This window comes from Trifolium pratense, linkage group LG3 (genome assembly GCF_020283565.1).
Source record: "Trifolium pratense cultivar HEN17-A07 linkage group LG3, ARS_RC_1.1, whole genome shotgun sequence".
NCBI lineage: Eukaryota > Viridiplantae > Streptophyta > Magnoliopsida > Fabales > Fabaceae > Trifolium > Trifolium pratense.
In genome coordinates, this window is record NC_060061.1 from 17,850,473 (window position 1) to 17,982,954 (window position 132,482).

The window sequence follows — 132,482 nt, forward strand, 5'->3', positions numbered from 1 at the left end:
AATACTCTCCGTCCCGCCCGTCGACATCCCTAGTTGTAGCATGTATATTTCGTTTCTTCTAAGCCAATGCTAGTAGCAAGTGGCAAATAATACTAAGCCTTCTTGTCTTGTGCACTAGAATTTATACCCAAATTTTTTCCAATAAATGAAATACTATCACTCTGATTGTTGTTAGAATAGTGAATTTTATCACAAATTTAGCCTAATAATTTTTTTTTTATTTCCTGTCAAAAAAATTATTATTTTTCTTATAAGCAATTTTAATTGTTAGTATTACAATATTACTATTGCTCAATTTGTAAATAGATGGGATGACAAGTTATTAGAAATTCACACACAAAAAGTGAAGGGATCGAGGTTTGAACCCTAATCAGTGTCCGACCTAATAATTTTAGCATTTTTATTATTTGAGCTAGGATCTGTGGACCCATATGCGCCAAATTAACTTTACACAATTTAGCCTTTTGGTAACAAAAATTAAGCAATAATATGTCCCGTAAATGAAGCGGTTCAATTAGTAAATATTATCGAAAGGACTGAAGTTTGAATCTGAAATTTTTCAGATCTACACATTTAAATTAAGTAATTATATTGACACCCCTATAAACTTCCAAAGCAATCCCGATATAGATTTAGAGTAAATTAAATAATTATATTCACACCTTCCTTTTCAGAAGAGTACAAGTGAAGATCAAGATGAAGAAGTTTCCTTTTTACAAGAGTACATGTACAAGTGAAGATCAAGAAGTTTATGATGACTTCGATATAAGAGGTACTGGACCTCTTTGAGAGATTTATCAAAGATATTCTCAACTTATGACATGGCATGTTTATAAAAATAATTTATACATAAAAGTTTATCATAATATTATCATAACATACGTTTAAGCTATAAACTGCAACTTAATATATTTATCCAAACAAACGGGATAGACACCATTGAAAAGAACAACACAAGTGACAAACATAAATGCCACAAGGTTGTACTACATGAATTTCTTTGCATAAATTTTATTTAAGAATGTTGATTTGGCATTTAAAATGACAAAAAAATTTCACTTCATCTATCCTACGAATGCTTCAAGAAATACAATTATTACACCACCTTGTAAACTAGTTAAATTTTCATGATAAATTTATATGAAGAGAAGAACTAAAGACACATTCAAAGTATACCGATTTATTAATTAATGAGAATATCTATTACAAGTGAAGGGGGGAAAATTAGGCTTAGCCCTCCACTTGAAAAAGCCTAAAAGTATAAGAATCCACTCTGCATGGATAATATACACTATAATTCTACATAACCTATCAAACCTTTGGAGCCATGGCATGACTTGGAGCACAACTGCACAAGTATCTTACCTTGTAAAGCCGCAGTGTACAAAGAAAAAAAAAGCAATACAGCCTTGAAATGCAATCCCTTTTAGTTGATCACACAAAAAACACTGTTCTACTCAGAAGACTCTTCAGAGTCGCTTGAGTCTGAGCTTTCTTCATTTACAACTCTATTATTGGCCATACCATCTGAACCCTCGCTCATAACATCTGCCTCAGAACCCTCCTCCTCTTCCACTTCCTCTTCCTCTTCCACTTCATTATCTTCAATGCCATTGTTATTGTCATCTTCAGAAGCTTCCGCATCTTCATCGCTCATTCCAACCAAATCCCTATTCCATCTGTTGGGGGTACCATTAAAACCTATCTCCCAGTTTCCTTGACCGTACTCTACTGCTTCGACATTGTCATCAGATTCCACTGCCTGGGCGTTGTCATCATATTCAACCTCTTCACTGCTGCTACTCACGTCAGCAGCTTCCATATGGATGGGACCTGTCTTCTCATAATTCCAGTCCTCATCCAAGATTCTAGATGGTTCTCTACCAATATTGAAGCTATGATTGGCAGCCCTATCATCCAACAAATAATCTTCAACAACCCTCTTCTCTGCTCTCCTTTTCCTAACTGTCCGAGGGCCACGTCCACCTGCTTGTCCTTGTGATCCTTGTCCCTGCTGTTTTATTCTTTGACTTAGATTATCAGTGACAATAAAATTGTGGTGGACATTATCTTGTTTGGAATCATTCGTTCTTTTAGACAGCTTTTTAGTCCTTCCTTTATCATGATTCACTCGTCCCCTTTTTTTGCTGCTGCGCCCAATAGGGGCAGATTTCACTTTCATTAATTCATCACGCTCCAAGTCTGCTGGCTCAACCACTTTAGTAGATTTGACAGAGGCATATCTTGAAGGAAGCTTCTGCAAGAAAGCAAAGCGAGTTAGATGACTAATATTAATAAGAATAGCATGGAAAATTTCCCTCAAAACAGTCACAAACTGCTCAATAAATGTCTCAGACACAATAGCCCACAAACCTTTCATGGTAATACTTACCAACCGCATCGCAAAAGTTTTAGAGCAAGAGCAGTCTAATAAAAAAAACAAGGAATATAGAAAGGGACTCACTATGTATCTAGCTTCTTTCTCCTCATACAGCTCAGGTTTCTCTAGCTTAACGTAAGCGATGGATGTGTCAAACTCAAAAAGTCTGAGAGACACAGCTGAAGTGGTCCGCGGAACCCATGGAAGTACAGGAACTGATTCAAGATCCATGGAAGTATGTGCAGCACTCTCCAACAGAGTGCTCATCCCCAACAAATCCCCAGTGGTAGAGAATGATGATGATAAAAAATCTCGCTTTAGTGCTCTCTCAAATAGAGTCAATATCTGCAATATAGATTGTTAAATTTTGAAATGTCTTAACTGATTCTCAGTCTTTAAAATGTTACAAAGATATGGCATATAAAGCTTTCATTGAATTGGCGAACCTGTAGAAGTTCCTCAACAGAAGAAGATCTGTTCAACTTCACACCCCAAAGCCTCCTAATATCTTCTGTCCAAATTGATTGAAATGCTTCAGGTGGAACAGATACCTAAAAATCAGAAATGTAAATATAACATGTCCCTCAAAAGGCCAACATTTGAAATTCGGTGGAAAAAAAAGTCACATTATCAACTCACCTCAATAAAAGCCAGTATTGCCTTAAGCAGTCTTGTCCGCAAAGGAAGAGAAGAATCCAAAATACAAATATCTTTAGGTAACTTGTCTCCACATTCAAAAGCATGTCTGGAAAAATTAAATCCATCATTTGATGGAAAAGTGCGGTGGCAATAACTGCAATGGGAATCTTCCAAGCAATAAAGGTCAAGACAGGTATCACATATGTCAACCTGAGGTTTGCATCTCTTTTTCCCATATTTCATTGCAGATAATATCGATGGGTTATAACATTCTTTCCACATCCATTTTTGAAAATCTTGATACCTTCCCAAGGCAGATTTCTTGTCGCTCTCACTTTTCCCAAGCTCAATTCTGAAGGATGACGAAGTTTCTGAAGTATCAGAGCTCAATCCACAAAGAGTACTACTAGGACTGTCAGATCTAGTATGGTTGTCAGGACTGGAATCTGTTTCATCAGCTTCATTTTTAACATGGATTTCATCTGTGTTTCCGATTTTGGCACATTTTGCATTCTTTTGAACATTTTCCTTAAATATATTCTCAATCTTTAGCAACATTAGACGCAAATGTGATTCCCTGATGCCACGTGAATCCAGTGAGCTCAGAAGGGTGTCAAAGGCCTGTACACAATTAGTTAAATATATTATATTAGAACTACTACAACAAAGCCGAAAACAATACTTAAATTCACAAAATAGCAGCACCTAGAGATAAAAAGCACCGCGGATAACTTCCATATTTGGCTAGCTAAGAAATGAGAATATATACGAAACTTTAGAAAGACGCAAACAAAGGGATGACTAAGAATAAGCCAGGGCTTTGGTGGTTACCAGGTTGGACGGGATACAGCATTCAGTAGTGTTAATGGCAAAAACAGATGTTAGTAGATGGCAGTAAAGGGACGAAATCCAGCCAGAAAGGCAATGTTGCGGAGAAAAAAATGACTGGTTATGACCAGAGTAGTGTGGATGAGGCTGGATTTAGCCACGACCCTAATAGGAAGGTGAAACATTGTCACTATAAAATAACATCGGGTTAATAAAAAATATGTTATATAGGATGATAGTGATACCATGAAGAAAATATATGGCTTTGGTAAAGGTTGAAATCAGGACAAACGAATATAAACTAATGAATAATTTAAAATTGATATAAATCGACCTCCTCCCGATTCTAGGTAGATAGAATCTTAATTTCAGTAACATTGCCAAAGAACCAGTGAAACATGCAAACTGGTTCATTTTATTACAAACTGGTTCTCTGTTTAATGTTGGACAATGCTAGAAACTTGATTGTTAAGACCTGAGCTGTCAAACATAGCCCCCCAATTCTACCACTATACAGTACACATCTTTTGTTACTATTCGTTGAACCACAAACTAGTGTCTTTATTAGCAGTTCAATGTTTAGTCTAGTTTCAAAAGCACTGATATGATCTCTATCAAAGTTAGAAATGAGATGATCGGCAAAACATCAAACAGCCTATTAGGAAAAAAGAAGTTACAAGACAGTTTACCTCTACAGAATCAATAAGCCTCCATTTGCCATCATGATATTCAACAAAGATCCTTCCCGAGCCAGGATCATTGCAAGAAGCAGATGCAACAAATTGCCAATATCGATTATGTCTGCGGTCTTGCCCAAGGGGTAAGGATCTATAGATGTACATCTCCTCTGCTAGCTGGGAAATATAAGATTTCAATTGAGATCGTGACCGTTTTGAATATTGCGCAGATAACACGGTCTGAGGATTGTCAGGACCTATGCAGAGATCTTGACTTGATGAGAGCTTTTCAGGCAGGTTTTGTCCAACAAGAGCTAGTCTTTTATTTTCTGTTTTGCTGGGAGATTCCTCATTATTATTAATATCAAGCAATGGACTTTGGTTACCCTCCACAGCAGCACATGTAAGCTGTGTTTCAACCTTTGGAAAATCTGATTTAATGACATTATCATCTTTCAGGCGAATTTTATCTATCTGTCCTTCTGCCAACATTTGCTTCTTCAGAGCATTTGCTGCTTCCAAACGATCCTGAACAAGTCTCGTTGTCAATTTGATGAATAAATAAATAAATACAAAATCAAGTTGGGAATATATTTATGGAATAAAGTTTACCTCAAGAACAACACGGATTGAATTTCCTTCATTTGCCACACCAACCAATACAACAAGAGCATTTAATCGCTCCTCTACACTGAGATCAGAATACTCTCCTTCAGTAAGCCCTTGAATCCATGACTCTCCAGACTTACTTTCATCAATTTCCATGTTATCTTCACCTAGATTTCTGGCATTTAGATTTTCACAAGCAACAGGTTGTCCAGAAACAGCACGTGGACGATCAGCACTCTTAGAACCATTGTCAGGATAAGGCAGATCCTTATCGAACTCATCTTTAAGTTCTGCATCATGACCTAGATTTTCTTTTCCACTTGATGAAAAATCATTACAATGATCAGATGTTTTGATAACACTTGAAGGATTAACCAAATCATCAACTTCAGGATCCTCATCGACTTCACTTTCTGACTCTTCTCTTTCACCATCATCAGCATCTTCCTCAGCTAGAAACCCATTTTCAAATATCTGAATTTTCTTTCTTGCTTCGGAAAGAATGGACTCAGCATCAGCAGGATCCTTTCTAAATGCAGCACGTACACAATAAGTTGATGGGGCTACTCTTTCAAAAAGCTTGGCATCTCTTGTCAAAGCAACAGAAATTGATGCCTCGGGTGTCTTGCTGGTTGTCAGGTCCCGAAGACCAGATTTCTGACAGGTAGGAACACACAAATTAAGAACAGAACAGACTTGACAATAAAGAGCATTGAATATGGGACATGCAACTCACCTGAATTTTTTCGGCAAGCTCTATTACATTCAATCCATCACCACTCTCTAGCGAGAGAACATGAAATGCTGCAAACTTAACTGTTCCAGGAGTTAACCGATGCCTAGATCTTCGAGGTCCTAATAGACCTCTCTCCTGCATTTTTGCCACCGCATTTTCAGCTGCTGAACCATTACGAAGCGCAGAAATGGTATCTATACAACTTCTTCCCTGTAATTAGATATAGAATGAGATCCACTTATTCTACACAATGACATTAAGACCCCATACAAAGATTGAACTGTTGATTAAAATGCATAATATAAGTTCATAAGAAACCATCCTGAAATTATAAATTAACTATATTTCTCAACTCTCATTCTTAAAATCACTAAAATATGGAGGTATTCATGTAACAAAAGAATTTTTATAGCAGCTGGAATTTTAAAAAGCAGAATAAAGAAAACTGAACCTCATCTTTACTATTTGCACGTGAACTTGTAATACTTCTTTTCTTGAACTGTGGTCCATATCCTGCAGACAATGCTAGCTGTCGGAAAATTTCTGGCCATGTCAATTGATTCAAGTGCTTATGCCAATTCCGTATGTCAAAGCCCCATGCATATGCCTATCATCGTAATAAAGGCAATTATAGGACTGGATTCTGTTGATAAAACCACAATTTCTCTTAAAAAAGGACAAGTGTAATTTAAAAAATATCTAAACTTACCCCTTCCACAATCTCTGGATGGCCACCTCCAGAATTTGCAGCACCATTCTGATTCATTCCTAATCCTGTAACAGGTGTCCTTGCAACATCTTCAATGTCTTTTATTATCACCTTAAGGATAGCAACATGTATCTCACCTAACAATCTTGAATCCTGAGATAAATCATTTGAGCACCCAGAATGAGCAAATGATGCACAAAAATAGTTTAAATTAATCACACAATATCACTAGCAAAAGCCAAACCGACTGACATAATCGTGAAATGCTTGCACGAACTCATCAAGTGTAAAAGGCCATAATTCCAGAACATCAGCAAAGGTAATCAAAAACCTCCAAACCTGAAATAGACAATCACAGCTTTCAAACCTTAAATCAGCAGCCTCAAATCAAGTATAAACTATTGGTGCAATATGTGGAAAAGAAAATCAGAGCATCTACAGAACTGCTGATCCAACAAATAAGCTCCATGCACTAAAAGATAATAGGAAAGTAAATTTTTTAACTTCGACTGCTGAAGGCCAAAGCCACATGTACCGTTTGCCGAAAGTCACATCCACACCAGGTAATTTAAGAATTTCGCACTAAGTTGTGTACATGATGTTATAAGGAAGCAAAAGTCATGATGAGAACATACCATGAGAAGGTTGCCAATATTCTCTTCTGAGTTGATCCATGGTTGGATAGCAAATGGTTTTCTTAGCTTTACATTCTCGGGTGGGAAAACGCACAGTGAACCTACAACATAATAACATGGTTTCAATACTTGAAATTCATTCTCCTTTTTTAGTATCTCTATCTACAGATAAATACTGAACAAGTACATGATTTTTATTTAAAATTACAAACAAAACAAAAAATCTCACCCCTAAATGATTCAATGTTTTGCAAAGTATCAAAATCAAGACGGATAATAGAGGAAAGCCCTTTGCTTGAAGCAGCTAACTCCATCATTTCCAGCTGTTCATCCTCAATAAGTTCCATGGATTCCTTAGCTATTTTACGGGCATGTGCCTTCTCAAGGGCAGCTTTTCTTCTCTCTGCCTCTTTCTCTTTCCGAAGCTCTTCTTTTTGCCTCATTCTCTCGGCCTTTGTAAGAAAGAACATGTGCAAATAGAATATATATATTATCAAATTTTTAAATATTAGCTAAAATAAGGCTATAACCATTGGACTTTAAAACTTACTTTTAAATTTTCTCTCAGCAAATACTTTTCCCTTCGTTCAATTTCACGTTTTTCCTCTCGTTTTGTTCTTTCCTCTTCACGCAGTCTCTCACGCATCAATCTCTCTTCTTCCTTTTTTCTTTCACGATCTTGTCTCTCCATTTCTTTCCTTATCCGCTCCTCATTCTAAAAAAATAGAAGGGAAAAGTAGAGATTAGTTTAAAAAAATGCAAATGTGACATTGTTATACCTACACAAAATGTATGATAGCAGGCTAAACTAAATTCATCTAAGTAAAACCTTTCTTCTAAGGTTATCTTGTTTTTCGAGATCTTTCTGGATTCTCATCTCATTGGCTTCAACATCCCTTGTAATTTTGCCATCATCACCCTACATGCAGTCAAAGATAAAAAAAACATAAAAAATCATCCTTTGAAAATAATAGATTATATACTTCCCAAGAGTTGAAGGCTGAACAAAATTACAACATTAAATAGTGAAGATAGCTCAATACCTTCCGTTTTCTCTCGTTATGCGTTGCATTGTTTTGCAAAATTTGTCCACTGGGTGAAGCATAGGGATTTTCTGACCCACCAGTTTGGCAATCAGTTTGGTGGGAGTTCATTCCAACATTCGCCATGTTTGTGTACACTTCCTGTGTAGGGGCAACATCATCATCCAGAGGAGGAGATAGGTAGGGACTCCCTTTCTTGTCTTGTTGAGACAAAAGAGAAACACGAGAAGAATGACCCTTGGTGGCATGAATTCTAGGTAGTGGAGAGTTTCTCGAAGGACCCTCCTTCGGAGTATGTAAATGAGATTGGCCGAACTGTCCAAAAGCATCGGATTTATTGCCAGACTGGTTTGGTAGATATTGATATTCATGGGATGTCCTTGACATAGCCTAGAATAAAGCTCATTTCAAATCAAGCAGTAAAACACTAAAAATAAACATAACCAGCCATTTGAAAAAATAATTTGCCAGGCCTCAAACCAATGAAGGGAAACAGACAGAAGAATATTTGCATCAAAAGAGCATTTAAAAAGATTATCCACAAGTTCAAGACAAAAGATACTACCAAAAAAATAAACATCATAGACATACAAACTTACCAAGAGAACACACCTAAATCTAAGCATGCCACCAACAACAAAAGCTGAGGCTAACTCAACATTTTCCACTTCTTCCATTTTCCTTTTACAAAATTAGCATATAAATAAAATGTGTTTAAGAAATTAAAGTGCGTATTTATCACAAATTATATAGAAGTCTGTCCTGTTTCAAGCTGGTACTACCAGTTGGCCATTCAGAAAAATATAAAATCCCAAACAGCATAAGAACTAAAGGAATATGCAGCTATAAACTGACATGAAAGACAAGCATTTAAACTTAAAGAAGGTACTCAATCATCATAGCTACCTCAAAATTCAGACAAGATTCATTTTACTGACCAAAATATACTATACTGTTATAGAGTAGAGAAAACCCACCTTGTTTGTTCTGACATCATGTCTTCCATACATTTTCCCGTCATAGGTAAGACGAGGTCGCTTCTGGTGTTCTGATCAAGAAAACATATAACAGAAGTGTTAGTAGCTATGCGCAGATCACAAACAACTTATAACATCATATTATCGATTTAACCAACTTCTTTCAATCGCAGAGAAACAGTCTTAGATATGAAAAGCAAAGGCATATACAAAATGTATCCATATGAAATTGAAAGCATACTTATGACAGAAATAGAGCCACAACAGTCAATAAGGGTTCTTTTCACTGTTTATTTTCTTGTGCAAAACTTTGAAAATGGACAACAAAGACAGGAAATGAAACAAATAATGGTTTCTGATTGGAAAAAATATGTTTAGTTCTCACGGATTTGTACCGGGAAACACTGAAGTGAAACGAGGAAATGAACAGAAATCATTTTCTGATTGTCTGGGAAAAAACATGTCATACATTTTCTAAAATCCAGCAGATCTTAACATTTTGATGATGATGCCTAAATAGGTGTACAAATTGTACAATGCAAGGAATATAAGAAATTCAGATATGCCAAGTTAATTCAAGAGTTAAGAAATAACAACAAATGATGTAAAAGAAACTAAAACTACAGCATTTAGTAACTCAAATACACAATCAGTGACGATAGGAGCTATTATCATATACCTATATGTGCCCCAAAAGCATCTGGTGGCAATGGATCAAACTCCACTCCTAGAATGGGTCCATCTTCCCTCAATGGTTCACCTAACTGATCCTCCACACAAGCAATTGCTCTAAGCTCCATTTCAACCTGCGGAGACTCGTAATAACCAACACTCAAGGGCATTGCATTCCGACCCTCCAACCGGGTAGACGGACTGGAACCTGAACCCGACCCTGATCCATACCCATTACCATGCTCAGAGCCCATTCTGAGGTCATCCACCGGGGAATCCGGCAAAGGCTCCACCACTGTCTTCCGTGGTGGTGGCGCCTTCTTGGGAGCCGATTCCTTCTTATCCTTCAACCTCCTATGGCAAAACCACATCTGCAGCTGTCGATCCGTCAACCCCAATTTCTCAGACAACTCGATCCTCACCGGCTCCGAAGGGTAATTATCCACTAATCAAACCAAAAACATCACAGAATCAACCAAAACAAAATTTGAGAATCACAAAATTCATCAATTACAAACGAAAAATCTAAAACACACAAAAACAAAACAAAATTGATGAAATTGAAGAACAAAGGGTTATGAGTATAAACAACTTACAAGCATAAGCTTTCTCAAGGGTTTCAAGCTGAAACGGCGTCTTCATCTGTCGTTTAGGTTTGCTTTGCCCCTCATTAGAAACCGCAATTTTGCTATTGCTTCCATCGTTATTGTTCTTATTGTTGTTATTCTCATCGCTGTTATCATCACCACCACCACCACCACCCCTTTTCCGATCACTATCCCCCTCCGAACTAGCCTCACCTTCCATCACCAAAAAATCAATCAAAGATCGCAACTTTGCAGTCTCTGCTTCACAAAAACCTAGAAATCGCAAGAACCCTCAAGAAGAAAAAACAAAAACTAGGGTTTGCTGAAAAAATCAATTTCGTATCTTTATTATTATGCTTTTTCTCTCTCTATCTCTTGAATCAAAATTCCGTGATAATCAAGCAATGGAAAAAGCACAAGAATATTATGAGATCGAAATCAAAATATATAGATGAAAAATAATAAGAAGAAACAAAGAAAGAAAGCGTGCAATGAGGAATTGAAAAGAAAGATTATGATTATGAACGAAGAAGAATAAAAAGCAATAGAGTTTAGAAGAATATTAATTATAAAAAATCCCAATCGAAAATCCAAAATAATAAACCAACTACACAATAGTTGCTCTTGACTTCTACTACTAAAATTTCATCACAACCTTTCATATTAATTTCCACTTTTTTATTTTTATAAAATTTATTATGTTTATCTTCTCGAATAATAATCAAGATTTGTTTTTCTTTTATTTGGGTTCTCTTTATTATGAACGAACGGTGTGATTTGTTTGTGAGTGGGATTGAGATTGTGTGTATGTTGTTCCTGTCAAACAGGACTTTTTTTTTGTTTCTTAAAAACAAAAACACGCCAAAGATAAGAAAAATCACTTTTGTCTTTCTTTTTGTTTGGGTTAGTTAATGTTATGTTACTACTAACCTTAAATAAATGTCTCAGCGTTACATGTTTAATTTAAATTTATAAATGTTTTTTTTGGATTAAAAAATCACAAGTATACTATACGATGATGTTTTTATGTGACTGCATGTGTGTGTCTTTTCCTCCAGCTATTTTTTCATTTTTTGGATGTTCTTGTCTGGGATTTTTTCTATTTCTATTTATTTATTTTATTATTGTTTCTTTTTTGTTGTTATGCTTTTCTAGAGTGTAAAATGTAGCTGATTGGGGAAATTTGGGTTGTGTGTGGAACGATTTTTTGGTTACGAAAGGAAAGAATTGCTGACTTTGCTTCGGAATGGTTCTATAAATTAATACTGTAAAGCTTGTTTTCACGTTTTTTGGCTAAGGCTCGGACGCTTGGTTTGGTTGATTTTCATTCATTTCGTACGCAGCGATGTTTCACGTTTATGTTTTCGTGGGCCCGGTTTGTTTGTCTTGGACCACGATAGAAATTGGTGCTTTTTTATGAGATCTCTTTTTCATTTTCATCATATTCATACCGGTTACTCGTGCACTTTACGTCTTTCCCTGTTTATATTTTCGCTACTTAAGTAGATGATATTATAAAAATGAGAATTTTTAAAAAATGTCGTCCACTACTTAAGTAGTGGCTAATTAAGTAGCGGACGTTATAAAGGTAGAGTATTTTTTGGGTATTTGTGTAAATTCGTAGGGCGCGTCTGAAAGTCAATAGAGTGGCATCTCTTTCTTTATGTCTGGGATATTAACAGGGTAGAGATTGAGCGACATCTAAAATATTCTAGATCTTATTAGGATCAGAGTCGGCCTTGTTCAGTGGTGCTCCTCTTCAACTTCGATGAGTTGACTGGATTTTGTATTTGCAAGTGCTTCAACGCTCAAGTCAGTACAAAAAGTAGAGCAAATATTTTAAGAATGATTAGAATGTACCATGCTCCTCTGCATGAGAGGAGTATATATAGCCCCTGGCGCTGGGCAAATGCCCTTGATGAACATATTAATGTCCTCAAGTGGTTGTAGCAAAATGGCTTATGAACCAAGATGGATAGTAAATGCCCATCATTCTAATGTGGTCGTTGGACGGAGGTCCGTGCTCGTGGGCTAGATGTGATTAGGCCTTGCCCGAAGGCCCGTTGAGATGTCTTCACCTGTTATTGGACTGAAGGTCCAGCTGAAAACAATTCTTCATTCACAATTTTATTCTCCATTTCGAAGGGTATTTCTACATCATCCTCATCTCTACGGATCCCTACAGTTTTCGCAGAGATTCATCAACCTTAAATTTATTTTATTTTCAATCAAAATATAGTTGTAAAAAAATAAAATAAAGTTTAATCATAAAACAAAATACAAAAGTTAAGACATTATTGTGAGTTTTATAACAATAATAAACATGGTATACACATAAAATTATAAATATTATTTTAATTAAGTATTCGGGGACAGAGCCTCCAGAGATAAAATCTCGTCTTCATCATCAAACCTCTCGGGGGACTTTCTCCTCCATCCTCATTCCCATGAAGAAAATTTCCTCATTTGTTGGTCTTGTAAATGGGACAATTCCCACGAAAATTCCTATTTACGGGTCAAATTAACATCCCTATTTCCGCCTTTAATTGCTTAGAACCCTATTCTCACTAAAAGTTGTATTTTTCAGTAGTATAAATCTTAAGGAAAGATATTTTTTGGTAATATATTTTTTCAATTGAGCGACGCAAGGGAGAAGAACAATCATCATCATATTTAATAGAGGGAAAATATTTGGTGAATATTTTTTTTTGAAACAAAAAATATTCCTATTTAGATTTTAGGATTCAGACGCTTTTTTTTTTTTTTTTGAATTTAGAATGGCCAAAAAAGAAACTCAAAATTATGTGTATTTTGTGATTTTGAGTGATTAGAATTGGTGGCCAATATCGAGGAGATAATCGTCAAAGTTGAAGTTGGTGATTCAAATGCTCAAGTTAGTATCATAATGCAGGATGAGATGTTTTAGGATTGAAATTGCATACTTTAACCCTTTGTGAAAGTGTTTATATAGCCCCCAAGGAGGACCCGTTGATCATTGACTGGATTTGTGCCATTGAGTGTATATTGATCATGGGGGTGTTACAAATTACAATTCTGTAAAAAATCAGAGGCTAGTCGTTTACCTCCGCTGCGTTAGTAATAGTGTTCAGCAAAGTAGGCAAAGCTCTTCATCCCACATAAGCTTCTGCCTTGATATTTAGGTGCTCATATCTAACTTCAATTGTTGGAATCTCAATCCCAACTCTAGTAAAAAAGACATCAGAAGAAAATGGTGAGAAAAATACTCGATCTATATTCTCGTGTTTATTAGTTGAAGTGAAAATGAAAACAAGAATCTTCATTGGTTACCTATCAATTCTTTCCTTGAGCTTCAACAAGAACCTCTCATTACCCTATCCAACAATTTCTGTCTCTCTTGAAATCCATGATCAGTTATTATATCAATCTCATTGGCAACTTATAGCTTATATAAAAATGTTTGACTTTATTTGAGAGAATTTAGTGACATAAACATTTGTAAGTCCATAAGCCGCGTGTTTTCAGCTTATTTTCATATATAAGATCTCCAGGATAGCTTATGAAAACTCATAGCTTATATAAAAATGTTTGACTTTTGTTATAGAAGTAACAAAAGATAAAACATAAGCACTTATCATATAAGCACTTATCATATAAAGTTGTTTAGGATTTATAGTTTAGGGTTTAAGTGCTTTATAAAGTTGTTTATCCAAAAAAGGGTCTATATATTTTGGCATATTTGATGAGTGATTATGTTGTTCTGCATGAATGTTGTAGGAGGTAGAGTTGAAAACTGTTGAGCCTCAAATTCAACAAAGTGAAAGTGAGCAAACAAGTTGGTTCGAATCGCTTAATATGGATTTTTTTTACTTTATATTTTTTACAACTCAAATTCCTAACATTGTAATTTGTGTTATGCAGATGAGTCAAAGTTCGTTCATGTCGAATTTCAACTACTAAAAGATTGTGACTTTGGGGAACAGTTTTTCATAGTGTTGGAGATGATCCTATGCTTGGTTCATGGAACCCTTTAGATGCATTACCGTTGATATGGTAGAACATTTTAAAGCATGAAGAAATTGTTTGGTGGAAAACTTTTTTAGGGCTCGAAATCGTTTTTTATTACCACACTTTCAATTGCGACCTTGTTTTCACTTTGTTTTCTGTTTCAAAATGTTGTCGAACTCTTACTATGTGACACATTTGTAATTAAAGGTGAAAGAACACCGAAAATATGTGAGCAAGATATGTCGGCTGGTAAATCAATCCAATATAAGTTCATACTAAAAGGAAAAGAAGGCGATATTATTTGGCAGCCAGGGTCGGATCGAATTATTCAAACATGAAAAACTATGAACAAAAAATAATTGTTTGTGAGGATTAGGTTGGGACACAAATATTATTAGGAACAGAGTATACAATTGCGAAGTAATCGCAAGGTTTTTTACTACTAGTGCATTAATTAATAGTCTTGATGTCAAGGTTTTTTATGCCTGTGCAATAGCATCGTAACTATGATTTTGGTCGCATCAACTATATTTGAACATTAAATTTTCCACGATATCAACAATTGCGAAGTAATTGCAATGCAACTATGACTGCAATTCAAAACCTTGATGATATAAACCAAATGCTAATTTATAACTTTGAAAATGACTTGTGGCATATCAACAGAGTATACAATCTCATCAAATGTGATAGAATATGGTTCAAAAGGTAGAACCATTAATTCCCCTTTTCTTCCCATGGCTAGAATCCGGCCGCAGCAACAGCATTAGATCTTCTGGTAACTTAACTAAGTCCATGAGTCGGAAAAAAAAGTTGAAAGAATTAGAGAAAGAACTTCGCTTTTACCGTCTCTAAATTTCCATTGCTACTTTAACTTTTTCTAGTATGTATGCATTGAAATATTTGTGTGAGATATAAATAAGATATATCATCGAAAGGAGATATAAATAAGATATTTGTCTAAGCACAAGATGTGCTAGGATGTTTTAATTCAATTATTTAACTTCTTCAAAACAAAAAAAATAAAAATTGTGTGAGATATAAATAAGATATATCATCTATCGAAATGTGTAATACACTCGTTGGGCATAACTGAGTTCACCCATAACCACCTGCAAATATTTATCCAAAAATCGTTTTCAAAATTCATTCGAAGAGTATATGTGATGATCACTCCACCCTATCATCACAATCCCTTGCGCAATTAACCGTGATCATTGGTCATAGATTCATATATGAGATAAATGATATAGTAATGATTAAATACAATTATTTTTTACTACATCAGTAACAATTTTTTTGGGGATGATTCATTAACATATTGTGTACTTTGTTATTTTGCTTAAAAAATTAAAATTTTGACCAAAAATTTAAAATTTCCGCCAAATTAGAAAACCCTATATTATCAAATTTCCGCCAAATTCTCATATACTTTCAAATTTCAATTTTGATATGAAAAACTTGTTATCAGTCACACATGCAAAACTCACACCTTCAATCTTCAACAATCATCTTCTCGATTTCTTCGATTACCTTCTTCTTCAACGATGCTTCACTCTTCAACAAACCCATCAAATTCACACCCAATTAATCCTCACAACCGCCCACCATTCTTCCTTCTTATCCGCCAGACTCATAGCAACATACGCCGGTTTCGGTTCCATTTCCACCGCCTGGAAAGTGTTTGCCACCACCCCAGTTGAGTCTCTTCAAAACATCCTTTTATGGAATTCCATTATTAGAGCTAATGTATCTCATGGGTATTATCAATATGCCTTTCAACTGTATGTTAAAATGCGAAAGTTTGGTTTTTTACCTGATGGGTTTACATTACCTTTGATTATTAAGTCGTGTTCGTGTATTGGAGTTGTTAGTCTTTGCAAGATTGTTCATTGTCATGTTTTGCAATTGGGTTTTAGAAATCATCTTCACGTGGTTAATGAATTGGTGGGTATGTATGGGAAAGTTAGGAGAATGGAGGATGCATGTAATGTGTTTGATGGAATGGTTGTGAGAAGTGTTTTATCGTGGAATACTATGGTTTCGAGTTATGCTTTTAATTTTGATTCTGTTGGTGCTTTTAGGATTTTTAAACAGATGGAGTTGGAAGGTTTGAAGCCGAACTATGTAACTTGGACGTCACTTTTGTCGAGCCATGCTAGATGTGGGCTTTATGATGAAACTACGGAGTTTTTTAAACTGATGAGAACAAAGGGGATTGAGGTTAGTGCTGAAGCTGTTGCTGTGGTGTTGTCTGTGTGTGCTGATATGGATAGAGTTCAATGGGGGAAAGAAATTCATGGGTATGTTATTAAAGGTGGATATGAAGACTATTTGTTTGTGAAAAATGCGTTGATAGGGACTTATGGGAAGAAGCGTGAGCATCTGGGTGATGCACATAAAATATTTTCTGACATAAAGAACAAGAATTTAGTAAGTTGGAATGCTTTGATATCGTCATATGCTGAATCTGGATTATGTGATGAGGCCTATGAAGTATTTTTGCAGCTGGAGAAATTGAATGGTGGTTCGTCTCTGAGACCCAATGTCATAAGTTGGAGTGCTGTGATTAGTGGTTTTGCTTCCAAAGGGTGTTTTGAGCAGTCATTGGAACTGTTTAGGCGAATGCAGCTCGCGAAAGTAATGGCCAATTGTGTCACTATTTCCAGTGTTTTATCAGTTTGTTCAGAATTAGCAGCGCTGAACTCTGGTAGGGAGCTGCATGCTTATGCCATTAGGAATCTCATGGATGAGAATATTTTGGTGGGAAATGGTCTGATTAACATGTATATGAAGTGTGGGGTTTTCAAGGAAGGACATTTAGTATTTGATAATATTAAGAGTAGAGATATAATCTCATGGAACTCATTAATTGGGGGTTATGGAATGCACGGGCTTGGTGAGAATGCATTAAGAACTTTCGATGAGATGATTAAGTCTGGAATGAGGCCAGACAACATCACATTTGTTGCTGTTCTGTCTGCATGTAGTCATGCAGGACTTGTTGCTGCGGGTCGCAACCTTTTTGATCGGATGGTGACAGAGTTTAAGATAGAGCCTATTGTAGAGCACTATGCATGCATGGTTGATCTCCTTGGTCGGGCTGGGCTTTTGCAAGAAGCAAGTGATATTGTCAGAAACATGCCAATTGAACCTAATGAGTGTGTTTGGGGAGCTCTTTTAAACTCATGTAGAATGTACAGAAATACAGATGTTGTAGAAGAAGTAGCATCACAAATTATTGGCCTTAAGTCAGAAATAACTGGGAGCTTCATGCTCCTGTCCAATATTTATTCTTCAAATGGAAGATGGGAGGATTCTGCAAGGGTTAGGGTCTCAACAAAGAATAAAGGTTTAAAAAAAATACCTGGTCAAAGTTGGATTGAGGTGAGAAAAAAGGTATACACGTTCACCGCAGGGAATGTAGTCCATTTGGAACAGGGTGAAATTTATGCGATCCTTGATGAATTGGCACTTCAAATGGCGAGTGTAAATTATAATATCAATAGTTGCTTCGATCAACAATGTATTTATGACCAATCAGAACTCTTAGTTGATGCAAATTGAGAATGGCTAGATTTTTTGTGTCATGCCTTTCTCCACCAGCAACAATACTCAGATTTTGACGCATCACATGTAAAATAATTATGAAACTAACAATTCATTTTGACGCATCACACATAAAATGATTATGATCAAGTTTTTTTACAAATTATTTTGATTTTTTATAATCAAATGTTCAGTACTACATTTACAAATTTTAGCAATGTTTCGCTGATTACTTCGCTGATTACATTCAATATATGTTCAGTTCAGTTCGTCCTTTTTTTTTTGTTGCATTTCCACCGTGTAAAGTCAGTTTCAATTGTTTTGATCCCTGACGTAATCTCTCCATTCAAAAATGTCGAGGTGGCAAATGACAGTCTATTTACTACAGTGAACATATAGCTTGACAGGGAGAAGAAGAGAGATGGTGAAAACAGCTTGCTACATCTTTGTTAGAGAGAACAATGATTTTGTTGTTCTAGTTGGGAGTGTGCAAGATCCACATCTATGGCAGAAAAAAAAAATTAGAAAGATGTAAACAAAGACTATTCTTTTGATGAACAAATTAACATGTTCATAGAAAATAAGTATTCTCATTTTTAAAAAAGCAAATCACTGCTTATAATTTTGGAAATAAGAAATGAATATAAGATGAGGCGTAGAGTTTGCGATGTGTGTTTATCTATGATATGCTTAATGTTTATATACTAAATTGTCCACTAATGTTTGTTAAATATATATGGGTTATTACATGTACATTGTAAATGCACAAATATTTTCATCACCTTATTTAAGCTGGATGATTTCTTATATTTTCATCACCTTATTTACTGAATCACTGTTGTATTTATTCACCCGTAACCATTCTTGTCGGAGTCCAAGTGAGTTTTCAGCTGCAGTATATCTTCAGTGTTGGCAACAACAGAGAAGTATCTGAAGAGTGCTTTGACTTTCACTAATACTTGTTACAGAAAACTACATTTCAGATACCATCATCAAGTACAAGGCCTGGTAGTTAAGAGGCGAATACCATCGTCAGAAATATAGCAAGCTAGCTTCTTAGCTTCATAATAACGTGCCAAAAGAGACAGCAACGCAGTATTTTCAGCGATGACGGTGGGGGTTCAAGTACACGGCCAGCTGTTGTCACTTTTATGACGGAGAGGTTAGGCTATTTTTACTTCTCCTCAGGTTCATTCATTTCATGATAATTTCGTTATCTCTTTTGATAGCTTAGTAACCTTCATGCATTTGGTAGATATTCTACATCAAATATGTTAGAGCAACCTTCTAAAATCTGCATCCATTAGGAAAGATAAATTTTAAACTGTTCTTTGCTTTCATCGACATCTTTGTTTTTTTTAAAATGTTGCTTGAATTTTAATTTATTTGTATGTGACTATGTGTAGGCCTAGATAGGTTCCATGAGTTTATTCCCTGTGTTTATTCCCTACATGTGTACTTCACCGTGTTCGTCTAGTGTAGGGAATAAATATACAAAGTTTATTCCCTACATGGGTACTTGACCATGTTCGTCTAGTGTAGTGAATAAATATACGAAATAAAGAACCGATCATAGAATCAAAGGAGTGTGAATACATCTAGATGCTTAAAATTCCATTTTATTAACTCCTACTAATGTCTTCTAGGACAGTTGTTAAAACTTAGTGATTTCTACTAGTGTCAACTCATAATATGTATCTTGTGCTTATCTACTAGTGAATTCTAAATGTCCTCTCAGTTTATACTGTTTTCTTAATTGCATCAGAAAATGATTGTATTTTTTTAAAGGAAAAGTAGGGATCCTCATTTTCAATAAACATCACTTGGTGATAGGATAAAACAAGAATACTTATCTTCATTCATTTGTACCATTCCCAGCCAACAAGATTCATCAATAAAATTGAACATTTAATTAAATGTTAAGTTATGATGTCTATTTTTATGACATGGAATAGGATTTTTTATGAAGAGCATCTAATGAAAACAGCCAATTTTTATCATTTTAGAGCAATTCTTAACAATCATATTTTTTGTTCAAATTAATCTGATTATCTTCAACTTTGCACACACACAAAATATTTGTTTTTTAATCAAGATAAAAAACCAAAGCAGAGTAGTTTTACAAGGTCACGGTTAAATTTTGTGGGCAACATTTTAACACACAACACAATACTACTTACAAAGCCAATGACTGCATACAACATATTGAAGCACAAACACTGCGCACCAACCACTTGCGCTAAACCTTGATGGTGACCTTTAATTTGAACACATACACTCACACATTGATACTAATAATTTGAGCAAATAGAATAATTGAATGTAGCCACATGTGTCAATATCATGTCGATGTAAGACATTGACACATATCGAACACCCACACGTCTTCAAACTGAAGTGTCATTGGTAGATAACTTTAACTTGTGATGACTGCATAGAAAATATTACAGACTTTGATCAAGTCCAAGGTAAATTGTCTAGAAAACACCGGAACACATTATATATATACTTGAGGAACGCCACAAAAAGTGTGCATAGCAAATTGATCCCTTTGGCCTTTTTCAGAGTAATAATACTTGAGGAACTCAACGTGATCATAAGGCTTAAAAAGCAAAGGATGTTCCTCATCCACTAATTCCTCCGGAGCTTTTATAATGTACCCTCCTTTAGGGATAGAGAACAACCCTGTTGAATATCTTGCCTTATTCCCACTCATCATTACCCGGTGAAACGGCGAATGCAACCTCCCGTTTGACCATGCCTGCAATGTTCATGTTATAAGACAAATTTCAATATAAATCAATATACACCATAATAATACATTTTAACAACATAGTTTTAAAAATGCATGCGGCCACGATCTAGGCCGTGGCTTCAAATACTTTGAGGTTTTGACAACATTGCTGCAAATGTGGCTATATCAGATGTATTTAGCTATGACTAATTGTAGTATTAAGGATCACGATGCTATCGCGGCAATGATTTAGAAAATGATAATTTGTTAGTAATGAGGAATGGTGAATGGAATTATACATGGAGAGTATCACCAATCATTACTACAAAGCTGCATGAAGAAGGTTTGTAGCTGATCCATTTACCATCTTTGGTCATAACTTCTAAACCCTCCACTTGATTTTGGTACAATATTGTCACAACATTCTTGTCAGTGTGTGTGCTGAGTCCTAATTTTGTGTCACTTGTTTGAGGGCCTTTGTATTTCATAACTCGGAGAAGGTAATTGGTTGAGTTCATGTGTTCCTCCAAATACTTTTCAATACCTAAACTCTCCAAAATCATCTTCCTAATAATCTGATCCAACTCTGTTAGCTCATCAGAGAAGGAATGTAGAGCTTTGCTGCAAAATTAAAACAAGATAATAAAGGGACTGATTAAAGAAATACTTCCTTTGTCAATATTCACATGTATTTGAAAAAGTCGATAGTGTAATTAATGTGTACATTTTGTGTATGTCTTTAAGCTTTTTAGTTCAGTGATGAGAGTTTAATACTATAACTTTAAGAGATGAAATTCAAATCTCATGAAAAAACAGTTGTGAAATAACCATCGGTGTTTAATCAATAATTTTGCTTTTCTACCATTTTTTAAACAAAAAATTACGGACCAAATTGATACGTGTACATACCTAAAATTTTGATTTCCATCTTGCCACAAGATATTGGTCATACATTTTACTTTCTCTAAGATATTTGCATCATCGATGCCCATACTCTCATAAAGTGGAACCATAGGGTATTGACCAACATAACCATGATAAGGTTTCTTAGACACATTGAGTAGTTTGGTTTGTAAAGGAAGATCAAAAAGCTCTTCTAATGAAGCAAATATGGCTTTGCGAAGTTCTAAAGGGAATTTATCAAAAGTTGCTTCAAAGCAACCATACTCTACTAGTGCCTTGTACACTTGGGACTTCACCAATTCCCTGTTAGAGAATAGTAATTATATTATTATGTAAGGGTAGTGTGGTCTTTTCAAATCTTTAGTTTATATACTATATTGTAACTCTTATGTTTCTAAGTTTTGTTACATTCTATTGAAACCCTAAATTCAATGGTCTTTCTCTATGTTTCTACATGTTCAATCTTGTTAACATGGTATCAAAGAGCTTGGTTAATTCATTAGCAATTTGTTGAAGATAAATTACATGGTGTATTGTTGGCTTTGGCTTGTTACGATTTTGGATAGTAGTGAATTGTTATTGTTATTGGATTGCAAACTTTGGTCAAAAGCACTGCTTCTATCGAACGGCAATTTTGAAGGAGATCAACAATTTGGTTTAGGATTTAATCATGCTATCTTCAGGTTTTGATTTTTCAAGAGTAATGGTATTTGTGATTTGATTAATTATTGTTTAGAAAGCTGGTTACGGAACTCTTGGAATAATGCTATTTGTGATTTGATTAATTATTGTTTAGAAAGCTGGTTACGGAACTCTTGGTCTTGGCCTTTATTTGATTTTGTTTGCAATATTTAGCAATTTGAAGTCTAATTGGTTGCTGAGGTAATTGTGTTGGTTCACTTGATTGTTTGATAGTATGGCTGTGTCTCCTTTGGCCGCTCCTCTCCCTATTGGTATTGGTATTGATAATGTATATTCACATGAGACTACTTCAAGAGTATTTGATCTTGTTGAACAGTTCCAAAAATTTCTCGCGACCCAGCCACATGCAACGTCTGTCTCCCCTATTAAAGGTTTGACCCCTTCTAATTGTTCAAGTATCTCTTCTATATGGATCCTTGATTCTGGAGCATCACATCATATGTCATATGATCATAAGTCTTTTTTATCTTTAAATTCTAAATCATCCATGTCAGTTATGACTGCTGATGGTACTCCTATGCCAGTAGCAGGAGTTGGGTCAGTGTCCACGTCTAATTTGTTTCTTTCTGATGTTTATTATATTCCTAATCTCACATTGAGTCTTGTTTCTGTTAGTCAATTGTGTGATTCTGGTTACTCGGTTATGTTTTCTTCCACTCATTGTTATGTGCAGGATACACAATCTGGGAGGTTGATTGGGACTGGTCATAGACATGGGGGACTTTATGTTTTGGATGAGCTAAAAATTTCAGATACCGCAGCCTCAACTTCTACTTCCACTATTGATTTATCATCTTTTCGTTTGAATTTATCATCTTCTAAATTTTATTTGTGGCATTCTCGTCTTGGTCATGTTTCAGCATCTAGATTAAAATATTTAGCCTCTACTGGAGCTTTAGGAAAATTGCAAATTAATGATATTTCTGATTGTTGTGGTTGCAAACTTGCCAAATTTTCTGCCTTGCCTTTTAGCAAAAGTGTTTCTGTGTCCAAAGCACCTTTTGATTTGGTTCATTCTGATGTGTGGGGTCCATCACCGATTCTTACCAAAGGTGGGTCAAGATATTATGTCTCCTTTATTGATGACCATACTCGTTATTGTTGGGTTTATCTTATGAAAAATCGTTCTGAGTTCTTTAATATTTATCATATGTTTCGTGCTATGGTTAAAACTCAACATAATGCTGTCATAAAGTGTTTCCGTTGTGATTTAGGTGGTGAGTATACTTCTAATAAATTTTCTGAGTTACTTGCTTATGATGGTACTATTCATCAAACTTCTTGTACTGATACTCCTCAACAAAATGGTGTTGCTGAAAGGAAACATCGTCATATTGTTGAAACTGCTCGTTCACTTTTGTTGTCTGCTTCAGTTCCATGTGAGTTTTGGGGGGAAGCAATTCGCACAGCTGTTCATGCTATTAATAGAATTCCGTCATCAATCACCTCAGGTTTGTCTCCCTTTGAAAAGTTGTATGGTTCCACTCCTGATTATTCTTCTTTGAAAGTCTTTGGGTCTACTTGTTTCGTTCTTCGTCCACAAGTAGAACGTAATAAATTGTCTCCTCGTTCAACAATATGTGTTTTTCTTGGTTATGGTGAAGGTCAAAAGGGTTATCGTTGTTATGATTCTTCAAGTAAAAAATTGTATGTTTCTCGTCATGTTGTGTTTCTTGAGCACATACCTTTTTTCTCTCTTTCCTCTGATTCGAATACTCCTAGCATGTCTGAACTAACTAATATTGATCCTTTTGGCATTGATGATGATATTTCTAGTAATTGTAATTTTGAGAACTGCAGGGATGGTACTAGTTCTACTCCAGATACATATGTCCCTTCTGCCCCAACGACTACTCAACAACCTCCTGTGACTGTTGTTCCTACTGCACCTCCTCCGTCACCATCACTACCTCCTCCTCCTCCTCCTCGTTATCCTATTCGTGATCGTAAGTCTACTCAGTTGCCTGATTTTGTTTATTCAACTTATTCTGCTTCTTTTGCTTCTTTCCTAACCTCTGTTCACAGTTTATTTGAGCCATCTTCCTATAAAGAAGCTATTCTTGATCCCCTTTGGAAGAAGGCTATGGATGAGGAACTTGCTGCTTTGCACAAGACAGATACTTGGGACATAGTACCTCTTTCACCAGGAAAACGTGCTATTGGGTCTCGTTGGGTATACAAGATTAAAACCAAGTCTGATGGGTCAGTTGAGCGCTACAAAGCTCGTTTGGTGGCTAAGGGATTCTCTCAACAATATGGTATAGATTATGAAGAAACATTTGCTCCTGTGGCCAAGATGACTACTATCCGTACTCTTATTGCTGTTGCATCTGTTCGTCAGTGGCATATTTGTCAAATGGATGTTAAAAATGCTTTTCTAAATGGTGATCTTCAGGAGGAAGTTTATATGGTACCTCCAGCAGGTGTTTCTCATAATCAGGGGGAAGTGTGTAAGTTGAAGAAAGCATTATATGGTCTAAAACAAGCTCCTCGAGCTTGGTTTGAGAAGTTCTCTGCTGTGATTATATCTCTTGGATTCAACTCTAGTGATTATGATTCTGCTTTATTTGTTAGGACAACTTCTCATGGTCGTATTATACTATCCTTATATGTCGATGATATGATTATTACAGGTGATGACGTTGATGGAATTGATGAATTGAAAATACAGTTAGCAAAAATATTTGAGATGAAGGATTTGGGTCCTCTTCGCTATTTCTTGGGAATTGAAGTTGCATACTCTCCTCGGGGTTATCTTCTATCCCAATCCAAGTATATTGCCAACATTCTTGAGCAAGCTCGCCTCTCTGATACTCGAGCAGTAGATAGTCCGCTAGAGTTGAATGTGAAATATGTTCCATCAGATGGCGTTCCTCTATCAGATCCCACTTTGTATCGTACTCTGGTTGGAAGTTTGGTGTATCTCACTATTACTAGACCTGATATTGCTTATGCGGTGCATGTTGTGAGTCAGTTTGTTGTTTCTCCCACTACTGTGCATTGGGCAGCAGTGCTTCGCATTCTTCGTTATCTTCGGGGAACTCAGTTTCAAAGCCTTTTGTTTCCATCATCTTCTTCCTTAGAGTTGCGTGCTTACTCTGATGCAGATTGGGCTGGTGATCCTACCGACCGTAAGTCTACCACAGGGTTTTGTATTTTTCTTGGAGATTCTCTCATTTCTTGGAAGAGCAAAAAGCAGGACATTGTCTCCCGCTCTTCTACTGAAGCTGAATATCGTGCTATGGCATCCACGACAACTGAAATTGTTTGGCTGCGTTGGTTACTTTCTGATATGGGTGTTGCTCTTTCTGAACCTACTCCTATGTATTGTGACAACAAAAGTGCCATTCAAATTGCCCACAACTCAATATTTCATGAACGCACTAAGCACATTGAAATTGATTGTCATTTCACTCGTCATCATCTTCAGCATGGCACCATAACTTTGCCTTTTATTTCTTCATCCTTGCAGATTGCTGATTTGTTCACGAAGACGCATTCTATTAAACGTTTTCGTTTCTTGATTGACAAACTCTCGTTGCTTCCTATCACTGCATCTTGAGTTTGAGGGGGGATGTTAGAGAATAGTAATTATATTATTATGTAAGGGTAGTGTGGTCTTTTCAAATCTTTAGTTTATATACTATATTGTAACTCTTATGTTTCTAAGTTTTGTTACATTCTATTGAAACCCTAAATTCAATGGTCTTTCTCTATGTTTCTACATGTTCAATCTTGTTAACATTCCCAATTAGGACTTTTGGCTTCCAAGTTGAGGTTAGTGAAGTGAATTAGTGGAAGCTTTGGTGTGGTTTCTGAGCCCATATTTTCACTTTTCTTTCCCTAATTTGATTAAGGGTAATACTTAGTTTAAGCTATCTTTATGAGTGTTATTAATTAGTTTTAGTGATTGTGTTATATAACATGTGTGTTCTACATTGTAAATTTGTAATAGTGACATTGATAATATTAAAATGGTTATTTTACATTGACAACTTCTATACCCTTGAGCTTTATTGCCCGGGTATAGTACCAAATATCAATTATTTGACCCTATTTTTTTTTATCTTTATATATTTAATTTAATTAGTTTTAACTGAATTTTAATTTTAGTTTAACTTTACTTATGGGTGTCCGTACTCATTATTTTTCTTAGTATTTTATTTATCCTCCTTGAAGGATTTTATTAGTGTTGATGATGTATCAGAGGAATAGTTTTGGACTTTTGGTAATCGCTTAAACCAAGCATATCAAGACTGCAAACAAAATTATTGGTTTATTTTGGCTTTTGATTCTCTTTTGAGCTTATTTAAAACTCTTAAATTTTGATGTTTGGAGTTAATAAACAAAAGTACACTTCATGTGGTATCTCAATGATAAAAGTTTAGGCCTATAACTTAAAAATGATTTATACTTACTTACCACCATCTAATAACACTAGCAAGACTCTTTTAACTATTAGATCAAAACTTTGAGTTTAATAAAAAAACTTATTTCAAATTATTCGTATAAACTAGCTAGGATTTGGCCACTCTTACTAGCTGTGTGCAATCTCATTTATTTGTTTCTTAACAAACTTAACACGAAAGTTTATGATAACTCCAAGTTTGGTGACGTCATTCTTAGTAATATGAAAATTATTCACTACCCTCTTCGACTCCAATTTTTTTTTAGGTTAAACAACATTCTTAGTTACAACATTAACTGCATTGAGAGCATATGCATACTCCTTATAGGATTCACCTCAGCATATGTTAACGCTTTGTCCATGATGAGTCTAATGAGGCAAATCCTATAAGGAGTATGTATCACTGTAAACTGTACATCGGAGATGGAAAATTTTGCAGAAGTAAAGAGAGTTAATTGGTTCCATAGGTGAAAATGTCCCGAGTTTAAGCTCCGTATTATGATCTACTTAATGTATAACATATAATACTAGTTATATAATGATAGTCCTACTAGCAGCAATGCGTTGAGGCAAGCCTAGGTTACTAAAAGGAGTAAAATAACAAAAGGAGTAAAATAACAATGCTGAAAAGTCCCACATCAGACAAATCATGGAAAAATATATTCTTTATAATCAAATGAAAAATTAAAGTAATTGCCGAGCTTGGTAACGCTTGCTTGTAACCTAAGTTGGGGCATTAAGGTGTTGGAAAAGTATATTTGCAAAAAAAATATTTAATTATGTTAAATGCATTATTTAATTATGTTGTTGTAGAAAAACTCAAAAAAAAAAAAAAAAAAGTGGCACATAAAGCTCCGACCAACAACCTTTTTGTTATTTCTTTACTTTTTATTTAATTAGGTGAAAACTTAGGTGATAAAGGCATGAATGTGAAATTTTCACAAAAAAAATAAAAGACTTAATTCAAACTTTGGAGATAATCTTGATGGTCATTGTTTACCTCTCTTATCGAGCAGCATTTTTAGCAATTTTTTTTTATTTTTCATCACCGGTTTAATCTGGTTTGGGGGAGCAATTTTACATGTATACAACAATTTGTATGTTTTTGTCAAAAAAAAAAACTATTTGTATGTTGTTTTTATTTTTATTTTATTTTTGCATTGTGTATGTTGTCTTTATTACGCAACCACATTTGAATTGTTTCGTACCACAATTCTCTACTGATCAGCCTCTCATCTACAATTAAATTACACTCTTTAAAATGTTTCACACCATCAAAACACAACACATTTCCTTTGAATCTGTGTTCCATCATTATCATGCTCTTCTACAACGAGTTTATGATCTCAGTATGATGCAATTTTACCATGTTATTGATGGAGCTAATTTCATTAGTTCTAGACTTTAATTTTCAATAAGGTTAATTGCATCTTTGACCATTCTATAGGAAATAGCTCTCTCAGTAACAACTTTTAATCCTTGTCAAGTCATGTGCATCGGACATGCGAATCAAAATCTTTTTGTGCATGTAAATATTAAGGAAGACCTTTTGTTACCTCATATCATTCCACAATGAAAACAATAATGCAAGAAAGAAGCACAAGGTTGGAAGTTTCCATATTTTGAAAGAATGTGTTTGTATTGTGAACTTGATGATGTAGCCAAAGAAATCATATGGTACAAAAAAATACATATAGGAGTAGGACTTAATAGTTTAAATACCTCCTTGCTACTCAATGTAGGACTTACAACACAACCTTACCACATACACATGGATTTCATCTCGAAAACAACTTAAAAGTTTTTCTAAGATTTTAAATTTGTCATCTCATACGTTGCTCGAGAGAGATATACTGTTGAGAGATGGTGCTTAAAAAAGTTAAAATGGTAAGACTCAACAACCAACAAAGAGGCTTATGTGCATTGGAATAGTTACTATGTTTTGAAAGCTACAGACTACATTCATGTGCGTTGTCGATCGTGTGCATATTATGAATTTGATTACGAATACAGATTTGTTGATAATAGTTTTAAGAGCTATTTATGGCAATAATAATGGATACATCATTTTTCAGTCATCAAAAGAAGACTGCAAATCAGCAAGTCCTTGTTTTCTGAATGAACAAGAGGGAAGATTTGACAAAAATAAATAAGGAAAATGAAATGTGCGCGCTATCATAATGATAGTACAATACTGAACAACAAAGTCAATTATTTTAAAAGAAATTTGTGATGATTTACAGTGCAACAAGCATCCTCCAAGTTGACGCCTTATGCTGCTTTTGCTTGCTGATAAGAAAAAAAAATAATGTCAATTGAATTTGGTTATTTTGATATGCAATTGTGGTACAAAAATCAAATGAAAATAAGACTCACTCGCTTCTCTTCCTCAATCTGCGCTTTGATGAAGGAGTAGAGTGCTACTCCAGCAATTGCAATGGCAGTTCCTATGCCAGTTTGGGTGGAAATCTTGTTACCTGCACATGTGAAGAAATTAGTCAACCAAAATGTCAGATCCTCGAGAAGATACTACCTCTGGCTCTAATTATAAGATCCTCGAGAAGAAATCTTGTAGAGAGTGCAAAATGGTGCTTATAAAAAGGGACGGAAGTAGAGAGGTTTCTTGAATGGAAATTCGATAATAAATAAATAAGCACAGGTGAGATTTGAACGTGCAATATGACGAAGGGGAAAGCAATATTTACCGAAGATAATTATTGAAAATCCGATAACAAATACACGTTTGAGTACGTTGCCAACTGCGTGAGTAAGAGGAGCAACTCTCTCCAGTGTGTTGGTGGCCACCTGGTGATGAAAATCAGTATAAGCAAATGTTAACAGAGGACTAGTAGGACACTAAAACTAAAATAGCACGGACACGAACACCGGACATGACACGGACACCAACACATCGATGCTGATAATAATTTGAAAAAATGACATAATTAAGTGTAATCATAAATGTTAGTGTCGTGTCGGTATCTGACACCGGACACGCCTAATCTGAGGAGTGTTCCTGCTTTATATTCATTAAATACTTTCAGCAGGCTATAATATTATCCAAAATTTAAATTATTACTTGGAAAATGAGAATTTAATTACCTGGTTGTAGAGATGGTAAAACATACCAACCCAAAAGAGATCTGATACAAACTTGACCAAACCTACTTTAGCAATTGCATCATTGAAGCCGGTCTTCAACAGTGTAGGCCCTTCCAGCTATGTGATGGGATCAAATAATCAAATATTTAAGGATGCAATGCCAAATTAAGTATATTTTATAAAACCATAATACAAATTAAGTATTAATCCAGAGAAAATATGAAATGTTAATTGACTCACAATTAAGGCTGGTGGTATGCAGACAATTAGAGCAATGATTGAAATGTAGGCATAGATATTGGTACTATCCATATCAGTCTGCACAAAGAGTTATTTAATAATAATAATAATATAATATAATATATGAAAAAAGATTAATAGTAAGTATATTAGAAGAAATATAATTAACCATGGCTTTCTTTGAATAGATACTCCTGTATGTAAATGAAATGTTTGAAATCATAGCACTTATGAATCCCAGCCAGTTGAATGAGAGCTCAGTCAAAGATGCCAGTGACACACCTGTACAGTATCGCATATAAAATTACCACGAATTTCATTGACAAATGACAAATTAAATTCCTCTAATTCTGAATAATGAAAGAGATAATTAAGAAGTTAATTACCAAGAACAACTGGAGCTAGTGAGAGCCATAGAGTGATAGGAATGGATTGTCCAAGTATGAACTGTGAAGCAGCAGCATTAAAGAATGGCTCAAGAGCTGAAACACACAAGTTTAATTAATTATTACCATTAGAAATTAAAGTAGATAAATTACAATAATAGTATAGTATAATATAACTCGTTGCATAAACTTTGATCACCTTTAATGGTATGTGTGAAAGAAACAGCAACTGCAGCAAATGAGACATTGCTAGTCACATGGCCTAATGCATGACACACAGCTACTGGAATCAGCAACTTAAGCAGGTTGGCATCTATTGGCTACAGAACAAACAATAGCCAAATGCATCATCAATACAAGATTAGTGTATAAGCATTCATAATTAGTAGTATTTTACTATTTTTTAAGATTCAAATAATCTAACATATTTATTTAATGTGAAACTATAAAATATTGTGTCTCAAAGGGTTCAATTTCATAAAAAAATCTAACCAGAAAAGTGGTGCCATTAGCAAATACTACTAGCAATTTGGTTTAGTGTCTGAGTGGTAGGTAACACACATAAACTAGTTTATTATATCAAGTAAAAAGTTTTTCTAAGTGGTTTATAGTTTCAAGTAGCGTTTAAACTTATAGTTCATAGTTTAATTTTGCCGAACAAAGTCATGGGCCGAGAGACTTACAGCGCGCTTAGGAAGGCCCACGGTCCAGCTTATCAAACAGTAAACCACTCCCACAAGTAAATGGATAACCGACACGAAGCTGCACATACAATCACAACCAATCAAATTCGTCAAATTCAACAAAGAACTAAAGAAGCTAGTATAATATAACGAGAAAATTGGGAATTTTTTTAAATTTTATCTATATATAATATAATATAGCAAACTAACATGTGCGAAAAGTATTATTAATAAAAAGTGCATAAAGTAGCTGTTAATTTAGGCATTTAGCACACATTTAAAATAATTTATAAATAATTAATTAAAATATTGCAATAACACTGTATAATTAATTAATTAGTAGTTATTCCACATTAGTCCCTCCAATCATTATTATATGCAGATATTAACCTTTCAGCTTTGTTAAACAACGGATGTACATAGATCAATTATATTAGTTAGTTATTTAATGAATCTAAGATTTTTGCTTATAATAATAAGGAAGAGATAATAAACCATAAAAAAAGTGACGAAGTTGGAAATATATAAATAAGAATCTGCAGTAATAACTTACTAAGGATAGGGGAAATAATTATAGATCTTCTTGTTGAGAATGTTGAAAATCACATTCAAAAAGTACCTGCATCATCAAAAGGACAAAGACGTAATTTCAACACTCAAACCGATCACAACCACTCACACACAATCTCCAGTAATACACAGTTGCAGTAACAAAGAGTGAAAAAACACAGACACTGTTACAGATTGCAGTTAGTTACGTAACCTACCAAGTGAAGAAGAAAAAACCGGTAACAAGAGCCGGATACCGGCTAAAAAACCCGGTCGGAGCCACCTTCTCTTCTCTGTAAACAAAAAAAACAATGACATTAGTGAGTACAGTAACGAGACCGAGTTCACCGAGTCAGAACGGATTAAACGGACCTCACCCGGCGGAATCTTTTCCCTCAGCAGCGGCGAGACAAGGACGGAGTAGCACAGCACTTTTCTTAAGCGCCGGTGAACACAACTCCGGACGAAGTTGTCTTCCCCAAACAAGGTTCCCGCCATCGGAAACTGATCCGATCGATTTCACGGAGAGGAGTGAAGCATTGGTGGCGAGATTTTCCCGATGAAGTTTGTTGAGACGAGGGAGGGAACAGAGAGTGGTGGCGCGTGACAACACTCGTGACTCCATTGGAATCAAAATGTTGAAAAACGATAAACGAGAAGAGAGTGATATATGGATGATGTTTGTGTTGTTTGGTTTTGGTACCTGTGGTTAGAATTAACCGTTTGTGTTTTTTGATTTTGCGGGTTGGGGTATAATCGAGTGTTTCGCGGAACATGTTAGTTGGATGTGGTTTATGGTGTGATTGACGTCGATAGAGATTGATGATGGAGTGGAAAGCTGATGTGGTGAGGGTGTAGGATTGTATGGTGGAGATGAGATGATATGGTGTGGTTGGATGGGAGTGAGTGGGACCCTCTTATCTGTAGTGTGAGATTTGTGTCCAAGGTGGAATGGTTGATTGGTGGTGACTGGATGAATGAGTGTGTGACTGTGTGTTTCTATTTTTATTCAAAAAAATCATCGATGCCTTATCGTGTCAATGTTCTTTCTTTGCTTGTGATCGATAGTAACGTTACGAGTGTGTTAGTGTTGTTAATGTACTACTTAGTACTGCTAACTAATGTCACGGAATGTCACCGAAAACAAGAAAAGAAAGTGTTTTCTTTTACCATAAAAGCCTTTTGTTTGACAAAAGGTCGGTAAAAGGCTAGTGTTTTTTTAATGTCACTTTAGTTTGATATATGTAACTGTGATCGGGAGGGGGCTGACACCACTTAACTATCCCTCGAATCTGATTATCGAAAAGAGTTGAAACCACTTGATGTTAAAATTTACCCTGAATAAGATTAGGCGGTCTGGTGGGCGGATACTTATGGTGAAAAAAAAGATTAAATAATTTATCAGGGGTAACAAAGATAAGGTGTGAATGAAGTGTTATGATAAGTTGGGCAAATAAGCCAATGAAAAGATTTCTATTACTTTAGCATCAACCGTGGGGCATGAAGCATGATGCTATATAGATGCTCAATACTTATGGCAGAATTGTCGTTGGATGCGAAAGATTTAGATCTCCTATAATTGTTGCATGATGTAGTAGTAGTTGTGGAATTGTTAGATCTAGTAAGATAAAATTTCATGGAAAATTATTTGGGTTCCAAAATTATTTTCTAATCGGAAAGTTTGCAATGCAGTAACTACATGGAATTTGTTTCCATGTTATTAGATATGGTAGTCATGTTTTTCTAATTTCTACCATGTTACCTCTAGTACGTATTTGGTCGGATTTAATTCGTCGTTGGTTTAATGGTGATTGATGCTAGACTTTGTATGGACCACAGTTCGATTTCCCGCAACTACGATCGGGAGGGGTTTGAAACCACTCGATGCTACAACTAACATCCGAACCAGATTAGGCAATCCAACAGTCGAATACTGATGGTGAAAACAAAACAAAAAATGTTTGATTTAATTCGGCGTAATAATCGATAAATTCCCCTTCTACTTCACTCCAAATTTTCCCCTTCTTTTGGAAGAATTATGTTCATATTCCTCTTAGGCCGACTATTGATCACATAATGTGGGGATAAGATACCTTGGGCCAAGATTATTTGCTTCACTCTATTCCTCCTTCTAAATCAGATTTTGCTTGAAACTATCTTCTTTTTTTTTTGCAAACTTTTCACTAATGATTTTGCTTAGAATTGTTGTTGTTACATGGTATGTGTAGTCTTTGTAATTAGTTTGTGAATCACGATCCGATTTGGCTGATCATGCTTTAAATTGTTGGATTTTGTTTGGTGGAATTCAATTAATTAATTCATTCATTAAAGAAACCTTCTTAGAGTTCTTAGATATAGATTTTGCCATCCTTATTTTCAGTACAAAGAATATTTAGTTGAGAGTTTTGGTTTATCCCCCCTTTGATTCAAACGTAGCCAAGATGATGTCCCTGCATGCTAATTTTTACTAAGGATTATTCAAAATGATGTCGTCTTCAAGAACTCTAATTTTGGGTGGGAGTCTTTGATGGAATTGACCAAGGATATCTTGGTCTTAATATGTAGCTAAAATTGTTGGACAGTCTCATAGATTATAATCATCAGATTGATGTTTATGTCATATTTATCGTATCAAGTCATATAGGCCTTTTGTCAACAAAAAAAAAAGTCATATAGGCCTTAATGTTTTGGTAATTATTTTTTTTATTAGTCTTGTGGTATTGACTTGAGTTCTTGAAGTATGTTCCTCTCAAGGTCTCACATTCGATTTTCTTTGGTGTTAATTTCAGTGGGTTAGTTCATACAGAGTAAAAATACCACGCTATTATTTTTTTAAATTAATTTTAGTCCTTATATAAAATTTTGATTTGGATCCTCTACAACTCATTTTCTCATGCAGCTCGTGATTCTATCATCTCAAACGTCCATTTATATTTCAAGCTCGTCAATTAGAAAATTTTCTTTATGAGATCTAGACCTTGTAGTGAAGTTTTTATGGATAAAATTTCTAAATTTTTAGGTGGTTTTGCAGAATCGTCATATCATTGTTGTTTTTTAAGCTGAGTTTTATGGGATGATGAGTACTATTGAGATTGATTAAAAAAAAAAGAAGTGAAGCAAACTTTGGTTAGAGACCGGCTTTCAGGTTGTTACTTTGGTTTTCTTCAAGTTTTATTCATTTGAGTTTTTCTGATAAGATTTTTAATGAGACATTTGTTAAGTTCTTAATTATCCGGATTTGAGTTTTGGTCTAATTCCATTAAATTTGTTTGTATTTTTTGTTTTTTTTTAATAATATTTCTAGAGTGCAGCAAATGATAGGTGACAACTAAGAGGTGTTAACTTCATTGAAATGTCTATAAGGGGTTGTTGGTATGTTAATCGGTCCATGTAGATGTATGATTGGTTCATTTTCTAGTTCGATGATTATTTAGGAATTTTTCTTTTATTTTTTTTTTTTTATTTTTTTTATTTTGTTCTTGAGGATTAGATTCGGGCCCCCTCTTGTACTATTATTTTTTCATATATATATATATATGAGCACTTGACAAAGAATTTAGGTTTATAAAGTGTGTCAACTTTAATATATTTTCTATTCTCTATAATGTTATTATGCTCTTAGTTCACCTAAAAAAATATGATACTTTTGTATTCAATGTTTAAAAATAAATAAATTAGAACCATAGTAAAAATTATGCAAGCTTAGCCAATAATCATACAAACTTTATGAAATTGAATCCTCTATTGCCCCATCTATTTAGTAATATATCATGCTCTTCATCAAAAGACTGATAGTTTATAAAAGAATAAATTAATTTAGAGGAAATTTTTTGAAGAGAGAGAAGAAACATGAATGGATGACTTAGATGATATAAGCTCGACCAACACGAGATAATGATTCGTAGATGATCCATATCAAAACTTTATACATTATTCTACCCGTTCCAAAATAATCAACCTTTCAATTTTTAATTCAACACTAATTATATTTCTTCAATTCTACCCTCTATATTTTTAATTCAACACTAATTATATTTCTTCAATTCTACCCTCTATTTTTTTCCGCCACCGATGTCCGGTCCACTGGACCATCTAATTTGTTTCGGATGTCAGCTCTGACAACAAGTGGTTACAGCCCCTCCCAGTCACAGTTGCAGGCAATCGAACTGTGATCATTCCTATCAAATGCAGCACCCATCACCAATAGATCAACAAACGATTAATAATTCTACCCTCTAATTAATACTACCTACATTAGTCTTAATTCAACATTTTCGATTTTGCTTTTATGATAATTATAAATACTTCAATAATTATTAAAGTCGATATTTTTTTTTATCAAGCATAGCCTAGTGGCTGAAATTTTTACTATTTAAGCAGAATAAGTGGGTATTAGGAATCATGCATGTCAATGTTCACGCTCATGGAGACCATTAAAATTAATATTATTCTCTATTTTTCATTTATACATTTTTCTTAGAACGTAGAACAAAATAAATATACAAGACAATTATTTTGCTGCAAAGAACAAAAACAATCAATTAAAAACGAATTTTAAGAGTTTGATTTTAGGCGGGTGTATACTGGACCGGCGCCGTTCACATATGTATTGTGTCCTTGAATTCAACAAAGACAAGCTTGACTCGATGGCTTTTTTTGGTAAGCTTGTTCGGTTAACCAATACTTCATCCGTTTCAAAATATAAGTAAATATGACTCAAAAAAACTTAATGTATTTGTTTAAGATTTAAATTAAATACATTCATTTTTGTTGACCAATTTTTGCTTATATTTTGGGATGAAGGAGTACTTCTTCTGTAACATCTTATAAGTAAAAATACATTTTTTAAGTTCATTGTATATTTAATGAATCTGATCTATATTATAGACAAGATTCATTAAATATAGAATTAATCTAAAAAATGTATTTTTGCTTATAAAGTTTTACATATAGATAGATAGATAGATAGATAGATAGATAGACCATACATTGACCCCCTACATATATAATACAATATCAATGTTAACCGATTGACGGGACCATGTGCATTATGTTTTTATTCAATAATCCTTTATCCTTTATATATTAAGGCAAAAAACAATGTTTCCCACCTAACTGCTAATTATCCCGCCTAAACTACTTTCATATTATTTATTTATTTATTTTATAATTTTTAACTCTCATTAATGATCTCTTTTAACTAAGCCTAAAAGACTTTTTCAATTCCCACCGTCTCTAAATTCTGAATATTGCTATTCTACAATTGATTAAGTTATTTTTTCTTAATATTTTCATATATAAATTGGGGTGTACAATACGGGATTTTTGACAAAGTTCTTAAAATAAGAAATGTCTCTTTTAATGAAGAAAACACAATATAAGTGACTTAAAAAAAATTATGAAAGTTATCGTTTTAAACCTTCCAATTAAAATAGTTAAATGTTTGAATTTTTTTCTATTCTACCTTCATTTTAATTCACCATTTACTTTTGTGTTCCAATTGTATTTATGACAATTTGGAACATAGTGTTAATATTTTATATATTCAATCTTTTTTAAGACTAATAGAACAATAATTTTGTAACCAAAATTATATAAATTTGGAACACATTTCAAATTTTATCATAGTCTCGTGCATCACACAGCTACACGGACTAGTAATCACTTCAAAAGAAGATATTGTACCATGATATGCACGGCTATGATATATCACCGTTTTAGATCAAAATTTGTATTTTTTTTTTTTACTAATTGTAATTTGTTTTTTAGGAAACTCACGCACATAATTGAGAAAGTTGGGGTTCAATTTTGACTCTTTTTTTTTTTTGCCGATTGAATTAGATTTGTGGACGAATTGTAGTTTGTTTTTCATTACTATGTTATTAGTACAAAAATTTCACTGATTTTAATTATGAATAATCTCTGTTAAAAATTTTGTGAAGAATTAAACTCATGACTCGAAGTTAAAATTAGGGTAATATACTAATATATAGTGTTGGGCGGCGGCTAGTATCTAGCGGATATCCACGTTCATCTCTCATTTAAACATACTGCACATTTGATTCATAAATGTGGATGATGAAACATTCATCATCAGTTATATTTAGGGGTGGGAAAAAAACCAAAAACTTGAACTGAACCAAATTGAATTGAACAAAAAAAATTGAGTCATAACCTACAAATTTGAAACTGAACTAAAACAGTTTAGTTCGATTATTATTAGTTTAATTAGTTCGGTTAATTTAATGGTTAGGATTTTCGTTTTTAAAACGTCCTAATATTAAATTTGGTTTGGTTTATTTATATTTTTTTAAACGGTACTAATAAGTTAAAAAAAATTAATTCAGTTAGAATAGTAAATTTTAATTTTTTAAAAGTTAGTTATAATTTGATTCAGAATCATAAAATCGAACTATTTCTTTCGAACCAAAATTTGGAAACAAATAGATAACACAGACATGCGATGACTCAATGATTGTCCTTCCTTGTTGAGTAGGGATCCTCTTCATTTCTTAAAAGAAATGGAGATGTCCTTTATTAATAAATGATATAAATGCACGTCTTTTTAGAATTAACAACATTATTTAAAAATTTATTCATTAAAATTAGAGTCTTGCTAACGAGTGTCATCGAAACACTCTTTAAACATTCTATTTAAAGAAATTATTTATTCAAAAAGTAAAATAATTAGTCTAGATACATTCATTTTACAATGAACCTGAAAAGTGAAATTTCTCTTATCTATAGGACCTTATCTATAGGACCGAAGGAAGTATTTCGCAAAATCTTACTATTTAATGTCTTTAAAGAATGCACGAAAGTATTGATGTATTGTAATTTTTTATAGAAAATGAAAATATCTCTACTCCCCCATGTTTTAATTCTTCTTCAAGTCATGCTGAAAAGATGACTCAATAAGTGGACCAAACACTTATTGTTCATTTCATTATTTTTATATTAATTACATGTAGTTCTGCTCATCACAATTATACATTTCCTCGTTGACTTCTGTAGAATTCAGGAAAGAGCAGCCCGTGACGTAACCAACCACGTTTTATGTATTTAGAGTTTTAGTATTTGTTTAGTAGAATGAAATAGTTAACACGCTGTGAAAATGAATAAACTATTTGTGATGTGTTCAACCGATGAGTATATAAATAGCAGAGAACTCTTCTTTAGTTCATTCATAACAGAGCACAAGTTTATTACAAACATTAAATTAAACAACACAAATCATCAACTTCAATTTCACTACAATTAATTCAAATCAAATGGCTTCTAAAAATGGCTTATACAATGCAACTGAGCTTTTCCAAGCTCAAGCTCACTTGTACAAAGTCATGTACGGCTTTCTCAATCCCATGTCTGTCAAATGGGCCATTGACCTTAAAATACCAGATATCATCTACAATCATGCTCAACCCATTACTCTCTCCGAGCTTGTTTCAGCTCTTAAAGTTCCACAATCCAAACAAACTTGCGTCCAACGACTCATGCGATTATTAGCACACATTGATTTCTTTGCAATTGTCAAAATTCAAGACAACCAAGAAAGATATGCTCTTACTCCAACATCACAACTTCTTGTCTCTGGCACCGATCATTGTTTATCTTCCATGGTTCGATTTCTAAACACTCCCATTCTCGTTGATTCGTACAATCATTTGGCGAAATGGACTTCTGGGGAGGATCTCACAGTTGTTGAGACTGCTTTAGGCCCTGAAAGTTATTGGGATTTCATTCATCAAAATTCTGCATACTTGAATACTTTTAATGAGGCAATGGAAAGTGATTCTCATGTCGTGAGGTTGGCTTTGAGAGATTGTAGGTCTGTTTTTGAAGGGATTGGTTCGTTGGTCGATGTTGGTGGTGGAACTGGAAACACAGCTAAAATTATATGTGAGGCGTTTCCAGAACTCAAGTACATTGTCTTGGACCTTCCACAAGTTGTTTCTGGTTTAACAGGAAGCAATAACTTGAGTTTTGTTGGGGGAAACATGTTTAAGTCTATCCCGCAAGCTGATGCCATTATGCTCAAGGTATGTCATTCAACGAGAATTATGATGACGCCCTTTTCTTGTCTTAATTATATGTTATATTCTAAGTAGTTCAATCATTTTTCTCAAATTATTATCAATAATGTTGATGCACTAGTGTCGTGTTCGGTGTCTGCATCCTAGTACTTGTTTTGAAACGTCTCAAATATAGACTCAACTATTAATTAATGCAGTATAAATATCATTAGCAAAAGTTATTGGCAGTTTCTAATGTACTATATGGATTACTATTTTTGCAGTGGGTGTTACACAATTGGAGTGATGATGATTGCATAAAGATACTAAAAAATTGCAAGAATGCAATATCAAGAAAAGGGAAAGGAGGAAAAGTGATCATCATAGATGTAGTAATAAATGAAAAAGAAGATGAGCATGAAATGACAGAAGTGAAACTTTTACTTGATGTGACTATGATGACCAGTCTCAATGGAAAAGAGAGAAATGAAAAGGAATGGAAGCAACTTTTCTTACATGCTGGCTTCAAATCTTATAAGATATTCCCCGCATTTGGTTTTAGGTCTCTAATTGAGCTTTATCCGTAAGCCGTTCTGTAATTTACTAATTAATTGTAATTTTGCTTGTGTAACAATTGTTGTTAATAATTACAAGTGGTTGATGGTTGATGGTTGATGTGGTCGGTGTGTGAGTGTTGTAAACTCGGAATAACAAGCTAGTTTGATTCTTACTGATAAGAAAAATATATAGTTGTAAAGGAGCAGCTCGTATTTAACTTAGGTGATATAGGTAGCCCTTTTGCAGTGGAATAAGAAACAAGAATAAGTATACTTGGGTCAGATTGATTTCTTAAGTTAATATGCAAATAGTATTGTATTTCCTTGCACAAATTGTTATAGCAGACTTTGATGTAGCAACTTGATATTTGGTAGTAAAACATGTTTTATTAAATAAAGTTGAATTGAATTATCAACATGCTATCCAAATATAGGCATAATTTCACGCATTTGTTGCATTTCCATGTCTAAGAGTAGGAAATGCAACAAACAGTATGGATTTCACGCATCTCGTGTGAAGATGAAGGCAATAAGCACTTTACCTACATTACGAGTATTAGGGGAACAATAAATGATTATAGGCATAATTACATGGCACATGTACTATGTACTGTCCACAAATTTAGTTGAATTGACAGAAATGCCGAAATTGCTAATGTGTTTCATGACAGGAGTTTGAACTCCGGTCCTCCACTTTGTATGTGTGAGTTTTCAATGACTTTTGTCATTTCGTCTATCTACAAAAAAAAACATATATGACATATGTACTATGTGATGAAAGTTTATTAGGTCTATGTTGGCCGCCTGACCTCTTTGATGCTAATGACGACCGTCTGACTCATGAAATATTTTAGTAATGTGCTTGTGTATCTTTTGGGTCCGACAATCACTATTTATCGAGCTTTATAATTATTGTCATGAACAATAACCTTTACGGCACTTATATTTATATTTATGTGATAAGAAAAAATCTGGACAATCATGATCACGTTTACATGGAATGATAACTGTAATGAAAAAAGAGAAAAAACAATGTTATTAAAATGCGATAAAATATTGTATACGAAGGAAAGAAGGAGATTTAAAAAGGAGATAAAAATTGCTTACGAGCTGACATTTGCGTTGAAACAATAAAGAGCTATGCTATTTGACGCGAAGGTATTTTAAGCGAATTTCACGAATACCGTATTTTATACTTTTTTTAGCGTACTCTTATACAATACATAGTAACTACTACTCCACATTGTTTTCTCAAAATATACCGTCACATTATTTATTAGAGAACTGCAAATCCTCTAAAATTCATAGTCATGATTGTTCTAAGGTGTCGATAGATAAAATCAAATTTTATGCGAACATTGAACAAAAGAGTTTCAATTTTGAGAATTGAAACTTACATAGCATTGAACAAAATAGTAAGAATCACCAATTATTTGACAACTTAGAATATCTTAAGATTCTGGTATCTCTTCCACAGCTAATCAATTCACCAAACATCTCCATGGATACATCCTCAAACTAAAGACTTTCGAAACCCAGTTGTTATCAAAATCTTCACTTACAAAAACCCCATTTATTTTAACAATTCATTCAAACAAGGAAAAAACAAAATCCAATTGAGAAAAGAGGCAATGATAATAGATAAAGACCTCAATTGATTATAAGAGTATAGGAGAGAAATTATGAAAGAGAGAAGGAAACAACCAATCCAAAATCTGAGAATGAATTTTTTTTTGTATACGGGTGTTTTGACGATGATTAGAGATAAGAGAGAAGCAAAGTTTTTCTTGTGGAAGAGATAGAAGCAGAGTTTTATTTTTTTTTACAGAAGAGAGAGAAACAAAGTTAATTAAATTGGTGTCACTAATAGCTGCCACGTAATTCGCTATACTTTTGTGAAACGTGCATTCGCGATAAGAAGCATTTCTCAACAATAAATAGGGAAAGAAGGATTATCATAACATAAACACACTTGAAACTTTTATCCATATTTTTCACTCTTTGCATGTATCAAATAGAATTTATTGTATCACTTTTATTTATAAAGTTCATGTTTTCTTTATATCAATTAAAACATTTCTAGTACTTATAGAGTTGTTAAAAGACTTTCGATGTTTTTTTTATATGTAATTATTATGGTATGTCTCTTAACTACCACAATGAGTTAATTTGACCTTTTAGCACATTTAGTAAGGAGGTCAAGTAAAAGTTCACAAATGAAGTTGACCCTTCTTGACTATGTAAAAATGATAATTTGGCATAAGAACAACAATAGCTTCAACAATCTGAAGAAACAAAAGCTTCATATTTCTTAATTCTACATGACCTAACCTTCATATATATAACACACTCATTCATTTTTATGAAGGTGTGTATTAGCATGGTTCACCTTCTTGGATTCGGCAAAAACACCTCTCTTTTTAAATTAAAAAGAAATGAATTTGGGGGTAGATATGTAATTTTCTTGTTGATTCCACCCACTTCTCCATCAACCTCTTATCTCTCACGACACTGTTCACATGAGAGAAACTCGGCATGAATTGTTTCTTTCTATATACCACCATTTTTTTCATCATCCTTTTCTCCAAACTATAACCAAACATATGTGGCTTTTTAGTAAGTGCCAACCAAATTGATTACCCCAAAACCTCATCACCAAATTAATCTTATCCGCGGATTTCAAAAGTCCCAACTATGGAAGTAGAGGATTCAAATTTCTTAAGACAAATTCCTGCAAAGGTCCCGATTTCTTAATTTAATTCTTCTAAAAACAAAAATAAATTTCTTAATTTGGTTTTTCGTTTTAAATTCACAACCTGAATCGAAGCTCTTGATTTTATTTATTTTGAAATAAAAATATCATGACAAAAGGTAGTCTTGGTAGTTTCAAGTTGGCTTTGTCGTAAGAGCAAGAGGGAGAAATGGAAGGAATCAACAACAAGATGTCAAAATTACATATTTGCCCCTAAATTCATTTCTTTTTAATTTAAAAAGAAGAGTATTTTTGCCCAATTCAAGAAGGTGAACCATGCTAATACACACCTTCATAAACATGAATGAGTGTGTTATAGCATTCCCCTAAAAACATGTGGGAGTAAGTTAACAAGCCTACTCCCACTTATTTTTTACTTAAAAATCCAACACTTTTATTTGAAAAATTTTGTTTTTAAACCAAAAATATCACTAACGGTTTTTTTGATTTCGCAGGATTTCTTGATATTGAATTTTCATTTTATGTTTGTCACCGTCTGCCACTTGAATTTTCTCAATTTTTTTTCTTCGGTAGGCACCCAAACATTTTTTTCTTTGACCACTAAATCCACTTCTTGTTGATTGATTTTACTCACAGTGTTAGTGTCAAGGGATCTTTCTCATTAATCACAATTGTTAGCCACATTTACTTTATATAGGCAATGTACCATATACAAGCAATGGGCTTAAAGTACAATCAATTGATATTGGGCTTGCACAATTCTAGGCCCAATACACAATATCCAACATATCCTCCCCTAATTGTATAACCCTACAATTACAAAAACAATCAACAAATTATACACAAACTAGAAGAAATTGCTAGGCCAAGCTAAGGCAAACACACTAGCAAGCCAAACAAGAAAAAAACGCGCGCGCGCCTAGGCCAACAGGCAAGCCTAGCAAGCTGGTTAGGCCAGCCAGTCAAGCAGGCAACTGCTGCAGACAACACAACCAAACAGACCAATCCACAAGCAAACTGTGTTGTCTTCATCACATTTTCATTTCATAGCATTCTTCATCCCTAAACCAGCCTTCAATTTGTAGAATGCATCAATCTTCAATGGTTTTGTCATTATATCTGCAAGCTGCTCCTGAGATGGACAGTGCTTGAGCTCAATTGTGCCTTCCTTTGCAAGATTCCTCAAGAAGTGAAATCTAACATCAATATGTTTGCATCTACCATGCATAATTGGATTCTTGGACAGCTTAATGGATGAACTATTATCACAGTAGACAATAGTTGCCTCTCTTTGTTCAACCTTCAAATGACTCATGACATTTCTTAACCACAATCCTTGGCAAGCACATAGTGAGGCTGCAACATACTCAACTTCAGTGGTGGACAAAGTTACAATGGGCTGCTTCTTTGAAGACCAAGAGATTGCACCAGTTCCAATCATAAACACATATCCAGAAGTACTATTCCTATCATCTAAATCTCCAGCATAATCAGAGTCAGACCATCCAACCAATTTGGCTTCATCTGAGTTATGACTGTACATTATTCCATCAGCAAGAGTACCTTTCAAATACCTCATTATTCTTTTAACAGCTGTGACATGAAGCTCAGTAGGTCTATCCATAAATCTAGCAACCAAGCACACAGAAAAAGCTAAGTCGGGCCTGGTAGCTAGCAGATACATCAAGCTACCCACCATCTGTTTGTATTCTCTAGCATCTGCAGCACTTCCATTTTCATCTTTGACAAGCTTGGATCCAGGCACTATAGGACTGCAAACCTCATTACAATGTTCCATGCCAAATCTCTTCAATATCTCAACTGCATATTTGTGCTGATTTATGAATATTCCTTCCTTAGATTGAATGACTTCCACTCCAAGAAAGTATTTCATCTTTCCTAAGTCAGTCATTGCAAATCTCTTTTTCATAGATTCTTTGAATGCTTGTATCATGTGCAAGTCATTTCCAGTGCATATCAAATCATCAACATATAAGCTAACAATCAGAATCTTACCATTTCTATCATACTTCACAAATAAGGTATGTTCATGAGGACATTTTTCAAACTTCTCATCATTGAAGTACCCTTCAATTTTATTGTACCATGCTCTTGGAGCCTGTTTCAAACCATAGAGGGCCTTCTTCAATTTGTACACACTATTCTTATTTCCCTTCTGATATCCAAGAGGTTGCTCAACATAGATGTCTTCAGCTAAATCACCATGTAAAAAGGCACTTTTTACATCCAATTGAAACACATTCCAGCTCTCTTTTGCAGCAAGAGCTAGGATTGTTCTTATAGTATCCCATCTAGCTACAGGAGCAAAAACCTCATTGTAATCTATTCCATGTTTCTGAGTATATCCCTTAGCTACCAGTCTAGCTTTATGCTTCTCAATTTCACCCCTTTCATTGTATTTAGTCTTGAAAATCCATTTGACTCCAATTGCATTGGATCCTTTAGGTAGAGTTGTCAACTCCCAAGTGTTATTATTTTTTATAGACTCCATCTCCTGATCCATTGCAGTTCTCCACACATCTTGTTTCTCAACTTCTGCATATGTCTTTGGATCTTCAGCTGGTGTATCAGTAGCTAGATTGTGCAGATCATCACTATCTAACTCACTACCAGATACATAGTCATTGTGACTAACTGGTGGTCTTCTATTTCTTGGACCCAATGAGGTTGAGGCTTGCACATCAAGATCATCATCTTCAGAGTCATTTGGAGTTTGAATAGGGTTTGAAGGGAGACTTGCATCTGAATCACTTCCACCATCTTCTACATTCTCATCTAAATCATTGACTGGTTCATTATTCTCTTCTTCAGGCTCATCAATAAACTCACTATTTCTCTTGATTTCTGATTTGTTCCAATCCCACCCTTTCTTTTCTTCAAAAATTACATCTCTGCTGACTATAATTTTCCTTTTCTCTGGATCATACAACTTGTAGGCTTTGGATTCATCACTTATTCCAAGATGTATGCATTTAACACTCTTGTTATCCAGCTTAGTCCTCTGACTGTCTGGTACATGAACAAATGCCAAGCAGCCAAAGACCCTAAAGTGCTGCACATTAGGCTTCTTCCCACTCCAAGCTTCCTGAGGAGTCATATTTTTAACAGACAGGGTAGGGCTTCTATTCATGACATAAGTAGCCCATTTCACAGCTTCAGGCCAAAAAACTTTAGGTACTTTCTTACCAGCTAGCATACTTCTAACCATATTCATCAATGTCCTATTCTTTCTTTTAGAAACTCCATTTTGCTGTGGAGTGTAAGCAGCAGTTAACTGTCTTTTGATGCCTTGATTGCTACAAAAATCATTGAAAGCAGTGGAGACATATTCACCACCTCTATCAGTTCTCAGACATTGGATAGCACAACCTGATTCTTTTTCAACTAGCACTTTAAATGTTTTGAAAGTATCTAATGCACTAGATTTTTCTTTCAAAAAATAAATCCAAGTCTTCCTTGAGAAATCATCTGTGAAAGTAATGAAGTACATGTTGCCTCCATTGCTTGTAGGGTTTATGGGATAATGGGACCACATATGTCAGAGTGTACCAGCTCCAACCTCTCATTTGCCCTCCACATAGCTTGCTTAGGAATGACTTCTCTGTGTTGCTTGCCAGTCAAGCAATCTTCACACTTGTACTCAATTTCTTTCAATACTGGTAATCCATCTACCATTTTCTTTTTAGCTAGCACATTTAGGCCTTTAACACTCAAATGTGCATATCTATCATGCCATAACTGTGACCAATCCTCTTTTGAAACTGTTAAGCATTTGGGTGAGATAACTGTAGCAGTCAAAGTATACATCCTGTTACTTGACATTTGAGTGGTGAACAGCAGACCCTTGTCATCATGAAAGATCTTGCAGGTATCATTCTTGAAGATGATTGTGACATTCTTCTGTTGAATTTGACCAATGCTTAGAAGGTTGGTCTTTAGGCCTGGGATATAATACACTTCAGTTATAACATGTACCCTGCCATTGATTCTTAGCTTGATATTTCCCTTGCCCACAACATTCATCTTTGAATCATCTCCAAGTTTCGCAGTGTCTCTATAATTTTCATCAAATTCATAGAGCCAATTCTTGTTACCAACCATATGGTTGCTGTAACCTGAATCAAGATACCATCTTTCAGTCTCAAATTCTTCACAATCTTTGCCTGTCATAAGAAGAAACTCTTCTTCATAGTCTGCTTCAGCATATTTTGCTTCCTCCCAAGTAGGACATTCATTCTTGTAGTGGCCTAACTGGTGACACTTGAAACATTCAATAGTTTCTTTGCTTATTCTTCCTCTGCCACGCCCTCTTGATGAACTATTCCTTCCTCTCCCTCTCCCTGCATCAGAGATTGTGAGAGCTTGTTCATCATGGTTTACCACTTTCTTGTTTTTCATCTTTTGCTCATGCACTATCAGGCTGGATTGAAGTGCATCTAGAGACATTGTAGTCACATCATTGGACTCTTCTATTGAACAAGTGACATAGTTGAATTTCTCTGGCATAGACCTCAAGATTTTATCAACAATGGTTGCTTGCTCCATTCTTTCACCTTGAGAAGTCATCTTGTTCGCAATTGCCATGATTCTTGCAAAATACTCAGTCACAGTTTTACTTTCACCCATCTCAATTACCTCAAATTCTCTGCGAGAAACTTGAAGCTGAGCTCTTTTCACCTTAGTAGATCCCTTATACTTCAATCTCATTGACTCCCAAATATCCTTTGCAGTATCTTTAGCAAGAATTGTTTCTAAAATGGCACGATCAATAGATTGAAACAGGTAATTCTTTACCTTCATATCAGTAATCTTGCTTGCAGCTGCAGCTTTGACTTGATCTTCTGTTGCATTTGCAGGCGCAATTGTAACTCCATTCTCTATCAATGACCAATACTCCTTTGATCTCAGCAGGTTTTCCATCAACATTGCCCAGTGATCATAAAATCCGTCAAACTTAGGGATTGGAGGTTTCAGAAAATCTGAATTCTCTGTCATGGCTTGATGCGCAAGAAAGACAAAGAACTGATGGATTTGCAGAAAGATGCAGATTGAAGCTGCAAGATCGTTGGAAAACTGAAGAAGAAAGAAGTTTGTTGAAGAAGAAACAGTTGGAAAACGGTTGTAACAAACTCTTTGATGGTGGTTTTGCAAAACCACTACTAGGTCCTTGGAACTTTTGGTGATGATACCACTTGTTAGTGTCAAGGGATCTTTCTCATTAATCACAATTGTTAGCCACATTTACTTTATATAGGCAATGTACCATATACAAGCAATGGGCTTAAAGTACAATCAATTGATATTGGGCTTGCACAATTCTAGGCCCAATACACAATATCCAACACACAGTCCTTGTGTTGTTCTTGTATTAGGAATTGGGATGAGACATTTTAATTGGCTTGTTTGATCTTCGGTAAAATAATTTCTACTTATATACTATGGAGTAAGGACTCCGACACGGACACGGCGACACGACACGGACACGGCGACACCGTTAATGTAAAAAATATAAGACACCGACACCGCTATATATTTATAAAACATATAAATTTGGAATCAAAATATATACATGTAAATCTAAGTTGAGCAAGTTATTTCTTAAAAAAAGTTTTAAAACAAGATATAATAATATTTTACCTTTTATTTATCCATCTACTATCGAAAAAACTAAAAATATTGATCAATAAAAGGTAAAATACATATTTTACCTTTTTCTTTACCTTTTTGACACATCTTTAACTCTTGTAGATATGTCTGTTATGTGTCTAAGGAGAGTATAAGTAAAGAAAAAACAATTTTTTTGCGACACTTGTCCAACACGTATCGTATGAGTGTCTTACAGGTGTCAGACACCGACCAAAGGAGTGTCAAAGTAAAAGAAAAATTGACTTTTTTGGACACTGGTCTGACATATCCGACACGTGTCATACGAGTGTCAGACACCGACACGTGTCGGACACCGCAACACAACTAATCATAGAGGTGTCGGTACTTCATAGCTTATATACCAGTAGCAAGATTGGTTCGTAAAAGATGCAGTAGGATTGTAATAAATAAAATATTCTTTTGTTTAATTATTTTATCTTTATATCTTATATTATAAGTTTGGCAAGCTAACCCTTGAACCAAATTCTTTTGCATATACTTCCTCCGAACATAAATATAAGAAAAAATAATTGTTTATGTGGTGTTTAAAAAATTTAGTTAAGTGTAGTTAATTTTCTTGGTTTAATGCAAATCATGAGTTAATTTACTATATTACCCTTTGAAAAGTGATTTATGCATTGAAAATCACATAAACTTTTGAAAATTGAAATAAGTGTAAAAGTGATTAAATAAGGGTATATTAGAAATAATAGTATTAATTAGTTTAAAAGTAGTTAACTTTTGCTTATATTTGTGTCCAAAATTTGAAGTGTTTTTTTTTTCCTTATATTTGTGTCCGGAGGGAGTATGGGTCAAGATCAAATGACATCAACTAGTTTGACACCAAATGTTACACCTATCAATAATGTTTTAACCAATATAAATTGGGGAAATAGTAATTTTAGTCCCTGAATGTGCAATCCGCTGTCATTCTGGTCCCTGACTGAAGAAAAACTACAAAATAGTCCCTGACTCTACAATCCGTTAGTCACTTTGGTCCCTGGTGTTAAAAATGACCATTAACTTTATAAAAAAACTGATGTGGCATTTTTTCGAGGACACGTGGCACGCTGAGTAGACCTTAGTTGGACAAGTGTTCTGATGATATGGCCCGGGACGAAAATGACAAATTTTTTTTTCATTTCTTCATCTCCTTCTTCTCAATCTTCTTGATCTTCTTCATACATTCATCAATAAAATCCAGAATTTTAAATCCAATGTTTTAATCAAATTTTCAATAAAGCTTCTTCATACATGTATTCTGTAAATTCATCATCATCTCATAATCTTCTCTCCAAGATTTTCACCTTAGCTTTTTCCCTTTATCATAAAAACAACAATAACTCTTCACAATTTTGCTGTTTCTTCTTGTTTCATTCCAATTCGAATCCAACTTTTGGGTCATGGGTCGGGTTTAACTTTTCCTCTATTTTGGGGATTTTCGGTTTCTTCATTATTTGACTTGGGTAGCTTTTAAGTAGGATTTTTCCAAAGGATCTAAGATTAAAGTTTCTATTTCTCCATGAATTTCTCTTTTGGGTATGTAAAAAATACTTGAGCTTCAATTCAATATATTCATTCATCACAGATGAAGTTTTTTGTTGCTATTATTTTAATAGAAAGAAGAAAAAAAATATTTACTTTAGGGTTAAATATATAGATTTGTTTGGCTGGAAAATTTTTTTTGGACTGAATTGGTTTGGTGGTGTTGTGTTTCACTGATAGTTTGATTTGTGCAACCCATTATTTGATCTTAATTGCTTGATTGACTTCCTTTTGAAGAAGGAAGATGTGATATTGATGATTGAGTTCTTGTTATTTATTTTAAGAATTTTGTTTGAAGAATTTTGATTGAGGTGTTGTGATAATTTTGTTTAAAGTTATGAGTTTTATTGATGAAATAGAATGAGAGGAAGAAGATGAAATAATAAAAAAAATTGTCATTTTGGTCTCTGGATATATCATCATGCTACTTATCCAACTAAAACCTACTCAGCGTGCCACGTGTCCCCAAAAACTGTCACATCAGTTTTTTTGTAAAGTTAACAGTTATGTTTAACGTCAGGGACCAAAGTGAATAATGGATTGCAGAATCAGGGACTATTTTGTAGTTTTTCTTCAATCAGGGACTAAAATGACAGCAAGTTGCACAGTCAGGGACTAAAATGACTGTTTCCCCATATAAATTTTATAAAATCCATCGTTAGATTGAATATATCATATAGATCATTTGTGTAAAATTTCAGACAAATTCAAAACCATTTGATGTGTTATTGAGATACATCAAAATTAACGGTTTACGTCTTTTTTTACATGTCGTTAATCTTTATACTCCCTCCAGTCCTTAATATAAGAGAAATATTACTTTTTAGATTAATTAATAATCTAATGTATCTCGTCTATAATATGGACCAGATACATTATATTTTCAATGAATCTAAAAAGAAAAATTTCTCTTATATTAAGGACCGGAGGGAGTATGAAGAGGGATCCGTTGACTCCAGGAGTAGGTCTCCATTGACTTACTCCGCTTAATAACTCGACATCGGCATTATATTTCTTCAATCCAACCATTGAATTCAAATATCTCATTAAAATACGCATAAAAATAGGAACAAAATAGAACAATATAACAAATTTTTAAAATATACACATATTATTTTATAACTTTATTATATTATTTTATTATATTATTTTATATTATTTCATATTATTATTTTATAATTTTATTATAATAATTATTTTATTATATTATTTTATACTATTATTTTATTATATTATTATTTTATAATTTATTATAATAATAATTATATTATTTTATGATATGAACAAAATAAAAATATGGAAATAGGAACAAAAAATAGTAATAAAAAGCTAATAGAAAGTTTAGCCAAAAAAAAATTATAGAGGAAAAAAAAGAAACAATAAAAAAATTATAGAAAGTTTAGGCATAAAAGAAAGTGAAAATTTTGTCAATTGCTATCAAGTTACTTAATTTGTCCTCATCAATTTTAAAAATACGAACCACACAATCTAATAACATCAAATAAGTTGAGCAAATCATTATAAAAAAAAAAAAAATTGAGCAAATCTATGCATAAAAAGTGGAATCGGGGTTCGAATCTTAAACACATAATTTTTTCTCCTTGAAAAAGATAAGATTCGAACCCCGAAACCCCGATTCCACTTTTTATGCATAGATTTGCTCAACTTTTTCTCCTTGAAAAAGATAAAATTCCAGCCACTAATTTACTTGACCTAAAATAATAATATAATTTATTTAAAAATATATACGGGACAATGACTTTAATAAATTAATTTTTTTATAAGAAAATTAAATTTATTGATTTAACAAGTTTTACAAGAGTACAATTTTTTTTTATAAGCTTTATAAGAGCACAATAATTTCACTTATATTCTAATAATATTTTTTAACAAATTTTTAAATATTTTATTTTAAATAAATTTTCTACCTTAATATACTAATAAACTTAAATATCGAATAAGAGTTAATGACCCATGCGAATTCACGGGTCTCTAAACTAGTGTTTATGGAAAATCTTGTTAACATGGCTACAACTTCATCACAATACGAAGAAACTCAAAATCTTGTTTTTTTTTCCATATAATGTTGTTTTTGTTTTGTTTTTTTTTTTACTAAAATTCTTTATATAATCTTGTGCATATCAAAGTATTTCTCTATTAAGAAACTCAAAATGACTACAACCTGTTAGTTACCTATCTAAGTCACTAATGTATATTATAAATAATAGCAGGTCAGGCACGCGCGTTTCGCGCCTGCCTGTGTCTAACTAATGTCCAAAAAATGAAAGATATGTCTTATGTTATGGTCAATTTGTTAATAAAGGATTTTTGCTGCTAAAAAAAAGATGTGTTTTATGTTATGGTGAGTTTGTTAATAAAATATTTTGTTGCTACTAAAAAAATCAAGGGTATTGATGATATTATGAAAAGTCTACACCAAAACTCATGTATCCTCTTTATATATAGTATAGATATATAAATAGTTGTTGAAACCGTGAAAGATTTATATATTATGAAAACTAAAGTTTGTTTTTTTAAGCTTTAAAAAAAAGTTTTATTTTTTAAAAAAAAATTGGTACATAACATATTAAATTTATTGGAAAAAGAAAGTGGGTGAAAAAAAATTATTAACGAATTAAAATAAGGGTATAATAGAAAAATAAAGTGTAAAAATACACTTTTTAAATTTCTTGCTTTTTTCCTAAATTTGAAACGGATGAATATTTATTTATTTATTTGGTTTACAATGATTGACTGGGGATCGAACCCAAATCTCTCACTACTAGACCAAACCTAGTGGCGTACTGATGAGTATTTATTAATTAAATGAAAAAAAGGACAGACATTAATGTAACCTCTAATACAAATAATTAGATTTCCTTTTTGTGAATGTGCAGATAATTAGTTGAAATTAAAAGAAAGAGGTTTAGAATTTTCAAAAAAAGAAAGAAAGAGGTTTAGAGAAAAGAAATTAAAAGGAGAAATCTTCACTAAGAGTCTGTTTGGTTCGACGGATGGAAGGGGAGAGATTTTAGTGAAGGGGAGGGAGGGGGAAGGGAGGGGGAAGGGAGGAAAGATTTTTTAATTATTTACAAGGTTGTAAGAACCGGACCGGTCATCGAACCGGCGAGTTTACCGGTTCAAAGTTCAATTGGTCGGACCGGGTTCAATCGGGGTCGAACCGTTTTTAATTAAATATATATTTTAATTAATATATAAATAAAAATATATAAATAATTGCTCAATATTTCATAATTTCACACATTAAAAAGATAAAATATCATAAGTCAAAATAAAAAAAAATTTATAATTCAAACCAAATGAAAAATAGATGAAAATAAAAAATCTTTCCTATTCCTACGACGTCGTTGTTTTGTTTTATATATTTTTTTTTTTAAAAAAAAAGGTTAAAACGACGTCGTTTTGCTCTTTTTTTATTAAAAAAAAATAAAAAATCTGCAAAATCGCTTGAACCACCCGGCCGGTTCACCGGTTCATCCCGGTTCGACCCCGGTTCACGCGGTTTTTTGCCGGTCGGTTTCCTATCCGTTTTTTGCTCAAAACCGAACCGTTTTTATGACCGATTCACGGTCCGACCGGCCAGTTCGGTCCGGTTTTGATAACCTTGATTATTTATATGTTTGGTTCAAAAGATCGGAGGAGAGAAATTTTAATTGCATATATGTTTGGTTCATGAGAGGAGGGGAGAGAATGCAAAACTAAATTACTTTTGTATCCTTATAATCTTGCGATATTTTTTAAAATTATTCATTTCACAAGCAATTAAACATTATAACTCAATATCCAAAATCTCCATAAATAATTTTTTGATCCGAATGATTTGTCTAACAATAAAATAGTTATCAAAATAAATGCTATATAAATATGTAAAAATATTATTAAAATATATTCATAAATTTTTTTTTGTCAAAAAAAAAATTATATATTATATGGAAAACGTTTACGTATATAATACATTAGTTCACCAAAAATATATAAATATAATATATAATACTAACGAAAACTGAAAACAAATATATTAAAAACTAAAAATAAAAACGTTAGTAGAAAATAAGATAAATTTGAAAACAATGAATGAAAGAAAAGTAATGCATTTATCGAAAAAGAAGAAAAAGAAAAGTAATGCGCAACGGGCAACGAAAGCAGCAGCATAAGTCCATAACCTTTCTTAATTTATCAATAAGGATAATTGTGACATTTTAAAATAAATTTAAGGATAATGTCAATATAATTAAAATTATAATAAACTACCTCCTCTCCTCTCCTCTCCAAATCCCTCCAATTTGCGGAAGCAAAAAATGTGTTTAGCAGAGATTTTGCTTCATTCCTCTTCCCTCCCACATACTTCTAAAAATTGAACCAAACACATTTCATTTAAATTATTATCTCACCTAACTTTTCTCAACAACTCACTCTCAACAACTTCTCTCTGCCGAAAACAAACTCTCCTTCTCCCCCCTCAACAACTCTCATTCTTTTCTCCACACCTTTCTCTCTCGCAAATCCAAACAAACCCTAACATTCTTTCACCTACATTTTCATGGATTCTTCAAGATTCAGACATAATCATGAATATGTATCTTCGGATGAAGAATCTGGTGCGTCGGAACAAATCTTCATCCTCTGAAAGATAAAGCAAGACCGACGAAGATTTATTACAAGACCGACAGTCTTGTTTTATCTCAGAGGATGAAGATTTGTAGGAGGCGGAGGTTGATTTTACTTTTTCATTTGAAGTTCCGTCGCTCATTGGTGAGTATGTTGTCTCAGATTGCTGAGGTAAATTCAATTTTAGTAGCTAGAGTTCATTCATTCTTTTAATAACCCTAAATTTTCTTTATATAATTGTTCAAATCTTGATAATGCTGCAGACTCCAACCATACATATTTCATCCTCCAAGTTTACCATTGGTTCGGACCAAAGTTGCAGCCATGTATTGCAGGGTCGGTACTTAGGTCGACGGTCATGTAAGATCAAGCCCACACAGGTAGTATTTTAACATATAATGTGTATTTATACTTTTTTATCAGTGTAGTCGATCCCGCCGGGATGAGGTTGAAGATAATGAGGTGGAGGCCGATGGGGATTATGTTGAATATGCCTTTGAGGATGATTTTTAGACTTAGACTTTGATGATGAACTTGAGTTTTAATTTAGTTACTTTATTAATTTAAGTGTTCCAGACTTTACTTTTGCTTCTTTGTTTTGCTTGACTTTTGTTGGTAAGTTGGATGTAATGTTTGATCAAGACTTAAGAGTAAGACATAGGAAAATCTAAATTTAACGTGGAAAACCCTCGATGTGAGAGTAAAGAACCACGAGTGTCCAGGCCAAAGAAATAGCTCCACTATAATCAAATAAGGTACAAAAGAGTCTCAAAGTGAGGCACAAAACAAGTGCTAACAACCAATTACACAACAAAGCACTAAAGCTTACCAAACAAGAACAAGATACAAAAATCCCAAAAAACCTGAAGCACTGCAGACGCAATTTCTCCCAAACCAGACCTGAATTCGACGATCCGAACGGTGAAACTGTAGCCCCTGGAGCTGCGAACCTGCCCTCCAAATTTCGGCCAAATCCAACGGTTAACAAATCGGGAATCGATGTTTTAGTGAGGCTGCTGTGTCAAAAACGGGAATTGGTTTCTCTCTACTTTTCTCTCTTTGTTGGTTGTTCTTTCTCACAAAATTTTGCAACTAAGTGGGGAAAAAATTTTGAATGAAAAGAAATGAAACAGTAATGTAATAGTCACACACCAGGTGGTTCGGCGAGCAAAACATGCGGACAGATTTTGACAGCAGTTTTGTTGTTCTTTATATTTCAATGGTATAATGCATGAAGCAACCAACATCTTTTTGGTGCATTCGCTGCAAATAAATAAATGAAGATAGTATGAATTAAAATCCATCAAAGAAATGAACTAAACAATACGACTTATGAAAGGTTCAAGCAAGAGGCATACAATACGGTAATGAATATGGGAAACTCTCAAAAGTTGTGTCTATATTTTTTCGCTCCAATATTGCATTACGGATTGCACACGTCACAGCAGTAATTGATGCAGCTGACGTAGATGTGCCACTAGGCACTTTCAAACAAAAATTTAATTCATCGAGGTCATGTGAAATAGGATCGTGATCAACCTTTGATTTAAGGTCTAGACTTCCAGATGTCAGAAGACACTCTGTTTGTAGATTTAAACGATCCCTTTGAAGGTCGTCATCATTCACTGTCTTGAAATTTGAAATATGTTAAGAAAAACCACTCGTGCACGTAGAAATGGATACGTGTTGTAAATTTCGCCTTCATTGCGATCCGCCCCCATTCGACTAATTGCGGCATTTGGGTTGCAATGAAGGCAGCCCAAATGCCGCAATTAGGCGGATGGGGGCGGACCACAATGAAGGCGGAATTTTCAACACTATGTATTCATTCCTACGTGCACGAGTGATTTTTCTTAACCTATTTCAAATTTAGATTTTCAAGATAGTGAGTGATAACGACCTTAAAAGAGATCGTTTAAATCTGCAAACAAGACTGTCTTCTGACATCTCTTATGGAAGTCTAGACTTTAAACCAAAGGTTGATCACGATCCTATTTCACATGACCTCGATGAATTAAATTCTTGTTTGAAAGTGCCTAGTGGCACATCTACGTCAGCTGCATCAACTAATGCTGCGACATGTGCAATCCGTAATGCAACATTGGAGCAAAAAAATATAGACACAACTTTTGAGAGTTTCCCGTATTTATTACCGTATTTTATGCCTCTTGCTTGAACCTTTCATAAGTCGTATTGTTTAGTTCCTTTCTTTGATGGATTTTAATTCACACTGTTTTCATTTATTTATTTGCAGCGAATGCACCAAAAAGATGTTGGTTGCTGCATGCATTATACCATTGAAATATAATATAAAGAACAACAAAACTGCCGTCAAAATCTGTCTGTCTTAAGTCTGCATGTTCTGCTCATCGGACCACCTGATGTGTGACTATTACATTACCTGTTCCATTTCTTTTCATTCAATTTTTTTTCCCCTTAGTTGCAAAATTTTGTTGTTTTGCATGATTAGAAATATACCAGGAGACGTTGGCAAAAGCACTTGCACATTACTTTGATGCTAAGTTGCTCATTTATGATCACCGTTGCCTTTTGGATGTAAGATAAAGCTTCCTTTCTTGTCTAATATTAAGATTAAGCCGTGCATGTAACCTTTGTAATTGTACCACATACTTTTACTGAAAACTCTTGTAAGAATCTTTATTTGGCGTTTGATGACAGATTATATCTTGCAAAGAAGCAGACACACTCAAAGATGGATTCAATACCAGCACCGCCAAGCAAAGTTCTACCTCTGCACAGGCTGCACAGGCATTCAAATTAGGCATGTGATATCTTCTACCTCTTCAAAACGTTACTGAATTTATTTCCAAAACTATTCTTTTATGGAGTAATTTTATTGTTTTGCATATATGGTATCATTTCTTTTTTAATTTATATTCAGCAGATAAGATTAGTTTATTCTGTGTATATTTGATGTTTTTTGACTATTCCAGCCACAACACTATTTAACCAAACTACTAATACCAATTGAACTTTTAAGTAGACTTAATAAATAAAAAACTGGGGTGCTTTTGTCACATACTAACTTTTTCCTCTCTCCATTTTTTATATTTCATTGTCATGCACATTACATATGTCTGAGACTTTATAAATCCTGAAACTTGGATGCTATTATTCTTTATTAAGGAAAATATTTCATAATGAAATACAGTCAGCATACCACAGGTATATACAGTGGACTGGATGTTGTTAGTTGTGTTTCCTTATATAATATTCATAATAATGATTTTGCTGCAATTATTAGGATGGGGCTGAGGCACTTCTAGCATCACAAAAGCAGAATATGTCTCGAGATATAGAGACGCACGCAATAAAAAGGAATGTACATCAACTGCGCATTGTAAGTACCTTGTATTTTCTTTCATTTTTAATCCATGCAAAATATTGAGATGGAGGCTATACGACTCTTTTAAGTTATTTCAGTATGGTACTGTGTAATTCAAAGTATCTTAGGGAGTTATCCGAATTGTTGGATACCAGTCAAAAAGAGTCGATGCAAGTTACTTTTCGGAGTTTATTTCCCAAGGATACATGTGAATCATTGTTTTTTTATGATTTGAATGTCTCTCATATCCTTGGTTTTTATTTAATGGGTCTTCCGTCTTTTAGATTTCATTAAACCCATTGCACTCTTTTTCCCTTATCCTTGGTTTTATCCCTTGGGGTTTTCCAGGAAAGGTTTTTAATGAGGCAGTGGCAGGTTCCTTGTATTTTTGTTTCCTTGGGTTTTGGTCTAGTCCCCCCAAGTTTGTCTCTTTTTTCTTTCTTTCTAATAAATTTATTAGGGTGCTGCAAATGATAGGTGATGATTATGGGGTGCCAACATAGTTGGGATGTCATAGTTATCATGTGATGCCTGTGCACGCTAATGTTTTATAAAAAAAAAAAAATGTCTCTCATATCAGTTATGTAAGAATGGTTGGTTTGGTGAGGGTGGTTTTGATGTCTCTCTCATATCTATAAAAATCATATTAGGGTAATAGTTTAGAGGATAAATCTTGGGATATTACACACTCTGATGGATTATTTTACAAATTAGTTCAAAGTCCCTTGAAGTCAGTTATTTTATTTTATTGTTTACAGTTGCAATTAGATTCTTAATTTACAGTAATTACGACCTTTCAAGTTTTATTTGTAGGTTTTGAGGCATTATAAACTTGAATGTGAAGGACTTGAGACCTTGTGCATAAAAGATCAGATACTTTCGAGCGAATGTATGTTCTTTACCATTAAGTGCTTTTGGATTTGTTACACAAGGTGCCAATAAAATCGTTGGTTGGGCTGTATCGTACCACTTAATGCAGATGCAGAATCCTAATCCTGAGTCAACAATTGTATTATCTTAGGAGTGGTGGTTACTAGTCTGCACCATGTTTTTTTACTTGATGTTTATAATAATATAATATAATATGTACTTAATTGAAGTTTAATAATGGAATGTCGTTATGTTATTCCCCAGCATCAATCATGGATTTGGCATATTGCAGTCTAGCCAAAGTGAGCCACAAAACATGCGAAGGTCTCAAAAGGTGATTGCTATGCGGAGATGTTCATTGATATTTTATTACTTGAAAGTTATTCTATTGGGAGTTGGGGGAGTTCGACCAACTTCCTTAATGAACACCTGTTGTGTTGTTTGCAATCAGGATATCGTAGCAGAAAATGAATTCGAAGCGAGCCTTTTGGCTAATGTTATTCCACCAAGCGAGACTGGTGTTACTTTTGACGATATTGGAGCTCTTGAAGCTGTGAAGGATACGCTGAAAGAGTTGATAATGCTTCCTTTGAAGATGCCTGAGCTTTTTCGCAAAGGGAAATTAACCAAGGTTTTACTTTTTTTATTGAAATGCATTTTATTATTTGTCTCTGCTCTTTACGGGTTTGCAATTTGTATATGCTCTTTATGGGTTGTCTATTTGTCTATGCTCTTTTACTGGTTTCTTTAGTTTATTGGTTTTTATGGTGCTTTTGATGGGCTTTATTTCTTTTGTTTAGAGTGTCACGTCGAACACATTATCTGATGCCTGCTCTGTGGCCCCACTTAACTTGACATCCGTAAGCTAAAGCATCTTTTGTGGGCAATTGGTTTACATAAACTGTTTTCAGAAGGAGCTTTTTAGTTATTACATTAGGAGTACATTTACATGAGGTCATGAGATCTCACATAGACTCTTGTGCACCTTTCTGTTTCTATTGTAATTGTCCAAACCTCCCTTGTAACTAACTAACTAACTTACTGAAAACTGTCGGTTAGATTCTCCCTTAGCAGCTCAATCTATAAATAGATTGCAGCACATTGTACTTAATTACACAGCAATTCGGTTTAAGCTCAAATCAGAAAATTGATTTTTTCAGATTCAGTTGTAATTAATTACTCAGCAATTCGGTTTAAGCTCAATTCAGAAAATGGATTTTTTTTTCAGATTCAGTTTAAGCTCAATCTAGATTTTAAATTTCTAATGGTCATTTATTTTTTTGTGCGTGGATAATAAACTATTAAAAAATTTAGTGATGGTCTGAACACATTATCTATTCTTTTTGAAGAGGCTGAACACATTATCTATTCTTTTTGAAGAGGCTGAACACATTATCTATTCACATTGTGAACTACCCTTTGTGCAGCCATGCCAGGGTATACTATTGTTTGGCCCCCCTGGAACAGGCAAAACGAAGCTTGCGAAGGCTATTGCGACTGAAGCTGGTGCAACCTTCATCAACATTTCTAATTCGAGCATTACGTCTAAGGTTAAATTTGTGGCTCACTGATGTATTTTGTTCTCACCTCTTTCAATTTTTTCTGCATGCCAGCTTATATGTTCTTGCTTCAGGTGCCTGGTGAAAGTGAGAAGTACGTGAAAGCTGTTTTCTCTCTGGCGAGTAAAGCTTCACCTTGTATCATATTTATCGATGAAGTAAGTGTTTTTTACCAAAGTTTTACTGTTTGTAGCATTAATTTTGAGAGGCTAACATGACTGGGAATGTTCCTGACATATAGGGAACTCTGTTAGCAGAGGGGGGATACAGTGAGAAGGGTAGTGTAGTATTGGTCAGTTTTGTGGATTTTACAATTGAAATAGGATAATATTTTCTGTTACATTTCAGGCAATTAGAATCAATTTCATTCATTCAATTTCTGCATGATTCAATTAAATTTATGTGTAATTCCATTAGTTTCATTCGACATAATGAGTTTTGTTTCAGGTTGACAGCATGCTAGGTCAAAAAGAAAAGCCAAGGGAGCATGAGACCACGCGGATAATGAGGAATGAGTTTATGGTGAATTAGGATGGTTTTCTTACAAAGGATACTGAACGGGTTCTAGTGCTGGCTGCAACCAATAAGCCTTTCGACTTGGATGAGGCTGTCATTTGGATGCTGCCACGAAAGGTCTGTACTATATTGTGCTTTGCTTTCCCCTTTATATTTTTGTTTGTTTGTTTTGTTTATGTTAAGTTTTTGTACTATCTGTGATGCAGATTGATGATAAATTTGCCAGATGCTCGAAGTAGAGCATCATAAGAGGTTTCACTGAAAATAGAAGTCTGAACTCTTTCGGCGTGAGCATCATAAGAGGTTCCACTGAAAATAGAAGTCTGAACTCTTTCGGCGTGAACCAACATCTCCATATCGTTCATTTCACTTCACAATCAAATTTACTGATTCAGAAGTACGCACCTGGTTCAATCAATATATGAACACAATTATTATATAAATTATTAAATATCAAAATCTGGATTACAGAAGCATGAAATAAGGGAGGTTTTGTTATGTAGGGTGTGTTTGATTCATGCATACAAAATATATTCCTAGGATTAGTTTTCCATGGAATATCAATATGGGTACCTTTTTCCAAGGAAAATGTAAGAAAAGTGTTTGAATGGTATATTAAATTCCTCGGAATGAATTTTCAAAATTCCCGGGAATAACTAAAATGTGTTTGGCTTATAAAAATTGATTCCTAGGAATAATTGTTTAAATACCTAAAATGCCCCTATTATTTCTTTACTATACATTTAAAAAATTATACTTGATAATTTATATTTTTTTTGTAGAATATAATTTTTATTTTTTTAGTGACAAAATTTTTACAAATTAAACTTATAAATATGCAAAAGTAAAATAAGGAGGATGATAATTTATATTTTTCATTAAAAGTTTTTTTTTTGAATTATTTATACTTTTAGACTACTTTTATTTGAATTCATTGATTTTAACTCTGCATATTAATAAAATGTTTGTTTTTTCTAATTAATCAATAAAACTTTATGTAACAAAAAAAAAAAAGTTCACACAGGGTAGTTTTTCTTTCCTTTCTTACAAATAATGTGTACATGAAGTCATGTAATGGAGTTAGTGGGCTTAGTGGGGATAGCAAAGTCTTTTCCACACAAAAAATTATTACCATCTACATGGGAATAAAAGTTCCCATCATTGCTTCAAAAAAAAAAAAGGTACCACCATTATCACTTTGGGAATAAAATTCCCCTCTTCATGGGTAAAAAACTCTATAATTTGTTCCAAGCAACTACATCAAGATCACTTCCAGAATAACCATCGGTCATGGCTGCAATTTGATTTGACTGCAATTGCATATTTATTCATTAATACTAACTTGTTATATATTCATTAATCTCTATTTGCATATTCACTCTCCACCTCACTCAAATACTAAATTAAACCTTCGCACATTCTCTTCATTATAAAAAACTTTTAGTGTTTATATATACATGTATCCATTGACATTGCTAAGTACCAATTAGTAACTATTTCACTAACAGCATCTTGTACCAATTACTATCAATTATTATTTTAATTCTCCTTCACATAAATATATAGTTCTGCATCACATGTAAAATATTATATAGTATCAATATATATTATAAGCTCCATTATTTTAATGCTCTTACAAGTCATGCTGTGAACACATGACTCAATGAGTGGACCAAACCCTTATTATTCATTTCATTATTTTACACACATGTACACATACAGAGAGTATATATAGTATAGTATATAGTTTTGCACACAAACCACATTCCCGCGTTGACATTTGTAGAATTCAAAAAAGAGCAGCTTGACGTGTACCACGTTTTATGTATTTAGAGTTTAGTATTTGTTTAGTATAGTAGAAGCAACTGTGTTGAACCGATGAGTATATAAATAGCAGAGCACCCTTTAGTTAATTCACAGCAGAGCACAAGTTTATTACAAAACAACACAAATCATCATCTTCAATTTCAGCACTATTATTAATTCAATTCAAATGGCTTCTAAAAATGGTTTATACAATGCAAGTGAGCTTTTCCAAGCTCAAGCTCACTTGTACAAAGTCATGTACGGCTTTCTCAATCCCATGTCTGTCAAATGGGCCATTGACCTTAAAATACCAGATATCATCTACAATCATGCCCATCCCATTACTCTTTTCGAGCTTGTTTCAGCTCTTAAAGTTCCACAATCCAAACAAACATGCGTCCAACGACTCATGCGATTATTAGCACACATTGATTTCTTTGCAATTGTCAAATTTCAAGACAACCAAGAAAGATATGCTCTTACTCCAACATCACAACTTCTTGTCTCTGGCACAGATCATTGTTTATCTTCCATGGTTCGGTTTCTAAACAGTCCCATTCTCGTTGATTCCTACAATCATTTGGCGAAATGGACTTCAGGGGAGGATCTCACAGTTGTTGAGACTGCTTTAGGCCCTGAAAGTTATTGGGATTTCATTCATCAAAATTCTGCATACTTGAATACTTTTAATGGGCAATGGAAAGTGATTCTCATGTCGTGAGGTTGGCTTTGAGAGATTGTAGGTCTGTTTTTGAAGGGATCGGTTCACTGGTCGATGTTGGTGGTGGAACTGGAAACACAGCTAAAATTATATGTGAGGCGTTTCCAGAGCTCAAGTACATTGTCTTGGACCTTCCACAGGTTGTTTCTGGTTTAGCAGGAAGCAATAACTTGAGTTTTGTTGGTGGAAACATGTTTAAATCTATCCCACAAGCTGATGCCGTTTTGCTCAAGGTATGTCATTCAACAAGAATTATGATGACGCCTTTTTCTTGTCTTAATTAGATGCTATATTCTAATTAGTAAATATAATTAGCCAAAGCTATTGGTACAAAGTTTTTTAGGTAATATTAATGTATTACTATTTTTGCAGTGGGTGCTACACAATTGGAGTGATGATGATTGCATAAAGATACTCAAAAATTGCAAGAATGCAATATCAAGAAAAGGGAAAGGAGGAAAAGTGATCATCATAGATGTAGTAATAAATGAAAAAGAAGACGAGCATGAAATGACAGAAGTAAAGCTTTTACTAGATGTGACTATGATGACCAGTCTCAATGGAAAAGAGAGAAATGAAAAGGAATGGAAGCAACTTTTCTTACAAGCAGGCTTCAAATCTTACAAGATATTCCCCACATTTGGTTTTAGGTCTCTAATTGAGCTTTATCCTTAATCCATGTTGTAACTTTGCTGTTTTATATTAATATATTGTACTAAAGTAGCCACTCATATTTAATTCATGTGATAAAAATGTGGCTAATTACTAATGGAATGAGAAACAATGTGTGACATTAATTTCTCAGGTTAAAATTGTTAAGAATATTGATAATTAGCCAAAAGCTCCCATTAGTTAGTTAGCATTTCCATTAGTTTGTTATTAGTTTGTTAGTAGTTGGTTAGTTGGTTGATCCCTAAATTGCTCTATATAAGAGCCACTATTGTACCAAAATTCACTATCAATTATCAAAATGAAATCTTACAATTTCTATTCTCTCTCAAGCTTTCTATGCTCTTATCGTGAATCTTCTCTTTTTTATCAACTTAAAAATCTTAACATGGTATCATCGCCTTGGTAGCAATCTCCAGTAACACATTCTGATTCCGCCACTGTACCGGTATTGGAGAAGGAACAGCGATACCTTGATTATGTTTCCGCTGATGAATGTGAAGAAGATGCAACTTCTGTTGATGTTACTAATCCAGGTTCTGCCACCATTGGTCAAGTTCAAGATGCTGATTTTGCAACCATGGAGGAAAGGAATTCTGAATTCGTTTTCGGAAGTTTCAGTCAACATTCAGAATCTGAAATGGTGCAGATTATTCCTATTGAGACAATCAAGCCTTCCTATTGAAGGAAGACAGTTCTGCTATTATGCTTTCTATTTTGTCATTTTTCGATTCAATTTCAATCTTTGCCTTCAATCCCGGCGGAGCTTTCCTATGTCAAATTGGTATTCTAGTATTTAGTGAGTTTGTTTCAAATGCTCTTTGAAGATCAATTTTAGTTGCTTGCTGCTTCAATTTGACAAAGTGAATAGTTGTTGAGGTTTGCAAATTCATACATGTTTTAAGGATTATTTTGGTTTTTGCTCATGATTCTCTACATGACATCCCTGCTGCATTTATCTTGATGAAAAATCTGTTGGAAATTACTATTTCTTAGAGATTTCTTATGAGCTGCTTTGGTTTGATTGGAGCTTGTTTAAGATGGTGTAGCCATGCCTTTGTTGGTGTTTGTTGTTAACCTTGCCTATGATACTCATTGGTCACTAAAGGTTTCAGTTCAATAAATCGACGTTGAAAATAGCATGTTCCTGTCATGTTGTATGAAGGTTTGTTTATTAAAGCTTTCTGGTGCAAGTTCAAACAAAGCACCTTCTTTTTCCTCCATTAGATTGCAGTATCTAGAAAAGTTTTTCTTAGGAAGCCGTTGCTGATTATCAGAACATACTGTGGTGAATATGAAGTTTGTTTGCAGCAATACTCAACATTGAATGAAATTTAACAATTTCTATTCTCTCTCAAGCTTTCTAAGCTCTTATAGTGAATCTTCTCTTTTTTATCAACAACTTCAAAATCTTAACAAAAATGCAAATAGTTTTGTAGTGCCATCACAAGTTATAGTCTTTGATGTAACGATTTGATAATAGTTGTAAACTCAGAATAACAAGTTCGAATCTTACTGATAAAACATAGTTGGATGGAGCCGTTTGGATTTAACTCGAGTGATATTGATGGCCCTTTATCAGTAGAATAAGAAACAAGAATTAGTATTTTCTGTGACATTATTTTCTCAGGTTAAAATGCAATTCTGTTTGTAGCGCCTTTCACAAGTTATACCCGACTTTGATGTAATTACAAATTGATATTATGTAAAACTTGTTTTATTCAATAAAGTTCAAATTCAATTCTATTCATATATAATTGTTACAAACTTTAGAAAATCATTTCATAAATATAAATAATATAAAAAGGACCTATATATAATGTGTTAATTTGTTGAAAGTGGAAAGTCAATTCCATGTCTATGACCTATATATACCTGCTTATTTTTGCAACTCTCAACGGGAAGCCACGAAAGATGCTGGTGTCATTCCTGGCCTTAATGTAATGCAAATAATTAACGAACCAATCGCTGCAGCTCTTACATATGGTCTTCATACCAGTGCAAATTGTGTTGAAAATAGAAATATTTTTATTTGTGATATTGGTGGTGGAACTTTTGGTGCCTCTCTCATCACACTCAAGGGTGACAAGTTTGAAATAAAGGCAACGGCAGAGACAAAATTTGGAGGAGAGGATTCTAGTGATAGAATGGTGAACCATTTTGTGAAGGAGTTCAAAAGGAGGCATGGAATTGAAGTTACTGGAAATTCAAGGGCACATAGGAGGTTGAGAATTTTGCGTGAGAGGGCAAAAAGGACACTTTCTTATTGCACTGAGGTCACAATTGAAGTTGATGCTATATGTTAGGATATTTACTTTCGTCCCTCAATCACTCGGGCTAAATTTGAGCAACTCAACATGGACCTCTTTGAAAAGTATATGAATACCGTTGAGAGTTGTCTTACTAATGCTAAAATAGACACGAGTAGTGAAGATGATGTCGTACTTGTTGGTGGCTCATCAAAGATTCCCAATATGCAAAATCTTCTACAGGACTTTTTCAAGAAGAGGGTGAAACTGTTTGATCATGATGAGGCTGTTGCATATGGTGCAGCAATCCAAGCTGTTTCGTTAAGCGGAGGCCTTAAGAATGTTCCAAAGAATGTTCATCAATATCTTACCCGGATGTCTCTTGCAGCAGAACCAATACTTGGAAAAATAGTGATAAATAAAAAAGTAAATGTTACGATTGAAGATAACAAATCCAGTGTTATGATTGATTTTCAAGAGGGTGCTGGAATGACAGTTAGTATTCCTGGTTCGTATAATATCTCACTTCCCGATCCTGCTTTTGAACTTCCTATCAACATCTGCTTTGCTGCAGATTTCGATAGTATGTTAAATGTCTCTGCTGAGGTACAAACTGTTTCAAAAGATATCATAATAACCAATGAAAATGTAAGGCTGGAGTTACGAAACCGACTCAGAAAGCTATGTTGGAGTTTCTAATTTTTTTCTTTTTAATTTTTTCATTGTTTCCTTTTGTGAATAGACTTCAATTTGCAATTAACCGATATCTTATTTTACAATCGAATATAAACTTGCATTCGTGATCAACTTATTGCTGCCTAAACTGGCAATAAGGAAATCATTTCCTGATAAAATTAGTGCAGAATCTGCAAAGGGAGCTGTTTGATATTATCGGGTTAGCGAGGCATATTAAGGCAACACAAAATTCCAACAAACTAATGAAATAATTTTTGAATTAGCTTTTGGAACAGTAATTCCTATAAAAAAAAATCAAATAATGAACTAAACTAAAAAACAAGTATCTAATTCATAGTTTCAACTGCAACAATTTAAAAAACCAATTGACTAAACAAAAAATTAAACATATCTACCAATAATTTGTTGGAGTATACTACTCACAATCTCCTTTAGATGATTTTCAAGAACATCTATTTCCCTCTGTTGGGCACCGTCAAGCAGATCTGTGGCCTTAGTAATTGCACGATCAATCCGGTCTTTTTCTTTTGATGATAGCTTTACTTTAACCTCCTTCTTCTTTAGAGCATTCTTGATATTGTAAACACATAAATCTAATGCATTCATCACATTGGCCTTCCTTAGAAATTTCTCATCTTCAATGCGGTAATTTTCAAGTTCTCTGATCATTTTTTTAATTTCTTCAGATGACAACTTTTATTTTTCATTAGTAATTGTAATCTTTTTCTTACTACCAGTGGATTTTTCTTTAACAGAACCGATTAAGATGCCACTTTCATCGATAGCAAGGCTTATCTCAACACGGTGACCACGAGGAGCTGGGAGGATAGAAAGTTTAATAGAACCAAGCAGATTATTGTCGCTTGCTCTTAATCTCTCACCCTCATAAACCCTAATATCAACAAAATCTTGGTTATCTTCAATTGTTTCATGTTCCTTTGTCTTCTTGAATGGAATGCTAGTGTTCTTAGTAATAAAAAAATCCATGATATCACCATTTTCTAATACACCAATTGACAATGGCGTAACATCTCGCAACACCAAGTTTGGAACATTCTTAAAATTAACCATCACATAACATAGCAGCCTGGACAGCTGCACCATAAGCAACAGCCTCGTCAGGGTTGATGCTCTCGCATAATTCCTTCCCTGTGAAAACCTCTTGCAACAGCTGTAGTACTTTTGGAATTCTAGAAGAGCCGCCAACAAGGACAACATCATGGATAGAACTTTTGTCCATCTTGGCATCAATAAGACAACTTTCAATGGTTTTCAAACACTAATCAAAAAGATCCATATTGATTTCCTCGAACTTGGCACGGGTGATTGATGTAAAGAAGTCAATGTCTTGAAATAAAGAGTCAACCTCAATGGTGGTGAAAGAAGAAAAAGATAAGAGTCCTTTTTGCTCTCTCGCATGCCGTTCTCAACCTCCTTAAGGCTCTTGGGTTTCCAGTAATGTCCACCTTGTTCTTGTTTTTAAACTCTTGTGCAAAGTAGTTCACTATTCTATTATCAAAGTCCTCTCCTCCGAGGTGAGTGTTGTCAGCAGTGGCCTTCACATGAAAAACGTTATCCTCAATTGTAAAGAGAGACACATCAAACGTCCCACCACCAAGGTCAGTTCTCTTGTCAAGGCCATATGCCAAAGCAGCAGCTGTTGGTTCATAGATTACCCGGATGACATTAAGGCCAGCAATAGTACCAGCGTCTATGGTGGCTTTTCGATGAGAGTCATTGAAGTAAGCAGGCACTGTAACAACCGCATTCTTTGTGAGGACCATAGATGATATTTATTTCCTCAGCACAAAAGTGCTTATCTTGACCCTTGTAATTAACAACAATCATGGGTTTGTCGTCATTGACCCCAACCACCTTGAATGACCATAACATAACACCATATCATTCTGAACAACAGAATCACTAAACTTTCTACCGATTAACCTCTTAGCATCTAAATATAAAATAAATTCATATTAGTTATTTCTCATCACATAGTTTTTCACCATACAATTGAGACTACAAAAACTGCATTTGAATAAGATTCTCAACGATATAATAGTCGTGACATGACTGCAAAAGCTATTTAAAATCGTCATAATAACATTAGATACATAATATTCCCGCCGTCCCAAAACTTTGGTCCATTTAATGAATGCTTTAACTTTTTGTAAGGGTATAAATGGTAAAATATCATTAATTGTGTCTTGGTTTCTTAAAAAACCAAAGTTTTGGGACAAAACTAAAAGACTTAAATATCACATTCGTTCATGTATGTATGCACTTTTGTGGTTTTATTCGCTGTATAACGACTGCGTTTGTAGCTAATTGGTAGCTACCAATTAGCTCAAAGTACCAATTAGTTACAAACGCAGTCGTTTTTTAACGCGAGAGACGAAAATTAACAAGATTTGCACATTCGGTGACGTTTTTAAAACGATGGGGACTAAAACCAAAAAAGCATACATACATGGACGAATGTGATATTTACGCCAAACTAAAATGCTAAAAGACCAAAAATTTGAGACGGAAGGAGTAGTATATTAGAGAATAGGAACTTACCAAAGACAGTGTTGGTTGGGTTAGAAGCAATCTGATTTTTTGCAGCATCACCAATCAACCTTTGATCATAGGTGAAAGCAACAAAAGAAGGTGTAATTCTGTTGCCTTGATCGTCGTGAATAATTTCGACTCGATTTTGATCATCAAGCCACACAGCAACACAAGAGTATGTTGTGCCAAGATCACAGCAGGTCCTTCGTGTTTTGTGGCCACCATGATATTTTTGTAGTAAAAAACTAAAGAACTCAGAAAAACAAAAGCTAAGTGCGAAGAAAAACTCACAGTTGAGAAGCCACACGCTAGGTCCTTCGTGTTTTCCTCTCTCCCTTTCACACTAACCCAACAGCTCCTTTTATGTATACAAATAAAACTCTTTGTTATACGACTCTGTGTGACAGAAATTTAACACATTAGCGACGGATTCCTTTCCTCTCTAAATTTAATTTTTCTAGTAGTGGTATATGTATACACATGATTATGCATAAATTAGCAAGGCAAATAGGAAGACAAATATTCTCACTATATATATATATATATATATATATATATATATATATATATATATATATATATATATATATATATATAATTGTTACAAACTTGAGAATTCATTTCATAAATATAAATAATATAAAAAGGACCTGTATATAAAGTGTTAATTTGTTGAAAGTGGAAAACCAATTCCATGTCTTTGAGTAGGAAATGCAACAAAACACCAATTCCAACCGGCAATGCAGTAAGGATTTCATGCATCTCATGTGAAGGTGAAGGAAATAAGCACTTTACCACATTATTATCAAACAATGCAATTGCACAAAACACCAAGATTGACATAATTGCATGCATGAAATCAATGAACCGTAGTTGATATTTTTCATCAAGTTCATGTGGAAATAATTATACATTTTTTGCTTGAATATAGTTTTGACCACTCAAAGTTTATAATTGTGCGATTTCAGACCCTCAAGTATCAATTGTGTGATTTTAACTCCTCAAGTTTCACAATTGTTCAATTTTAAAATCGATCAATTGAAACTTGGGGACTATAAAAGCGAACAATTGTGAAACTTGGGTATTAAAATTGCACAATTGTAAAACGTGTAGGGTCTAAATTGCATTTAAACCTACATTTTTAGAGGGGTCCTAGTGCACACAACCTCATTCCCCCATTAACATGTGTAGAATTCATAAAAGAGCAACGTGACTTAACCATTATTACACGTTTTGGAGTTGAATTTGGATCATCTCCAATTTTCCCTCATGTTTTCTCTTCTTTTTATTCTTTGTAATTTATCAACCTTTATATTAAGAAAAATGAGAGAAAACATGAGGAAAAATTGGAGAGGATCCAAATCCTTTGGAGTCACAGGGGTCCATTTGTTGTCTAGGCCCCAAAATATATATATAAGAAACATTTCACTTTTTAGATTCATTGTAGAATGAATGTATTTAGACTATATTATTGTCTAGATACATCAATTTCACAATGAATCTAAAAAGTAAATTTTTTCTTATATATAGGACCGGATGAAGTATTCTTTAACTTATTTTTATTACCATGATGATTACGCTTGACATCATCGAGTAAGAAAAAAAGTCAGTGGGTTTAATTGTAAGTCTCACAATAATTAACAAAAAAAAAAAAAGAAGTCACACGAATAGAACATCACTCCCGCAAAAATGTAAGAAACGGTTATGATGTTTTGTTGAAAAAATAACAAACTTACAAAATTACCCTTTTATTTAAAATTGATTTGAGTTGGATAATTTTGTATAATTGAAATAAAACGTGTATACGTTGCAAAAGTATTACATGATATTGTAGGGACTACTTGTTAGCAAAGTATGATATCACCATGTAAGATCTTCTTATGTATGTTTTACTATTTAAAGTGAGGAAAGAATATGCTTATAATATAATAAAGTTTTCTTTTTCATTAATTCAGCAAAAAGATTTGCACTATATCTTGACCCAAAAAAAAAGATTTGGATATTAATTCCATGTTACGGTATTAGCTGGATTATAAAAGGAACGTGATACATGCTATTAAAGAAAGAACGTCAATTGCTAATGACATTGTGAGATGCTAAGTTTATTTATTTATCTATCTTATAGACATTCAATTCTTTTAACTCTTAACTCAATTAGTTCAAACAGTTGAGCTACACATCCCATTCATTGTGAGATGTTAAGCGTACTATGTCATCTATGTTAGACAATTACCGTAAATGTAATTATAAATATAGATAGAGGGATAAATTATGATTTGATTACAGGAATACAGGAGCTTAAATTAAAATGTTGGATCAGTTCTGTTACCAGATAATTGATTTCAATATCATCTGATTGCATGCAGTTAGCATATCTAAAGTTTTAGTTTAAACTTCAAATTTGATTTTTTCAATAAATCCAAAATTTGAACTTTAAAATCTAAACCATCATATATTAATCGGACAAATTATGGTCCAGTTTGGATTAACTTATTTTTGAGCTTATGCAAACAGCTTATGCAATTTTTACTTATTATTATAATTTTGTCGAGATAGTTTATGATAAAATAGTTTATAAAAATACAATTTTCACTAGTGTGAACTTATAAAATAACATAAAACCTAATTTATATTGCATAAGCTGTTTAGATAAACTAAAAAAATAAGTTAATTCAAACGGGGCCTATATCCGACTGACTTCGATGAAGTTAGAAGGGTCTTAAACGGTGCACACAATCTTAGTCCTCTGCATTTTACGCATGATCAACTAAAGATTGTTAGAACGACTCTGTCTATATAAATTTGACCCAAAATCATGTTGAAGGTACGTTTCATTCATATTGTTCACATAATTCACATGGCAGTATGAAAAATTGCACAACCAGCATTGATTGACTTTTGTAGAATTCAAAAAAGAGAAGCGTGACTTGTGATGTGTTTGCATTGAACCGATGAGTAGTACTGTATATAAATAGCAAGCAGAGCACCCTTTAAGTTCATTCATCGCAGAGCACAAGTTTATTACAAACATTAAATTAAATAACACAAATCATCATCTTCAATTTCATTCTTATTATTAATTCAAATGGCTTCTAAAAATGGCTTATACAATGCAACTGAGCTTCTCCAAGCTCAAGCTCACTTGTACAAAGTCATGTTCAGCTTCCTCAATCCCATGTCTGTCAAATGGGCCATTGACCTTAAAATACCGGATATCATCTACAATCATGCCCAACCCATTACTCTTTCCGAGCTTGTTTCAGCTCTTAAAGTTCCACAATCCAAACAAACATGCGTCCAACGACTCATGCGATTATTAGCACACATTGATTTCTTTGCAATTGTCAAAATTCAAGACAACCAAGAAAGATATGCTCTTACTCCAACAGCACAACTTCTTGTCTCTGGCACTGATCATTGTTTATCTTCCATGGTTCGGTTTCTAAGCACTCCCATTCTCGTTGATTCCTACAATCATTTGGGGAAATGGACTTCTGGGGAGGATCTCACAGTTGTTGAGACTGCATTAGGCCCTGAAAGTTATTGGGATTTCATTCATCAAAATTCTGCATACTTGAATACTTTTAATGAGGCTATGGAAAGTGATTCTCGTGTTGTCAGGTTGGCATTGAGTGAATGTAGGTCTGTTTTTGAAGGGATTGGTTCGTTGGTCGATGTTGGTGGTGGAACTGGAAACACAGCTAAAATTATATGTGAGGCGTTTCCAGACCTCAAGTACATTGTCTTGGACCTTCCACAGGTTGTTTCTGGATTAGTAGGAAGCAACAACTTGAGTTTTGTTGGTGGGAACATGTTTAAGTCTATCCCTCAAGCTGATGTTGTTTTGCTCAAGGTATATCATTCAACAAGAATTATGATGACACCCTTTTTCTTGTCTTAATTAGATGTTATACTCTAATTAGTTAAATTGTTTTCTCAAATTATTGTCAATAATTTTCGTGCATTAGTGTCGCGTTTGATGTCTGCATCTATAGGACTGTTCAAAAAATCAAAAACTGCCAATAACTTTTGCTAATGATATTTTCAAATTTCCTAATTTTCAGTTAATTATACCAATAGCAATTTGGCAAAATTCGGTTTAAAAAAGTATAGTTTGGTTTTTGCAAAGTACTTCTATTTGGAACCACAGAGTCGGTACACCTGACATTTATACGATTTAGGTTGGGATGAACAAATTTTCTTCGGTTTCCTTTCTCAACTAAACCACGAACGTTCCTACTCGTTAATGGTTGTGGTTCATAGCTCATACTAGTACTTGTTTTGAAATTAAAATATAAGTTCAACTCTTCATTAATGTAGTATAAATATCATTAGCAAAAGTTATTGGCAATTTCTTATGTAATATTATATGTATTACTATTTTTGCAGTGGGTGCTACACAATTGGAGTGATGATGATTGCATTAAGATACTCAAAAATTGCAAGGCTGCTATATCAGGAAAGGGGAAAGGAGGAAAAGTGATCATCATAGATATCGTAATAAATGAAAAACAAGATGAACATGAAATGACAGAAGTAAAGCTTTTATTTGATGTGATTATGATGACCAGTCTCAATGGAAAAGAGAGAAATGAAAAGGAATGGAAGCAACTTTTCTTACGAGCAGGCTTCAAAACTTACAAGATATTCCCTACATTTGGTTTTAGGTCTCTAATTGAGCTTTATCCTTAGGCCTTTATTTTTCTTTTTTTGTTTTCACTACCAGTATCCGATCCACTGGACTGCCTAATCTGGTCCGGGGGTCGGTTCTAGTATCAAATGATTTCAGCCCCCTCACAATCACAATTGCGGAGGATCTATCCTTAAGCCTTTATGTAATTTACATCATAATTGTTTTTTATTGTGTCATAATAGAAGTAAAGCTTTTTTTATTGCGTAATAATAGTTGTAAACTCAAAACTACAATTAGTAGTGACATTATTTTCTCAAGTTAAAATGCAATTCAGTTTGTAGTACCTTGCACAAGTTATACCAGATTTTGACGTTACAACTTGATGTTATGTAAAACTTGTTTTATTCAATAAAGTAGAATTGAAATTCAATTCTATTCATATACATTAGAATATGTAAATTAGAATATAACAATATCTTCTATATTTTACCGAAGTCCACATTGCCCTCTCTTTCAAAGGCCACGCTAGTTTATTGCTATAATGTCGGCTCCATGTATTTCTCCGGAAATCCTGTGCGTGAGAAAGTTACTCGTGCCCAAATTCGTATGTTACATGTCCCTTCACGATATCAAATAGCCGACATCTTTACTAAGGGCCTCGCACGACAACTTTTTGATGATTTTCGACTTAGTCTCAATATCAAATAGGAAGGCAAATACTCTCACAATATATAATTGTTACAAACTTGAGAATTCATTTCATAAATATAAATAATATAAAAAGGAACTATATATAAAGTGTTAATTTGTTGAAAGTGGAAAACCAATTCCATGTCTATGAGTAGGAAATGCAACAAACAGCATGCTACACAAAACACCAATTCCAACTGGCAATGCAGTAAGGATTTCATGCATCTCATGTGAAGGTGAAGGAAATAAGCACTTTACCACATTTTGATCAAACAATGCAATTGCACAAAACACCAAGATTGACATAATTGCATGCATGAAATCAATGAACTTTAGTTGATATTTTGAATCAAGTTCATGTGGAAGTTTTGCTGATCCATCAATGATCCATAAGCCTTTAAATGTGGCAAAACCATAACATATGTTACCTTTCTTGTCTCTGAAGCTATCAGTGAAGCATAGTAAAAAGCATGAGGCACCACAGAGTGATAAAAGCGATAAAGTCATTAACTTGGTAACTGAATCATCACATTTACCTTGGTTTGTGAATATTGGTGATAGAAGTTGGAAAGATAGGACACTGCCTGTTGGTAAAAGATTTGCTAAGTGTGCTGTGCTTTTACATGTTTGATTGATGGTTCTATGAATAAGGTTCTTTTGTGGTTCTATAACATCCATGTTGTGGAGAAGTGGTAGCTTTTGTTCATCATATAGGTGTGATACTTTAACATTCATGATTTAAAGAATTTTTCAGATGCCTAATTTTCTGTTTTGCTTTTATCAGCTTTTGTTTTGATGCATAGGTTTGTTAAAAAGACATATTTTCTGTGTAGATGGAAGTTGGGGGGATGTATGGGATCTTTATATGCAATAATGAAAATTCAGTTGAATGGTAAAAGCAAAAAAAAAGAAAAAAAGAAATTGAGTTGAATGGAAAAAGGATTTATGTTTGTCTATAAGGTCTAATTCAACTGACAAATATCAAGATTGCTAAGTTGGACACCCGAGACCTCACAGTGGTGTGTGCGTTTCTGGTGGTGAATGTCACTTCGCGGCTAACCAAAACAAAAAAATGGGATTTATATTTAGAATTTAGATACATTTACCTAAGTGAGCTAAATAATAAAATTGAGGCTAAAAATGATCTTTGGAGACAAAATACCATTGAGTAAAGCAATATTTCGTTACCCGAAATTGTATGATTCGAACAATTTAGTACTTCAAATTTACGAAATAGAAAATTAGTTTCTTAAATGAAAGAAAATAAATCAATTTAGTTTCTTCATCAAAATATTAATGAAAGACCTACCAATCGTTAATTGGTCCAATGGTAGCGCTGGACTTGGTAGGGAGGACCACGGTTCGATCTCTCGCAACTGCGATCAGGATGGGGATACACCCGCTTGATGCCAAAACTGACCCCGAATCAGATTAGACAGTCCAGTAAGTCGGATACTGGTGGTGAAAACTATATGTATATATATATATATATATATATATATATATATATATATATATATATATATATATATATATATATATATATATATATATATATATATATATATATATATATGAAAGACCTACATATTAACTTGAATAATCTCTTCTTCTTTTTTTTTTACGGTAAATGGTTTATCTCATTTCATTCATATGAGCAACTTCATTTGCTTGTCTCCTGATGAACTTAACATGAGAGTTCACAAGAGTAGAAGCTAAAATAGTTCTACAGTCACCTAAAATAGCACCAAGATCAGAAAAATAGGTTCTTTTGCTATAAAGACTATCTACTATCCTTTTACCATCCATCTCAAAGTCTATTAACTTGAATAATCTCTTGATTGCAAAATCAGACTAAATTGTAGTGCTAAATTTGCAAAATGACTAAATTGATCGACGTTATTCATTTTAAGGAACCAAATGCTATTTCACAAATTTGAATAACTAAATTGGCCGATTCCTACAATTTTAATGACTAAATTGTTGATTTACTGAAATATATATTCCAACTACTACTTGGAATTTTTTTTCATATAGAATCAATTCTAAAGACAAAGAGAAAAACTAAATTTTATGTTTGTGGAATTAATCTACCCCTCATAAAGTTTAATCAAACCTAATATGAGTGAAACCAAAAATAGGGAAGGTAAGGTAATATTTGTCATTACTTGTCAAAAACACCAACTGATAACTTGATATATCAGATTTTAACTTAATTTGTGGTTCTTTTTTTACCACGGCTTAAAGTTAGTTAGTTGTAAAAAAGGTTATAGCTTTATATAGTGGATGTTGCGTGGGATTTGAATCATTATTAACTTCTGATGAAGTGTATTGAAGTTTGGTAGCAGAAGAAATTTTTTGCTGAGACGCAATGACTATAAACTAACTGGGATTTGCATGGTATATGCTTTATAAGCACATGATGTAACGTGAGCTCAAAGGTTTCATGTATGCAAAGGCTTAAATAGATAATCTTGATTTTGGTCCGGCCAAAAGTATTCTGCCTAATTTAAAAAATTTATTTTCATTTACTATAATTAATAAGTTGTACTCGTCTAAATTCAGTACAGTTTTTCATTTACCGTGTATGTAATCTCCGTATTCCTCACTTCTCCACCACATTTAGAGTATCTAAGGCTACTTGGCCAAAACAAAAATAAATAAAAATATACTCCTCCCGACACATAATAATGGTCAGAATTGTAACAAAATTTTATCACATAAAAATTGTAACCTTAAATTTTTAATACTAACACTTTTTCGAATTGTACCCTTAATTCCAATTTATCATTCTCCACTTTATATTCATGACAATTGAAATACACTAATAGTTAAAGATGAAATTTCTCTATTCTTTTTTAAGTATCGTTTTAGCATAAAGCTCTTCAACCAAGGTAGTCGATCATTTTATTCTTTTTCCATTTCTACCCTCATTTAATCCACCATTTACTTTCTCTTTTCAAATAATTTTTGTTTGGCATCAATTCTCTGGTTCTCAAGGAAATGGGACCCCGGTAATCCAGAGTTCGGCCTTGAGGTTAAGAAAATTTGACCAAGAATTATTTCCACCAGAAATCAAACTCGAGTTCTCCCGAATGATCCATCTTATGGGGTGCTCATCAACCACTTAAGCCTATGTCTTAGTTTCTTTCCAAATAAATTTGGCATATACATTCTTACTCTTTATTAAATTTTATGGAAAATGTGAAGGGGAGTCATTAAGAAAGGATATAATTGATAACTTATACCTTAAACTATATCAAAACGACACTCAAAAAAATTCTTCTAAAACAACACTTAAAAATAAATGGGGGGAGTAATTATTAATATTGGTTGTTTAAAAAAAAATGAATATGAATAATTTGATAAAATCATTGTTCTCTTTAATTGTTTAACTCTTTTAACCCTTAGTTCAAACTAGTTGAAGAAATATCTCCCTCTCACCCATACACTTACAGAAATGTTATTCAAACACAAAGCCCAACAAAAATACAAACAAAAATATGTTACTAATTTTTTAATTTTTTTTTGTCAAAAAAGAACCTTCCTTCTTCTCCGAGTAACCCACCTTCATCCTTCCATCACCGGCCGTCAACACCACCACCATCACCGTTAGCCTCGCCACAGATCTGAGCAGTGTCGGCGTCTCTATTTCTTTCACCATCGTTAGCCTTGTCATGGATCTCTCATCATGTTACCTCACTCACTCTCCACTGGATCTGTGTCTCTCTATCTTTCTCTCACGCGTTCTCCGATAGTGAAGCTTGGTGGTGGTGAGAGTGGTCTGATGCCGTGACGAAGGACGACATTGCGGTGATGGTGAGAACGGATGGTCTGGCGGCGGCAGTGACGGTGAGATAGATCGGACGGTGAGCAAATTTGGTGGTGGTGGAAGAAAAAGGAAAGGGAAAGGTGAACAGTTTGGTTTGACAAAATTGTCCCTATTTTTATGAGCGAAATGACAAACATACCCCAATTTTTATGAACAGTAATATATTTTTGTTTGTATTTTTGTTGGGCTTTGTGTTTGAATAACATTTCTGATACACTTATCCCACCCTTACAAATGAATCAATATTCCAACTTTACCCCTTTGCCATTTAACTTTGTTCACACATCAAATGTTCTAGTATGTAAAAGTGCTCTAATTTTATAAAATTTATTGAAATTTTTTTTAAAATATTTCAATTTATTTTTTATGAATTCCAATTTTTTAAGTTTACCAAAAATTTACCTCTTAAAGTGGATAAGTGGAATGTTTGGGATTCAAATCCCGGACTATATATATAAACGCGATGTCTCTATCAACTAAGTTAAACTCACATGAACTAAGAAAAACATTTTTTTTGTTAAAGAAACGACAAAAAACTCGAACCAATCATCAATATTTTTTTTTTTTGAAGAAGGAACCAATCACCGATTAATGCTGACACCATGCAACCGAAGAGGGATGAGGCGACTGAGGTTGGTAGTGGGAAAGCTTCAGGTAGTGATTGGTCAAATAATATAGGCTTTAATGCAGTTTTGGTCCCCCTATTTTTAATTTCTTGAAGTTTTGATCCCCCTATTTTAAAAACCAACTTTTTGGTCCCCCTATTTTAATTTCTCTTGAGTTTTGATCCCCCATTCCATTTTAGGGTCAATTTTGATGACATGTCAAGGTCATTAATGACATGACATTGCACACTTAGCAAAAATATTATCCATGTCATTAATTTTTTATTCTATTTCAATAAATATGTTTTAGAAATTAGAAAATTTATAAGAGAAAAAATAAAAAACAATTATGAATTACTATATAATAATAATTTTATTTTTTTTACAAATTGTTATTAAAAAAAACTCATCTCAAATTATTCATACCATATTATCGTTATCATGAGAGAATCATCATCGATTCATCATCTTTGTCCTTGCTTCTAATCTTTGTTATTCAAATTCAAAAAAAAAAAACCCTAATTGATTTATTCTCAAATTGATCTATTCCCAAATTGATATTGAATCTAAGAAAAAATAAATCTGGAAAATCTTAAGAACCCATGCAACATCATCAGTATCAGTATCAACATCAACATCGGAAATTACATATCGCTCAACCCATTCACTCTCCCTCTAGAAGTCTTCGGCATCCCCTCATCGACATTAATGTCCTCTTTCTAATCGATACTGACAGACAACATCATCGTCATCACTCTATTTTTTATTGTTGTTATTCAATTTGGTATTTATCTTATTTTATGGATTAAGGTTTGTTCTTCATTTATTTTCTGCAACTCAATATTAAAAATGTGATCTTCCACTATTTGAGTTTTGGGGTTTGTTGTTGTGGATGAAACCTATTTTGATGGAGTGAATGATGGTGTTGATAGAAAAATATGATGAAGGATGGCGATGGTGTTGAATATGATTAAAAAGAGAGATAAAAAATATCAATCACTAATTAATATATTTAACTTTTTTTATAATTTTTTATAATTTTCTTAATATTTAAAATATATTTATTGAAATGTAAGAAAAATTTAATGACATGAATATTGTTGGGCCAAGTATGCAATGTCATGTCATTAATGACCTTGACATGTCATCAAAATTGACCATAAAATGGAGTGGGAGACCAAAAAGTTGATTTTTGAAATAGGGGATCAAAACTTTAAGAAATTGAAAATAGGAAGACCAAAACTGCATTAAAGCCAATAATATAATATTGTGAGACAGATAGAGTAAAGATATTTAATACATTTTTCTACAAATGGAATTGAATGCATTTAATGCATTTCAATAAACAATAAGGACTCAATACAATGTGAAAAACATATTATTCCCTACGTTCCTTTTTAAATGTCATTTTAACATAAAACTCTTTAACCAAGATACTGGGTCATTGGAGTTTTTTTTTGCTATTCTTTTTTTTTTGGTCGCTATTCCCTACGTTCCTTTTTTTCCCGCTATTCTACCTACACTCATTTTGAAAAAAAATATATTGCTATGTAGTAAGAAATATTTAAATAAGAAAGAGAAGAATCCACAAAATTAGGGAATTTGACCAATAAAAAATTGGCTAAAAATTCTTGAGAGAGAAAGTGATTATAATTTGTAAGAGTTAAATGTTGCCACATAAGATTCTTCTCTTTCTTGCATAAATTTTTTTTTACTAAATATTATTTTCCTTTGAAAAAAAAATGTAGTTATTGAGAAAGAATGAATTAATTTTATGAAAAATGTGAAGTATATCGAGAGAATAAGAGTATAATTGACAAATTATAACTTTAAACTATCAAAACAGTTAAATAGGAACACAATAATTCTTCTAAAACGACACTTAAAAAAAATAGAGAAAGTGATAAAATAAAATGGGACAATCTAATAGTCTTTCCTTTATAAAGAAAATAAATAAACAGTTCGGTAAGGGGCACGGTTAGAAAACCAAATTTTCCACTTCTCTAATTAGTTGCTACTAAAGACATTAATTAGTAGCTACATTTAGAGTCACTAGAATATTTGATATAAAAAAATAAAAAATGAACTCCTTTTGTCACATTAATTGTCACATTTGTGACAAAATTTGCCCCATAAAAATTGTCACTTTATATTTTCAAACTAATCCCCGATGCACTTTTTAAAGACTTTAAATAATAGCTTTTAATGAAAATTTTATTTTATTTGAAATGTTTAACTTTTAAAATAAATAGTTTCTTTAATTAAAATCCTTAAAGAGTACCCCAGAGGAACTCCTTAATAGTCAAATACGTATTTTTACATATGGAATTAAAGGCATTTCAATAAAAGTTAATGACTCAATATAAAATGGAAGATAATAATGTTGAGGCAAAATGCAAAATCTCAATTTGATGTTTTAAAGATAACAAACATCTTAATTATATTTTAAATGTAATTCTGATCTCATTGTTATCTAACAAGTGCTCTTGAGTGTTTTAATTAGCCATGAACAATTAAGCTTCTAATATCAATGATATTCATTATGTTTTGGCAAAAAGAGAAGCTGCAGGATCAGTCTGAGAATGATCTCTGGTTTAAATGCAACATTCTCTTCATGAACAAGAATAAATGCAAAAGCACTTATTTCATTAAGTCAACCATATACAAGACAAAGAAGCACTTTTATCTTGGTTTTAACTCACAAGATCACAACAGTTCATGAACAATTAAGACAAGGAATAATTGGAAGAAAAGTGACTTTCCTCTTTGGACAAAGTTAATGATCAAGCATGTGCAACATGATAAATTGTCAAGGCAACATCTCATCAGGTGGATCAAGAGTGTTTAGACAATGATTACATAGACCAATAACGATGAGACAACACACATTCAACTCATAGTTGTCATGTACCTTCAATGTCATTATTTAATGAACATTCTCCAAGAGATTAATGTTTAATCAAGAAAGAAAGTACATGGAAAGGACAAGTGAATAGTTACACAAGGACATCACGGCTGCATTCTCTTCACATTACAGCTGGTCACAGTTTTGCATCATTCTCTATTTGAAGATCAAGTGTAAAAATTCGCCCAGATTGGAGAACACTCTCAGAATGATGCTGAGAATGACTGTCCTTTGCTTTTGAAGTTGCAAGCTCATCTACAGTTGGCCAAAACGTGCCTAAATGGTCTATAACGGATATACTTGGTGAGGAAGTAAAGAACAACTATCCACAGCCTATTGCAAGCTGTCATTATGGCTCTTTTATTTGAAAATATGAAGAACAGCAGAGAGAACGTTCTGAGAAAGAATAGTCAGAACTTATCTACTCAACAATTCAGCATGAGCTGTCTATTTTGAAGCTACTAGCCGTTGGAAAACTTCCTTTGGGACCAAGGAACTGAAGACTCAAGGTTCAACTATAAAAGGAAGGCTTTGGCAACATTGAAGAGCAAGAGTTTAATCTACAACAATCAATCTACTTGTCTTTGTGATACAAGTTTTCAAGCTCTTCTTTAAAGATCTCTTTCACTCCATATATTGTAATATCATACTAGGATCAGTATCCATTTTGAGTGAACAAAGAGAGATTTTATTGTAACTAGCTTTTCAACTTAGTTTGAGTGAGAAAGCTTTAGATCCAAACCATTATCAAAGTTGTAAAAGATTGGCTCAATTCAATACGTAACTATTGATTGAGTGACACCTCATAAAGTCTAGGAAGACTTAGGTAGATCAAGCAAGTGAATCTTGGAAGATTGTGATCTTGGATTAGATCAAAGAAGAAGTGTATCTTGAGATCGGTAGAATCTCTTAGTGGACAATCTCACAGGAGCGTGGGGACTGGAGTAGCCCATACTATTAAGGGGTGAACCAGGATAAAATTATTGTGTCTCTTATCTCCCTTAAACTCATATTTATTTTATGCAAACACAAACACACACAAATCACTTATTGTTTTGTTTGCAGCTCAGAGATCGTTTTAAGATCATTCTCCTAACTTATATTATTTATTCTTAGATCATTCTAACGTATGTTTTGATATCTAATTTTTAAAGGACAATTTTTAAAGGTTCACAATTCAAACCCCCCTTTCTTGTGAAAAACTTTGCTACTTCAAATAATAATATAAATGGGACACTCGCTAATAGTTTTTTTTTTTTTTTTTGTGCGTAAATCGGATATTCTTTGCGTGCAACCACAGAAACTAATCCCTCGAGTTTTGTGAGATCCAGATGGGTGACAAATTCTCTCTAAAATTTTTAACACCGCAACATGCCCAAGAAAAATGACCCGCAATTGGACTATTTACTCTTTTTTTTTGAAGAAACTAAATTAGCCCACCCAAACTGGCGCCAGAGAGAATCGAACCTCAGACTTCAAGAGGAGCACACTCCCAGGTCCCAAGCCAATACCAATGCACCAACCCATGTGGGTTTTGGACTATTTACTCTACTTGTAACTAAGAGGGAGGTCTATGTTATTGCTATACCCAATCCTACTTGCTATATCTTAGGCTAAACTTCCAAATTCCATTCCTACGTTAATACTTTAATATTTAAGTACTCGAGTTCTTACCATTAATTCCTATAACTGAGATCAATATTAGCCTTCATTGTTTCCAATTGTTTATATCCAATATGCCAGATTGCACATGAATTTAATCTACATTTTTAGTAAAGGATTGCACTGGAACCTTAAAATATGTGTCTTGAGTAATAAATAGAAATTTTCAAAACAGGGCAGATTCGTTTAGCGAGTTCAATCTCGCTTAGCGAATTTGACAGGACAGAACCCAGTTTGCAGAAAAAACAGAATTTCTCAAAATCAGTCCTTACTCACTAAGACTCATTTTAACAGTTCCAGGGCAGAGAAAATGTCATTTATAAACAGTAGATTAAAACAATAAACATATCTAACACATGCATTAACATTTAGGGCATTAATCTTTGACTAACTTGTATCTAGCTACTTACTAAAATTTTATCATAAACAGGACAAAATTAATCCTAGCTAACCTATCCAGTTCCAACTTCCAATCAATTTACATGCATTAAGGATCATTTTTAGGCCATACATAACAGCACAAAGGGGAAAGTAATTGATCACTAAATATGAGTTCATAGTAAATTATCCTAATCCTAATACTTAATCCATCCAAATCCCAACCTAGACATAGAAATGAAGGGAACATAAATATGGGTAGGTTGTCTATCTAAAGGAACTCACCTCAAGTAATGATAAATCTTCAATTAATAGCTATCATGGATATTATTATAAGAGTTAGAATTTGAACACCAAATTCTTCAATTATTCACACTTAAAATGTGTGAATCTAACTAAATTACCACACGATTTAATTATCCCCTTAACATAACTTCCACTAAAGTTTGGTCCTTTAGCAATTTTCTACCAAGTTTTTCATAGAAGGCCCAATTTCTTTTGTTTTGTTTCCATAGGTTCATTTCTCAGTAGCTAATTATAGTCGAGGTGTCAGACATTGAATGTGGAATGTGGAATGTGGATATCTCTCTTGGTTAATATTTGAATTTTGATTCGTTATGTTGTTAAAGTCTAACTCATTTTGTTAGACTCAACCCTCTTGTTGCCAATGAGATTTGTTGTACAACTTTTTTTGGGTATTTAAATATGCTATAACAACAAACTAAAGACAACTACCTACTCACACAAGTTTGATATTTAAGTATGATTTCTGCATAATTATGCAGAAGATAATGCAAACTAAATGAGATCAAATTGGAGGGTTTAGGTCTTGAAATTCTAAGTCCTAATTGTTCCAAGAGCATAACCCAACTACCTAAACCACTTGTAATTTTTGAAATGACTCATATTTAGACTTATCACAGCATAAACCAAAAGATATTTATACTTACAAGTGAAATTTGTAACTATTTTTACTTATCGGTAAATAATCTGGCAAGTATTTGTAATAAGGCTCGTGTACTTCCATTAAAAAGTAACATTATACTCCACGCTGAAGTCAATATATGATTAAGCTGGGCGAGAGGTTTAGAATGAGACATACCTTAATAAGTGACAATGTGAGGCTTATATAGAAGGAGGTGGTATTGGGATTGGGTCAGCCCAAAATCTACTCCATAACACTAATATTTTTCTCTCTGCAACAAGATTGAGTAGAAAGTCAAATCTGGTAAAGCTGAAGTATGGAACTAAAAATTGTGCTAAAACCATTACATCAATTCTAATCAAACTAGAGCAGAATACTACCTTAACTTCTAGTCTTGAATGCATACAACAATAGAGCACAATAACTATATAGTCCCACAATGCTTTTATGAATGTTGATAGTATCCTTTTTCTCTCAAGACCAGCATACGATCGTATAGTCTCTATAACTATATAAAAAAATTTATGAATGGACCATCCTATCCGGTGTTACCACTTGTAGGCTCGACAAGAACAATCTTTTCAACCATTTGATAGTTATGAAAAGAACAATCATCTCAAGAAAAATTGAACTTTAGAGCATACATTCAACAATATATGGACAACACAAATGTGGTTGAACAGGTCAACTTAAAAAAAAAAGCCCTTGGAAATACATAGCTTCTCTATATTACAGCAGTGCAATGCTGTTGAATCTATATTACAACAGTGCACTGCTGTTGAACAAAGCTTCTCTCTATATAAGAATTTACTAACAAAATATGGTCTTTGTAAACTTTGAATCTATCCTTGTGTCCACAAATAATCAAAGAGAAAATTGAGCTACACTAAATGACAGTAGAATCACATTCCTATCTATGCAGACAATTTAAACATTGTGATTTTAAAAAATTAGCATACACCTCTATCATAAATTTGAGAGGTGAAACCCAAGCTAATAAAAGAATGTAGAATTTCCCAATAATCATGCAATAAGGAGTCACAATACAATTGCAAGAAAATGTCATACTAAATCCAATTACCAAATCCAAGACTTGCATTTACAATTATCAACACAAATCTAAGGCTATCTGATTGATACACACAATCATTTTATCCGATTTTCATAATAAGTCAACAAAAAGAAAAAGATTAATCAGAATATTAGACTTTCATCATAAGTCTGCAGTCAAAAATATTGACAGATACACTGTCCACCATATAATGCTTTCTAGAAATAACCTCCCTTTGTGATCCCATTGAGAATTTGATACTGCCCAATACAGCAGTGAGTACTAAATTGGAAAAGGTAGCACCGAGTACTAAACACATTTACAGTTCAGTTCCCATGCTGTGTATAGTAATTAATGGTTGTGATCAATCCAGGTGCACTGCATTTAATGTTTGTGTATCAAACATTTGCATTTAAATTTTGGATTCTGAGTCTCTGCATTCATATTTACAAGTAGATATTTATAGTAAAATTCATATTGCTTAAACCAACTAGATATATTACTCAGATATACCACATAATTCTATTATCCGCCCTATATAACAAATTCAATCCCCTCTCTTCTCATAACTTACCCCCTTGCCCTATTTGAATGATTCTAAGTGGACCTTGGACAATTGGGACTACAAGGACATACAAGGTACCTACCGGAAACCTTATTAGTAAGCTAATCAAACACAAGCATACTCCACTTTGCATTTGCAAAATCATTTCATATTTTAGTTACAAAATTGCATTTAGGGAATAGGGTCATCAAAGCACAATAGATACCGTTCATGCCTTTTTTAATGAAACCTCAAATACGCATATACTAGTTTTAGTTAGTGAACTCCTCCTTTCGTCACATATTAATTGTCACATTTGTGACCAAATTTTGTCCCATAAAAATTGTCACTATATTTCCAATTGCAGAGACTAATCCCCTTATCAACTCTTTAAAACTTTAAATAGTCAAATACGACGATTATTATGAGATAGACGCATATTAATACATATTTTTACATATGGAATTAAAGGCATTTCAATAAAAGTTAACGACTCAATATAAAATGGAAGATAATAATAAAATAAATGGGACACTCGCTAATTTTTTTTTTTTTTTGCGTAAACCGGATATTCTCTGCGCCCAACTACAGAGACTAATTTCTAGAGTCTTGTGAGACCCAAATGGGTGACACTCTCCCTAAAAAATTTAACACTGCAGCATGCCCAAGGAAAATGAACCGCAATTCGGCTATTTACTCTACTTGTAGTTGTAACTAAGTATTTAATTAATCTAAGAGGGAGGTCTATGTTATTGCTCTACCCAATCCTAATTGGTATATCTTATATGTTAATACTTAATTCTTATATGTCAGATTGCACATGAATTTAATCTACATTTTTAGTAAATGATTGCACTGGAACCTTAAAATATGTGTCATGAGTAATAGATAGAAATTTTCAAAACAGGGCAGATTCGTTTAGCGAGTTCAATCTCGCTTAGCGAATTTGACAGGACACAACCCAGTTTGCAGAAAAAACAGAATTTCTCAAAATCAATCCTTACTCCTTACTCACTAAGACTCATTTTAACAGTTCCAGTCCAGGGCAGAGAAAATGTCATTTATAAACGGTAGATTAAAACCATAAACATATCTCAACCCATGCATAAACATTTAGGGGATTAATCTTTGACTAACTTGTATCTAGCTACTTACTAAAATTTTATCGTAACCAGGACAAAATTAATCCTAGCTAACCTATCCAGTTCCAATCAATTTAAGGATCATTTTTAGGCCATACATAACAGCACAAAGGGGAAAATAATTGATCACTAAATATGAGTTCAAGATGCATCAATTTAAGCAATTGAGAGAAAGTTAAAGGGAACCTAATTCTCATCAATTTCATAGTACATTATCCTAATACTTAATCTACTAAATTGTGTGAATCTAACTACTAAATTACCACACGATTTAATTATCCACTTAACATAACTTCCACTAAAGTTTGGTCCTTTAGCAATTTTTCTACGAAGTTTTTCATAGAAGGCCCAATTTTTCTTCAAGTTTTTTTGTTTTGTTACCATAGGTTCATTTCTCAGTAGCTAATTATAGTCGAGCTGTGAGATATTGAATGTGGAATGCAGATATCTCTCTTAGTTAATATTTGAATTTTGATTCGTTATGTTGTTAAAGTCTAACTCATTTCGTTAGACTCAACCCTCTTGTTGCCAATGAGATTTGTTGTACAACTTTTTTTCGGTATTTAAATATGTCATAACAACAAACTGAAGACAACTACCTACTCACACAAGTTTGATATTTAAGTATGATTTCTGCATAATTATGCAGAAGATATTGCATACTAAATGAGATCAAATTGGAGGGTTTAGGTCTTGAAATTCTAAGTCCTAATTGTTCAAAGAGAATAACCCAACTACCTAAACCACTTGTAATTTTTTAAATGACTTATACATTGTCCACCATATAATGCTTTCTGGAAATAACCTCCTTTTGTGATCCCACTGAGAATTTGATGCTGCCCGCCCATGACCCTCCAACAATATATAACAAATAGGGTAATTCCTCATGTCCATCCCCAATTGGAAAAGTTAGCACCGAGTTTTCAAATATACCCCATAATTCTATTATCCGACCTATATAACAAATTCAACTCCCTCTCCTCGTAACTAACTCACCCGCTTCTCAAATTTTCCTCTTCGAATGACTCTAAGTGGACCTTGGACCATTGGGACTACAAGGACATACAAAAGGTAACTACCGGAAACCTTATTAGTAAGCTAATCAAACACAAGCACACTCCACCTTGCATTTGCAAAATCATTTCATATTTTAGTTGCAAAATTGAATTTAGGGGTCATCAAAGCACAATAGATACTATTCATGCCTTTTTTAATGAAGCCTCAAATACGCATATACTAGTTTTAGTTAGTATTATCAGTTTATTTTAAGGTAAAGTATGTACCACTACGACCTTATTTCATCTCCAATTGATCTGTTGGATACCAAGATTGCTAACACTCATTTAAATATGACTTCTACATAATTATGCAGAAAATGTTTGTAAACTAAAGGACACAAAATCTGAAGGTTTAGGTCTTAAAATTCTAAGCCATCTTGCATCATCACCTCTGATTTTGTTAACTAACTATCCATATACTTTTATAATGATCTAAACAACTTGTCATTCTTGGAATGATTCGTTTCAAGTATTATCAGAGCATAAAGCAATTAAAGTATGAGGTGTTAATTCTTATAACCCCCTTCTAAAAGCTGCAAACACAAACCTGATTATGCAGATTAAGGGAAAGGAAACGAGCTAAGTTGTTAGAAGATAGGAGGTTAGAGTTATCCTTTCCTTTCTTCACTAGGTCTCATCTCATTGTACTTTGCCTTTCAGGATCTTCTCCAAATACCAATTGGGCCTACAAGGACATATAAAGTACCTACCTGAAACATAATAAGTAAGTTAATCCAACACAAGCACACTCCACTTTGCATTTGCAAAATTACTTCAGCTTTTAGTTGCAAGATTACATTTAGGGAATAAGATTATCAAAGCACAATAGATACCATTCATTCCTTTTTGTCTTTAAGGCAACAACTAGATTTCACATCAGGCGTCATCCAAAAACTTTGGGTCAACAAGACACTCAAGTCGCACTGCATTTTGCATTTGCAAAATCACTTCATATTGTTGTTGCAAAGTTGCATTTAGGGACTACGGTCATCAAAGCACAGTAGATACCATCCAAACCTTTCTGCTTCTTTTCATTGCTTTCTGCTTCTTCAACCTTTAATTATGAATAAAATTTCATATTAAAATTGCATTTTGGGCAAAAACTAGTTTTCGCATTTAGGCATTATCCAACTTTTTTGGGCCATAGTGGGCACATGTATACCACACCACCCTTCATAGATAATGAAAAAAGTATTTCAACTCAGCGACAGTTTCACAATTAGGGTCATAAAAGGACAATAGATACCATCCCTTAAATCATATGATTACAATTTCGTATGAAAATTGCATTGAGGGCCATCATCCAACTTTTGCATTATGAATAAAGAGTTCAAAATGCATTTTACTCGAAGGCCATTGAGACATCCATCCCTTAGAAAATTTAAAAACAAAGTATATCCATCGATTCCGACGACGGATTTGGGGGGTTACTAGGGCCATATACTCCACCCCTTTTCAATTAATGAAAAAAGATTCCATCTCAAAGTGATCAGGGTTTCGTATTCCCTGTTAAATTTTGACTTAGAAAATTGAAAGTTCAATTTATTTCAAGCAGAAGATTGAAAAATCTTGAAATTGAATGATCAAGAATGAGAGAATTGGCATCCCAATCGTTGTACCTAATAAATGCTGATTATAATCAATACGGGACAAATATGTTAGAATGAAAATTCCAAAAATGTGCAAAACTCGTAACAAACAAAATATTGTCTTTCAAAATATTTGTGCACCAAATAGGGTTTTGGGAGACAACATGTTTACTCAATTAAGGTTTTTTTTTTAATATGCAGAAGATTGAATGTTTTTGAATTATCAAGAATAAAAAAATCAGTATCACAACATGTATCAACCGTACACAATATTTAGAATGAAAATCCCAAAATTACTAGCACATGTTTACTCAATTAAGGTTTATTTTTCTCAAGCAGAATGTTCTTGAATATGTTTCATTTTCTTGATCAAAACTTAGATGTTGCAGATGATTGAAGGATCCAACGTTGATTCATAAAAGTTCGATCAAGAAAAGACAATGCGTGTTTCATTCTTTTCTCGAAGAAAAAGAACCTGACAGAACAATGAAACAAGTATTGCGTAAACTCTAAGCCACGTAACATAGAAAGAGAGAAGAAGAGTGGGCTATATAATCTATCTCAAGGACTCAAAATCAAAGCATGCAAATATGATTTCTACATAATTATGCAAAAAAAATTTGTATACTATTAAGGACTCAAAATCAAAAGGTTTTGTTAACTAACTATCCATATACTACTATGATGATCTACAACACTTGTCATTCTTGAAATGATTCATATTTAGTCTTATCAGAGCATAAAGCAATTAAAGTATGAGGTGCTAATCCTTACAACCCCCTTCCAAAATCCAAAATCAACCTTACATTCCAATGATGCCAATAAGTACCACTTGCCATATGTCTAATTATCATGTAAATTAGTCAATTAACAAACACGTAGCATTCAAAGCATATTATAAACTAGTCTCGTCGTACAGCAACAAAAAAATCTTTGATACACAAAACCAAAGCATGTAATCTCAATCATGTTCACCACTAAGACAAACCTTCTACACATGAATTCCCCTATTGACCATGATACTTGAACTTCGTCCTTTCAAATAGAGAATCAAGTCACTCACAAACCTGATTATGCCGATCAAGGGAAAGGAAACGAGCTAATTTGTTACAAGATAGGAGGTTAGAGTTATCCTTCCTTTTCTTCACTATATCTCATTCTACTTTTATAACTTTGCTAATAGTGCCTTTCAGGATCTTCTCCAAATACCAATTTGGCCTACAAGGACATATAAAGTACCTACCAGAAACATAATAAGTAAGCTAATCCAACACAAGCACACTCCACTTTGCATCTGCAAAATTACTTCATCTTTTAGTTGCAAAATTACATTTAGGGACTAAGGTTATCAAAACACAATTTAGGAACCATTCATTCCTTTTAAGTCTTTAATGCAACAACTAGATTTCATATCAGGCATCAACCAAAAACTTTGGGTCATCAAGACACTCAAGTCTATTTGTTATAGATTAAAATAAAAGTTATTTTGATATAAATCAATACGAAACTCCATCTTCATAGCAAAGGGAAAAAAAAAACTATCTTTCAAAATAATGGTGCTACAAACGGTCTTGGGAGTTGGGACATAACATGTTTGCTCAATTAAGGTTGTTGTTTTTCTCAAGCAGAAGATTGAATGTTTTCGAATAGTCATGAAAGAGAAAATGTGTATCGCAACATGAATCAATGCAGATAAGTTGGAATGAAAATTCAAAAATTACCGTATCAAACCGAAACAAATAGTATCTTTCAGTTTCAAAACATCAGTGCTGAGTAGGCTCTTGGGACAGAGTGCGTATTCAACTATAAAGAAAGGATGACATTCTGCCACGAACACCAATCCTATGTATGCCAATCCTCAGTGTCTAATTTTCCTCCACAGCAAATAATTCAAGTCAGGACAAAGAAAATAAATTTAGTACTTCTAGTATGAGAAACCCAGAACTTCAAGTATGCCAAACAATTCAACCATGTTTGAACTCATAAAGCCAAGACAAACAACTACAATAAAAAATCTTGGAGAGTTCCATCTCATCAAGCTGAAGTAAACTACAAGTAACAAATTGCATAGATAGCATACGAATTTGCAGAAATTTTTTACTTGGAATGAGGACTACTTTTTAAAATGAAGAGATCTCGTGAGCTTGAAAACATAGATTCTCCGGTTCAAGCTATTTAGAAAATTTTGACATAATAATTTAAAAGAATTAGCATACATCACTATCGTAAATGAGACATGGAATCAGACCAAAATAAAAGGCACACATTTGATATAACCAAAACCCAAGCTAATAAAAGAATTTGAATTTTCGCGGTAATTATGCAATAATTACAAAACAATTCTAAGAACTTTCATATGATGTGCCAAAATTTAGCAAAGTAACATCAGGCAAATAAAAGCAAGATCCCAAAAAAAACACCTGATATATCTACCATAAGCCAAAGCTCATAAGAGACTGAATTGCACCGATATTTAATAATATATAAAATGCCACATTTAGAACGAGTGTCAAACCTGGCCACAAAAGTCACAGTACTTATGCAAGAAACACCTGCCACATTCCGAAAGAATTGTCATCGGTCATCGCAGCAAGTTTGTCTGCTGCAAAATCAAGAGGGTGTACCGACTATAGGATCAAGTGATTCAATTCATGAACAACAATTTTGTACCCAGCCTATAAGAGATCACATATATTCAATTACTAAATCAAAGACTTGCATTTATAATTATCAACACAAATCTAGTGCTATTTGATTCTTATACCAACATCCATCAAATTTTATCAGATTTTCATAAAAGGTCTACAGTAAAAATATGGACCGATACAACCTCGTTGTGGTTTCCTTCATCGATCACACAATGCAATTATGCAAGCATCCTTATATAGGTGGTCAGCATAAAGCCATATATACGAGATAGATTCTATAAGAAATAGTTCAGTTGAGTCCGTTTCTTTGTTATCTCGCTTCAGTTGATTCGTTTCTTCCTTAGAGAATTCCTTTGAAACTGTTACCCAGTAGGCTAATCCAACACAAGTCACATTGCATTTTGCATTTGCAAAATCACTGTATATTGTTGTTACAAATTGGGCAACAACTAGCTTTCGCATTAAGGCATCATCCAACGTTTTTGGGTCATGGAGGGCTCATGTATACCACACCACCGTTCATAGATAATGAAAAAATATTTCATCTCAGCTGACAGTTTCACAATTAGGGTTATAAAAGGACAATAGATACCATTACCATCCCTTAAATCATATGATTACAATATCGTATGAAAATTGCATCGAAGGCCATCATCCAACTTTTGCATTATGAATAGAGTTCAATATGCATTTTCCTCGAAGGTCATTGAGATATAATACAGATCAATGAACTGACATACTATTAAGAAAAATATGTGCAGAAGGGGGAACTTCAATAAACAGGGGAGGTTTGTCTTTGAAAAATAGAAGCCAAAAAGAAGACATTAAAATACAACAGGTAAAATTGTGATTTCCAATTTACATCTGCCTCCGTGAATGCATTCCTTTTGTAATCCTGTTGGTCAATTTTAATATATTAACAAACATAACATTTGCTGCATTACGTCACTCTCTAAAAAAAAGGGACAAATATAAAATAACGTCTTCTGGTTGTATACATACAAACATAAACACAATAAACACCACACCGATTATCATTAGGAATTCTCCCATATACTATCACAGGGTGTAAGCACAAGAGCCAAAATAGGTTTGTTAGCCAAAAATTCATCTTTCGAATCAATACATTTTTTAAAGCACTGCATGAGGTTTGCCAGGAATAATAATAATTAAAAGGTCAATTTAAACAAACCTGGTCATATATGTTACACTCGTAGAAATGATGAAAAAATATTGTCATTCACATCATATCCTCCAAATAGACGGACTAATGATGAATGGTGACATAAATTAATTCACCTCCTATGGTATGTTTCATTTGAAATGTAGAACCATACCATCCTTAAAGTTACAAAACAACAAACCATATGCTTTTTCAAATACAGACAAACAAAAGCCTCCGTTTAAATCCTTTCATAATAATCACTTCAATATGCCACAAACTATTTATTTCACATAAGATGTGCTTGAGTGATTCTCTCAACAAGACTAGATGATCAAATATATTGATATTTATGTAACAATTATGTGGAAAACCTCGTATGGTGTTTGGGTTAGCCATTTCAAAGAATTTAAAATACCAAAAAATTGAATTGATGCATTTCAATTAGATTGTTGCCATTTACAAAATACCTTGTTTGGATAATTATTCGAGAAGTTGGATAAATACCCCGATCTCTGAGTGATCCGAGAACAGTTACAACTCAGAAATCCACTCCACTGATCTTAGTGGCACAAATTATCAGATCTGATCCAAGCAGACTTGACAGAGTCACTGAGTTGGGACTCGGACAATAAAAATTTGGGTCTGAGGAAAAAGTGCACAACAACATAGTTGATTGAGGCCATTATGGAATGGCTACAGAAGCAATGGGATATCAATCTCTCACCCAGCACAGCCACTGGCAGGGCACATTTTCTGTCACTTGTTATCAGCAGTGGCGGTGGTGGAGTGTCTGTCGGGTTGAAACTGGAGTGTCTGTCAATCATGAGATGGGAGTTTGATAGGGGATTAAAAGATTTCCTTCTAAGAGCGTGGAATTTCAAATCACCAATTTCAGGTTTAAATAGTTACCACTAAAAATATTTTAAACAATTCTATCAAAACAAGGTATTTTCACCGAAAATGTGTAAACAAATATATTGGCTCGTTAAAATTCATTATCCATACAGACTTAGTTTTTTGCTCTGCTGCTGACTGAAAATGGTCAATATTCAATCAGTATAAGCAAATGACATCACGGAATGCAGATAAAATATGTTTGTGTGTGCGCGCAAACAATAACATGCTTCAAAATAACCCCGAATATGATTACAGAGACACCACAAACCAACCCCGAAACCAAAACCCTATAGTCTAAAAAAAATAAAAAAAATACACTTAGCCAACATATGTGTGTGTTTGTGCGCAAACAATAACATGCTTATAACTTTTATGACATGAAGTTTCATCTTAATCACACTCATAATATTAAATATTAAATACCTCAAAAGCCTTTTTGAGGAATTTCTGAAGTAGACCGTCATATTTCTTCCTAGCTGTACCAACTCCTACAGCACTAGCATTAAAAGCAGCCATTGCCTTTTGAACTGCTTGTTCATGAGCTTCCCTCAAAGCAACCTACAACCACTGCAGTAAAAATTCAGGAAAGAAAAAGAATTACACAATCAAAATTTACTTCATCCAGATAGATTACTCACTTCCCCAGGTGGCTTGGAACGGTCAAAAGAAGCCATATAAACTTCAGTAGCCGAATCATAAGCCCTACACAACACTCTGCTTCTTCAACACTCTGCAAGCCATTAACAAGAAAACCAATATTGAGTAAACTAAAGTCAAGATTGTTGACTTATCATATTTTTCATTCACATACTCTAGCAAACTATATTTTAGAAAAACACTTCGCATGATAATTTGTTTCTTCATTTATTAATAACTTCAAATGAATGACATTCTTATAGGTATAACTCCAAGAGACAGAAAAAGAATAGTTGGTGACACTAAAAGGGCATTGAAGTAGAGTTTGATTTAAAATATCAATCAAGGAGAATGAACTTCCTTCAATTGCGTACTAAATATCTACTTCAAAGAAATTGGTGTTGTCAATTGTGGATTATGAAAAATATTGGTGTGTTCAAATTATAACCGCAATTTGACAACACTTTGTATTAAATGGTGTACCATAGAACAATAGCGGTTTGTTAAATGGTGTAACCATGGTTGAGTGCATCAAGATAGGATTCAGTGATACCAACTTGCTTTGGCTTTGTTCTCTCCAAAACGAAAGTTATCAATGCATTAAGCTCTCTTTGAAATTCAGGTCTTAGTTTGTCCAACTGCATATTTAAGGCAAAAAATTAAACATAAAAGTGGCAAAAAAATGTCTGGAAAAGAATGTGGCAGATGAAAAGTTACTCACTGATATCTGGTCCAGTCGCTGTACATCATTACATCCATTCTAATCAAACTAGAGCAGAATACTACCTTAACTTCTAGTCTTGAATGGATACAACAATAGAGCACAATAACTATATAGCCCCACAATGCTGCCATGAATGCTGCTAGTATCATTTTCTCTCAAGACTCATATGATGGCATAGTCTCCATAACTATATAGCCCCACAATGCTGGCTCAACAAGAACAATCTTTTCAAGCATTATTCAAGAAAGTTTGAACTTACCTTAGAGCATACATTCAACAATATGGAAAACACTGTGGTTGAACAGGTCAACTTCAAAAAACCCTTGGAAATATAGCTTCTCTATATTACAGTAGTGCACTACTGCTGAACAAAGCTTCTATATATATAAGAATCTACTTAAACAATATGGTCTTTGTGAACTTCGAATCTATCCTTGTGTCCATGAATAATCAAAGAGAAAATCGAGCTACAATAAAAGACAGTACAATCACATTCTCATCTCCAATCTATGCAGACAATTTAAACATTGTGATTTTAAAAAATTAGCATACACCTCTATCATTAATTTGAGAGATGAAACCTAAGCTAATAAAAGAATGTAGATTTTCCCAATAATTATGCAATAAGGAGTGTCTAGCATAGCCGTAAGTCACAGTACAATTGCAAGAAAATGTCATACAGTCATATTAAAGATTGTCCGAAAGAAAGGTCATCATAACAAATATATATGTTGCACCACCTTATAAAAGTTCACATGTATTCAATTACTAAATCCAAGACTTGCATTTACAATTATCAACACAAATCTAAGGGTATCTGATTGTTACACCAGCATCCACCAAATTTTATCCAATCATACACAATCATTTTATCAGATTAGGCTTTCATAATAAGTCTGCAGTCAAAAACATATGACAAATACATTGTCCACCATATAATGCTTTCTGGAAATAACCTCCCTTGTGATCTCACTGAGAATTTGATACTGCCCAAATGCAGCTAAGACCATCCAACAATAACAAATAGGGTAATTCCAATGTCCATCCCAATTGGAAAAGTTAGCACTGAGTACTGAACACATTTACAATTCCTTCCCCATTCCTTCGAAACCGTTACCAGTAGGATAATCCAACACAAGTCGCATTGCATTTGCAAAATCACTTCATATTGTTGTTGCAAATTGCATTTAGGGACTAGGGTCAACAACAATACATATCATCCACGCCTTAAATTATGAATAAAATTTAATATTAAAATTGCATTTTAGGCAACAACTAGCTTTCACATTAAGGAATCATCCAACATTTTTGGGCCATAGTTGGCTCATGTATCATCCAATATTAAAATATTTCATCCCAACAACAGTTTCACAATTAGGGTCATAAAAGGACAATAGATACCATCCCTTAAATCATATGATTACAATTTCGTATGAATATTGCATTGAAGGCCATCATCCAACTTTTGCATTATGAATAGAGTTCAAAATGCAGTTTACTCGAAGGTCATCGAGACATCCATGCATCCCTAAGAAAATTTTAAAAACAAAGTATATCCATCTAACCCTTTTCACCCCTTTTTCAATTAATGAAAAAAGATTTCATCTCAAAGTGATTAGGGTTTTGTATTCCCAGTTAAATTTGATTTAGTAAATTGAAAGTTCACTGTATTTCCAGCAGAAGATTGAAAAATCTTGAATAATCAAAAATGAGAAAATTGGCATCTCATCATCCTTCCCGATAAATATTGATTATAAACCACAGTGGACAAATATGTTGGAATGAACATTTCAAAAAGATGCAAAACTCCATCATCGTAGCAAACAAACAATTATCTTTCAAATATTTGTGCCAAACAGGGTCTTAGGACACAACATGTTTACTCAATTAAAGTTTTTTTTTCATGCAAAAGATTGAATGTTCTTGAATTATCAAGAATAAAAAACTCACTATCACGTGTACAACAAAAAGAAAACTGTATCGAAACTTGTATCAACTGTAAACCAATATGTCAGAATGAAAATCCTAAAATTACCAGCAACAAATTAAAAAAATATATATAATGACGTTCAAAATACATTGGTGCCAAACAAGGTCTTGGGTAAGGTTCTTTTTTTCTCTAGCACAACATTGAATGTTCTTGAGTAATCAATAATGAGAAAATGGAACATAAATGACAACGGCAACTGTCAGATTTAAAAAACAAAGTATATTGATCGATTCCAACGGTCACAGTATTATAGGGTTTTGTATTCCCTGTTAAATTTTCATTTAGAAAATTGAAAGTTCAATTTATTTCAAGCAGAAGATTGAAAAAATTTGAAAGTGAAGGATCAAGAATGAAAAAATTGGCATCCCATCATCGTTCCCATAAAATATTGATTATAAACCATATCACAACATGTTGGAAACCTGATGATTTTCCAGCACATGTTTCCTCAAATAAGACAAGAAATCATGAGATAGAATTAAGCACATAAGAGACTGAATTGCACCAGTATTTAATAATATATAAAATGCCACATTTAGAACGAGTGTCAAACCTGGCCATAAAAGTCACAGTACTTATGCAAGAAACACCTGCTTCATTCCAAAAGAACTGTCATCGATAATCGCAGCAAGTTTGTCTGCTGCAAAATCAAGAGGGTGTACCGACTATAAGATCAGGTGATTCAATCCATCAACAACAATTTTGTACCCTGCCTACAAGAGATCACATATATTCAATTACTAAATCAAAGACTTGCATTTATAATCATCAACACAAATCTAGTGGTATTTGATTCTTATACCTACACCCACCAAATTTTATAAGATTTTCATAAAAGGTCTGCAGTAAAAATAAGGACCGATACAACCTCATTATGGTTTCCTTCATTGATCACACAATGCAATTATGAAAGCATCCTTATATAGTGGTCAGCATAAAGCCATGTATACCAGATAGATTCTTAAGAAATAGTTCAGACTCCAAAGAGTTCGTTTCTTTGTTATTTTGCTTCAGTTGATTTGTTTCTTCCTTAGAGAATTCCTTTGAAAATGTTACCCAGTAGGCTAATCCAACACAAGTTGCATTGCATTTTGCATTTGCAAAATCACTGCATATTGTTGTTGCAAATTGGGCAACAACTAGCTTTCGAATTAAGGCATCATCCAACGTTTTTGGGCCATAGTGGGCTCATGTATACCACACCACCCTTCATAGATAATGAAAAAATATTTCATCTCAGCGACAGTTTCACAATTAGGGTCATAAACGGACAATATATACCATTACCATCCCTTAAATCATATGATTACAATTTCGTATGAAAATTTTATTGAAGGCCATCATCCAACTTTTGCATTATGAATAGAGTTCAACAAGCATTTTACTCGAAGGTCATTGAGACATCCATCCCTTAGAACATTTAAAAAACAATGTATATCCATCGATTCCAACGGTCATATTTGGGGTTACTAGGGCCATATACTCCACCCCTTTTTTAATTAATGAAAAAAGATTCCATCTCAAAGTGATTAGGGTTTTGTATTTTCTGTTAAATTTTGATTTAGAGAATTGAAAGTTCACTAAATTCAAGCAGAAGATTGAAAAATCTTGAATAATCAAAAATGATAAAATTGGCATCCCATCATCCTTCACAATAAATATGTCAGAATGAGAATCCTAAAATTACCAGCAGCAAATTTGAAAGAAAAAAAAATGACTTTCAAAATAAAATGATGCTAAAAAAGGTCTTGGGACACACAGTTAGGGTTTTTTTTCACTTGGCAGAAGATTGAATGTTGTTGAGTATTCAAGAATGAGAAAAATGGGTAATGTTCTACCTTTTTTTTTCTCAAGCAGAAGATTGAATATTCTTAAATATATCCATCGAAAGTTTATCCATCGAAAGTTTAATTTTTTTCATGCAGAAGATTCAAAAATCTTTGAAATTGAATGATCAAGAATGAGAAAATTGGAATCCCATCATCGTTCCCATAAAAATTGATTATAAACCATATCACAACATGTATCAACCGTAAGCCAATATTTTATAATGAAAATCCGAAAATTACTAGCACGTATTTCCTCAATTAGGGTTTATTTTTCTCAAGCAGAAGATTTAAAAATAGTACCGTAGCAAAAGGTGTATCTTTCGGTTTCTTGATCAAAACTTTGATGTTACAGATGATTGAAGGCTCCAACATCAGTTTCGATCAAAAAACGACAATTTGTGTTTCTTACTTTTCTTGAAGAACAAAGAAGCAGACACACAATGAAACAAACCAACACAATAGATATCATCCAAGCATTAAATTATGAATAAAATTTCATATTAAAATTGCATTTTATGCAACTTTTGCATTAAGGCATCATTCAACGTTTTTGGGCCATAGTGGGCTTATTTATACCAAACCACCCTTCATAGATAATGAAAAAATATTTCATTTCAACTACAGTTTCACCATTAGGGTCATAAAAGGACAAACGATACCATCCCTTAAATCATATGATTACAATTTCGTATGAAAATTGCATTCAAGGCCATCATCCAACTTTTGCATTATGAATAGAGTTCAAAATGCATTTTACTCGAAGGTCATTGAGACATCCATCCATCACTTAGAAAATTTAAAAAACAACGTATATCCATCTCAAAGTGTGATTAGGGTTTTGTATTCCCTGTTAAATATTGATTATAAACCATAGGGGACAAATATGATGGAATGAAAATTTCAAAAATATGCAAAACTACATCATCGTAGTAAACAAACAATTATCTTTCAAATATTTGTGCCAAACAGGGTCTTAGGACACAAGATGTTTACTCGATTAAAGTTATTTTTTTCTTGCAGAAGATTGAATGTTCTGGAATTATCAAGAATAAAAAACTCACTATCACTTGTACCAAAAAAAAACTCAGTATGGCAAAATGTATCAACTGTAAACCAATATGTCAGAATTGAAATCCTAAAATTACCAGCAGCAAATTCAAAAAAAATGACTTTCAAAATACATTGGTGCCAAACAAGGGTCTTGGGACATACTGTTAGGTTTTTTTTTCTCTGGCAGAAGATTGAATGTTCTTGAGTATTCAAGAATGAGAAAAAATGGGTAAGGTTCTACCTTTTTTTTCTCAAGCAGAAGATTGAATAATCAATAATGGGAAAATGGAACATAAATGAGAATGGCAACGGTCAGATTTAAAAAACAAAGTATATCCATCGATTCCAACGGTCAGATTTATAGGATTTTGTATTCCTTGTTAATTTTTCATTTAGAAAATTGAAAGTTCAATTTATTTCAAGCAGAAGATTGAAAAATCTTTGAAATTGAATGATCAAGAATGAGAAAAGTGGCATCCCATCATCATTCCAAATTACAAGGCTCCCACCACCATTGACCAACATTTTTACTACCAATCCACCATCTCCAAGACAAGTTTAATATCCTTAACCACCTCAAATAATCCTTCCTATGGTTAGAAAAAATAATTTCATTTCTTGCATTCCAAATTGTCCATACTGTTGTGAGCCAAATGAGCCAAAAACCTATTTTAATTCCAGTCATCATTTCAAAGAGAGAACATAAATTCGGAGGTATTACTAGCAGTTCCAGTCATCATTTCAAAGAGAGAACATAAATTCGGAGGTAACACTAACATCAAGCCAGTCCAACGAAACATTATAACCAAATGTTTTAAGCAAAGTCACAGTGCAGGCGTACTTCATATCCTATAATTATTCATAAAAAGAAAATTATTCATGTATACTCACAGGTATCCTCTTCAAGCTAATCTTGGTGGATTTGGTTTGAAGGATTTGCTGTGCAAGTTGGTTTTTCATTAGATGGTCTTTTCTTGTAGGCTTGAAAGGACCATGTTCAGCAAAAGCTCCTTGTCCAACTGAAGAACAGCAAGGACCTTCAAAATTTCAAAAAAAGTAAATAATAAATGCATCAGAGTAAATTCAGAGTTCAGAATAAAATATACCAATGTGGGGTGAAGCATAAGCAGAGAAACTAGCAATGTTACTGCAAAGTAGAGGTTCTGGTTTCGGTGTGGATTTATGATTTCTTTACTAATTAATGAGGAAATTAAGTTCTGATATATACATCCAGAAGTGCTCATAAAATTAAAGTGAAGTGAAAGTAAAATGATGTAAAAACTTATATGTTTTATAAAACCAGAAAGCTAAAGAAATATCCAAAGAATGATGAGAACTAACCAGTGATGAAGCAATTCTAACTACAAAAAGCTTGGACCCGTTATGCTGTGAAAGGTAACCACGTTACCAATTAGCCACGATAAACAGAAAGATAAAAAATAAAAATAAATAAATAAATAAAAAGGGAAAAAAAAGAGAAAATAGAAGTTACCAAATGCGCTACTACAAAGCATTTTATCTTATCCTTTACATTAATGAACTAATTGAATTGAAGCTGATGCATATTCTAGAAAGTACAATTTTATTATAAGAATAACCTAAGGTCAAACACACTCCAACTCATACAAACACACTCCAGTCAAACTCATAATATGAACAAACTCCTAATTCTTTACACGCAATAATCCTAACTTTGTTGGACAGGGTAGAGCTTCACAAATCTGCTATCTTATTGCAGAGAAAATGGAATTCAACTCGAAAGAATTGTAGGATGTATTGCTCAGTTAATTCCAGCACTATCCCCCGTACTCACAGATTATGCAGGTTATTATAGTTGGAATATTTATAATTATGTGATGTGCATTGTGCAAGTTTCTGTTATTCCATATCGATACAAAGGATTATAAAATGACAAACTGCGTAATCTATAACAACAAATTCGAAGGATAAAAAGTTTCCTTTGTGGATAGAAGACTTACATAATCATAGAGCCACCAAACAAGTTTCAGTCCTTGAGAGTATATAGTCCCTGAAAATGCAAATTCTTCTAGATTTCTTTATTTAATTTCCAACAATATCACTACCATTTATTGACACAAAACAGAGCCAAATCATCTTCATATGCACCACAGCACCAGTAGCAATAAAATAAAAAAATAAAAAACAACTGTAGGAAGAAAACTGAATGAAAGAGCAAGTATTCCACACAACTTTATCATGCTTAAAACCAATTTGGACCTTAAATGAGTTTTACAAGTACTTAAGCTTTTAGAATAGTTGGGTCTTGACATGGATCCAGAACCTTACACATCATAAATTAAAATACACACGTCAAAAGCAAAAAACTATATATCAAACCATGAAACGAAATCAATGCATGGATTATATAACCTTCACGATGTCGCACACGTATCTGAAACTTGAAGAGTGTGTGAGACAATGTCTGTAATCTGAAAGTACAAATGTCTGAAACAAGGACGTGAGTTAACGGAAAACAATATGGCTTGTATCAGAACACTAAGGAGTATGCATTGTATTAGAAAGAATCAAAGAAGCAACATGAGTAAAAACCTTAACAACAAATCAGTAGCTTCATTCAGTTTGATATTAACATGATATGCATAATAACCCAAGTTGATTATCACATACAAGTAATTACAAGTAATGAAACCAAACTATTGTAAATTATTACACAAAATTAGGAATCACAATGCTATGGATTGGCTTTGGCTAAAACAATTTCAACCTAATTACCAAATCTTGCTTCTTTAACCTTAGGAATCACTCTTTCAAGCTTCTGAATCTTGTTTTAAAGATCAAATTGTCCATACAGCTAAGACCATCCAACAATAACAAATAAGGTAATTCCAATGTCCATCCCCAATTGGAAAAGTTAGCACTGAGTACTGAACACATTTACAGTTCCATTCTCATTCCTTTAAAACCGTTACCAGTAGGCTAAGCTAATCCAACACAAGTCACATTGCATTTTGCATTTAGGGACTAGGGTCATCAACATAGATACCATCCAAGCCTTAAATTATGAATAAAATTTCAGATTAAAATTGCATTTTAGGCAACAACTGGCTTTCGAATTAAGGCATCATCCAAAGTTTTTGGGGCATAGTAGGATCATGTATACAACACCACCCTTCAGAAATAATGAAAAAATATTTCATCTCAACGACAGTTTCACAATTAGGGTCATAAAAGGACAATAGATATCATCCCTTAAATCATATGATTACAATTTCATATGAAAATTGCATTGAAGGCCATCATCCAACTTTTGCATTATGAATAGAGTTCAAAATGTATTTTACTCGCAGGTCATTGAGACATCCATACATCCCTTAGAAAATTTAAACAACAAAGTATATCCATCTATCCCTTTTTCACCCCTTTTTCAATTAATGAAAAAAGATTCCATCTCAAAGTGATTAGGGTTTTGTATTCCCTGTTAAATTTTGATTTAGTAAATTGAAAGTTCACTGTATTTCCAGCAGAAGATTGAAAAATATTGAATAATCAAAAATGAGAAAATTGGCATCCCATCATCCTTCCCGATAAATATTGGTTTTTTTTTCTCTTGCAGAAGATTGAATGTTCTTGAGTATTCAAGAATGAGAAAAAATGGATAAGGTTCTACCTTTTTTTCTCAAGCAGAAGATTGAATATTCTTGAATAATCAATAATGAGAAAATGGAACATAAATGAGAATGGCAACGGTCAGATTTAAAAAACAAAGTATATCCATCAATTCCAACGGTCACAATCTTATAGGGTTTTGTATTCCCTGTTAAATTTTCATTTAGAAAATTGAAAGTTCACTTTTTTTTTTCATGCAGAAGATTGAAAATTCTTGAAATTGAATAATCAAGAATGAGAAATTTGTCCCCAAAACAGGGTCTTGGAGACAACATGTTTACTCAATTAGGGTTTTTTTTCATGCAGAAGATTGAATGTTCTTGATAATTCAAGAATGAGAAAATATGTGGAATGAAAAGAAGAAAAAAATTACCGTTGCAAAAGATGTATCTTTCGGTTTCTGATCAAAACTTTGATGTTGCAGATGATTGAAGGACCCAACATTGATTCATAAAAGGTTTCGATGAAGCGACAATTCGTGTTTCTTACCGTTACAGTACTTTCCTTGAAGAAGAACAAAGAAGCAGCCACACGATGAAACAAACAAACCAACGTACACTTTAATTGCGTAATCACTTTGCCTAATCTATGTGTCGCGTGATCTATTAGCTTCTATTTATTTTTTTTTTGACGAATGTATGTACTTATGATCTATCTCATGGGCTTTTGTAATTTATTGGATTGGCCTAAGGATTTCGGCCCAATATCAAGTTAGTCAGTTAGTCATGAAATTTTTTTGGGAGTTACTTTTGTCGCTCTACTGGTTACTCAAATATTGTTCGCGACTTAAGTAGCGGATGACTTTTTTTTACCAAAACGCCCTATTTTTACATATCCGCTACTTAAGTTGCGGATGTGTAAAAATAGGATGCGCGAGTAACCAATAGGGTGGCAAAAGTAGCTCTCAATTTTTTTTTTATGGAAGTTATTTTATATTTACCTCGCGATCGAATTTTGAATTATCGGAGTCCCCTTTTTCCGGGAACCAGAGAATTAATACAAAAAAAATAATTAATGGTTACATAAGTTAAATTTTTTTAGTTGAAAATATTTAAACAGATAACTAAAATTTTATAAAATAAAGTAATAATTGGATTAAAAATAATTATAATAAGTCCGCTCAACGGGAATCATCGTCTAACCGTCATTTGTCAGGAAGACTTTCGATAAAAGGAGTCAGTCAAACACTTCGTCGAACTATCGGCTCTGATAGCACGGCTCAGAGCAAGAATACAAGTGAAAGTGACATTTTTATAACGTTTATAAATTATGTCCGTTACTTAAGTAGCGAATGTTATAAAAATGAGATTTTTGCGAGAAAAACACCCTCCTACATAATCCGCTACTTAAGTAGCGGACAGAGATATATCAATAATTTCGTAAGGCGCGCCATAGAATCAGTAGGTGGCAAAAGTAAGTCTCATTCGAAAAAGTAGTAAATATTCCTCCAATGGAGAGTGGAACTTCATCTCAATCATGTCAGAATATACACATCTGTCCAAGCAAGTCTCAGTGAACTTATCACGATCAAACCAAAGTGCCTTTGGTTTTTTCTGAGGGGCTTAACTACACATTTAGTCCCTTACGTTTATTTTAGGTTTCAATTTGGTCCCTTACGTTTAAAAAGTATCAATTTGGCCCATTACGTTTATTTTAGGTTTCAAGTTAGTCATTTCCGTCAATTTTGTCAATGTGACAGTCAATTTGCATATGTGGACAGACACGTGGCACTTGGACACACTGACACGTGTACTGTTCAAACGGTGTTAGTGACAAAACTAACGGAAAGGACTAACTTGAAACCTAAAATAAACGTAAGGGACCAAATTAATACTTTTTAAACTTAAGAGAGTAAATTAAAACCTAAAATAAATTTAAGAGACCAAATACGTAGTCAAGCTTCGTAACGGGCACAACAAGTACCAAATTTTAGAGTTGGCAGTTACTGGTGCATATGCATCTGCCAAGATTTCTGAGCTAGATATGGGTGACGTACCACAATTACTACCACAGTTTATATTGCTCCCCCCCTTTTATTCAAAATTAGTTTCACTAAGATTTCTTCTAAGAATATTAGTATAGTGGAAAATAAATTAATTCTAATATCTTAAATTTTACTAGTATTTACATTCATTTAATGTGCGCATGTTTCACTATACAAATATGTTTTTCTCTAATAATCTAGTGGTTAGACTTACATTATTGTAGAGACGTACAATAGATCACTATAACAAATTGGTATCGTCCAATTTAAATGGACGGCCGACATTGTTTTTACTTAATTTTATTTAAATATATAATCTGAACCGTTCAGTTTGAAATCAATGTATTGTTTACTACGGCAAATTGTGTTGTTTTACAACCGCAGACAATCAACATCCTTGTGGAGACATAGAGAATTCTTACTAGCTAACTATCAACAGAACTATTCATACGAGACTAATAATTTTTGCTTGATAAGAACAGTTTATAATAAGGCAACTAAAATTGAAGTGTCGGTGGTGGTAGTGGTGGTGGTGGTATGACTCCAATGAGTATTAGTGGGCCGTGGCAATGGAATCACTGAACTGTGATGGTGAGAGCATAGTTGGGTTAGATTGGCTTATAGCGACTTGATTTGGTTGCAGCTTGCCGTTTGATAGCTTTCACAGATAATGATGATGATGATACCAATTGTGAGGCATGAGTATGAAAGCAGCAACGATATATAGATATGTGAAAATGACATGAGCAGTAGCAACTAGCAACCGTAAAACAAATTGTTAGAAATAATATAAAACCCTTGATATGACTCTATCCTAACACCTTAAGGTTTTGGGATAATCGGTCATTTGACAATGTTAGAAGTCCCACATTGGCTAGAGATATGGTAAAGATAGCCTTTATAAGTGTAGTGCAAACCTCAACTCTCAAGCTAGCTTTTGTGGTTGAGTATAGGCCTCTAAAATTCTAATCTGGTATCAGAGCCTATCCTAGATCCATTCGTTGTTTGTTGTGGAGACCTCCCATATTTGGGCCACCCGTTGTTGTTGATCCCACGTTCCAGCTTGTTCAGTTCTGGACGTGAGGGGGTGTGTTAGAAGTCCCACATTGGCTAGAGATATGGTAAAGATAGCCTTTATAAGTGTAGTGCAAACCTCAACTCTCAAGCTAGCTTTTGTGGTTGAGTATAGGCCTCTAAAATTCTAATCACTGTCAAATAACCAATTATCCCAAAAGCTTAAGCTATTAGGATAGGGCCATATCAATGGTTTTATATTATTTCTAACACGCCCCCTCACGCAAGAGCCCACTTGGGCTTGAAGCGTGGATAATGCATAGGCCCACCTACCATATGCTTAAAATCCACTTTTTTAATTAGAAAGTGAGGGGAGCGGGGATCGAACTCTAGACCACTTAGTCATAGAGGCTCTGATACCATGTCAAATAACCAATTATCCCAAAAGCTTAAGCTATTAGGATAGGGCCATATCAATGGTTTTATATTATTTCTAACACAAATCATTATTCATACTAAATGTATTAGTATAATAACTTTTGTCAAAACTTTGTACTATATGTATGATTTGGAATTAATGTCAAGTGTATAAATAAACCAAAATTTGCTTAAAAAAATATCTATCGTGCACAGTGTCTTTAGGAGTGTCAACTGAATAGAGCTAACAAAATTTAAGTCTTAATTTTCGCCCACCAAAGTTTAATATGATTATATGAAGTATTCTATTTTTATTTTTACAAAAAATATGAAGCTAAGGTGTTTTGGGGGTGTTGATTCATGCTTTGTAATATTTTGAATCCAGACAAGGATCGAAATGAAGACCGAAGTAGGTGGAGTACAACGGGTTGTGGTTGTCCTTCACCACGCTTAACTCAGTTAGGGTTTTAGTAGTTTGATGATTTGTTTAGAGAATGCAGTCATACATTCTAAGGTGAATATAGAACCTCTTATATAAGTGGTTGAAGTGACCATATGGATGTAGGACTGTTAAACTTGCACATATCTTACAAGCGTAATTCGATGCGCAATCGAATTGGGGAGATATATGATCCTAGATTATCCGCCCCATGCTTACTTTGTTCTTTTTGTTTGGATTAATTGAGCACCTTGTTAGGCCTTTGCAGCTTAGAATTGAACTTGGCTTAGTCCAAAAAGGTTAATTTTAACTCAACTTTATAAAACTGACTTGTAAGGTGGAAATAGTCTCCACGTAATTATAATGGAGACCTGATAGTAGATGTCTCAACGAATTTTGAACTAGACTCTGATACCATTTTAGAATTTTGAATTTAATCTAACGCAATCCCAAAAAATTGACGTATAAGGTGAAAATTGTCTCCACTATTTTCAGGTCATATCTCAGAGGGCGTTCAATATGAGTAGGGGTGGCAAAACGGGTTCAACCCGCCGGGCCGACCCGTTTACCCCATCATTTTTGGAGGGCTGAGCCTAAGTTTTGAGCTCGACCTCTTTAGTTGCCCCGCCCCGCCGAATTCCCTTAAAAAGCGGGGCGGGCCGGCCCGCGAGTTACATAAAAATATAAAATCTATTTTTTTTTAGTAACGAATAGTATAAAATGGTCCAACCCAATAAAATACAAGACTTATTTAAAGTAAATTTAGGCTTTTATTTTTCTATTCATTCATATAACCGATGTCAAATTTATGATTACTTGTTGTCACTTTACTCTCTTATTATCGTTCTTGCTTCTTTCTGTCTTTTTAGTCTTCATACTCATTCTTATTCTTCACCGGATTTCTAATGTAACTTACTTTTTTATTCTATTACTTGAATCAACATCACATACGGTGTGGTTCACATTTTTTTTCGGATTCATTACCTTAAACACATAGTCAAATACTTCCTCGATAAGCTACATACATGTGTTTTGTAACACCACAAGTGTCAAAATAAAAATAAAAAACAAAAAAAAATATTTTTTGTTTGACGGACTGGCCTGCCAACTCGCTTGTCCGTCATTAAACGGGGCGAGCTATGATTTTAGACTCGGCCACCTATGTTGGCTCGGCTCGGCTCGTCTCGTCCCACTTTTAGACGGGCTTAAGCGGACCGAGCCTAAACGGGGCGGGATTGCCTGCTTTGTCATCCCTAAATATGAGACTCTTAACTTATACTATTGTATTTTCTATTTATTTATTTTTTGGTTAAATAAATCTGTTAGCTACATGGATTTATTAAACCATTTTATTGTATAAATACAAAATTAAAAATATCAAAACTATAGGGACCATAATGGAATATTTAACCTTTTATTATTTGCTTTAGTTCATGAAATATACTTCACTTAGTTTAAGTACTTTTCTTTTTGTTTTTTGTGTTTTCTTAGTTTAAGTACTTAATACCTATATAAGTGTTTAAATTGCATAATTAATTGAACATAAATCAGGTATTACAGAACTAAAACAAAAAGTGTACGAAAATATATACTATATTAAAGCCTAATTTCTTAAGACAAAAAAAAAAAAAAAAAGCCTAATTTCTATGTTCAGTTTTTTTAGGAAGAATCTTTAGGGAATATCAGAAATTCTAAAGTGCAGAATCTGGTCATCAGGGTAGCAGCAACATATACATTTACATTATTGTTTTTTGTTTTTGAAGTTCACCAATTGCAAAATCAAGCATAAAGTGAGCCTTGGATAAAAGAAACAAAAAGTGAGCAAATAAAGTATTTATATCCAAAAAAAAAGTTACTGAATTAAAATTTATGGATGGATATACATATACTCAGATGAAGTTATGAAATAATAATATTGACCGTTTTTCAGTTGAATTAAGATTTATAGATATTTTTATTTTTCCTTTCTATATGAGCATTTTGGCCATCAATAATTGTTTTGTATTTATGTAAAACCCTTTATTTTGGGTGGAAAACATATAATTAATATGCTTAATTTCTTATGATATGGATTATGTGTCTCTTCTTTCTCCCAACATAATAACATCACATATTCGCATAACTGTTAGTAATTTCTAACTTTGCTTCTGAGGTAAGAAATGCCGAAAGTGTTGTGGCAAGTGTGAGGTGAGTTAAGTCTCATATTGTTTAGAAAAATGGAGGTTGAACATTTTATAAGTGAGATGATTCATAAACTTAATATTTTAAAATTTTGGGTTAAGGTGCGGTGTTCAATTTACTTGTACGATTGTTTTGAGTTCAATGTGAATGATATTCGGCTCTCCCTTGTAACCCAACAGAAAGGGCCAGTAAAATCATCTTTCCTACATGTTTTTGCCTTATTGATTTTTTTTTTTTTTTGACAGAGCCGTATTGACTCTTGAGAAATAGAAATTATGTAATTTTAAGACATCCAAATTTTTAACCATGATATTATATTGTTTTAGTCTATTTTTTTTTACGTCTGCCAACTAATGTTTGGGAATGAATTAACCTTTTAAATTCTTATCGAGAGATGTCATGTGGTTTAATGAAGAAAAAAAAATTATTTTTGTCTTGTTCGTTGTTACATGTTTTGTCTAGTCTCATAATCAATTCTAAATTAAAACAACAAAAAGTTGTCCAATCTAATCTCATGTTTTTAGCAAACGCACCTTGAGTAACATTTCCTTTCCTTAATTACTACTCCCTCTAACCCTAATTATAAGCATTTTTTCAAACATAAAATTTGTCTCTAAATATAAGTCTCTTTTCAATTTCCTAGACACATTTACTATTACTTTTTCAAACATAACCCTACTTTGCATTGGAATCCGTAAAGTCAACTACAAATACATCGACAATTTAATAATTGTAACATCTAAAATGTACACATTAATTACACTACCAATTTTTTTAATATACGTAAAAAATACCAAGAGGTACTTATAATAAGGGACGGAGGGAATACTTCAAAATTATGTCTTCAACTTCAAGATTGTGAAATTACAGTCCCCACTCCCTAGCCTAGTGGACCCTTTTGGTAAACCTTTGCTTCTAGTCTACTAGTTAATCGAGTAAATAAATAAAAATGAGCACTTCTTTGTAAACTAGTTGACAAAAATCTATGTCTCCAAATAAACTTTCACTATTCATCTTATAATCCATGTTTCACCTTTCAACTTCAATTGTTTCAATCATGGGAGATAGAGCATGGTGGAAGTAATCATGGCTTGCATGGACCGTAAAAGGTTTAGCCGGTTTTTTACGTTACAAAGGCACAAACAAGCATGTTGATAGAGCAATAGTCCTTCAAAATCATGAAGGATAATACTTTTCTCTCCCTAATAATTCACAACCTGAACTTTTTGTTCAATCGGTTTCACTTTCTTTTTCTAATATTTATTCATTTGTTTCTGGTCATTACCCTCAATTTGAGGGTAGGTAGACAAAGGAAACTACTATTGATTTTGTATGCATCATAAAGGGGTTGAAAATCATCTGCCGTAATTTATCACACAGTTTAACGCAGTAGTGAATCTTCGTAGACCTTAAGTTTTTGGGCCATAGGACAATCAAGTGGCGTATTTATTCGATCTGCCCAACATTTTAAATGTAATATCTACTCGATCTTATGTAGCACGATATTTGGTACAATATAATATAAATAACCAATTTATAACTTCCAAAATATAGAGACAAAACTACAAAGTAAACATGCAATGTTTTATACCATTTGAATACATATATGATATGCACCACTCCTTTTTTCTGTATGAAGGGTCTACAAGCAACTACACTACACTTCAGTCCTATATATGTCGAAAAGGAATCAGTACCCACCAACATTTCAAGGCCTACATTTGTGATTTTTGTGTTTCTACTTTCAAATACGTCTTATACTTTCCCTCCTTCATTTTTTCTTGTATTCCCTTTTATACTTTATAATAATTATAAAGGGTAAACCTTTGGCTATAGCATTTTATGGGATATAGATTCGTTACTATAGTTGTTTCACGCAATTACATCCAGTAGATAATTTTGGCTGTATATTTATTATCGAACAGTTCAAATTAATTCATTGTTCATTTTCGTCCATTCGTTTTTTACCGGACGGACTATAACTGTGTTATATCTGATCCTCATTTGATTCAAAGTGGATTTGTATCTAGTGTTCTGGAGTTACATGCCATGCCTCTACCACTCAATTCCACTATCTCTTATTCTACAGCATATGTGTGATTGGATGGATATGATGGATAGTTGTAAAATGCAAGTTATAAACACATGCCAAGGGTATATTCATCCATCAATCAATTTTCCATCTTGGGATGTTGTCTTTTGTGGAATCCTATAATCATAAATTATATCTCTAATCACTAATTATGTACCAAGATGGTCATACTCTAGGTCTATCGGCTAAGTTCATATAGAGAAAAAAATATCAATAGTTTAAAAATTAAATTGAACCGATCGATTCAACCAGTTGTTGAGCCGAGAACCGATTAATTTTTAAATTTGTTTGATCATAGTTGTACTTGTACCATAGTACGATTGAATTGAAGTGAAGTTCACCTGTGGTTTTGGTTTATATTGTTTTTATTCATTTGTCAGGTTACTATGGTTGAAGTAATTGAACCAAATTTCATGTCCCATTTTTAGAACATTGAAAATGATTGCAACCTTGTAGGCCTCACCATATCCTTTTCTGATTTGTGTTTATGGTGTGCCTCTGCTTAAGCCAATATCATTCATATTTGTGATAAGTTGATTTTGGATTGTTGCAATCTTGAATGGTCATTTGGATCTAGCAAAGATTCTCACTTTCAAAGTGTCGGATGGCTCGAGCAATTCAATTAGCGAGTTGAAACTCTAGTCGATAGTTATCTCAACTAGTGCATATTTAAAGTCGATGTGAGATTGACAGAATTATGATAAATTACTGCAATTTTAACTAAAACCACACATTGAAACTTCAATTAAATTACGATATCACAATAATTTTGCTATAAAACTCCCAATCCATCCTAACATACACTTAGAAAAATCACTTTATTATTAATTTTGTCATCATAGTTAAAATTTTATAGCAAGACTACTCAGAACATTGGAATGCTCTATACCTTGGACAAACCAGTAAATCAGGTCATATAGGAAATGATTCACATCTGATATATTCTATCACAAGGTACAATGATTCACATCTTATGCCAATGCTGTGCCATTTGAGGTATTGAGCAAGATTTTACTTACATTATTTTCAACTCGTGATTATGAATTACATACACAATAATGCAATCCAATAAAAAATTTATGGACCATAGAATTTATCACTAGCTAGTTTAGGCACTTTCAATTCAATGATGAAACAATTCATGGTCCCGACCCATGTCTTGGTTCAAGATAATAACATCAAAATAGCATCAACATCATCACCATTTTGGCCACTCTTGATTTCACAATGATTGTTAAAATATGACAATAATCTTTCATTTTTCATGGATGAGAAAAAAATATGATAATCTATGCACAAAATTAGCTGGCAAATTGAGTCACTAATCACATATTCCTCCAAAAAAAATTGTTCTGATCGGATTTCTCCAATTTGGTATTGCATTACTAGGTGGTTAATTAGTGATCGAGTATGTGTCTATGAATAAAATTATGCAAGTTTTCGAGAGCTTTTTTGAGATGAGTTCTAATGTGACATGTTGTTGTATGGCCTATCAGGTCCTTCCGGAATGAAATTATTTTTGTCGGTGGGTCTTCAACGATTGATAATCTCGTGGAAAGGGTGAAACTTCCTTTTGAAAATTAAATAGTTTTTAGGTAAAAAAAAAACTCTGATAGCGCTTGCTCTTTCTACGAGTGGGAGGTACAGCCTCTCTTGTGTCTGTCCAATAAGGCGAGGTGACGATGCGGTGTCTGGATGTGTTTGGTTCTTATTGAGTAGTATCTCTTGGTTTTCCCGCTCTTAGTTGGCTTTTCTGCTTCCCTTTTTTGGTGGTTGTTTTGAGTGGTTTTGGTGGTTTGTTGTTTTTCAAAGTCCTTTTTTGATGTTTCTTATGTATATCTTTATTTTGTTTTTGAGTATTTCTGGTACTCCAACTCTGTATTATGACAATTTTATTCGTTATATATATATTTATCTATTTGCCATTAGAAAACGATGAGCATGTCTGCATGTGACTAATTCAAATCCTCAAATGCATAGCAAAACTGCATATAAGTTATTAATTTAGCGTATTAATTAGTTAGAGAGAATATAATTGATTTTGAGTGAATTAATTAAGTAAAATTTATTCCGGCAAAAATTGCGTCGAAGAAGATAAAGTGAGTTGAACAAATAATGACATATATAAGTATATATAACCAACTAATACTTTTTTTTTTTCTAAAGCGAGTTCACCACCAACCATAGCAGCACCATTTACTAAAATTTGTCCCAAATTGATTGTGAAAATCAATTAAAAAACTAGAAGCTACAATTTCTAACTTCAAGTATAATAATTCATAGAAACAAAATCAATTCTATAGCTGAGAAGTCAAATATGTCAAAATCAATTCTACGTCTCTAAAATTAATTTTTACTCATTCAAAAGTGTAACCAAACATGTTGCTTAAATATCTTAATTGGACACTTGTCAAAAGAATCATAATTGGTTTGTGCTTCATAAGAATCATGAAATAATTTATTTAGAAAGAAAACTAAAGTAATTAAGAGTAGGTGTGAATTTAATCTCTTTGGTATAGCCTTTCTCTTTAGGCCCCAGAAGAGAGTTTGAAGAATATGCATGTGTTCCCATATGAATTGTAATTCTGGCACACTAGTATTAAGATGTTGTACTCAACGCTCCACCACTATAGTACACTTTTAATGCGTGAATCAATGATCCAACATCCAACAGCGCATACACAAGGAATAATAAACTAAACAAAACTGAAAGTAAATTAACACAGTAATTTGTTAACCCAGTTCAGCATAAGCCTACTCTGGGGGATACCAATCCAGGAGTGAATCCACTATGATAGTATTAGTTTGAAGCCCTCAATAAACCTCCCGTTTATGACTTCTCACCTAATCACCACCCGTGCTATATCCTACCTAAGACACACCTAGGTATGAGAACCTCCGCTCACCTCCTCTTGACCACAGCCACTGTGATCGTACAATACTAGATTTAATATGTGAAGACACACTTCATAAAACACTCACACCACTTCCGTGCTTAAAAGCTTTGGAATGGTATACACACACTATCTCCTTGCTTAGAAGCTCCAGAGATATTACAATGCACAAACACACAGTTCCTAGTCTAGTGGGAAATCAACACAAGACTTAGAACACAATAGACACAATACTAAAACCTAAACTCACGCTTTGTAAGACTCAAATCTGGTTTCAGTTGTTTGAACAAAGGCTTCAACCTTCTTTAAATAGCCTTCACGAGCTCAGGCTAGGTCTTCAGTTAGGCTTCAATGGCATAGCTTGATTAATGGATCCTTCAAGGAATATTCTTCGATTAAAATGTTTTGTTTCCTTAACTTGAAGATCTGATTAGTAAGCAAAACTTGATCACGAGATCCATTAATAATTATGCGTGACAACGCTCCTTATCACAAACGATCATTTATTATGGATTCCATATTTAGAACTTAGGCGCGAGATCTCAACATACACAGGCCCGGCCTACTGGATGTGGTATCCAATGTTGAAGCATTGTACCGAACATCTTGCTTATACTGGATGGTGGAAGCATGTAGTTCCACATCAAGAAAGATCACATGTTTTAGCAAAATGAGGCCAACCATACAACGCCAACAATCTCCCCCTTTGGCAATTTTTGGCTAAAACATCCTAAGATAATTTCAACCGTCCTAAAGGGATACACAGGCTACCTTTTCTTCAACTCAACGTAGGCACACAATCATGAAGTAAAGTAGAATAATTTAACATGCTTGTTTTAATAACCCCTCAAAAACAAATAGCATATTTATCATGTATCACATTAGAGCTTCAGAGGCATGCAACAGCGGAAGGATAAGCACAAGAGCCTCATAGAGATTTGCCAATAGAGAGTATAAGATTCTCATAAAAGAAACACTGGGGAAAAATAAATTCCCTCAAAACTGAGAAAAATAAATTCTCAGGAACAGATGATGCTTCAACATGCAGTAGCACATTGTGTGCTAAGCAAGAATATTGCTCCCCCTCAAGAATAGAAACGAGTACCAAGTTCGTCTTACTCCCCCTTAATTCATGCATAGGAGTATTCAGATGATCCAGCATCTGATGGCACATCAAGCTCAGCATCTATTATGGCATACAATAACTACTCCCCCTTTTTAGCCATAAAATAGACAAAATGGGAACTGCAAAAAAAAATATCCAAGGACCGTGCAGATAGTAGCAGAACAGAAAGTGCAGACAAAATATTACAAACCATGCACACTAGGTGCTAAATTCAGGGCTCAGCCCACAGACATGCAAAACAAAAAGATAAAATCCAAATAAGAAAACATCAGAATTACACAGAAGCACTTGGGGAGGAATCACTTTCTTCTCCTTCAGTATCTGAGTCAGCTTCTTCTCCACCACTAGAACCATCATCATCTGCATCAGCTGCTTGAGCTGCAGCCTCTTCAACCCTGAGAGCATGTATCATCCTTTCAAACTGCAACTTCTTTTCATCTAGCTCTTTACAGTTTGCTTCCAGCATAGCAATCATCTCCTTCCTTGTCATAGGAATGTCAGCAGCAGCATTTGATGGTCCAGCAATATCTGGAGCATGCTGTTTACTGAACAGCTTCTGATGAATGGACAAAGGAGTTGCCCTTTTCTTAGCAGACTCATCCTCATGCCTTATATTCGGATGTTGGGACAAGATGATGTCACAGATCAAAGTTGGAAATGCAATGGGTTGCTTGGTGACAGAGGTTTTAGCATGCTGCACAACTTGATTGAAAATATATAGACCAGCATTAAACTTAGTACCAGTACCAATCATATAAATGAGCTTACCCAGATTTGTTGCAATATCAGATGCATGTGTTGTAGGAACCCAGTTGACAGATGCAATACGATTCAAGATGGCATACTTTTGGGTTAGCTTGACAGCAGGTACCTTCGCCTTCTTTGGCCAGGTTTTCACCTTTTCAGCTGTGATAGTTTTGCAGACCACATTGTCAGATACATCTATGTCAGGGTGAGGATCATCAGCATTACCTAGCACCTTGTTGATCACACTTGGAGAAAATGTCACACATTTTCCTCGAACAAATACCTTCTGAAATTCTTTGTCCAAGGGATTGTCACAACCTATAGGAATGTTGACAACAAACTCCCTAACCAGCTTCTCATAGCAGGAGCCTAAGCCCCACACAGTTTTGATCAATCCAGCATCATTGATCAAACTCACAATCTCTTCACATTCCAGAATATCTTTACCTAGTTCCCTTTCCAGAGCCAATCTTCGTTTGCAAATGATTCCCCATCGTTGAGCATAGGATGGAAGATGAAATGAAACATTGTCACAAGGAAAGTCTTCAATGTCAGGAGCAACAGATTGAGGCATGGCCTTCTTAGCAGACATAGCCTTCTTAGCAGGAGGCTTGATGCTTGAGTCATCCTTTTCAGCTTCAAATTCAGAGTCACTTGATGGTGCACTCTTTCTTTTCAGTACACCCTTTTTCTTTTCAGGAGGAGGTATAGACTTGCTCCAACTTTTCTTAGGCCCATACTTGACAGGCTTCAGAGTAGTGTCCTTTGCTTTCTTGGTGACAGCAGGGGTAGTGGTAACAGCAGGTGCAGGTGTAGTGGTCCTGCTTCTCAGTCTTCTCCCAATTCCTTTCTGAGTAGGTGGAGGTTGCAGATCTTCTTCAGAGGGGACTTCATCAACATCTACTATGTCCTGCTCTTCATTGGTGGTTTTCTCAGAATCTTCACCAGCTTCATTTTCTGGTTCAGAATCAGCCACATCTTCAGGGGTACTTTCTTTGTTTACTTCCTCTTCAGTGGAAGCTTCAGTATTAGATCCACTGCCAAACGACCCAGTGGCAGTGTTAGCATGTGGGCTAGATCCTCCTTTGGATGCTTCAACATCCTTCTCAGCATCAGTTGGTACAGAGGATGGTTCAACACCAGTTGGGGCATCGGTTACAACAGCCTTTTCTTGAGGTTTTTCAGCAACATCAGTTATGACATTCGTGGGAACTGTCATACTCTCAGGAACACTAGGATTATTGCTCACACCAACATTCTCAGCAATATTTTGGGTTTTTCCTAGGGTTTCAACAGAACTAGGGTTTTCCTCTACAGAAGGGTTTTCTTGATTCACCTTTTCAGACACAGACTTAACAGACGATTCAACATTCGCATTTTTGCCGGAGGCAACATCATGCGATTCCACATTCGCAGTTTCAGAAAGATCCTTATTCAAGTATAGATCAGACATGCTCAAACCCCTTTTTATGGGAGATTGGGGTTTCTTCTTCTTAGACCTAACAGAATCAGACTTAATAGAGATTGAGGGAGACGATTCACTTACTTTCTTAGTGGATTTTGCAGATTTCTTCTTCTTAGAAGTAGTTGCAGGAATACTTGATAAAGGCATCGCATCTACCACAACAGTTGTTCCTTCCTTCTTAGACTTTGATCTTGTTTTCACAGTATCAGCAATTTTGTTTTTGATCTGAGCGGAACCGGAAGATTGAGACATTTTCACAAAGGACTTGTTGAAGTTTTTGAGATTTTTGATGATTTGAGATGATGATTTGTGTTTGAGGATCGCAGCAGAAAGTTCAGAGGAAGTTGAAAGTTTTGGAACGAAATAATGATGATATGAGAGTTGATAGCGTGTAATAGAGCAGTTATGGAAAGTATTTTTTGTCTTTCCTTGATTTACGTGCGCCAATAGATGAAATTTGGAGAACAAAACGGTTGCGCGCACATAATGCCTTAACTGCTATAATTCCTCATATAGGCAAATCCCCAATTTGCCCCTAAGCCTTTCAAACTGATTTGCATCTAAAGCTTTGGTAAAAATATCAGCTACCTGTTCTTCAGTTGCAACATGCTCCAATTTCACAATATTCTCTTCCACCAAATCCCTGATGAAGTGATGGCGAATGTCAATATGCTTTGTTCTACTGTGCTGAATAGGATTTTTTGAAATATTTATGGCGCTTAAATTGTCACAGTACAATGTTAGAGCATCCTGTTCAACATTGTATTCCTTAAGCATCTGCTTCATCCACAATAATTGAGAGCAACTACTCCCAGCTGCAATGTACTCAGCTTCTGCAGTGGATAGAGAAACACAGTTTTGTTTCTTGCTAAACCATGAGATAAGATTTTCTCCTAGATAAAAACATCCTCCAGAGGTGCTTTTTCTGTCATCTGCACATCCAGCCCAATCTGCATCACAATATCCCATCAACCTAGCATTGTTGGTATGGGAATACATTATTCCATAATCAGAGGTTGCATTGACATACTTCAAGATTCTTTTTACTTGTGTAAGATGGCTCATCTTTGGCTCAGCTTGGTACCTAGCACATACACCAACAGCAAAGGTGATGTCAGGCCTGCTTGCTGTGAGGTACAGTAGGCTCCCTATCATGCTTCTATACTGGCTTTGGTCTACATCTACACCTTTCTCATCCTTGGTTAATTTTAGATGTGTGGCAGCAGGTGTTCTTTTGTGTGCAGCATTTTCCATGCCAAATTTCTTTATGATATTTTTAGCATACTTGCTTTGAGACACAAATATTGTGTCTTCCATCTGTTTCACCTGTAATCCAAGAAAATAGGTTAATTCTTCTACCAAGCTCATCTCAAATTCAGACTGCATCTGTCTCACAAAGTGTTGGACCATCGGTTCCGCCATCCCTCCAAAGACTATGTCATCAACATATATTTGTGCTATCAACAAGTTTCCATTCATTTCTTTGACAAATAAGGTCTTGTCATTTCCACCTTTCTTGTATCCTTGGTTAATCAGGAATTCAGTTAACCTTTCATACCAAGCCCTTGGTGCTTGTTTCAAGCCATACAAAGCCTTTTTCAGTTTGTAGACATGATCCGGATGATTTGGATCTATGAAACCTTTGGGCTGTTCAACAAATACTTCTTCATGAAGATACCCATTTAGAAAGGCGCTCTTGACATCCATTTGGTAGAGTTTGAGTTTGAGGATGCAAGCTACACCAAGAAGCAGCCTTATGGATTCTAGTCTTGCCACGGGAGCAAAGGTCTCATCAAAGTCAATTCCCTCCACCTGAGTGTAGCCTTGAGCTACCAATCTTGCCTTATTCCTTGTTACTGTACCCTTCTCATCAGACTTATTCTTGTATATCCATTTAGTGTCTATGACATTTACTCCATGTGGTCTTGGAACAAGGTCCCAGACTTCATTTCTCTTGAATTGATTCAATTCCTCTTGCATTGCTTCAATCCAGAACTCATCAGTAAGAGCCTCTTTTATGTTTTTAGGCTCAAATTTTGATACAAAACAAGTGTTTGAGATAGCATCAATCTTTCTTCTGGTAGCAATGCCCTGGTCTGGATCACCTATGATTAGATCTTTAGGGTGATTCTTCTGTGTCCTAATAGATGGTGCTTTTGCTGGGGCAGGTGCAGAGTCTTGATCAGATTCATCACCTTTTAATTCAGACTTTTCACTTTGTGTCATCTCATCAGAGTTGTCAGGAGATGGTTCAACATCAGTTTCCACATCCGATGGTTGAGTGGATGGTGCATCATCAATCACAACATTGATCGTTTCCATAATGACTTTGGTTTTTGTGTTATAGACCCTGTAGGCTCTGCTATTCAAGGAATATCCCAGAAATATACCTTCTTCACTTTTAGGATCAAGTTTTCGTCTTGGTTCTCTGTCAGCAAGAATGTAGCATTTACTCCCAAAAATGTGAAAGTGTTTCACAGTTGGCTTTCTTCCCTTCCATAATTCATACAAGGTTGCAGATGTTCCCTTTTTGAGTGTTACACGGTTGTGTATGTAGCAGGCTGTACTCATAGCCTCTGCCCAGAACTGATATGGAAGACCCTTGGCATGAAGCATTACCCTAGCAGACTCTTGAATGGTTCTATTCTTTCTCTCTACTACACCATTTTGTTGTGGTGTTATGGGAGCAGAGAATTCATGTTGGATACCTTCTGCTGCACAGAAATCATAGAATTTGCTATTCTCAAATTCCTTTCCATGATCACTTCTGATCCTTATGATGACAGACCCCTTTTCTCTTTGAAGTTGTACACATAAGTTTCTAAATGTTTCAAAACTATCTGATTTTTCTCTAAGGAAGTCTATCCATGTAAATCTAGAGAAATCATCCACCATAACAAAAGCATACCTTTTTCCTCCAAGACTTTCAGTCTGCATAGGTCCCATCAAATCCATGTGTAACAATTCAAGTGTTCTGGTAGTAGATTGATGTTGAAGCCTTGGGTGCGCCACCTTGGTTTGTTTGCCTATCTGACATTCTCCACATATTGTTCCTTCGTCTATCTTTAGCTTGGGTAATCCTCTGATTGCTTCTTCAGCTATGGCCTTTTTCATTCCTCTCAGGTGTAGATGACCCAACTTTTGATGCCAGAGTTTGACTTCCTCATTTTTGCTTATGAGGCAGGTAGACATATAATTTCCTTCTTCAGACACCCACAAGTAACAATTGTCTTTGGACCTTACTCCCTTCATTATCAGTTTTCCTTCTTCATCTGTAACAAGACATTCAGATTGTGTGAAGTTCACCTTCATGCCTTGGTCACATAGTTGACTGATGCTAATCAAATTTGCTGTAAGTCCTTTTACTAACAGAACATTGTCTAAGTTTGGTAACCCATTATCAATTAGGTTTCCAATTCCTTTTATTTCTCCCTTAGCTCCATCTCCAAATGTTACAAAGCTTGTGGCATAGGACTTTAGGTTGGCTAGATACCCTTCCACTCCAGTCATGTGTCTAGAGCATCCACTGTCAAAATACCAATCTTGTCTAGATGATGCCCGCAGTGATGTATGAGCTATCAAGCTTACACCATCTTCCTTCTTCTTCCATTCTTTCTTGACATTCACGTTCTCAGATTTGGGTTCAAGTGGCCTTGAATTCTGTGGATAGCCGTACAGTTTGTAGCAATAAGGTCTAATGTGCCCTTTCCTACCACAATAATGACACCTCCAATTCCTTCTTTTAGTCCTAGATCTTGACCTGTTGTATTGATGGTGAGGCGGGTGTTGAGGCATCGAGTTAGTCTGGACATGCTGCTTGGGTTTTAACCATGTGTCAGTTCCCTGATGTGTGGGAGGGTGAGGAGGTAGTAACCCACCACTAACATGAAAAGTTTTATCAATGGGGGTAGTGATTGTAGCTTTGTTGTAACCCATTTCTTGATCCACTATCTCGTAATCAAAGCCAATAGGTTTCTTACCAGCACTTTGTTTTAGCAGCATGGCTTGAAACTTTTCTTCTCCTGATGCAAAAACTCTAACTTGTTTTCTAGCATGCTCCAAGTCTTCATTCAGCTTTTCAATCTCTTTGTTGAGAGTCTTAATTATATCCAGACATTCATTCTTCTCGGCCTGAAGTTGACAATTTGTCTCCTTTTGTTTTTCCAAGGCTTTGCAGAATTCATTGCTCCTGATGAATAAGTCCTTATAGGTAGCCAGCAGTTCTTCATATGATGTTTCATCGCATGATTCAGCATCAGATTCATAGACACCTGTCAATGCATTGACAAGTTTAGCAGATTCACCTTCATCTTCTTCTGAATCATCCTCATCTGACCAAGTAACAGCAAGACTCTTCTTCTTCTTCAGAAAAGTAGGACATTCAGATTTGATATGGCCAAATTCTTCGCACTCATGACACTGAACTCCTCTAGATGAAGTACCTTTGTCATCACTTCTGGTCCTCCTTTGAGTAGATACAGGTTTGTTGGAGTCAGATTTGGTGCTTGGACCATTGAACTTATTGTTGAAGTCAGATTTGGTGTTTGGACCATTGAATTTATTTCTTTTATCCATCCTCTTCATGATACGATTGAACTGTCTACCAAGTAACACCATGGCTTCAGATAAACTTTCATCACTCTCCATATCTATCTCATCATCTTCTGTAGTATTAGAAGTAAAAGCCAAACTTTTGTTTTTCTTCTCTTTTCTTTGGTTTATGCTCATCTCATAGGTTTGAAGTGAGCCTATTAGTTCATCCACTTGAATGTTGGCCAGATCCTGAGATTCTTCTATTGCTGTTACTTTCATGTCAAACCTCTTAGGTAGAGATCTGAGAATTTTGCTCACCAGTTTTTCATCTGATATGGGTTCTCCCAAGGCATCAAATGAATTTGCAAATTCTAAAATATTCATATGAAAGTCATGAATAGTCTCTTCTTCCTTCATACTCAGATTTTCAAAATTTGTGCGAAGCATCTGAAGTTTGGACAGCTTTACCTTGTTGGTTCCTTCATGTGCTTTCCTGAGTATTTCCCACGCCTGTTTGGCTACAGTGCATCGTTTAACAAGTCTGAACATGTTGATGTCCACCCCATTGAATATGGCATTCAAGGCTTTTGAATTTCCCAGAGCTAGGTCATCCTCGTCTTTGGAATAGTCTTTATTAGGCTTGATTTCACCTGTTAGCTTTCCATCCTTATCAATGACCATAGGGGGTTCCCATCCATTTTCTACAGCTTTCCATGTTCTGCTATCAATGGATTTAAGAAACACCATCATCTTAGCTTTCCAGTAGTCATAGTTCTCAGGCCAAGTTAGCAGTGGTGGTTTAGAAACCGTTCCTCCTTCCTTGTCCATCTCACCAGAATTTTCCGTCCCTGAAGCTCACCCTGAGTTTCGAGCAGGGTGCCTGCTCTGATGCCAATTGTAATTCTGGCACACTAGTATTAAGATGTTGTACTCAACGCTCCACCACTATAGTACACTTTTAATGCGTGAATCAATGATCCAACATCCAACAGCGCATACACAAGGAATAATAAACTAAACAAAACTGAAAGTAAATTAACACAGTAATTTGTTAACCCAGTTCAGCATAAGCCTACTCTGGGGGATACCAATCCAGGAGTGAATCCACTATGATAGTATTAGTTTGAAGCCCTCAATAAACCTCCCGTTTATGACTTCTCACCTAATCACCACCCGTGCTATATCCTACCTAAGACACACCTAGGTATGAGAACCTCCGCTCACCTCCTCTTGACCACAGCCACTGTGATCGTACAATACTAGATTTAATATGTGAAGACACACTTCATAAAACACTCACACCACTTCCGTGCTTAAAAGCTTTGGAATGGTATACACACACTATCTCCTTGCTTAGAAGCTCCAGAGATATTACAATGCACAAACACACAGTTCCTAGTCTAGTGGGAAATCAACACAAGACTTAGAACACAATAGACACAATACTAAAACCTAAACTCACGCTTTGTAAGACTCAAATCTGGTTTCAGTTGTTTGAACAAAGGCTTCAACCTTCTTTAAATAGCCTTCACGAGCTCAGGCTAGGTCTTCAGTTAGGCTTCAATGGCATAGCTTGATTAATGGATCCTTCAAGGAATATTCTTCGATTAAAATGTTTTGTTTCCTTAACTTGAAGATCTGATTAGTAAGCAAAACTTGATCACGAGATCCATTAATAATTATGCGTGACAACGCTCCTTATCACAAACGATCATTTATTATGGATTCCATATTTAGAACTTAGGCGCGAGATCTCAACATACACAGGCCCGGCCTACTGGATGTGGTATCCAATGTTGAAGCATTGTACCGAACATCTTGCTTATACTGGATGGTGGAAGCATGTAGTTCCACATCAAGAAAGATCACATGTTTTAGCAAAATGAGGCCAACCATACAACGCCAACATGAATCATGATTTATGTTTTAAACAATTTGATGAAAGCTCATGCTTGCAATTAATATACACACACATTTTTATACAGCTAAGTATATGTTCTTTTAAAATTAGCTAGCCTTTGTCAAAAAGTAATGAACTCAATAGATAAATCATATATTGTTTGTGTTAAACTATTAAGATTAAGGGAATAAATATAAATATGCAGTGGGATATATCTTCCTCAAATCTTGTTCCACTAATCATTCACAACAGTAGGAAACTAGAGGGTTTGTACTAAAAGTTGAAAAAGCAACATCCAAAGTTGAAAAAAATAAAATTTCCCCAAAGTGGCTGCAAAGTACTTCTTTTCCACAGTTTTAAACAGAGAAAGTTCTGTTCCACTATGAAAAAGTGGGAGATGGTAGCATGCATGAGGAAAACTAGGTAGACTTGGATCCACTTTGCCTTTACTCTCATTTTGCACATTTGGTTAGAATCGGCTCAATATTGCTTAAGATAGTTACACAACTTGCAAAATTAGTTGAAACTTGATTATGATTAGTTTTGTTTTTTTATCTTGATATTGGTACGAAGTTCCATCATTATTAGCGATGACTAATTTCCGTCGAGAAACCTGTGTGACATACAAGTTGAGTTCTTTCCTTGGAATCGAATATTTTCCATACGCATGAACCAAGAATCGAATTCCTGAATCCTAACCACACATACTTAAGGGGATCAAAATCCTTATCACTTAAACTAATTAGTTGAATTAGGATAACCATGTAATCAAGCATGCATTTTAATTCTATTGAATCTAAATAATCATAACTAATTTGTAACTAACTTAAACAATATTCAACTAATAATTCTAACATTTTTGACGAGCTTAAAAAAATGACTTAATCTGACCTGAGCTTATATAGGCTAGGCGTAGCTCCTTTGTACGTAGGCCGGTTTGGCCTATTTGCACCCATAAGAGTCACAATATGTTATATATTTTATATGAAACTGGCTAAGTAGTGAAATTTCCTCTAATTTGTTTTGTTGGACCACTAATATTTTTCATATGATAAAGTAAAAACAATGTGAAACCTGCCATGCTACACCATTTTTTCTATCTTAACTTAAATTTGAAGCAGATTTCAAGTCATCATTGAAGAAGGTGATTTAGATAGTCTATTTAGTAAGGACCACAAGTTACAACTACATGATAGATTGAGGAAACCTTATACTAGATTATTACAATAGTACATATATAAGTATGATAAAGTTTAAAATCAATCTTTAATTTAATTTTTTTTTACATGTTGTACTACATCGATCTTGTGCTTTTTTCTTTGTACATATATCTTTTTCCAAAAATCTTTATCTTCTGAAAAGAAATGGATTTGTGTTGTGTGATGGGTCACATTGCAACCTTTTGGCAAATGGAAACAGCTTCTAAATGTACATATTTTTAATGTTGTATAATATAATGCAATCTTACATCATGAATGAGCATGACTAACACCCAACCAACGGGACCTTCTGTTATTTTTCGGTTTTGAAAAAAAATCGTTTTGAAAATAGCAACTGTGAATTTATCGGCCGAGTTGCGGTTCGATACGCTCTCTTTAAGACGTTTCACGGCACTATCCAAATTGTGCAAGGTAGACTATCAACCGTGAAGTCCCCAGGATAAAACAGCCAAAATTCAACCGTTAACTACTGCACTGTAGAAAACGGTCAGAAAAACACTTCTGATGGTCACTACGAACCAGTCTAGATTGATATACGAATATCAATTCGAAGTGGTAAACCACTTTCTCTGAAACAACAAAGGAATAAAAATTTGAAGTAAGAATATTGAGAGAGAGAAGAGAGTTGCAGTTTTTTAACGTGAAAAATTAATTGTGAAACTGATGTGTATTTATAGAGAAAGAATGCAACTGATGTGGAGCAAGAAGTGGGAGATAATCAGGGCCAGCACATCAAAAACGTGGCCAAGATTTTAGGAATCTCAGTTATGACTGAGTTCAAATAAATAACGGTTATAATTCCGTTTGACTTGACATCGCGCACACAAAACATGTGCGTTTTTGAAATGGTCAGCACACTTAGTGAAAATTAATTATTAATTAATTTTTTCACTTCTGGGCATTAAAAAATAAGATATCACCAAGCCCAGGCCCGAACCGACGGCGGCGGCGGCGCACGCGCGCGCATGTGATATTCAACATTGTGTGCAGTCTCCTTTCTTATAAAAGTGGGTACCCCAAGGGCACACCCTTGGTTGCCACTTTGTGGTATATAAACACTTTTTAAGTGAGTGACCCATCCAATGTGGGACTCAAATGTGAACTTTTTCAAATTCACAACTTTAGCTCTTTCACTTGTGTTTACATCTATGCCAAGTTCATCATACAAGTTGCTAAGTTGCTAACTTGTTCCAACCTTAATTAGCTTTTTTATTTATTTTGGGACGATGAACTTTTTGTAGCATGAGCTCATCTTTTTATTTTATTTTTTTGATTAAAATCTCATCTACTATTTTGTTTTTTGGACAGAATCTCATCTAATATTTATTTTTGACACACTCATCTTAATATTTATTATAGTTTTCATGAATTATGTAGTATCTTCATTTTTTTTTTATTTTTTTGTTACAATATATCTTCATTTTATCTTCTAGGGAATTATACGCATGTGTGCGTGTGAAAGTGACTTGTATTGTATCTATGAATTGGACATCTCACATGTCCACCATCTATCTACTTTCCAGTTTCCATTTTATCATCCATTGTTGTCGTCTACGACCACATGCAGTTTACTACAGAGTCAACTTAGGTTAATTACTTTCACTTTATTGTAAAAGATTTTCTTCTTTCTTTTGTTTTTTTACAAAAATTATACTTTCTCTTTCTTATAAAAGATTTTTCTTCTTTTATTATTTTTTTGACAAAAATTACTTCTTTTATAGTCATACGTGTTAATTAAAATTTCGGATACTAATTAAGGAACGACAATTGTTAGGTAAATATTGAAATATTGTGACTGGTGACACTTTTTGAGAGGGAAACACTTGTGCATATTGTTGGCCAAGTTGGGATATTAACGAGCCTTCAGAGCACAATATTAAATGGAGCATTGTCTCGTAATAGTCACACATTAATATGCACAACGACACATAGCATTGCTCAAATATTACAATGTAATTTGATCCCTTATATATATATATATATATATATATATATATATATATATATATATATATTATGAGAATGATAAAGATATATAAGAATATGAGAATGAATAATAACCATTAGATTAAAATGAAAGGTTGAGATTAAAACACTTTTTAATATGTCTTTTCCACTCAATCACAAACCCTTCAACTTCTCTCTTCATTGTTTATTCCTTCGAAGAATCTTTCTCTCTCACGCCTTACCCCCGCAGCCGCCGATGGATATAGAAAAGAAAATAAGGATATGGATGAATTGATGCTATATTATTATTTGTGAAACGTGAACACTGATTATACAAAGAGTGGTATAGAAAATTATATAGCACTGTGTACAATGGTCATGTATAATTGCAATTTAACAAATTCCTAAAACATAGACAAGTTTCCATATTGATTTGTTGACTAACTTGTTGCAGCTGTAGCATTTTAATCCTCAACCGATTCTCCATTGATTGTGCCATAATTATAGGGATCATTATCTTTAAGTGTTGTTTGACTCCCACAATTAATATGATTTTTCTCAAATGACAGTTGTATATTGCTAATACCCTCCCTCAAACGAGGCCGAGGTTGAAGGCAGAGTTTGTCTTGGAAGTGCATGAGAATAGCCTTTGACACCGGTTTAGTGAAGAGGTCGGCAACTTGATCATTAGTGGGAATATAGTGAGTAACAAGAAGTCCAAGTGAAACGCGTTCGCGAACAAAATGATAATCCAATTCAATGTGTTTACTCCGAGCATGAAACACTGGATTGATGGTCATGTGAAGAGCACTAATATTATCACAATAGAGTATCGGAGGGGAGGAAAGAGAAATGCAAAGGTCTTTTAAGATGAATGTCAACCATGTCAGTTCAGCTGTAGTGTTTGCCATGGCCCTATATTCAGCTTCAGTGCTAGACCGGGAGATTGTGTGTTGTTTCTTTGCGCACCATGAGATGATATTTCCTCCTAGGAAGGTACAATAGCCAGTGGTAGAGCGTCGAGTAGTAGGACAACCTGCCCAATCTGCATCAGAAAAGGCAAAAAGATCAAGTGTAGTGTTGGAAGTGAAATGGAGACCTACATTAATAGTTCCTTTAACATATCGTAGGATACGGCGAACCATTTTTAAATGCATAATTGTGGGAGAATGCATGAATTGGGAAACATAGTTAACACTATAAGAAAGATCGGGACGAGTAAGAGTAAGATATTGTAAGGCTCCAACATTCCCACGATAGTAGCTTAGATCATCAAGGGGAGTGTCATTTGACCCGATCTTGGTCTTGGCTTCGAGTGGTGTGCTCATCGGCTTACAATCAATCATGTTAGCTCGTTCGAGGATAGTAATAGCATAATGAGTTTGAGATAAATGGAGGCCATCAATTGTCGGGAGTATCTCAATTCCAAGAAAATGGTGGAGAGGTCCTAAGTCCTTCATGGAAAATTCAGATTGCCAGAGTTGAATGAAGTCAGCGACTAGAGAAACAGTTGATCCTGTAAGAAGTATATCATCTACATAAAGAAGAAGAATTAAGGAACCTTTATCAGAATGCAAAATAAATAAAGATGGGTCAGCTAAGCTGCAGAAAAAACCATAGTTAATGAGAAACGAACTAAAACGGTCAAACCATGCTCGAGGCGCTTGTTTAAGACCATAAAGAGCCTTTTGGAGTTTGCATACGTGGTTTGGGTATTGAGGATCGGCCATGCCAGGAGGTTGCTCCATATATATGTTTTCAGCAAGCAAACCATGCAAGAAGGCATTTTTTACGTCAAGTTGTCGAATGGACCATTTTTTAACAAGAGCTACGGTGATAATTAACCTTATGGTTCCTGGCTTGATTACATGAGAGAAGGTTTCAGTATAGTCAACTCCATCAACTTGGTGATATCCCTTTGCAACGAGGCGAGCTTTGAGACGATCTAGAGTTCCATCAGGTTTGAGTTTTGATTTGAAGACCCATTTAGAGCCAATAACATGCAAGTTAGGGGTGCGAGGAACAAGCTCCCAAGTTTGATTCTTATGCAAGGCTTCAATTTCTTCGCCCATTGCGGCTTTCCATCCGGGGTGAGCTAATGCCGAACGAATGTTATGCGGGTTACGTGGAATGTCGGCACAAGGCATGGTAATCAAGGCGTACTTAGGATTAGGCTTTGTAATCCCATGTTGTGAGCGAGTAACCATTGAGCGTACAGGTACATCATGTGGTAGTTGAACTGGGATAGTAATAATAGGCTCAGGTTGTTGATTTGAAGTAGGAGTCACACCCTCAAGCTCATTTTCAGTGTGTAAATGATGTGGTGAGTGGCCAGATTGTTCAGGTTCAATTTGTGAGGAATGGGCTGGTTGATCACTAGGCGAAGTAGAAGTCACAAGCTCAACCTCATTTTCAGTGTGTAAATGGTGTGAGGAGTGTCCAGGCTGCTCATATTCAATATGTGTGGATTGTTCTGATTGATCAATAGGTGGAATGGGGAGTTTCAAGGGAAAAGAGTGTACTAAATTTGTGGGTAGCGGGCTGGAGCATGGTGGTGAAGTGGAAGTTGTTGTCAAATCTGCACAAGATTTAGAATTAGTATGGGGTAGCCAAGAATCAAATATGCTAACTACATGTTGTGTAGGAGGGGGAATTATATTACGGTGATTAGCTTTATATGGAAAAAATAATTCATCGAAAACAACATGTCGTGAGATAAAAAATTTCTTAGTAGAAGGATGAAAACATTTATATCCTTTATGTGTATCACTATATCCAACAAAGACACAAGGAATAGTTTTTGGATCAAATTTGTTGCGCCGTGTATCCCATGAGTAAGGGAAGCATTTAGAGCCAAAGACTCGTAGTGAAGAATAGTTAGGATGTGTCCCATGCATGAAAAAATAAGGAGTTTCAAAATTAAGAGAAGACGATGGGAGTCTATTAATAAGATAAACAACTGTAGTAAAAGCTTCTACCCATAAAAATAAAGGAGCACCACTATGGAACAACATAGTCATACCTAGTTCCCGTATTATTCTATGTCGTCTTTCAACCATACCTGTTTGTTCTGGTGTAT

At 34.1% G+C, this 132,482-nt stretch overlaps 10 protein-coding genes, 2 long non-coding RNA genes and 2 pseudogenes across 16 annotated transcripts; 6 read left to right on the top strand and 8 right to left on the bottom strand.

The window, feature by feature from the left end:
- Positions 1-1,154: 1,154 nt before the first annotated feature.
- On the bottom strand, positions 1,155-11,424 carry LOC123914025 (homeobox-DDT domain protein RLT1-like). Of its 2 annotated transcripts, none has more exons than XM_045964999.1 (18): positions 10,502-11,424; positions 9,913-10,350; positions 9,234-9,304; positions 8,257-8,646; positions 8,043-8,132; positions 7,764-7,928; positions 7,443-7,665; positions 7,214-7,314; positions 6,831-6,917; positions 6,579-6,731; positions 6,321-6,476; positions 5,870-6,079; positions 5,137-5,790; positions 4,537-5,052; positions 3,020-3,640; positions 2,827-2,931; positions 2,465-2,725; positions 1,155-2,254 (listed from the first exon to the last, which is right to left on the bottom strand). In XM_045964999.1, exons 1-18 carry the CDS (start codon positions 10,710-10,712, stop codon positions 1,454-1,456), a joined length of 5,253 nt encoding a protein of 1,750 aa, XP_045820955.1. In that variant the 5' UTR covers positions 10,713-11,424; the 3' UTR covers positions 1,155-1,453. The 2 variants fall into 2 exon arrangements, with proteins under 2 accessions (XP_045820955.1, XP_045820954.1); XM_045964998.1 differs by having other exon boundaries at positions 1,155-2,257.
- A 4,489-nt stretch (positions 11,425-15,913) lies between these two features.
- LOC123914027 (putative pentatricopeptide repeat-containing protein At1g17630) lies at positions 15,914-18,158 on the top strand. The gene has a single exon (XM_045965000.1). The coding sequence runs from the start codon at positions 15,932-15,934 to the stop codon at positions 18,044-18,046; it is 2,115 nt and encodes a 704-aa protein (XP_045820956.1). The 5' UTR covers positions 15,914-15,931; the 3' UTR covers positions 18,047-18,158.
- A 2,008-nt stretch (positions 18,159-20,166) lies between these two features.
- On the bottom strand, positions 20,167-26,238 carry LOC123914034 (probable 2-oxoglutarate-dependent dioxygenase AOP1). Its single transcript, XM_045965006.1, has 4 exons — positions 26,116-26,238; positions 21,672-21,968; positions 21,062-21,383; positions 20,167-20,789 (listed from the first exon to the last, which is right to left on the bottom strand). Exons 1-4 carry the CDS (start codon positions 26,190-26,192, stop codon positions 20,526-20,528), a joined length of 960 nt encoding a protein of 319 aa, XP_045820962.1. The 5' UTR covers positions 26,193-26,238; the 3' UTR covers positions 20,167-20,525.
- LOC123914029 (uncharacterized mitochondrial protein AtMg00810-like) lies at positions 21,975-26,104 on the top strand. Its single transcript, XM_045965002.1, has 2 exons — positions 21,975-22,348; positions 24,763-26,104. The coding sequence occupies exon 2, from the start codon at positions 24,775-24,777 to the stop codon at positions 25,927-25,929; it is 1,155 nt and encodes a 384-aa protein (XP_045820958.1). The 5' UTR covers positions 21,975-22,348; positions 24,763-24,774; the 3' UTR covers positions 25,930-26,104.
- Positions 26,239-28,742: 2,504 nt separating the features above from the next.
- Positions 28,743-32,807, bottom strand: LOC123914028 (triose phosphate/phosphate translocator, chloroplastic). Its single transcript, XM_045965001.1, has 12 exons — positions 32,113-32,807; positions 31,954-32,028; positions 31,740-31,805; positions 31,187-31,265; positions 30,703-30,823; positions 30,504-30,599; positions 30,287-30,399; positions 30,118-30,195; positions 29,878-29,994; positions 29,481-29,580; positions 29,152-29,252; positions 28,743-29,064 (listed from the first exon to the last, which is right to left on the bottom strand). The coding sequence occupies exons 1-12, from the start codon at positions 32,358-32,360 to the stop codon at positions 29,047-29,049; spliced, it is 1,212 nt and encodes a 403-aa protein (XP_045820957.1). The 5' UTR covers positions 32,361-32,807; the 3' UTR covers positions 28,743-29,046.
- A 6,107-nt stretch (positions 32,808-38,914) lies between these two features.
- LOC123914031 (isoflavone-7-O-methyltransferase 9-like) lies at positions 38,915-40,392 on the top strand. Its single transcript, XM_045965003.1, has 2 exons — positions 38,915-39,774; positions 40,032-40,392. Exons 1-2 carry the CDS (start codon positions 39,007-39,009, stop codon positions 40,332-40,334), a joined length of 1,071 nt encoding a protein of 356 aa, XP_045820959.1. The 5' UTR covers positions 38,915-39,006; the 3' UTR covers positions 40,335-40,392.
- Positions 40,393-40,671: 279 nt separating this feature from the next.
- On the bottom strand, positions 40,672-41,442 carry LOC123914038. The gene is made up of 2 exons (XR_006811757.1): positions 41,412-41,442; positions 40,672-41,311 (listed from the first exon to the last, which is right to left on the bottom strand). It is a non-coding gene; the product is annotated as an uncharacterized LOC123914038 (long non-coding RNA).
- A 13,112-nt stretch (positions 41,443-54,554) lies between these two features.
- Positions 54,555-61,858, top strand: LOC123914035 (outer mitochondrial transmembrane helix translocase-like). 3 transcript variants are annotated; one of them, XM_045965009.1, is made up of 11 exons: positions 54,555-55,002; positions 55,122-55,238; positions 57,538-57,640; positions 58,124-58,219; positions 59,018-59,093; positions 59,339-59,408; positions 59,526-59,705; positions 60,502-60,624; positions 60,708-60,791; positions 61,081-61,266; positions 61,356-61,858. In XM_045965009.1, exons 6-10 carry the CDS (start codon positions 59,391-59,393, stop codon positions 61,162-61,164), a joined length of 489 nt encoding a protein of 162 aa, XP_045820965.1. In that variant the 5' UTR covers positions 54,555-55,002; positions 55,122-55,238; positions 57,538-57,640; positions 58,124-58,219; positions 59,018-59,093; positions 59,339-59,390; the 3' UTR covers positions 61,165-61,266; positions 61,356-61,858. The 3 variants fall into 3 exon arrangements, with proteins under 3 accessions (XP_045820965.1, XP_045820963.1, XP_045820964.1); XM_045965007.1 differs by lacking the exons at positions 54,555-55,002; positions 55,122-55,238; positions 57,538-57,640 and adding exons at positions 57,673-58,044; positions 59,137-59,230; positions 59,875-59,934; XM_045965008.1 differs by lacking the exons at positions 54,555-55,002; positions 55,122-55,238; positions 57,538-57,640 and adding exons at positions 57,673-58,044; positions 59,875-59,934.
- A 1,176-nt stretch (positions 61,859-63,034) lies between these two features.
- On the top strand, positions 63,035-64,669 carry LOC123914030 (annotated as a pseudogene).
- Positions 64,670-67,581: 2,912 nt separating this feature from the next.
- LOC123914698 lies at positions 67,582-70,686 on the bottom strand (annotated as a pseudogene).
- A 2,170-nt stretch (positions 70,687-72,856) lies between these two features.
- Positions 72,857-74,553, top strand: LOC123916699 (isoflavone 7-O-methyltransferase-like). Its single transcript, XM_045968213.1, has 2 exons — positions 72,857-73,696; positions 74,233-74,553. Exons 1-2 carry the CDS (start codon positions 72,929-72,931, stop codon positions 74,533-74,535), a joined length of 1,071 nt encoding a protein of 356 aa, XP_045824169.1. The 5' UTR covers positions 72,857-72,928; the 3' UTR covers positions 74,536-74,553.
- Positions 74,554-75,277: 724 nt separating this feature from the next.
- LOC123914699 (protein DMP4-like) lies at positions 75,278-75,901 on the bottom strand. The gene has a single exon (XM_045965881.1). The coding sequence runs from the start codon at positions 75,899-75,901 to the stop codon at positions 75,278-75,280; it is 624 nt and encodes a 207-aa protein (XP_045821837.1).
- A 16,517-nt stretch (positions 75,902-92,418) lies between these two features.
- Positions 92,419-104,293, bottom strand: LOC123918065. Of its 2 annotated transcripts, XR_006812685.1 has the most exons (10): positions 104,188-104,293; positions 103,776-103,825; positions 103,138-103,182; positions 102,688-102,833; positions 96,925-99,630; positions 96,687-96,841; positions 96,206-96,297; positions 95,991-96,125; positions 93,373-94,400; positions 92,419-92,722 (listed from the first exon to the last, which is right to left on the bottom strand). It is a non-coding gene; the product is annotated as an uncharacterized LOC123918065 (long non-coding RNA). The 2 variants fall into 2 exon arrangements; XR_006812686.1 differs by lacking the exon at positions 104,188-104,293 and having other exon boundaries at positions 96,925-99,557; positions 103,776-103,917.
- Positions 104,294-117,595: 13,302 nt separating this feature from the next.
- LOC123914700 lies at positions 117,596-120,055 on the bottom strand. Its single transcript, XM_045965882.1, has 2 exons — positions 117,895-120,055; positions 117,596-117,627 (listed from the first exon to the last, which is right to left on the bottom strand). The coding sequence occupies exons 1-2, from the start codon at positions 120,053-120,055 to the stop codon at positions 117,596-117,598; spliced, it is 2,193 nt and encodes a 730-aa protein (XP_045821838.1).
- Positions 120,056-132,482: the final 12,427 nt, after the last annotated feature.

Bases quoted from the DNA above. Each gene is read 5' to 3' on its own strand.
- LOC123914034 (XM_045965006.1), bottom strand. From the start codon at position 26,192: ATGGGCTCAGAAACCACACCAAAGCTTCCACTAATTCACTTCACTAAC. The intron at 21,969-26,115 runs GGAATGTTAACA...ATTCTCTAACAG, and splicing joins GAAGCCAAAAGTCCTAATTG to GGAATTGGTGAAGTCCCAAG. The intron at 20,790-21,061 runs GTATAATTCCAT...TGAACATTGCAG, and splicing joins TGATTGGTGATACTCTCCAT to GCATGGTCAAACGGGAGGTT.
- LOC123914029 (XM_045965002.1), top strand. From the start codon at position 24,775: ATGGTACCTCCAGCAGGTGTTTCTCATAATCAGGGGGAAGTGTGTAAG.
- LOC123914031 (XM_045965003.1), top strand. From the start codon at position 39,007: ATGGCTTCTAAAAATGGCTTATACAATGCAACTGAGCTTTTCCAAGCT. The intron at 39,775-40,031 runs GTATGTCATTCA...CTATTTTTGCAG, and splicing joins CTGATGCCATTATGCTCAAG to TGGGTGTTACACAATTGGAG.
- LOC123914025 (XM_045964998.1), bottom strand. From the start codon at position 10,712: ATGGAAGGTGAGGCTAGTTCGGAGGGGGATAGTGATCGGAAAAGGGGT. The intron at 7,929-8,042 runs GTTTTACTTAGA...CTATTTTTTTAG, and splicing joins AAGATAACCTTAGAAGAAAG to AATGAGGAGCGGATAAGGAA. The intron at 5,791-5,869 runs GTGAGTTGCATG...CCTACCTGTCAG, and splicing joins AGCTTGCCGAAAAAATTCAG to AAATCTGGTCTTCGGGACCT.
- LOC123914035 (XM_045965007.1), top strand. The intron at 60,625-60,707 runs GTTAAATTTGTG...TTCTTGCTTCAG, and splicing joins ATTCGAGCATTACGTCTAAG to GTGCCTGGTGAAAGTGAGAA. The intron at 60,792-61,080 runs GTAAGTGTTTTT...GTTTTGTTTCAG, and splicing joins GTATCATATTTATCGATGAA to GTTGACAGCATGCTAGGTCA.
- LOC123914699 (XM_045965881.1), bottom strand. From the start codon at position 75,901: ATGAATGTTAAAGTATCACACCTATATGATGAACAAAAGCTACCACTT.
- LOC123914028 (XM_045965001.1), bottom strand. From the start codon at position 32,360: ATGGAGTCACGAGTGTTGTCACGCGCCACCACTCTCTGTTCCCTCCCT. The intron at 30,600-30,702 runs GTGATCAAAGTT...TGTGTGTTTCAG, and splicing joins TTTCACACATACCATTAAAG to CTCTTGAGCCATTCTTTAAT. The intron at 30,400-30,503 runs GTAATTAACTTC...GATACTGTACAG, and splicing joins ACTAGCTCCAGTTGTTCTTG to GTGTGTCACTGGCATCTTTG.
- LOC123914700 (XM_045965882.1), bottom strand. From the start codon at position 120,055: ATGTCTCAATCTTCCGGTTCCGCTCAGATCAAAAACAAAATTGCTGAT. The intron at 117,628-117,894 runs GTGATTCCTCCC...ATGTGCCATCAG, and splicing joins AGATACTGAAGGAGAAGAAA to ATGCTGGATCATCTGAATAC.
- LOC123914027 (XM_045965000.1), top strand. From the start codon at position 15,932: ATGAAAAACTTGTTATCAGTCACACATGCAAAACTCACACCTTCAATC.
- LOC123916699 (XM_045968213.1), top strand. From the start codon at position 72,929: ATGGCTTCTAAAAATGGCTTATACAATGCAACTGAGCTTCTCCAAGCT. The intron at 73,697-74,232 runs GTATATCATTCA...CTATTTTTGCAG, and splicing joins CTGATGTTGTTTTGCTCAAG to TGGGTGCTACACAATTGGAG.